The following is a 144,179-nucleotide window of genomic DNA, read 5'->3' on the forward strand; positions in this document are numbered from 1 at the left end:
CGGCTACTATCATGCTCGCGTTCACCCGTTCGAGGGCGAAAGATTTTCAGAAACTTTTCAATGTTTACAAGTGAAATATCAGTTACTCCCCAAGTTTAAGTTTATTCGGAGTAAAGTGGTGCCTACATTTTAATACCGTAACTTATTCCCATCCTGTTAATATAAAATAAGAAAAAGTATTTTAATTTCTTACCTAGAAAAACCACCGGCAAAGGAATTGTTTTATGAGAGAATATAATTTTTGCATTATATTTTGCAGATGAGCAGTCTTATTGCCTTGAATTGATTTGAAGATAAATATAATTTTTCAGTGAAAGAAGTAGCGAGATATTTATGGGCATTGAAAAAAATGACAAGCTTTCAGGCCGCAATGCGTCGTAGGAAATGTTGTCCTTTTCTTTCTGTGGAATACTCGTACATCAGTATTGTTCGGTGTTTTTTTAAGAAAAATAGTGCGAGAAACATCAGCCTGGCATTATGATTGTGAGTAAACCACTTATGGTGGTCATGAAAAAACAAAATTTACCTGCTCTTCTGAAATGAAAAAGGAAGTATATTTGATTATTATGAAAGGTATCTTGATAATGTTGGATTACATGAAAGAATTTGCGAATCACCCCGCCTGCGCCCCTCCCAACTTGACCTTACAACTTGAATTAACAGTAACGCCCATTCGCATTAGGGCCCTTTCATTCTATCCATATCCTCACCTTCATCCTTCTCCTCCCCCTGTACCTCAAATCTCTCCTCTAAGGATAGCACTTCTTCATTTCTTTTCCTCTCCGTGTATCTCACCTTTTCCGTTGTTTTTTATACTCACATCTTGAATGCCTTCATTCTTTTCTTGTCCATCTTTCGTCGTCGTCTAAGTTTCCGCACCGTAAATCGCTGCATCAAAAGCTTTATATTTGTTAGCTAATACATATCGTTTTTATTAATTGCGCAGAAATAGTCATCAAGTACCCGAGACGGTATATTTTTATCGGATGAAAACTATGCATGCGTAGTTTTTTGTTTGTAGGATAATGATCAGTATTTGTTCACCCATAAGACTGCCACAAGGTATTCATTACGTGAGTGTAAGTTCTATTATTAGTACGAAACCACTTACACATAATAATGTAGAGAACATTAACATGCATGATATCACCAGGCGCCAATTACGGCTGATTCTAGCTGAAAAAAGAAGCAGAAGACGAAAGACTTAGTTTGACCTCTCAGTGAAAGGGTGAGAGATAAAACATATACTAAATGTGCCTTAAAATGGTAAGAAAGAGGCAAACAAGTCATGTAATTAATGTTTCCGAAGGTTTTTTATCTATAGGAAATATATTTATGATTACTATTTAGACATTCCAACTTTCGATGAACACGAAGAAATTTGTTAATTATTTACTGATACCTGGAATACATTAAGCATTATTTAAACATTTTCTTAGGGAAATGTTAGTAACGACTGGAATAAATATCATAACGAATTAAACGTAATAATTTGGCGCACATCAGTATTTTTATTTCTCGTATGAAGAGACGCGTATAAATCTCTAGGATAATATGTATCCCAAGAAAATGCTTAGGAATTATTAATGCGCCTATCAGTGTGTCTAAAATACTAATATATAGAACAATATGCATTAATCGTGTTTGGTAATAATGTGTTAAAGATATAATCTAGAATGTTATTTTGGAGGCAACTTTTAGAATACTTTTTCAGACGTAAATTCCGATTTTCGTGTCTTCCTTATATGTGCGTTGCGACGCAGATACGTCTCCGTATTTTTTTAGTGAAAGCCAGACTTCTCAAACTATGTATCTCAGAATACTATCTGGGTGAGAATTGCGTGACTGAGAACCTATGCTTTGCCATGTGTTCTGGCACCGGGAGTCGAGGATGTCGCGAAAAATTTAGGAATAGTGAAGAATGCCTCGGTTGGACTTTGGTGGGCGGTGAGAGTAAGTCTAATTGGCCCATTCAATACACAGAAGGCATAGGCAATACCCGAAGTTCTAGCCCAGCGGAAAACGTAGTTGCTCGCGCTGGCCGTGGGGACCGACTTTTGAAAGTGACTGTACACTGGCAAACACATTCTCTACGTCAAAAGACACTATAATAATTTTGTAGAAGGAGGAGTTTTCCTTGATAGCAGGTCACAGAATTCTATAGTGTTCTTCCCTTTTCTTTCTTCCCGAGTCATCGCTATCGCCAGAGAATCTCGATATTTTCCGAGGATCATCCGAGAGGCGATTGAAATATCTAAACATCCTCAAAATTTAGATCGAGACGATAGCTACCAACTCCACAGTACGTGGAAGAGACTCTTCGCCCCACACCCCTCTGCTATTGGCCGCAAGACGACCAATCAGGGAGAACATACATCACTGGGCTGCCTATATAAGGGCGGCCAAAACACGGCATAAGCACTTCGACCTGAAGACGTCTGCTGGAATGCAGAAGATACTCTTGTCTCCAACACAACCACGACGCGGTGAAACCCGGAAAATGCAGCCAACATTACCAGCGCACCGCGGAAGCCTTCGCTCCCTTTACTTGGTACCCTGCTTTTCAAAGATTTTCCTCGCTGGTTTTGAACCCCCCGTCGCCCGAGCGAAATTCCTGGCTAACCCACTAAATCCATCGCGCAGATTCGCCAGCATAAGAAGCGTATTTTTCTACGCTAAGAGCACGATGTAAATCCAGTCTCCGTAGTTGTATATGAGATCCTCGCAAAGAAAGAAGTCTTTCAGTGCACCTCTTGAAGTGCCGCGCATTTTTGTAATCAATCTCATTGTCAGCAATTTATATAAATTTTACCAAACGGTGACTATTTTCCACCTCTATTACATCCATTATCTAGATAAAAAATAAATATGGCCATATCACATCCACACTATTTCCGCGTCGCCGCGTAGCTACTCTCCGCCGTAGGCGGCCATAACCGGTGCCGACCGCTCGCTCGAAAAAAACGATGCAAAATTCGGGGTTGCAAGTTGGTGCAGGATTTTACTTTAGATTAACGATGTAGAAACTTCATAGAATAAAGTCACCTGATGGAACTCGGCGGACGTCTCTTTTTATTCTTTTGGTTTATATAAATAAATTGGCTGAAAATAATTTGGCATTTTGTTATATCTATGGTAACTAATAAAATCTTTGGAAACCCTCAAAATGGAAGATAAAGAAGTGTTTTGAAACGTTCTTTCAAGAGACCTCATAAAATCACTACAACAGAATAAAGTTGGCAATTTAAAAATAATTGGAGGTGGTCGCGTTTCACTAAATTTGTTCAACTTTAATCATTTTTCAACATCGTTGTTAAACAAAACAAACTAATCACAGTGTATTTGAGAATATTGATGCCAATATTGAACTTCCTAGCTCAAAAAATCGTTTTTGAGGTTTTGGCCAGCTTTTTTCGATTTCAGCCCACTGTGTGCAGATGTAAAGCAAGCCAGCCATCTCACCGTCTGTTCCACATTTACGCAACTTGTCATTTGAACTTTTCTCGGGACTTCGCGCGGGTAAGATTTTCTGAGAGCGCCGACGTTTAGGGCTCCGACCCGTTACCCATTCTCAAGTCATTCTTTTTTCTCGTTCCCACTCAGTAGCCGTGAGAATGGGTGACGAGTCGGAAACCGAAACGTCGCGACGCGTCGGCGCTCTTGTAGAAAATCTTACCCGCTCGGAGTCCTGAGAAAAAAATTCACTAACTCTTGATCTCTCAAAGGAAACTTAGGACTTGAAATGGAACTAAAACTACTTCAAAATAACCTAAACTAGACCACTGACTACCCTGGACTGCTTTCCCTGTTTACTATTAGAATACGAATCCGATCCAACCGCTGGCATTCCATTCTGCCCACAATATCCCTCACCCTCTCTTCACCTTAATTAACTACATCGCCTCGTCTCCCTTCTGAATTCACCCCATCGATCAAATTTCATCCGTCATTCTACAATTTCACCACACAATCCATGTCATACACATCAACAAATTTATTAATTATGATTTTCCTCTCTCCTCTGCTTTCGCCTTTGCCGTTTCTTTATTAGTTGTTACTGCATTTAGGGTCATTTCCTGTTTCTGTAAAAATTTTCACTGAGGATTCCACTGAGTGTGAATTTTTCTTAAATGAATGAATGAAATATCTGGGAAGGAGTTATTCAGTAATTACGTTAGGCGTTAAGTGGGGGGCTGGGGGGGGGTGGGGGGGGGGTGGAAGGAACCCAATATCTCAAGTCGCGGGGAGGGGGCATTCTGGCAAGTATCACGTAGTTTTTTCCGCAAGAAACAGAGTAAAATAGGGTGGTTTCCTTTATTTTTTTACTGCCTAAATCGAAATTTTATTACTCCTGGAGTACGAATTTTACGCTTTTAGGTTTTTAAATGACGATATCTATTTTTCGCGATTAAATGAAAAGTGAAAAATTTCAAGCGCGCGAAAACGCGACGGCTAAGTAAGAATGCTGGGAATACTCCGTGTGACGTCGTTCTGGTTCCCGCTGCCGCAAGTGAGGTGACCTTGGGGCAAGACTTTGAGCGCCGCTACGATGCAGGCTGCTAGCAGGTAGCAGAGTAGCGCTTGGCTTAAATAAGGATTATTAATACATTGTTAGATCTTTTAAAAATGACACGAGACTCTCGGCTTTACACATTTATTTGCACAAGTACAACACGACCATGCGTGTGCTCAGGCCAGGGCTCGCATACAATATTCCGCCTCCGGACAGGCTAGCTCGTCGTCAGTTCTCCTTCTCCTCGCGCACGCTAGCGGCGCTCCTTCCGCCACATCCGTCGTCAGCCCTCCGCCGGGATAATAGCGCGAATTCAAACGTTGCTAACAACATTATCAAACGAAGAAAACTATCCGACCTTAGGTACTTTTAATAGGTGATTATTAAGACATGTTTCCCCGATGTAAAACTCTTGACTACTCGTATAGCATCTCGGTCCCAGTGACGTTACGTGGAGTGGCATCGCATGGGCGCCAATCTGGCCTTTTTCAAATGAGGTTAAAATTGACCATTAAAATTCGTCTAAACTGGGATTTCTAAAACCAAATAATTTGTATACTATGAATACACTAATGGTGGGTAACGGATCGCAATCAATGCGTTTCGTTTTCTTTGATGAAGAAAACTACCCAATTGCGATCTTTGTAATCTTAAATAAAAATAATTAAACACTTCGTTTTTCTTTCAATAAATTGAAGCTTAGATTAATGTATTTACACTGAAAATACGTATGTTGAACAATCTCACGTACGATTAAAGGGATGGATAGATCCAAAACTCACGGTATTTCACTGAGGGGGGGGGGGTGGAGAATAGGGGTGCAAAAATCACCTCACTTTATTAATGGACTATAACTGTTCTTGTGGTCATATCATTGGCACATAGTGTCTTTTGACGTAGAGAATGTGTTTGCTAGTGTACCAGCATTGGAGGCGGTGTGTGTTGCTGGAAATGTGGTAACAAATGCGGGAACGGAAGCAAAAATAATCATTGATTTCGTTTCTTAGTTAAGAGTAAGTGTGGAACAAAGTTATTTCAAGTTCAATGGTGAATACTACCAACAAAGTAAGTAAAGGGTCGGCGATGGGTTCCCCCTTATCACCACTCTTGGCTGAGCTGTTAACGGATGACTTTGAAGAAAAATTGTTCAATCATGACTCAGTGCACTCCAACCAGGGACGCAGGAATAAATGGGGGGGGGTTAGGTGCAACTAATACCGGTGTGTGTAGGGGGTATGGAATACCCACCAGGATAAGCGGTAGGTGCGAGATTAATAAATTGTGGAATTTTAAGATAAATGATTCAAAATGGAGTGTTTCATGGCTTTCTGAGGGATATTTTATTAATACTCAGTATTCCTTATTAATCCTTACTATTCTGTTTGTAAAATCAATTCGATTAAGTAAAATCGATTAAACTTAAAAATTTCTCTGAGCTCTGGGGGGGGGGGGGGTTATCCCCCAAAAACACCCCTCGGTGCACCACTGTTACTATGTATATATATTTTTATGCCACAAGTGTAACGCAGTTTGGACACTGGGGAAAAGACAATAAAAACGAGAATCAACCAAATTTAAATATTCAGTGGCACTACCACCTTTTTCAGAGTTAACGAACTGGAGTGGTGAAAAAGGAGAGTTGAGGGAATGGGCGGAAGCATTAATTATTTGTTGGTGTTAATTCAGGAGGATGAAATGCTTTAAGAAGCCAAATGTGTGCTAGTTAAATCAAGATCAACTCCCCTCAACCTTCGAATCAAGTACCATAGGGTGTCCTGCATCTCCCCCCACTTTGCATTCTTGATCCTTGTGGCTGCTTATCAGCTGGAATTTCAAGATATGTTGTTACAATGTTTCTCTTTTGGCATCCCCAACACCCGCTTAAACTTCATTCATTCAAATGAAACAAAAACATTGTCAACATTCACTTGAAATAAGTGAAGTGGCCCAGAAAGCCAAGTGTACCTGGTTCAATTCCAACAGGGCGTACCACTTACCTTGAATGGAGCAAAATTCATTTTGCAAACATCTTTCATGGAGGATAAGAACTAGTATATACTATATGCAATATACATACTATATACATATGCAATAACGATAGTTATTGCATATGTATATAGTATGTATATTGCATAAACTGTACCATATATGGTACAGTTTAAAGGGAATCAGTGATAGATGTCTCTCCCTATTAAGGTATAATGAACAATTCTTCATAGAAATGGAAATTAAAGAGTTGACCTAGAGATCTCCAAGCTCTTGGGCCTTATTTAGATTAAGTTCCACAACTTTTTTCAATGGATCAAGTTTCCCAAAAAATATTTAATTTTCCAGTCAGCCCTGAAGCCTAGCCGTATATAGCTGTGCCTTATAATTTTCTTCTGCAGTGCAACTTCCCAGATAACACGGCATTTGTATTACATCAATAATACACAAAAAATACGTGCCCAAATACATATGTATAAGATGGAATACGATCGTATTACATCGGTATATTTCACGTAGAAGTGGTTCAAAAGTCCCTATGGATGTATGTATTCGTGCGTATTACAAATTGGAAATCTGAATACCCATACATGAATTATACATATGTATACAAAGGAATACAATCGTATTACGTCTGTATATTTCACGTAAAAGTGGCTCAAAAGTCCCTCAGGATGTATGTATACATGCGTATTACAAATTGGAAATCTGAATATCCTTACATGTAATATACATATGTATCTGCAGGCCCTCGTACACGAATTATACATATTGATTTTCTGACCCACATCCACTTAATATCAATATGGATCAAACGGATGAATAAATATAAGGAAACCAGAACATACAGATAATAAAACATTTATTCAAAGAGAAAAATAAAATAATACACACAAATAACAAGTGTGGCCATGAATATTGCTAACAAGCATTAAGGGCCAGCATACAGTAGGTGGAACTTAGTTTAAAAAAATGGCACAAAGATAAATCAAGTACAAACAATGGTTTGAATTGGAAAATAGAAAAAAATGTTAGCACGGAACAAGCGTTGTAACCCATTGCACAAGAAGAAACCTGAATTCAGGAAACCAACTCTGCACAATTAACCACTTTCTGAAAGGAGAAAAGAAGAAGTCAAGTTTAAAAGTCATGCAAAAATATATCTTTTTGTAAGATCTGAATAGGAGCTCAAGGCCTTTCAATTTTTTTTTCAATTCATATAGGCTGTCAGTATTCTGTGAAGTCTGTAATTTTAGTACTAATTCTGTATTCTGAATGCAAATGAAAGTTTGGCTTCTCTGCTAGATTCCAGACATAAGTTTTAAATTTTTTCATTTACCAATTATGTCGAGGTCCCAGCTAGAGCAGATTAGACCTTGTCCTTTGAGAAATCATATATTTTGGGGAAATGCTTTCATTTTACAAAATTAATAGCCTTTCTCTTGAGAAGAATGAGAAATATGAGAAAAGATCATATGACTACTTTTAAATATAAATTAACTAGGAAAACGTGAATCCATTGGTATGCTTATTTAGTACATGATACTAATATATTAGTACCATGATTAAGTAGCGGATGACTCACACAGAAAAAATATAAACTTGTGATATCAAATTTTCAAACAAATAAATTTCATACATAATAGATAATTTCAGGCTTAACTTTAAGAAACCTCTCGATTATGGTTAAAAAAAAATTTTCCCTCATACCTTACCTCGGTATTAACAATTCCACCTGGTCTTCTGGCTTTGCTTCGTCGTCTTTTCCGTAATCCATTCTCCTCTTGTCCAGGCCAAGCTATTTACATCGTCGCCTGCTGGGTATGCGCGAAAGAGCATGAAAAGAAAATTACAATTACCTAATTAATTTGGCCCGTACGCACCTTTTTCTTACATATAATGACAAACTTTCGCATGAAAATTACGTATTTATCTTGTGTTAATAATAATGACGAAATGCACCTTGATTGACTGCATTTCAAGATGAAAAAATATTACATTTTGCTTTAAGGGAACCGATATTACACGACCAATACTTCTTGTTCGTTAAATAATTAGAAGTAGAGGGCAAAACCGCTCGGAACCTCGAGGAATCTATTAGTGACAAGGCTACGCTGATAAGTCTAAGGTCAAAGATGTTATGACTAAAGCATAGGATAACTAGGAATGCAAGAACTACAATACAGTAGGTTGTGGTAATAAACAGCGATAAAACAACTTACACGTGAACGAAAACATTCCTTTAAACAATTTTTTCTGCTCTTAATTAAGAGAAGAAAAAATGTAACTTCAGCCGCGAAGCACGGAATTACTATACGACGCATAATCTATTAATTTATACGTACAAGATTGACATTACTATGTTTTACCATATAACTTCAATGGAGACCAGTCTCCTCGATACATAACTCAACAAAAAAGGAAAACAATAGCCAAACATAAACAAAATAATTACCTCTATTGGCGCAATGTGGTCAACACATTGCGCCAATAGTTGTATCCAAATATACTCAAATAACATAATTAATGTAGTCTATGTATGCGTACAATATAATAAAAGATAAATCATACCTTACCTTAATTATCCAGTGACAGGAAACTGTTGGAGCTGGCTTGCACGAATCGCAATAACGTGCGGGATTGAAGCACATTTCCAGCAAAACATAGCTTCGGTTTGAGCACACCATCCACACGCACCGGTTATCGAGGATTAAAACACTATGTCAATTCTTCCAATACGTATAATAATACAAACAAATATAAAATTAACTATACATCAGTAGCCGGAGTTCCTCCTACAGCACGTTCTTGACGTTCTCGTAGTCTCGAACGAAATGCCGAGCTAACTGTTAACGAGATTATCACTCCCACTCACTTCCCTAGCTTGTTGCGACAGAATTGAGAATTTAATTTTTTTGTTTAAACAGTTAATTTTAAATATCGTTTAAAAAATTAAACTTCGCTTTTACTTTTGCGCTGTGCAAGAACTATTTTTTGTATTTTTCATGTATTGTGAACCATTTTCCATGTGTATATTTCGCGGATGGAAACTGAATTTTACATATGTAATACGTCTGTATTTCGCGTGCATTTACAAATTAACATAAATATGGTCGCCATACTACCCTTGCTCACATCGATCAGTATATGATTTATTTTTAAGCTTCCTGGGTATAAATTCGAATGGATGAATGATCATTGAAATGAGGAAATCTGGCGTTTGCAGTGAACATATTATTTCTGCAAAAATGTTTCTGAACATTTCACTAGACGCCACGAAAATCCACCTCTCAAAAATTACAGGAAATATACATAATGTATATTTTGTGTATTTTTGACCACATTTACATATGTATTTCCTCTGTATTCATACATATGTAAAAGTAACAAGTGTTACACGATATTTACATTTGTATTTTTGACCACATTTACATAAGTATTCAAATTTCAAAAATACAAATGTATTTATCGTGTAAACACGTACGTGTAAGTGGTACGTACCACTTTTACATATGTATGAATACGAAGGAAATACATCCAATAATACATATGTATTACACATGTTATACATAACAAAAATACATTTGTATGTGACCCATGAAAATACAATATAAATACATTATGTATATCCAAATGTGTGCTGTTGGGGTTATAAGATATACTGTAATTCATGAATGAAATTAGATATCAAATCAATATTTTTTCCTCTTCCACTAATGTTTTGGTGGAACATTTCTTCATTATCATGGTCAGAATTTCTAATATGATAAATTAATCCATCAGAAGTAGAGCAAACGATTGTACCTATATTTTTTCTCTGTTTTTGTTCGGATATCGTCAGCAAAAAATGTCCTGAGAGATCCATAAACGAAGGCTTTTTAATTACTTATTTGCATCCAAGTTGTTTAAAGAAATTTCATTCATTTGATGATATCTGCCTTATGTTTAATTGTCTTATTGTGTGTCATTGCAATTAATTTTTCACTCGCTCCGCCACTGACTCCAACATATATTGCTGATTTGGATACATTGTTTGCGATTTGGACTGGCATGGATAGAGAATTAGATAAATGTTCTTAAAATTCTGAATACTCAGCACAAACATTTAAAATTTACTTGTGAGAAAGAGAGAGGTGGAAAACTGAATTTCCCGGATGTTACAGTGTCAAGAAGTAACAAGAAATTCGAATTTGAAATTTTGGATGGATCATGTCATCCCCTCAGACTCAACCGCCACCATGTTAATCCAAAACTATCCACATTTCATATTCTCTTGAACAGACTAGTCAACATCCCCCCCAACAGCACACATTTGGATATACATAATGTATTTATATTGTATTTTCATGGGTCACATACGTATGTATTTTTGTTATGTATAACATGTGTAATACATATGTATTATTGAATGTATTTCCTTTGTATTCATACATATGTAAAAGTGGTACGTGTTACACGATAAATACATTTGTATTTTTTAAATTTGAATACTTATGTAAATGTGGTCAAAAATACAAATGTAAATATCGTGTAACACTTGCTACTTTTACATATGTATGAATACAGAGGAAATACATATGTAAATGTGGTCAAAAATACACAAAATATACATTATGTATATTTCCTGTAATTTTTGAGAGGTGGATTTTCGTGGCGTCTAGTGAAATGTTCAGAAACATTTTTTGCAGAAATAATATGTTCACTGCATACGCCAGATTTCCTCATTTCAATGAGCATTCATCCATTCGAATTTATACCCTGGAAGCTTAAAAATAAATCATATACTGATCGATGTGAGCAAGGGTAGTATGGCGACCATATTTATGTTAATTTGTAAATGCACGCGAAATACAGACGTATTACATATGTAAAATTCAGTTTCCATCCGCGAAATATACACATGGAAAATGGTTCACAATACATGAAAAATACAAAAAATAGTTCTTGCACAGCGCAAAAGTATAAAAGCGAAGTTTAATTTTTTAAACAATATTTTAAATTAACTGTTTAAACAAAAAAAATAAATTCTCAATTCTGTTGCAACAAGCCAGGGAAGTGAGTGGGAGTGATAATCTCGTTAACAGTTAAGCTCGGCATTTCGTTCGAGACTACGAGAACGTCAAGAACGTGCTGTAGGAGGAACTCCGGCTATTGATGTATAGTTAATTTTATATTTGTTTGTATTATTATACGTATTGGAAGAATTGACATAGTGTTTTAATCCTTGATAACCGGTGCGTGTGGATGGTGTGCTCAAACCGAAGCTATGTTTTGCTGGAAATGTGCTTCAATCCCGCACGTTATTGCGATTCGTGCAAGCCAGCTCCAACAGTTTCCTGTCATTAGATTATTAAGGTAAGGTATGATTTATCTTTTATTGTATTGTACGCCTACATAGACTACATTAATTATGTTATTTGAGTATATTTGGATGCAACTATTGGCGCAATGTGGTCAACACATTGCGCCAATAGAGGTAATTATTTTGTTTATGTTTGGCTATTGTTTTCCTTTTTTGTTGAGTAATATATCGAGGAGACTAGTGTCCATTGAAGTTATATGGTAAAACATAGTAATGTCAATCTTGTACGTATAAATTAATAGATTATGCGTCGTATAGTAATTCCGTGCTTCGCGGCTGAAGTTACATTTTTTCTTCTCTTAATTAAGAGCAGAAAAATTGTTTAAAGGAATGTTTTCGTTCACGTGTAAGTTGTTTTATCGCTGTTTATTACCACAACCTACTGTATTGTAGTTCTTGCATTCCTAGTTATCCTATGCTTTAGCCATAACATCTTTGACCGTAGACTTATCAGCGTAGCCTTGTCACTAATAGATTCCTCGAGGTTCCGAGCCGTTTTGCCCTCTACTTCTAATTATTTAACGAACAAGAAGTATTGGTCGTGTAATATCGGTTCCCTTAAAGCAAAATGTAATATTTCTTTCATCTTGAAATGCAGTCAATCAAGGTGCATTTCGTCATTATTATTAACAAAGGATAAATACGTAATTTTCATGCGAAAGTTTGTCATTATATGTAAGAAAAAGGTGCGTACGGACCAAATTAATTAATTATAATTTTCTTTTCATGCTCTTTCGCGCATACCCAGCAGGCGACGAGGTAAATAGCTTGGCCTGGACAAGAGGAGAATGGATTACGGAAAAGACGACGAAGCAAAGCCAGAAGACCATGAGGTGGAATTGTTAATACCGAGGTAAGCTTTGAGGGAAATTTTTTTTGTTACCATAATGGAGAGGTTTCTTAAAGTTAAGCCTGAAATTATCGGTTATGTATGAAATTTATTTGTTTGAAAATTTGATATCACAAGGTTATATTTTTTCTGTGTGAGTCATCCACTACTAAATCATGGTACTAATATATTTGTATCATGTAATAAATAAGCATACCAATGGATTCACGTTTTCATAGTTAATTTATATTTAAAAGTAGTCATATGATCTTTTCTCATATTTCTCATTCTTCTTGAGAGAAAGGCTATTAATTTTGTAAAATGAAAGCATATCCCCAAAATATATGATTTCTAAAAGGACAAGGTCAAATCTATGCTAGCTGGGACCTCGACATAATTGGTAAATGAAAAAATTTAAAACTTATGTCTGGAATCTAGCAGAGAAGCCAAACTTTCATTTGCATTCAGAATACAGAATTAGTACTAAAATTACAGACTTCACAGAATACTGACTGCCTTTATGAATTGAAAAAATAAATAAAATGGAAAGGCCTTGAGCTCCTATTCAGATTTTACAAAAAGATATATTTTTGCATGACTTTTAAACTTGACTTCTTCTTTTCTCCTTTCAGAAAGTGGCTAATTGTGCAGAGTTGGTTTCCTGAATTCAGGTTTCTTCTTGTGCAATGGGTTACAACGCTTGTTCCGTGCTAGCATTTTGTTCTATTTTCCAACTCAAACCATTGTTTGTACTTGATTTATCTTTGTGCCATTTTTTTAACCTAAGTTTCACCTATACTGTTTGCTGGCCCTTAATGCTTGTTAGCAATATTCATGGCTACACTTGTTATTTGTGTGTATTATTTTATTTTTCTCTTTGAATAAAAGTTTTATTATCTGTATGTTCTGGTTTCCTTATATTTATTCATCCGTTTGATCCATATTGATATTAAGTGGATCCGGGTCAGAAAATCAATATGTATAATTCGTGTACGAGGGCCTGCAGATACATATGTATATTACATGTAAGGATATTCAGATTTCCAATTTGTAATACGCATGTATACATACATCCTGAGGGACTTTTGAGCCACTTTTACGTGAAATATACAGACGTAATACGATTGTATTCCATTGTATACATATGTATAATTCATGTATGGGTATTCAGATTTCCAATTTGTAATACGCACGAATACATACATCCATAGGGACTTTTGAACCACTTCTACGTGAAATATACCGATGTAATACGATCGTATTCCATCTTTTACATATGTATTTTGTCACGTATTTTTTGTGTATTATTGATGTAATACAAATGCCGTGTTATCTGGGCCTCTCTCTAAAGAAGCTTTTAACAAAGAATTAGAGACAATAAAATTAATAGCCACCTCAAACGGTTACGATAAAAATTTAATCGACAGAATGCTCCTGAATAATAGTTCATCCAGAGCTCAGTAATTACTCTTCATGCCAGGAAAAACAGAAAAGGAGAAAATTCGGTGGTGTAAACTGCTGTATTATGGCATGATTTCAGAGAAAGTAGGTAACCTCTTCCCGAAAGATAGACATTCTATAATAGTGACAACCTCAAAAAATTCCTGGTGAATATGAAAGACAAAGTGCAACCTTAGGAAAGCAGTGGCGTTTATAAATTAAAGTGTAACAACTGCAGTGCAGCATATGTTGGACAGATGGCGGGGCGCACATCTGTGAGAAGAGTAGCAGAGCATAAGAGGTGCTACCTAAATTGCAATCTGGAGCAGTCCCATTTTGCGAAAGATCTTTGGGAAGAAAACCATGAAAGCGACTTTGTACCGGAGATACTACATTCAGAGAAGAAAGGGAGGAAGTTGGACAAAATGGAGGAGCTAGAAATAAGGAGGAATATGACCAACAGTCAATTACTTAACGATATCCTTTTTGAAAGGTTTTCCCCACTCCTACAAGTGTCCCTTAACATCACATATGGACAAAAATCCAGAACCATACCACCCCACTCCACACTCACTAATTACCTACCTCTCCATCAACCCCAACTCACGGGAAAACACTTTTGAGTCTCCCCACCCCCCGTTTCACCAGCGCCGTCCTCCAACGGTTGTTTTCTCAATTCTCAACACAACATCCACTTGAAGTTTCCAACCCAACACCTTCCCCTCCCCCTCCTGACACCCACTCCTTCCACTCTCCCCCCATCCCCTTCAAGGAGTTTGTACGTTTGCTTACCATTCAAATTTGTTGTACTTGATAATGACCCCTATGGTTCGAAATGTATGGTATGGTATGGTATGTCGTATGGACGAAATAAATCAGTGGAAGTCAACAAAGTCTCCTTTTCATTTTCAAATACACATTAACCCTTTTGCTGCCACCAAGCCAATATATTGGCCCTCACTGGTCGAGCGAAAACTGCCAGGGGCCGATTTATCGGCCCAAATTATTTTACTTTTTTCATGATTGTAGCCTTTACAACGGCTGTAATTTTTGTAAACCCCCATAATCTATCTATGGTTATAAGATGTAAATATATCTTAGGAATTGGAAAAAAATCTAGATGTATTAGTTAAAATTAAGTAGCTGAAAAATTTTAAAATCTGAAATGCTGCTAATTCCAGAAAATAGACTTGGCAGTCTTCGTACATACCACCTGAAATGCTGGCAGTGAAAGGGTCAATTTCTACATAGTTGAGCCTAACGCCAATGAACTAATTACTTTGTTTCATTAAAGAAAACAAAATATTGAAATACCATGAATTAAAAGATTTTGTAAACTGAAGTTTTTTCGATTATGAAAAGTATTAAAATTAGTTTGAAACTCTCTACTTAGTAACCTGTTTTTAAACAATTTCCACCCCTGGTTTTGGACCCCCCCCTCTCCGAACGAAATTCCCGGCTATGCCACTGGTAAGCATGTTGGTGGAATAGAGTTTTGAAGGCACAAAGCTTGTCTTACTGAACTCGCATGTTGTGGATCCATACAATGTCTAGCCTTATACATATGTCGAAAAATGGGAGGAGAGGTTGGGGACTCTGGGTTGTGTGGCAGAGGGGGGGGGGGGGTTGGGGGGGAAGGGGTGTCAAAGCATAAAAGTGTAACAGAGCGAGGAGGGGAGCAGAGAGAAGGAAAGGTAGTGATGAGACTAAGGGGGGGAGGAATAAGACAGATTTTCAAACGGTTTACTAGAATTGGGAACATTTAAACACGTCATTTAAAATTGTAATGTTAGGTTGTGCAAGAGAGCATTTTATGGCAAAATTGAAAGACTTAAAATCACATTTTTCTAAAACCACATTGAAGTATGATTTTAATGTGAAATTTTTACGTACATTTGACAAGAGTGTTAAACTGGAATTTTTAGAAATTCTTAAAATTGCAAAATAACTTGCCAGTTCCTAATTTCCCATAGCTTGCCAACTCCAAGTGCTATTTGCACTGGTCATCTGGACTGCTACAATCTGTATCTGATTATCCATTTTGATGCCTTTGTAGTGCTCTGCCAAACTCTCTTGACAAAAATTCTGAGTACTTTTCCTCATTATCCTTTTCTGTCCATACCAAGCACCTTTATATACATCAGTTGAACAAGGTCTACTGATGCATTTGGAATTAACCTATGCTACATTTGTAAAAAGAGGAATACATATGGCAACAGTGTTTCAATTTCCCTCTTTGGAAAAAACTGTTTTTTATTTGCTAATCGACAGTGATCACAAAAAATCTTTGTTGAGATATTTTTTTCCTCTGTAGTCTCTTTAGCCATTAAGAAAATTGGATAAGCATTTTCCAGGTTAAGGACTTATTTTTGGAGAGGACAGTTTCAGGTGCAAAAATAAGTCAATGCAGCCTTAACCTGGAAAATAGGTATCCATTTAACAACTGCAACAGTCACCGTACCATTAAGAAAATTGTTGTAAAAGTAATGCAGTTGTAAAGTAATCTAAGTAGACTTCAACTCCTAATAAGGCCGATAACTCCTCAATCTATCCATGAACCCAGTCTCTTCCTCCATTTACCTAGATCATTCCCTTTATAATGGCTTTCAGCGTTCCCTCATTCCACACTCTGTCACCTTCTTATCTCCTTCAGAAGTTTCCTAACCTCTGACACACATGTCATGCATTTTCGATATGTAATTAGAATGCCTGCAAAGGGTGAAGGCCAACTCCAAGGATAATAACACACAACATTGTCAACAATGGAACAATAATTTTAGAAATCAATAACATACGAGGTGTGTGAGAAAAGTAATGAGACTGGCAATACTGCGGGCGAATTGGCGACGTTCTGTCTACCAGACAGTGATAGGCCGATTTGTTCATCTCATCCACTTCCTCAGTGCGAGTTTCAGCTCCATACAGCTAACACATTATTTTAGACTGAGCCATCAGTAAAGTTGTGTTTTTGTTGTTTGTTACAAAAATGGAGCATCGGAATTTAGAGCAACGTTGTGCGATAAAGTATTGCGTGAAACTTGGTGAATCCAAGAGTGTGACTTTAGAAAAAGTTGACACTGGCCTATGGATCATAGCTTATCAAGAGCATAAGTTTTCCACTGGCACAAATCATTTTTGGAGAACACGTTGAAGATGAAGACTCAGGAAGACCTTCAACTTCAAAAACTAACTAAAACATTAAAAGTGTGTGGGCTCTTGTGATCTCAGACCGTCGATAAACATTAAGAATGGTGACTGAACAGTTAAATTAAATCACTTTCACTGAGCATCAAACTTTTATGTACCATTTGAACATACAAAAGAGATCTGCCAAGAGTGATTCATGTGAGACCAGACATTGCAGACAAGTGGATGCTTCACCATGACAATGCCTCGCGTCACACAGCTATTTCCATTGGTGAATTTTTGACCTCTAAACACATTGCTGTTGTTCCTAAATCCCCCTATTCACCTGATTTGAGTCCTTTTGACTTTTTCCTTTTCCCGAAATTAAAATGTGTCCTCAAAGGACATCGTTTTGGAAATCTGGAGAACGTTCAAAAGACTGCAAGTGACCAGTTAAAAGCCATGGTCCTATGCCATTTCAAGACCTCCAGCACTGCTACTAAGAGTGGGAAAAACGACTCCACCAGGATATAGCTGCCTAAGGGAACTTTTTTGAAGGGGATAATATTATTGTTTGAAAAAAATGAAAACTTAAGTTAGTACAAAATCAGTCTCATTACTTTTCTAGCACACCTCGTAGGAAAGAATTCAGTGTCAATATTATTAACCAAATTAATATTTCTTTAGGACTGCAACTTTTGAAGCCCTTAAAATTGACTGGGTAATCCCATACGCTTTCTGTAAGCGTGTTGTGTGGAAGGGAGTTTTGAAGGCACACAGCTTGTCTTAATGAACTTAGATATTGTGGGGTGGTAATGGGGAAGGTGGATTGCGGAAGCTTTGTCTCTTATTTCACATTCCCCATTCTAATACTCAAACACTCCTTGAACACCCATGGTCTTTTTTCATTGTGTTTCCTCAGAGTCTACATTCCCATGCCATAAAACACCATTCTCCCCATTGAGGCCTTAGAATCCTACCCTTTTAACACTAAAACATTATGCCCATATCATCAAGTCTCTAATAATAAAAAAATTCTCCTTCACTAATTATATTTTCATCTTGACATCCTTACTGTCTGTGCTATTCCAATGCAATGCCCAAATAGTGAAGTGCTCAAGTTTGTGACAATATATCTACTCATGTTTGTAACTTTCTCCTAATGTTGTGCCTTAAGTTCTGTGGCCTTGAAGTTTTACATATCAGCACCACCTTGGTCTTGCAGTGATTCATCACGATACCGCATATTATTCCGACAACCTATTTACTTACTGCATCTGCCAAATCTTTCGCCAAATTGATAATTAGTGCCTGATCATCCACATATCTAACTTAATTCATGATTTTGACTTCTGCATTTATCTGTATCTATTCCTCCCATTTCTTATTTATAGAGTATCAGCTGCAAGGGTGACAGCATCAGGGCCATTGCCAGCGAAGTGGTCAGGTTGGGAGCCACCCCCCCAACCCCCAATTACGAATACATACATACTTGGTGCCCGACCTGACAACCTGTTTGTCCCCCATGGCCAATAATCCTGGCTATGGTCCTAGACAGCAGACAGACTTATCTTACATCCCTAGATTTTAGTCTTTCCTACATACGTACCCCTATTTTCGTGTGAATGGCCATTGGCTTTACCAAGTTCACTCTATCAAGTGCTTTTTTTTGAATCTACAAATCAAGGAAACAAGTCTTTCTTATACTGTAAGTTCTTGTGCACTAGGGTCCTCATTATCACCATACTTAAAAGGAGTCCATATAGGCGCATATATTTATTGAAAATCTCTATAACAAATGTATCAATCAACTTTAGAGAGGAAATGATTTTACAACTGCTTTATAACAAAAGAAATCAATTTATTACAACTAATATATACATAAATAGAAGTATGTACATCAACGCGTCAAGGAAACACTGTCGTTCATCCATTACATTGTTAAAGCTTACATGTACAAAGGATTCATTCCACAGCCTATGAAGTAAATCATCAAAATTTTCTATTAAAATCTTCCAATCCACTTTTTCACATCATGAAGATTGCAACATTCAAACTTATGCTATAATACTTAAAAGGAATTCTTTAACAATTATGAAATATCATTGTATGCCTAAATTAAAGAGCTAATGCCACAAACAAATTTTACAACTTGCATGTGGTTCAAATACTGCATTTACCAATCTCATTCATTCCAACCATGGACATCCTGATATAATTTTTTTCCCAGGCAAACAATTGAAGTAAAGAATTCTCAGGTTTTGCACTGGGTAAGGTCCTCCATGTGTCCAAATCCAAGGAATATATTGGATTGGAGGGAAAGAATCCATTGGATTCCTGAATCCCTGAAGACGATGGGTGAGTTGCTCATCGAAATGTTGGAAGGAGACATGGAGGACCAAGCCCGCTGCAAAACCCGAGAAATCTTTATGTACTTCTCACCGGACATCCTCATAATAATTGGTGCAGACAGGCCAGACCAATGATATGAGTTTGTCCTCCTATGAATTATGATATAATATGGATTGATCCAAAGATGTCAGTATGAGATGATATACGTCCTTATGTTTCCCAATAAGGAAAACCTTATATTACATCATTCATGTCAATGTCATTCACTAGGGATGTGACCAAAATTTTTAAAGAATTATTATAAATTTTAATTACATTGAAAATTCAAAATAAAGACTTAGCATACAGTTAAGTAGTAACATCCTGATAGTTGTGTGGGCGTCAGCTCCAAATATCCATGCATAAAATGTAGATAATCAAATTTCCCCATTTCTGTTGGAAAGCCAGGTGAGCTCAATAAGCTCCCACCATAACAGACCAATTTATAATTCTGAATGTTGATATGAAATCAACTGGTGAATGCAAGATTTAATAGGTAAAAAGAGTGTCACATTATCTAACATATGAATGTCATGTTACAATTTTTACACTTCCACAGAATTCCTCCAACGGAGGAGAATTATTTAAATTTAGATCTTGAATCTGAGCATAGCAAAATTTGTACTTTGATGAAACTTAACGTCTACCTACATGTTTATAACTTAATATTACCTAAATACTTAATTTTAAAAAAATGAAAAGAGAGACAAAATGCTCTTCTGAGTTCTTCATTAAAAATCTTAAACGTAAGGATTGAATTATTACTTTCAATATTTTATAAAAGTTTTCTTCAGCACTGATTTTTGCCAAATGTTACACCTGCATCAGCAACAGAAACTCAAAAACATGCCTTGAGAAGCCATCTTCTGACTTTTCTCTGCAGTCTGGATGATTAGATAGATATTCTTATCAAATCATTGCCTTTAATGAAACAGTCAGTCCAATCCAGACATTGATGCAACTGCAGCATTTTCATTTAAAATTCAACTTTATCCACACTCATTGTCTTTAAATAACACAGCATTAGACACCTCAATGGAGTATTCTTTCACTTAACCAGCATGTAACGATACTGTCCAATGCTATCACTGCTACCCTGGCTACTTTGTCCACTGCTTTTCACATTTTTCTCTGTTGACTCTGAGGTTGACTGTTTACTTTTCTTCGCACTCTCATGTGGAGGGAGAAGAAATCGACTCCTCAGCAATGCATATTCCTCTGCATCTTCATCCTAGAAGAAAATCAAAAATTTTATTGTAAAGACTGAAAATTTCCTTCAAAATGGCTCATTTGAGATCAACAGCAATATTGTAAACAATGTGCACTCTGACTGTTCTTTCAATCTCACCTTATTATGAGAAAACATGAAAAATAATTATTATTGAAGAAAATGGGGGTGCGTCTCTTACACAAACTTAATCTTATTTCCCCCCTCCCCTTCACCGGTCGCAAGTCCGAGGGGAACTGAGTGGCCTTGGTTTTCAGCGTGAGTCAGTCATCTGAAACCCTAGGCCAAAAACAAGCGGCAGGCAGGGGAGTTTCTCCCTTAGTCACTCCCCCCCTTAGACATATTTTTAAAATGCTCCTGTTTGCTTTTCTCACATGTAAGCATCTCACCGTCACGTCAGTACCTCAGAGGTGAACATGGAAAAGATCGGGCGGGGTTTTTGTTCCGCAAGGCGCGCTAAATTTACTGCCACAAGTGGGCATCCTGCGGCATTTACACTGCAAATAGTAAGCGCATATTAAACTTAGAGAAATGCATAGTTTTGAAGGATGATACCTGGTTAATAGTCAACATGTCTTGCTGAGTAATATCCATTACACCAAGGATCTGATTTTTCATAAATCATCTTCAGACGCTATTATGAGGATTATTGCAACTGAAAATTATATTGGTATTTGTAATATTTTTAATCCCGCCACATGAACGGTGGTGAAATATACAAGAATTGCCATGAGAAAAAATTCTCCTGGATCGGGAATCGAACCACGGACCTTTGTCGCACATTAAAGAGTAGTGGCGATAGAGGACAGCCTTGCCTCACTCCTCGGCCCATGCTTGCCCACCCAGAATCTCCCTCTGCTACCCTCACTTGCGCAGTCTGGGCCATATACAGATTATGAATCAGTCGCCCATCCTTCCAATCTACACTTATTTTAACTTCACCCAGTTCACTCTATCAAATGCTTTCTCAAAATCCACAAAGCAGGCATGCACATCCTGGTCATATTCTAGATTCCTCTCAACTGGGATCCTCATTTTGGCCATTGCATCACGGGTGGATTTTCCTTTTTGGAAACCACACACATCTTCACCCAAATACTAATTCGCCCTTGCTTGAAATTCCTCTATTTTAATCACATTCCCTGGCCATTTCACATTCCTAATATAAAGTATTCATTACTTTATTATTATTTCATGTATTGTTTTATTTTCACCCACCCCTTTGATGGCTGAGATGTTCTAATCCCCTATCACAGCTAAATTTTTCTTACCCAGGATTCCCCTGATTATTTACTCGAACTGTTCATGTACCCTAGGCCAGCCCTAATTTTTCAGAATTTGAAAAAGTTTTGGTTTCTAGCCTCAAATAGAACTGAATGGAGTTTATATTGCCGGCCTCGGTGGTGGCGGGGTAACGTTCTCGCCTGCCAACCAAGAGGTCGCGGGTTCGAATCCCGCCTGGGTAGGTTACCCCGGTCCAGGGCATGGTCGTTTGTGTACGTTTACTTGTTACATTTGTTGAACACCCTGGTGTAAAATGGCCAATAAGAGCTGTATCCGGTGGTTTGAGAATAAAATAAAATAAAATAAATAAATAAATAAATAAATAAAAATATTCAAGTGATAAAATTTAGTTCCATTAAAATAATGGCAACTCATGCCCCAAGGGACCCAATTACATACTAAGGATTCAAAATTGGAATTTTGGTACTCAAAAAACTCCATTCCACTGTAAAACATTAAGGTAAAGCCATAGCAGTAGAAGCCAGTGAAAGTACTATGAGTGGTGCGGGCTTTAATTCGGCAGTGCCCCAGCGTAGAGCAACGATCATGGGGGTGCAACTAATTGCAGAAGGCTATATGTACCTCCAAAACACTTAAAGATGCATCAAAACAAACTGAATTTCATCCCTACCGAGCTTTACCTTCACATTTTTAATCGGAATAGAGCTTATCTGCCCCAACGCACAACCATTATACAAACCCAGGGGCGCAGCTAGGAATTAAGGCTGAGGGGGGTTTAGGTGCAACTAATACTGGGGTGTGTGGGGGTATGGAATATCCACCAGGATAAGTGGTAGGTGTGAGATTAATAAATTGCGGAAATTTTAGATACCTGGTTCAAAATGGTGAGTTTTATGGCTTTCTGAGAGATAATCTATTAATCCTTACAATTTTATATTAGTAATATCAATCCAATTAAGTAAAATGGATTAAACTTAAAAATTTCTCTGATCTCTGGGGGGGTTTTATCGCCGAAAACCCCCCCCTCGCTCCGCTTATGATACAAACACAGTATAGCAAATACACATAAACTTCATTTATGCATTTTGAGACTGAGGAATCATAACTTTTTGGCATTCCGAAAAAGAAGGACCAGTCTAATGTACCCCATCTACTTCTTACTCCCTACGATTGTCAGTGGGTATGTAAACTTGAACCACCACAAGGTTGGTGGTTTGCACTTTAATTTCTACCTCCAGAATCCTATCCCTTACCTGTTCTTATCGCTTACCTTCCACTCTCTTGCTGATCTTAATATGTACCTTAGCCACCCCTCGCTGACTTTCTTTCCCGTCCTCCACTACTTATATACATATATATAACCCTATACCTATCACTCCAATAGTCCCCACCATCCTTCTGCCTCACCTCGCATTTTCCTAAGATATCTATCCTCCCTTTATCCATTTCCCTTTTGACATTTTCTAGCTTACCCACCCTCATAATTGTCCTCACATTCCATGTCCCTATGTTCATTTCTGGCTTCTTCTTCTCCATCAAATTTGTTTTCAGTTCTAATTTCTTGGATGCTGCTGCAGAAGATATGTACATATATGCAAAGGTTTTGCATGATGGTGACCTCGAGGTCCTTGCTGCCGTGAAAGACACCTACCCAGACAAGCGGAGATGACCCATTCCATGAGGTTCAGAGGCTCATTTGACAGTACTCGTTGTTTTCAGGGAAGAGATAGTTAGGCTAGACTTTCCACCTCCATTCCAACAGTGTTTTTTATGTGAAACTATCACATAGACTACCCTTCAACTTTTCTGGCATAGGTGGCCCTAGCAGGAGTAATTTAGTATTAATCCCGCCAGTGCAGCTCTCATCATCATCACTGGTCAACAATCCTAGGATTGGTTTGACGCAGCTCTCTACTCAGTTCTCCTATCAGCTAATCTTTTCACACCTACATACTTCTTCTCTTTCACATCTCTCTTTACTTGTTCCATATATTTTGTTTGAGGTCTTCCTTTTCCGTTCTTGCCTTCCACTTGTCCCTCGACGATTGTCATCATCAGGCCATCATGTCTCAAGATGTGGCCTATAAGGTTGTTCCGTCTTCTTATTAAGGTTTTCATGAGGCTTCTCTTCTCTCCTACCCTTCTTAGGACTTCCTCGTTACTAACTCGGTCGATCCATTTGATCGTCATCATTCTTCTGTAGCACCACATTTCAAAGGCCTCTATCCTTGCTTTCTCCGCTGCTGTCATTGTCCATGCCTCACTTCCGTATAGGAGTATACTCCAGATGTAGGTTCTTATAAATTGTTTCTTTACTTCCATATTTAAGTTTCCCGCTGTAAGCAGGTCTCTCTTGTGTGGAATGCTCACTTTGCTTGGGCTATTCTGTTGATAGTTTCTTTCTTGTTTCTCCTGCCACTAGTGATCCTGCTTCCAAAGTAACAGAATTTATCCACCTCCACCAGTTTTTGCTTCCCAATTTTAGTGTTAGTCTTCTTCTCTTCTGCTGCATGCTAATATCTTGGTTTTCTTCGTGCTTATTTACAGTTGATATTTACTCATTACCCTACCCATATTAACCAGAATATTTTTCAAATCCTTCTCTGTTTCTGCTGTAACAGCTATGTCATCAGCAAATCTTAGCATGCTAATATTTTCTCACTGGATATTCACTCCCAATGCCTTTTCTTTGATTTCATTAATGGCTTTCTGAATGTAAACGTTGAAAATTACGGGTGACAATGTACAGCCTTGTCGCACTCCTTTCTTAATTCTTGCTTCTTCACAGCTGGGCCCTGATTTTATCACCGCTACTTGGTTTTTGAATAAACTGTGAATGATTCTTCTGTCATTGTAAAGAACCCCAATTTCCTTTAAGATTCCAAGCATTTTGCTCCAATCTACGTTGTCAAATGCCTTCTCTAAGTCCACAAACGCAACGAACGTTGGCTTGTACTTTTCCATTCTCTTCTCTATGAGCAGTCTAAGGGCCAATATTGCTTCCTTTGTGCCTTTATTTTTTCTGAATCCAAATTGGTCCTCCTCCAAGAACTCTTCTGCGTTCTATTCTTCTATGTATGATCCTTGTCAGTTTCTTCGATGCATGTGTAGTTAGGCTTATGATCCTAAAATCTTCGCAATTCTCCGCTCTTTTCTTCTTAGGAATAGGGATTATAATGTTCCTCTCGAAGTCCTTTAGTATCTCACCTGTCGAATACATTTCACTAATGATTTTGTATAGCTGGTTCAACGTCTTCTCTCCTGCATTTTTAATTAGTTCTGCGGGAATGTCATCAATGCCAGACACTATATTTATCCTGAGGTCTCTTACAGCCGCATCAAATTCCGATCTTAAAATAGGGGCTCCCATGTCATCGGCATCCACTTCCCTCTCATTCTCAATAGCATTTGTTCTTAGGCTACTTCCTTTGTACAAATCTTCCAGATATTCCTTCCATCTCTTCCCTTTGTCTTCGTTTTCAATCATTAGTTCTCCGTTTTTGTCCCTAAGGGTATTAAATCTTACACCCCTTTCCTTAAAGTGGTATCTCACAGTCCTATAGGTGGCCTCTACTTTTCCATGTTTAAGATTGCTTTGTATGTCTTCACAAATATTTTTCATCCACGCTTCTCTAGCCTTCCGCGCTTTTCGACATATTTCGTTCCTTATTCTCTTGTAACGATTCTGTCCTTCCTCTGTTTTGGCAGCCTTGTATTTTCTTCTTTCTTCAATGAGATCTAATACTTCTTGCGTGATCCATGGTTTTTTTATAACGACTCTTCTTTTACCAAGAACTTCCTCCGCTGCTGCCTGCAGACCACTTCTAATGGTTTTCCAACTCTCTTCCACTGGTTTATTGGTCGTATCCTCCCCTATTCTCTTTTCTACAGCTTCTTTAAAGGCCAGTTGATGCTGAACCTCATATGGATTCCCAATAATTGCTATCACCCCATCTTACAGTTGTGGTCTACTAGAAATTACACAGTGTTTGGTAAAATAGGGACATATATATGGTGGAGATATAGCCAGATTCTTTGACCTTCAGATAACCCACAGTGACATGGATTGGGTGATATTGTTTTGCAGAACCTAAGCTTTCATTGGGCCTCTATGATATAAATCTTCATGCGGCACCCCTAAATCTACTCAAAGATAACCTTCCGTTCAAACCCTTACCTACTGTTGGTATGGCAACAGCAGGTATATGAGGAAAGTACTACATAATAATCAGCATGGCACCGCTCCCTCATCTCAAACATTCCAAGAGTAAATGAAAGCTGATGGCAAGAGCCAAAAAAATTGGTGAACGAGCCCACTGTGGTAATTCTCATTTTAATAATCAATGGTAATAGAGTTCCTTTTCCCAGATAAGTTGATGACATCACCTGCTTCTGCTGAGAGGGTCAACTTTTCCAGGGAACTCATCTCCTCATCACATCGGCCTCAACTTTCCACAAAATTTTCCACTCCCAATAATAACACCATATGTGAAACTAAATATGTGAATAAATGTGGAAACCCCACAGAGAACCCTTTAATGTTGTACAGCAAGCATCATAGCCAAAAGTAAAGAGTTAATTAGTTTTTGCTACATGATATGAAGATGGTTTTTATGGTAAGTATTTAAAAATAGAAATCACTGAGTGAATTATACCATACGCAGCCAGGAGAAAAGTCAAATTTGAGATAGCTTTGAAGACAAAATAATCAGATGGGCATGGGTAGATAAATCTTCAGATATGTGACAAAAGATCTTGTGATCAAAGTACACATTTAAATAGGGCCAAGACCTCTGGATAGTTTGGTGCTCATAATAAAAATCCACTGTTTAAATGAAACAGAATGCCTTTATAAGTTGGTCAAATCCAAGTTTCAATCAATTAAGTTGTTAAATAGCATTACCTTTCCTTAAATCAATGTTTCATATTCAAGGTTGCTTAGTTTGTGCCACATCAACGCTTGCTGGTGTTGTATCTTCCCTTGCCAAACTTTCTTTTCTTTCATCGTGCTGAGAGTCGGTGACAATTCCATCAATATGCTGTCACCCATCATTCATTTATTCACATCCCAAGGAAAAAAACGATTCATCAGTCACAAAGTAAAAATTCATATTTTGAAATGTAATTTCTGATCAATTACTTCTGAAAATTAAACATTTATGCACTTTAATGCAGAAAAATTCTTTCCTGAATCAGTCAGAGAATGAGTCAAACTCTCTTCTTAATATATGTAATTAGTGACTTGTACCGGTAGAAAGCTGTGTTAGCACATGCTGCAATTTCTTCACAGAGGTCATCCTTCAGTAAAAGTAAGTACTCCGATATTTTGTGCGGTAGTTAATAGCTTGCAGAGTGTTACGCTCCTCATTTTGTCAGAAGCTTTGGGTTACGGATGCAATAAGCTCAATGACATGCTTTTATCTCTCTTTATCTATCCCTTTTGATAGAAAGCCCATAGATAGATTGCTTGGGTGATGGCAGCGAGGGCTGCTTCATAAATGTCACATATCTCAGCATAGGAAATACAGAGTAGTAGACTGCTATATGGAGTGATTATGCATCTTAGCTGAAGATAAAGATTACTTATAAACACTAATCAAGCAGAGTTTCTTTTGAATATGCCACATGCATGTAGGAGGCAACTACACACGTGGAGTGAAATCTGTCTGAAAGCAGCGGCCAAGGGGGAATGAAGTGGCTGCCTAAGGAGATTTCCGATAAATAGAGGTGAAAGGACGCTCCGTGGTCACTTTATGGCCAATACAGGTTGGAGGCCACAAAGGCAAAACATTACTATTCCTACACACTATGGAAAATGACAATTTCTTGGCATATTTTGCATCACGAAACTAAAAAGTAAGTAAAACCAATCAGTGGCGCAGCGAGGGGGGTTTGGTGGATAAATCCCCCCCAGAGCTCAGAGAAATTTTTATAAGTTAAATCCATTTCACTTAATTGGATTGATATTACTTATAGAATAGCGTAAATATTGATGATATATCCCTCAGAAGGCTGTAAAATTCACCATTTAGAACCAATTATCTTTAAAATTCTGCAATTTATTAATCTCGCCCCTCCCGCTTACCCTGGCAGGTATTCCACACCCTCAGACACCCAGAGAAAAACCCCAGTGCTTCGCAGCCGAAACCCCCCCTAGCCTTAATTCCTAGCTGCGCCCCTAATACCAATTACATCCAAAGATAGCATAGCAGGTCATCAGATTTTTTTTCTAAAAAATATGGAGAGTTACTCTACTTCACAGCTGATTTTTATTGGTTTGCTATGCAGTTATATGGAACAGGAATCATTCAGCATGAGGTCTCTCATTAAATCACATGTTACTATCTTTTTATGCTTCATGATGAAATTGTATGACTAAAATCATTTACTAAGGTCATAATTGATATGCTGTCTATGCCAGTGATTTTTCAGTGTCTCCTCACCTTTTGTTTTCTTGTGATTGTGGAATGCAACAGGATACACAAAATTAAGGGGTTCTGTCTGAGTTTACCATTATAGTGATTGCTTATTGAATTTATATTTCCTTAATTACTGGTACCAATATTCAATCCATCCACTTGATAATTGTGAGGAAAATATTTAAGCTGCCCGCATAACGCTAACAAAGACCCAGCCACATTTAAAGCTGAAAAAATATGACTGAAAAGTCTGATAAACAACTTTGGGGACGGATTTGAATTTACAAGGGAGAATAAAATAACATTAATTGTATTTGATTTTATTTGAGGCTTCACATAAATTTTCATGATGGGGAAAAATTAAAATTATTGAAAGTACAATTTTTTATGCATAACTTCACTCACTGAGTAACTAAGATTGGGTAAAGGGTACCTAATGTGTTTATTTTTGGCCATTGCAAGTTGCTATGTAAATTCATTTTATTATACAACACATGTTGTCACTCTAACCACTATGACTGTTGAAGGTTGAAGAATCTAAAAGAGTATTACAGGCCATTGCACCTTAAAAGCAATACACATCCATGATGAGGAGGCATGTAAGATAATTAGAGCATCATCATAATCGTAATTTATTTCCATGCTTTGCCTGGCCCCATGTCGGTCATTTGCTGAGACTCCAAAACTGTGTTCACAGGACTAGTCTATAAGAATAATACCAAGGTAGATGTGTATAGGATGGCAGATGAGTGATAGTGGATGCTACATTTAATCATTTGTAAGTCTACCGACAGCCAGATTCCCAAGCGGGTGCAGAATTTCAATGTGAATCATTAAGCGGAATGTCATGCAAAATGTAAAAATTATCATAGGTTTGTTTCTTGGCAGCCTTAAGTGGATGGTTGAGAACAGGGGTGAGGCTAGGAATAAAGGCTGGGGGTGAGGGGGGTTTAGGTGCAACTAATACCGGGGTGTGTGGAAGTATGGAATACCCACCGGGATAAGCGGTAGGTGCGAGATTAATAAATTGCAGAATTTTAAGATAAAGGATTCAAAATGGTGAGTTTTACGGCTTTCAGGGGGATATTTTATTAATCCTTACCTCCTTCATACATCCTTCTATTAATATGTATTAGTATATATACATCCTTCTACTAGTAACATCAATCCAATTAAGTAAAAAGGATTAAACTTAAAAATTTCTCTGAGATCTGGGAGTGTTTTATCCCCCAAAACCCCCCTCGCTGCACCACTGGTTGAGCTCATATTAATAATACATAAATGTTTTCCTCAAAACTTGGGTATTCTCTCTCCCAGATTAGCCATAGGCTTAGGACCATAATTGGGTGCATGCGTTAACCAGTTTTTTATCCAGGAGAAACATTAATGAAGACAGTGGCTTGGATAGTAAGCAGAATACCTATTTTATAGGAAGAATATTTGCCATTTTATGTGAGAGCGTGGGCTTGTAAGATTAGGAGAATAATGATGGGATTAGGCATTACCTTAGGATAGTGCTGAGGTCCATCTCCAGGCACTGGTCCGCCGTCAGGCATCACTCGAACCATCATTGGTCCAAGGGGGTGATATGATATAGTTTCAGGTGGTGTTGCGTAGTCTGAGAATTGGTTGGATGCAGACCCTGATGATCCCTTGTCAGACGGATAGTCATCGCCTTCCCTGAGAAGATTGCTGCCTGTAGATGCTGCTAAGCATTAAAAAATAAATTAAATACAGTTATGTAATGTTTAGTGCAATAATATTCCCTTAAATTAATTATTTTATTTGCACTGAGCAAAATTGAAAATATACATTATTCAATCAAAAGTTTGTTGGGTACATGATTCAGAAAAACGAAAATGGCATTGAATAATTTTATACCATCCAGAAATTTGAATAATATTAAATGATTATAATACATTACAAACTGATCAATAAATGAAGTGAATACCTTAATGGGCTTAAAAGAATAAAAAAGAGGCTTAGGTTTCCAAATTACTTTCATGCAAAATCTAAAATTTGATATTCAATCGGGAGATAATGTACACAGAATATTGGCTTTTACAATATGGAAATTCATAGTGACTTAAATTCATGAAGAAATATGTAGTTTGGTTAGCATAATTATTATTCCTTTCTAATCTTTGGTGAAATGCTTTGGGAAAAATGCCAATTCCCAGTCATGATTGGTTCCGATAAAAAAATTAATGCATGTGTTCCAATCTGAATTTTTACGCATCAATTGCAACCTTTTAATGCATAAAATATTGCATTCAACAAGTACCTTTGTGCCACATATGGCAGAGAAATATAACAGCACATAACATAATAGATAGGAATTATAGTCTACGGATAGACATTTCACATTAAATGCTTCTTGTCAAGAATAAAACCTGCATATAATAGTTTGATACCCTTAGATGTAAGATTTCTAAACTAGGTATACTATATTAACATGCACTTTTAATATCAAAAACTTACGATTGGACACATAAAAATCCTGAGGTCTTTTTTCATCAGGCATTTCAAAACTGCCTTTCATCATTGAGTCCCAAACTGAAGAGAAAAAAAAAATGAATGAAAACAGCATACATATATATTTTTCAGCAGAAAATGATGGCATTTTAAAGCAACATTTCTATTTTACCCAAGATTGGCCAGTGCAGCATGGATATTGTGTGAACATTTGAAAAGGCACAAAACAAAGCAGAGTTATTGTGGTCTTTGGTTAGTCATTGACAATACAAGCATAGATATGCATCTGAATAGTTTTGTACAGAAAAAAAATTTGGCACCAACTGAGACATCCAAAATATTCAAACCTAAACAGCATTCAATAAAAGATTCAGTATTACTATTTCTTCAGTTTAATCAACTAAAGTAAAGGCATATATAAAGCTATGGATGCTGTACTAAATTCCTGATACCTACAAAAATGAGCTAACTTAGTTTGAAGCATTTATTATGCAGCTCAATGTATGAATGTCAAAGCAACTTACTGATATCACTTGCACCCCTCTGGTATGGATCCATCGTGTCCAAATGATGATCTTCCATTTTTGCAAGGTTGGTCATTCCATACAGAATGAGGGCCTTATTGCAATCTGTAATTAGAGAAATGATATTTGGATAATGGAAGTAATGAAACTGGAACACCCACCAAAGTAAAATTAATCAAGTATGTACATATTAATTAAAGGAATAAGTACATAGACATTAAGCCTCCATATCTATGTACACAAATTGTTAAAGTGTACATGCATAAACACGAACAGTTTCAAAGCTAAAACGAAAAATAATTTACTCAATATAGGTGAGTTGCTTCACATTAACAACATGTGTTTGATTCCACTAGTCCACTATAAATAACATTGAAAGAAAAGCCAAAATATTTATGACATAAGGGCCGTGGGCATAATCAGAATTTATAATAGCAACCCCTTCCAGGAAGATAGGGGGGTGCATCTAAGCTGCACTTTCCGGCAGTATGAGAATGAAATAAACCAGCAATTTAATTTTTGGGGGGAAGGCAGCTGCCAGTCCCTGCACCCCCCAATTGGATAAGCATGTGCTAACTATTTAGTAGGGTTTGTGACTGTTATCACCATATCTTGAGGAGCAGTTCCCAATTCTAATACATATAAAATACATCTGTTTAAGGGTGGGTAAATTAAGTTCAAATAAAGAAGGATAAAACCTTATAAGTGAAGGCATCAGAAGCCTCTACATGGAATAATTTAATTACCACACAGGATCGCCTGTATGAGTGTGGATTATTTAAAAATCTACGTGCACAGAAACCTAATTGATCTCAAATCATCAACTCTGGCTTTAACTGCAGAAAAAAAAATTATTTGTTTCAATTACTTGCTCTGTACTGGGATTGATTTATTCTCTAATTTGTCAATTTTTTCGTTAAATTTCTATAGATGTTTCAGCAATAAGCTCTGTATTTCCTAATGACCAAAGGATTCATATGCTACACAAATGGCAGCAGAAATAAAATAAGATTTGATTATTTGCCTCTTACAAAAAGTGAAAAATGACTCATAGGTGAAAAAGTTCTATATTGATCACAGTCCACTCTGGAGGAAGCTTATTCATAGAAAGGAGGTCGTAAAAATAAATAATATTCACTAGAAGGTTATAATATTATCTCCCGAATTTTTTTCGGAGAACTGCGATGTTTTCAACCAGTTTACAAATTATTCTACATTTTGCTGCTCTATTCAACAGCTGCTCAGCAGGACAATCTTAATAGAAGTAATTGTTGCTGTAAGTTTACTGATTAACTTTTAAAATTAGTAATTTGTAATCGTAATTAATAACTTTTTTTACGAAGTAACTGTAATAGGGTAGTTTCCTTCATCAAAGAAAACGAAAGGCATTGATTGCGATTCGTTACCCACCATTAATGTATTCATTCATAATATACAAATTATTTGGTTTTAGAAATCCCATTTTAGACGAATGGCAATGGTCGATTTTAACCTCATTTGAAAAAGGCCAGATTGGCGGCCATGCGATTCCACTCCACGTGACGTCACAGGGACCTAGTTTCTATACGAGTAGATAGGAGTTTTACATCGCCTGAGATTACCGATGCATGCATGAGTCACAGAGCTCAGGGAAACATCTCTTAATAATCACTTATTAAAATTACCTAAGTTCTGAAAGTTTCCTTCGTTGATAGGGTAATAATAATCCTTATTTAAGCCAAGCGCCATCTGCTAGCAGGGTACTCTGCTACCTGCTAGCATCCTGCGTCGTATCAGCGCTCAAAGCCTCGCCCCAAGGTCACCTCACAGAGCGACAGCTGGAACCAGAAATACGTCACACGGGCTTTTCCCGGCATTCATACTTCGCCGGGACGTTTTCGCGCGCTTGAAATTTTTCACTTTTCGTTTAATCGCGAAAAATAGATATCGTCATTTAAAATTCTAAAGGCGTGAAATGCGTACTCCAGGAGTAATAATCTTTCGATTTAGGCAATAAATAAATAATAGGAAACCACCGTATTGGGCCCAGTAGTTTTTCCCAATACTTTTATCAACACTATTCAAGATATCGGAGATACCGTGGGCCGGGGATGATCGCAACCTTGGTTGGGCGCGGGGGAAACTATGTACTACCACGAGCAAGCAATGCGATACGCTCCTAATCCCCCCGCCCCTTCCCATACCTCCATGTGCTGTGCATGACTGTGAACTTGAAGGCTGAACCACCACACTGTGTCTGATGTATGTATGTACTCTCGTGCGGACCTATCGATGGAAAAAATAAGACGCCTCACACAACCTTCGCCGCATGACGCTGAGACGATTATTACACCGGAGATTCGTCATGAGAAAAATAAATCGTTTTACTTGACCCGGATTCGAAACCGGATATCCCGTTCGCCTTCTGAGGTGAGCAGATATTTCCACTTCCAAGTGCAGAGAGGGCGAATCAGAGGGATCTTCTCCGCAGAGATGATACGATTGCAATCGGGATTTTAATTGTTGCAGAAATTGTTTTGGTGACGAGGAGGCACTTAACTTATCTGCAGTATTCAATCCGGAGTCAAACGTAAATTCAGTTCTTAAGATGTCGGATCGCTTTCTCTCAACCGGTCTGCTTTCGCGATGCATTTATTGCATGAAAATTACACTATTACCTTGAAATTGGAAGGGTATACACTATACAACGTATTTCGTTGTCAATCTTTGACTGCATCTCAAATTTTAAAATTTTAGCTTATTAACTTCACAGATGTAAAATTGACGTATTTTATCAACAAGCAGCTTTTGAGAGCAATCTACTGTATAGGCTGAGCATTTCGAGATCATAAAGCTAGCTTTAAATGAGTAATTCGATGCAAAAAAAATACAACCGGTCAAGATAGAGATATGTGCTGAAAGAAAGATGAGAGAAAACTTCTTTCGAATTATTTTGGTTTCTTTATTTCGACTTCGAATTCGAATAGTTAACCAATTACAGTCGTAATACATACTCGTCAGCTTTTCAGCTCTTTGTCGGATGCTAGTCAGATCAGGTGTAATAGGTTACAGTATTCACCTTTCAATGGAAATTGCCAAGCCTTCAGTAAACCTTTCTTTCGGATGCTCATTTTAATGATAGATTTAGCCAATTTTAATTTAGATTTTTTCTCACTGATTCACGTTTCCTCTCCACTTTTTGTATCCTCTTATTGTTTCGCAATCTTTTTTTTCGCGCATCACTTCCCAGAGCAAAAGAGCATACACATGGCGTAATGGACACGTTGTTTAGTGACTGGGACAACTGACCCGACAGAAAACAGCATTGAAAGATGGATCAACGCGAGACCGAAATAGTGGAGCTCTCAACGCCACAATAGACAAAATCCGAAAGGTAAAACTCCCAAAGAATAAAGTGGGGCATAGCACAACACAGAATTTCAGAAAAAAATGCAGGAACTGGAGTGGCAACACAAAGCCCGTGGAAATATTCTTTGGAGGAGGTTTGCTTGGAGGGAGGAGATGGGCATTGGGAGCAGGGTAGGGCCAAGGATTCAACCCCCAACCCCTATTCCACGAAATGTTTGGAAGATAGTGCATAACAACTTCACTTTAATTAACTCGGCGAAAATATGGAGCTGAAAACTAATAAAAAAAGAGTGTCTGTTGGTTCACAATAACTTAAAATGTCGTATGTCCACTTTGAATAGTAATTAGTTCAAAATTATTTTGAAATTAACCAGCGTAGTGGACGATATTTTTATTTATCGGGAGACCTAAAAAGTAGAGTGATTCCTCTAAAATCGAATTAGCCACGAATTCGCACATTGCGTTGTGATTGAATAAATGAGTCATTTTGTGTCTGGTTCATAATTGGATGGAGTAAGACTATCTCCCGAACATATTTAATATGTGGGGTTGGATTAATTCAACCTTCCACCGCTTGCTTAGACTATCCACTATCTATTGGTAGTGGGGATGGAAAAGGATAATTTAAGGCCGATTTACCATCTCAGACTCTGAAGATGATCATAGTGAAAGATACTCACCAGGCATACTAGACTCGCCACAGTAGCCCTCGACTTGTTTGACGAAAACGTTGAACAACCGACTCATCTGTAAATAACAAAAATAAGAAATGATTAGTCAAAGGAATAACCTGCATGAGACTTAAGTGATGATAACGAATGCTCTACAGTAAATAAAAATCATTTCGATAAATCATTGGAAAGTTGTAACTCTGGAACTAATAATATTGCATGTCGATTGACACTATTAGCAGATAGTATATGTATCATTTTTCACTAGATAAATATGGGTGTAAGGCCACATTTTCGGGCTATGAGATAGTAATTTATATAATCTTGAAATAAAAATTCTAATGTGGAAAAACTTAATAACAGCTCATTATTTCCATTAGATTACACTTGTGAGGCGTGCCATAACGAGAAAAACCTGTAGAAACACAGTGACCAGGGGTGGGTATATGATAGTAGGGGGTTGAAGGGTATTATGGCCCTCTTCAGCGGGAGTCTGAGTTGTTCTCATTAAGTTTCCACGTTTCACCCCGTTGAGTGGAAACCTATCCTAGATAAAACTGATTTGTCATGAGTTTCTATCATTCATACCACCGATATTTCAATCTAGGCCCTTTAAAACCTCCATAAACCCATGCACTAATTGAGCGAACTATGCACTATACGTGAGTATTTATTTTTATTTTATTATTGACCTCTTATATTTAAGTATGAACTCTCGAGGTTTTTAGTGATTTATAAAAACAATGTTTACCGATATATTTGTTAAAATGTTTCATTCGATATATTTTGCACTGAGAAATTAATTTTCGATACCCGGCCGCTTCTTCCCTTTATTATAACCCTTTTTTTTATATAAAACAAGCCTTGAAAAAAAATTCAGAAACGTCGGAATATAATTGTTTATGAATTATCTAAAGCTCATAGTTCATCTTTAAATAATTAGTAATCTCCTCAAATTCATCTTCTGTTCTCAAAGCGTATAAGCCTAAAACCACCGCCTGAGTCAACATGAATGGGTCTTGAAACTAATGATTTTTCGGGGGTTGAGCTTCCTGTGAGGGAGCCTTCCTCCAAGAGTAGTGTGTCTCCTCCATCCATCTTGGTCCGAACTTGGATCCGCCACTGACCGCACCACATCCATGGTCCGTTGCCGGTTTGAAAATGTTGCGGAGCGAATGGACGAGGGAATGGAATTAAGAGAGAGAGAGAGATAGATGTGTGCGTGCGGTGTCCCACTTAACTGTCGCCGACCTCTCCACTGCGTCATTCAACCACTCTCCCCTCTTTCTCCTAAGGACGTATATAAACGCTCGAACCTTAAGCCAGAGAGATATCCAATTCTCGACCGTTTCCATGGAGGCCACAAGTACGGATTGAAAATTGGAAAACAGAAAGAGACCTAATTGCGTATTACGAGGGGTTATTTTAACGAGCACCGCTTTTAAGACTTGCACGAATCTAACTTTCCATGCTGCTGACCAATGGCAGCCGGCCTCCGTGGAGGCGAAGTAAAGTCCTCGCCCGCAAACAAGAGGTCGCGGGTTCGAGTCCCGCCTGGATAGGTTACGTCTACGTAAGGCATACTTGGTCTTGCACGTGTTAATGCTATCTAGTCGAAAACTCAGACGTAACGGGCCAATGTGAGCTGTTTTCGGTGGTATGGGAATAAATTAAAAAATAAAATAAATAGACGCAAAATGTTATTTCAAGTATGGTAAAGAAAGCAAACATTTTTTGATCTAGAAAACTAGGACTTGAAGCCTTTAAAATGTACTTGTTTGCTAACAAGATAATTGAAATGCATGGGTAAAGATGATGGATATTGCCGTAGAATAAAAAATAAAACATGGGGTAGGAAAAATGATACCCGTGGTAGATCTTGCACTATTTTTCTACGCCACTGAAAGATCAAAGCATATATAATACGCTATATTAAGAAGAAATAATTAATTGTACAATGGTTGGAAAGTGCTCATTATTGGGGTTCTAGTTTCACCAAAAATAATGCCGGTATAGTTACAGTCAATAGAATAATATCTACATTCATAAAGCGATTAAGTAAAAATTTCAAGAAGCACGTCTCCACATTCTGTGTGTGTTCGAGAAACCAAGCGAAATTAACCATAAACGAGATAGTAAAATGGTAATCCTAAATTTAGCCAAATTTAGGATTTTCACTGACTTCACAGTCAAAATCCTTTGATAATGTGGTGTAAACCGTACATTTATCATCCCATAGGATTACTCACCATTTAGAGTCGACAGTTTTGGTGATTTCAATTTTTAAGTAAGAAACTCGTGCCATTATATCACCTAGAACTGCTTATCAAACGAAATCGGCCTTGAAATCACAACGGCATATACTCCGAACCGGCTCATAAACACGCAATAAAAAAATTAGGCAAAAACATTCCAGGCTAGCTCCCGGTGAACATAAGGTGTATTACCCGGAACGATACTCTTATTTGACCACAGAGCGGCATGCTTTAGATGTGGGATGACGCAAACTTCATACGTGGAGGTATGTTATCAGGCTACACGTTCAAATCAATTATTAATGAATGCCTTCAAGTGGGGAACAAGAGTCAGCATTATCCTAAAAAAAAGTGTAAGCGTATGTAAACTCATGCATAGATAGGAGAAACCTATTCTTTCTCCGTCTTCTGAGTTTTTTCTTCCACTCTATGTAGACAATAGCCATCATAAGAGATTGAGTCGGTCATCAAAATGCTGACTGACACCTCCGAGACCATGTTTCACAACAGGCGGCGTTCTGAAGCTCTGAAGGGATTCATTATACGTGTTTGCCGCGTTACTCCTCCGCTGCGAAAGCCTCGCGCGGCGCGGCTTAATTAGTTTCCCGAAAGAAAGTGTACTACGGCGCGGAAAAGATCTTACATCTCATTCAAGATCACGGAAGGGCCGCAAACAAAACGCCAGGATTTCGCAATTTGCGACCGTTGTTTGATTTTTTCCGCATTCCGCTCATTAAAGATCCGCAGAGCGCCATACCGTGATTAGATCATCGGATTACATCCGCTATAACATCTTCCTCGGCTCTTTGCTCGCTCAATGAAACGAGAGGAAATATTTGGTAACAATAAAGTTTCGTAAGAGATTTTTATAAAAGGAAAAAAACATCGAATTTCTCCTGATCGTTCAGCTACTCTGCACAAATAACATGTCATAATGGGTGTTAAGCCTCAATTCAATGCATTCAAATTCATGCATTGAAAGGGCGGACGAATAAAAAGGAATCTTCTATGAAAAATTTTTCATTGACTACTTAATTAGTAATTGTTTTTTAGTATTATCCCACCCGCTCGATAAGTTTATCACAACTTTTGCGAGGGAAGGGGAATTTTTTCCCAGCGCTATGGAGATAGGGTGGGAGCAGTGATGAAAAAATCGATTTACATTAAAATCGAAAATCAAGTTTGAAATTACAAAGATTGAGGAATTCCAGATCGAGCCTTATTCTTTGAGTTTCGATTAAAACTCGACATTTCGACTTCGATCTTGACCGTTTCGTACGATCTCAGCAGCGCCATTACTGGCCTAAGAAAACGTCATCCGTCCTATGTGAAAGAATTTTCTCCAGGGCCGGAAAAATGGAAAAGCAAGCCCTCAAAGCATCGAAATCAGTTATTTTTTTCCTAAAATTTTAATGAATTAGAATGGCTTCAAGCGTTCACCCCAAAAGTTTAATGTGCTTTCATTTGTAAATTTTTACTACCAACAATTCACGCATGTATTCTTAGCAGATTTATTTTTACATTTCAAATATGTATTTTGGGCGTTTTTAGAATCCACCTATATTAAACATGTTTTTGTACGAACTGAGTATAAAAATATAACCGTCGACGCTTTCGATTAATCGATATTTTGGTTCACATTTCGATTTTTGCTGAACATTCGAGACTTCATTTCGATTGATGATCGATTGTGCGAAAAATCGATTCTGACTGACATTTTTCCATCACAAGGTGGGAGCGGCGTGTGATGTCAATAGCTTTTTTAGCGATAGAGGAGGGCGCTTGAAAGTTGTTGTAGAGTAGCAGGTGAAGCCTTTGTAAACTTCAGCATCGATTATCGAATTGTAAGGTGGTCCAGGGAAAATAACTGTCCCCCTTACCCTGATTGTGTGATACAAGCCCAAGGCTAAGTTCGTGCTTTTCTATCCAGGTGAAAAATTTCTCTTGGAAATCGATGCCGTATTCTACGGTAGAGAAGTCACTATATCTGCAAAAAAAACACTCACTGGAACCTATATCCATACGGTTTCAGCGATCTGCACGCACATAGTTTCAAAGATATTCTCATGATATGACCTGAAAAAAAATGCTTAATTCCGCACTTTAATTCAAGCTACTCATAAAAAAATTGCAGCACCGCGACTTTAACCATGATAAAGCATATAATGATAAATAATAAAATATTGTGGAAATCAGCGTATAATTAATTTTGAGATGTTTTAGGGCATTAGGATTTTATGTCATCCTCTCGGGTATGTGCTACAAAATGACACAAAAAATGCTAAATTCTGCCCATTCCATCGTTTTATCAAAATATTCATGTAACCAGACTTACAGACTATGAAATTTCCCATTGCTTAGCACAAGAATTTGGCTCAAGAATTATGTTTCCATAAAAAAATTGTTTTTATTTTGAAAAAGAGGATTTTCGTAAAAATTGTATTTTATTCCAGCATCATAATTCTTTCCCGCGATTTATTGAAGCACGGTTTAGCATAATGATGTTTAGCTGTAAATATATCTTTCTCATTTTTATACGAATTGGCAATTGGTGGGACAGTCCCCCGGAAGATATTGCGGAGAAAATGTTTTCCCTTCAATAGCGTGACCAACTCCATGGAGCAACGCGCGTTAAAATCTCTGCTTCACTCGCCTGTTGGAATATCTTTTTTATAAAGCAACAGTTTCCGTTTTTTATTCTGAGCAATTTGCAGCTAAATAGTTTCCATTACGGCGGCTATCCTCACTCCAAGAGTCGCGATTCAATTTCACTGCATTACGAAAAAGGTAATACCACCACTTTCAATCCTTCGCCTAGAGGATATCTTCCCATAGGTGGACCGACGGTGAATCATCGCTCGTATTTCTAGCCCACTCAAAGCAGAGCCAGTAGTGCTGCTCCGGGCCGAGTGTGGATCTCTTCTGGGATTGAGGTTGTTTAGGACCGATCTCCGCACGGAATCCGCATTCTTAGCACAAGGTGCGGAGAGGGAAAATGCATAATAGCCTTTACGGAAAAGAGATTCACATTCACTACCTCAACGCCACTTTCTTGGGCCAAACCGAGGAACGTTTATCCGAAGAAAATTTCCGCCAGAAGGTCTTTGGTTTTCCCTTTCTTTTCCCTTGCGGTTTGCTATAAAGACACTTTTTATCTCCCTATAAGTCATTCACAGGCACAAATGAGTCATTCACGTGCATCGTATAACTATCAATCACTAAATATAGTGAAATATCATCAATGGTAGCAAATACTCTTTTTTATCCTAAGGAAGGATTTTTCCGAAATTCTGGCAGAGACCAACATGTGCATGGGTTCATGGCGGGAAGATGAAAAGTAACAATTAGGTGGCGATTTAAACTATTACCCTCCGAAAACACCAACATGATATGGACTTATTGTATTTCATCAGAATCGTTTTTTGTGTAGTCTCTATATTGAATTAATCTATTGGGAAGAAATAGTGAATGAACGTATATACTCCAGAAATCCGGGCGCCAAATCAACTGTTATAAATAAGAAATTTAGTTGCAAAAAATAAATTCACAATGAAAATAAATAATAAAATAAAGTATTAACATTACTCAAATACAGTACATTACTATTTTCAAGTAGACCTTTAACTAGATCCTCAATCACATCTCAATATAGTTATGCCCCAATGGAAAAACCATTTCGGCTGTAAAAAAAAGGTGTCGAAACACTAAAAACCACCTCATGACCACGAAACGTTTTTATACTATGAATGTTTTGTAGTCATTAATGCAATATTTGTATTCCCAAAAGGCAAGATGGGCCCGCAATACCTAAACCACTACATGGTGATGTCTCTAGTTAGAATAAAATTCGAGGAATCAAGGAATATTTTTGTGGAAAATTGCCAACCATCTTTCATTATATCTCTCGTTAGAATTTAATGCCTCGATAAGACTATTTTTCAAACCTTAAAGGTGATCAACTTAATCAAAATTATATTTCAAATTATTTGTAAGTCATGGTATAGCGTGGAATTGGCTAGCGTCACAATAGTGTTCGCGGTACGGCTACCATTATATTCACCTATATCCGTTCACCGTTGGTTAGCGCACATTCACAGCGCCTTTGGACCACGATGGCAGGGCATTCTGAGGCAACGCCGGCGTGGCTGTTGGAAGTGGCGTTGGGCAGCGCGGAGTGGAAGCGAGAGTGTGGCGCCCGGGGCCAGCAGGAGGGCCTCTTGACCTACATACGAGTGCCCAGCCCAACCAACGCCACGCACAGACCCTCACTCGCCGTGTCCAGTCCGGTCCCAAAGCACACACAGTCCCTCCACCACACACGCACAATCTTAGGTGGCTGCGCGCAAGACAAAGGTTGAGGCCGATATTGGAAAGACGAGACTTCTCACTATCAGCAATGCGAATAACCACTATTAAGAAGAGGCATTGCTATCGATCGAGCGGTATATTTTCCTCGTGTAGTACTCGTTTAAACTGTATGACACCCTTAGAATACATACATATAGATATAGATACAGATAGATATAGATACATACAAGAGCGTTTAAAATGGTTGCGTAGAGACCAAAGCTGAAAATTACTATCATTTTTCACGCACAAGTCCAGTGATAATTTCAGCGATACTTTTCAATGACGGGGACAATGATTGCTTAAGCCATAGTTTTCTCTATCACACTTGAGTTATTTGAGCTGAGGTAGATTGAAAAACCCCAACAACAGCATTTTCATGGGACATGGAAAAAGTAACCGAATGAAATATAATAGTTGAGAGTGATTTTATTAAAATTGTAATCTCTCTTATTTGCGAGCACTGAATTTAAAGGAAATAAGATGACCAACTTATATTTCCACCGGGTATTAACAGCGTGACCAAAACGATATTGCCGCAGTCAGCCAATCAGATCACTTCATCAGGTCAATCACATCATTTCGGATCTGGCCTATCTCGATCGCATGCGCAGAAGCAGTGAATCGCCATTGGTTACCTTTGCCCAAGGATGCTATCAAGTTGAAATTTTCAGTATATAAGAAATAGAATAGTTGATCATCGTTATCATTCGCCTGGATTTCGAATTTGAAAATTTTACCTCAGTATTTTTTTTCCCAGGCGTAAAATGTTTATATTTAAGATGCAGGCAAATGCTGAAATGTGTGAGCTCTATAAAACACTAAAAACTTGAAGATGATAACGCAAGTTTGAATTCGTGACAAAAACATAATGCCACAGGTCTAAAGGGTAAGAAGCGCCCTCAAAAACAAATTATGGAAATACAGACGGTGATCCCTTTCATTGCTGCCATCCCTGAACTTTTAAATAGTTAATGATCCTGCAATTCAGGCTTTTTGTAGAACAATTCGGGGATCAGTGAGAAAAAATTCTACAAGGACGGCCGTAGTGAGCGGAGAAATTATAGGGCTCAACCCCCCGTATAATTGTTCCCAGAGTACCCCCTCGCACAGAACCCCCCCTCCGAAATGAAATCCCTTTCCGGGAACATCCCTTTCCAACTGTTCCCACGCCCTCGATATTTTTTTTCTCAGTTACGGCCGAGACTATCAGAGTAATTACACAAAAATAACAATCGCATCGCACAATTTCTTCGAAACGTTAACATTGAAAATAAAGGTCGAAGATAAAACGCTGAGAACTGAAAAGAAGTCAAAATCAATTATTAAGGGCGTTATATCAACGGCCTTACTCGAGTGTATGAAACATTCAATGAAGTCATTATAGCTACTGAAACAGTTCTTTCAAATTATTGAATATTGATAGATTTCTGAACATGTTTGAAAAAAACTCGAAGCAGGTACGGTAGCAAGAAAAAAGCTGAAGTAATTAGAGACTACCGTTAATTAACCCAGATTTAGCGAAGTGGCCGCGATATTTAGTGAATATGATAGGTGGGTACTAAATGGAATGACTTAAACATGATCCTCATTTCCTATCGAAACGTTTTTTGATAATTTTCTGAAGAAACTGATGATATGAGGTACAGTTTTAGAAGCAAAAAGACTGACATTAGGTGTAAAAAGTTCATTTCTAATTAACAGCCAAGTCATTTCACAGAAGAGTGCTTCAGAAGTCCTTGCTCCTAATGATAACCACATTCACTAGAAGCCGTAAAAAATCAAATGGATCACCTTGATGATAGATGATCAGGCGTCTCAAGGAGCACGAAGAAAAATAATTTTAATGATATGATAGGACATTCTGCGATGAACGAAGAATCAGCAGGTATGAAGTACGGGCAGTTAGCTTTTGCATAATAATTTGGTACGTGATTTGTATAAAACTAAAAACAGTGTTCGCAGAGCAATTCCTCTCTCTTCTCCATATGTTTTTCAAAAAACTCATAGCAGTAGCGTAGAGATGAAGACCAATTAGTGATGTTCAAACAGGTCCCAAGCACTTTCTACAATTGGAATCAGCGATAAATATTGCTCAAGATTTGAGACATCTCGAGAGAATAAAAAATAAGAACACGAAACTAGTTGAAATTTCGTAAAATCTTCCCTGGCGATAGCCCTATCAATGAGAACAGTTTCAATCAGCCCGAGGCGGCGGACGTCGCACTTATCTTCGTGGTATTTTTCATTTGTGAAGAAATGGATACCACAGTAGTGAAAATGAAACTAACGGCAAACGGTACTGAAAATGTGATATGTAGACAGCAGTCAAGATACCTTTCCAGCATAGTTCACTTTCAAATGAACAACGTTTCATGGTTATTATTAAGACTCATCGCCACTGAAAAACGCGAAAATTTTTACAAATGATCATAGATTTTTAACTGTGTTATTCTACAGGACATAGATGCGGCAAGCTACGTCAATTTAGTTCTGTGAAAGGTGGACCACAGAGAATTATTTTTGCTTCCCAAATGATTCGGTGGGGTCACTTTTGCTCAGAGAATCCCAATTGACGTTTCCTGTCTTCACATGTTCTAGGAACGGATCCAACAGAAGAATAACTACGCCCAAGGGCCGGTCCAGGATTTTTTTCTGGGGAGGTGGTTAAACGGTCATCTCATGTTTGGGGTTAATAACTAAATGCAACAATTACTTTCATCTCCGCACTCCGTAACACAAAACAAAACGACAGTAATGATAACGGGACCGTATTAACAATCTTGTCTATTTTTAAGCGTCTTGGTGGGGACGCACGTGCCCCCCCCTAATTCCGCCTATGAGTACACCCATGCCTTGAGTAGTGAAACCCTCTTCGGTAAGATTTGAACCAATGACCTTATGACCCTCCCCTGGCCCGCCATTTCTCCTCCAGATCCGCCAACGAAGGGACCACGCCCCCCTTGCTGCGAACAGCTGAGGTCACTCAAATTAATTGAAGGCGTATTTCAGAGTTGGCAACGAAAATCGCATTCATTTAGCCACCCATAGGGCTACTCATCCACCCACGATAATCCATTTCCAGGGATTAGACTAAGGCAATTAGGCATAAGGAGAGCCCCAATCCGTGTTTTATGCTGCCACTTCGCTCGCTTTTAAATCAGTTATTTAAAAAAAACATCCGCAGTGCACCGATGAGCGTGGGCTCATTCATTTTCCCCTACAGTTGCAAAAGAAGATTCGCACCCACCGTAAGGAGCATTAAAAGTTATTAATTCGATATATTTATCGTAAAGAATATACTTTTCGATTAATAGTCCGAATCATAACTCATTTCAGAAAGGAGTTCACTTTGCGTCGTTTTCATGGCTTCATTATTGCGAAAAAATACATTTCGTCAATGCCACTCTTGCTTATTTTCCCTACCTAAGTTTCAGCAATTACGGCTCGTCATTACCGAGGTACTGACAAGCTGACCTGGAATGACTTTGCTATTGACAAGATAATATTGTTGAAACGGGAAAGTAATAAAGTGTGGAATCGACTCTAAGGTTTATTTTTTCGTGAGAATGAAGAAAGCTTGAAATTCGGATCGCTCTCCAATCAGCGATGCGGGTGTCGAGATGTGTTAACACACTTAAATTAGCGGCGAAAGGCAGAAAAACTGGACGAGAATCCCCTATTGTAATATTTGAGGAATATATCCCCTAAGTCCCAGAATAGTCGACTGCAACGCTGCAAATCGCAGGGATATCTACGTAATACCCTGCGAGCCATCTCTAGAGTGTTTGGCAGGGGGTGCTCAATTCTCAGCAAGCAAGAGGATTCCCACATGGACACCGCAAGGCCATAAAAATGTTACGCATACTTACAAATTATCCTTCCATATTCATGAAAAGACAAAACATGCCAACTACTAATGTTTTGAACTAAAGGATGTTTGCCTATGAACCTATAACATGTAAAGCATGCTATTAGAAATACTAGGAAAATTCAGAAACATGCATTTAGGAATACACAAGTTAGAATGCCACACTGAAAGTCAACTAACTTATTCGTAAGTCCTAACGCAGCCGTTATAGTGTCTTATTGATTGTGGAAAAAACCACATTCTGAATCTATCTGTTCCACAGACTATCTCCCTTATTTTATTTTTATGATCTGATCTACCGTAGTATGTTGGCGTTCGTAAGATATGGCTGATTACGGAACATAAACTGCTGTTGTAAGTGGAGTGAAGCGGAAAAGTACATACTAAGGAGGTAAGCGAAAAATGGATCTATTAAGGGCGCTGTACAAGTTGAATGCTCATGCGAATGAAATCATTCGCCGTGTAAAACGGAAAAATTCGCGAATGAACCGTCATGCACATGATGTCATTCACTGAAAATTAGAGCATGTTCTATTTCGCCTGCATGATCCTGTTAATGATCACGTGATCATTCAGCATGATCATTCACCGTGCATTGCGGCCTTTACGCTTTGTGAACTCACATTTTGCCATCGAAACTTTTTTAGCAAAGACAAAAAAGAAAACGTGGAGTAAATGCCTTCCAGTGATGAATAGAGTCCCTTTGGTCAAAGTTGGAGGGAGATGGAGCGTTTGGAACACCGAGCACCTGTTTGTTCCCTCGCATGTTCTCCGGTGAAATCGCTTCGTCGAGAGAGAGAGAGAGACGCGGGACATAGATTTCCCTGCTGGGACGCACGTTCCTTGGACGCGGAAACAGAGGCAGGTCAACGCGCGGTCATTTCGCTCAAAAACTTGCGCCCAGCCGGAGAGGAGACGCGCCCGCTTTCGGAGCGGAGGCGAACTCACCACTTAACACTCACTCACGCTCGAAAGGTAAACACACTCGCTCAATCTTTCGCAACACAACTGCGAGGGCTGAATGGGGCTCAGGGAGGAACAACAACGATGATGGTCACATGCGAAGATCTACCGATTAAAGTATACGATTTCGATGGAAGTCCAATTTTCCAGAAGACCGCGACACAGTAAGCCAGCGAAACACGTCGGAGCTTAAAAAAGTTACTCAGATGCAACTCGATACATTCTCCTCGAGATGTAGGATTTTATTTAAGTAAACCAAATTCAAGGGAATGAAAAAAAAAGAAATTCGTTCACCTTCTCCTGATCGAAGTCCCCTCTTTACCCGGTCGATTAGATCTCGATGAATGATTTGAGGATTTTCCGGTAGGTGTCATGCAGATACATTACTCAGGTTTCCTTCGTAATCTTCGACATCTTTCCACAGCTAACTTTCTTCAGGGATGAAGTGACGGAGATGGGATATTCGCGATATGTATCATGCAGATGCCGAAACGTGTCGGAGATACCATCATTTATTGAGTAGGTTTGAAAATTAAGATATTTATATTCAATGCCAATTAATAAACACCAGTAGCGTAGCCAGGATTATGAAATTGGGGGTTTACTGAAGATTTCGGGGCCCTTTAGGCATATATGGAAAACACCCCAGGGTAAAGACAGGTCCGGGGATATTTGACGTTGAAAATCTGGTTTGTAGGACTCAAAAACAGTAATTTTATATAACATAGAAAGCCCCCTCCATGACTACGCCTCTGATAAATACAATTGTCAATGTTTCCTCTATCTCGCTCATCCAGTATACTTTCCTTAAAGGATTATAACATTCGCCTGACCCGACGACGACGATCCTCAATTTTAACGGGCTTTTATACCCTTGATTCGTCCAACCTCCGGTGCGTATATATACCACCTCTCCGGCTGTGGTGAATTTACGCAAGTGCGTAAAAAGGGAATTTGACTCAACAAGTGTATAGGGACCAGTGTAACCTTTCCAGTGTAAGTGAAGGAGAATTAGAAAGACAGGCTTCTAGTGAGCGCGTGCAAAAGCACTCTAAAAATTAAAAAGACTACAAACTAACGGCATCGGAAGCCGGGAACGGCCCTTAATGGCCCCAAAATGACATTACAATTTTTACAATAATTATTTTTGAGCTTTTATTATTTTTATCATTTTTTTTGTCGCATACAATGCGTGTTTGCTCATTTTATATTTTTTTTTGGTTCATTTTATCAGTTTTAATATTTTTTTTGTCTGATTTTCCGCATTTTTATATTTTTTTTTGTTTAAGTTTTTCCATTTTCTTTTCAAACCACAATATAATTATTACCATAACAATGATTAAATTTTTGAAAGAAAAGACATAGGATAGAATTCGTTATCAGCGAAATAATATTTCTTTTGGAAGTCTGTAGCTTTTGAAGCGTTTTGAATGTACAGGGTAATCCCATAGTGTTTTTGTAAGCGTGTTACGTGGAAGGGAGTTCTGTAGTCTCACAGCTTGTGACTTGATGAACTCGTGTATTTTGGGTACTTTGTGAGCGCGTCTTATTTCAGTCATTGGCATGAGTCTACGTTGGTTTGTGATGTAGCGCAGAGTACGATTCTGGAATGTTTCTAAGTGTTTGATATTCGTGAGGGAAGTGTTGCCGAACACTTCGCACCCGTAAAGCAGCCGAGGACGAATATAAGATTTATACAGCGTCACCTTGTCCTGTCTAGAGATCCTAGATCTATTGTTAAGCATGCAGCTAAGAGAGATTTTAGCTGCAATGGCAGATTTCAAGGCTTGCTTTACGTGCACGGACCAGAGCAATTTGTTATCGAAATGTAACCCTAAGAATTTGTGTGATGAAACCATTGGTACTTTACAGGAATTGAAGGTAAGGGATTGGGAGATAGGTTTTTTTCGCCGTTGAAAGACGACAAGGCTGCTTTTGGCAGCGTTGATTGTCATCTTCGACGAAACAGTCCACTTTTCAAGAAGAGAAAGATGGGTTTGGATTTTACGCAAAGCGTAAATGCCGCTCCAGGATTGAGCCGCTATTGCGGTATCATCGGCAAACATGAAAATTTGAGTTTGTGGAGAAGAAGGAAGGTCATTGACATATAGGTTGAAAATGGTAGGTGACAAAATGGCGCCCTGGGGAACGCCACAGTTCGTTTCTCTCGCTTGCGACAATTCACCGCCTTCGGCTATCTGGAATTTCCTCTTGTATAGGAAGCTCTGAATGAGTTTCGAAAGAGAGGGCGGAATGTTTGCCCTGCAAAGCTTGAGGATTAGGCCCTTGTGCCACACTTGGTCGAATGCCTTGGCGACGTCCAGGAAAACCGCTGCCGTATACCTACGGCGTTGAAAACCTTGGGCAACAAATTCGGCTAGTCTTAGGACTTGGTGCAAAGTTGAGATTCCTTGGCGGAATCCCATTTGCTCCGGGCGGAGAACGTCATTTGTCCGTAAGTAAATGTCGAGACGTTTTTTGATGACTTTTTCGAACATTTTTGAGATGTTCGAAAGCAAGGAAATAGGACGGCGGTTGAGGGGAATGGTAGGATCTTTGCCAGGTTTAGGAATTAGGACTATTCGCGCTGCTTTCCATGCAGATGGAAAATAACTGGCGGCCATGCAGTTATTAAACAGCGCTAGGAGGTGGAGAATGACAGGTCTAGGTGCATTCATCAATTGTCTGTTCGACACCTCGTCGAGTCCAGACGCTTTTCTAGGATTGAGATACTTGACGAGTAATCTCAATTCCGTCTCAGTCACAGGAATAAATGGAGGAGTTGGAGTATTCGCAAGTGCGGTGTACTCTATTTCTGCTTCTTGGTCGTCGTCAGTCACCGACCAATCAGCTTTCATCGTCATTGTGGCCTGAAAGGACATTCGCCTGACCCTTTGATCCCTTACCCTTTATGTACACAATTACGTCTTTCCGTTCGCCGTGAAAAACGCTTCCTACCACGTATGCCTATTATTTTACAGAAACTTTTCCATTCTCTCTCTTACACACTCAAAACCCTACGCACCATTGCAATCCACTACCATCCTCTGTCGCAGGATCTATCACTTCCAAATTTGGCGACAAGCTACTCTTAGCTCTTGTCAACGATGTAACTGCAAGCGCCATCTGTTAGACATTCGTTAAGTTTACCAGTTATTCATCGCAAGTTTCAGACCGAATCATCCATTAAAATTCATTCAGCAACACAACTCAGATGATTTTATACAGAGAGTGTGGATTCATCTATTCATAACTTTAAAACATACGAACAAGGGCAAATTGCTTAAATGTTTACATCGACCAAAACTCGAATCTGAGGGTTCCACATTCACGTCCTAACGGTAGGAAAAACAATCAAAGACCATAAAATCAGGATATCAAGATTGATCATCGAATTAATAAAGAATGTTAAGTGAATGAAATGATATAAAAGCATTGTATTATTATACACATGGTCTTCAATGTGAAGTTTGTGCAAAACATTTCCGATGGCATGGCCCAGAAAAACTCTAAAATAGAAAGACATTTTTCCAGACTAATTATGGTCGTATTTATTACAAACATTACATGCATTATGAAGATTCTATGTGTCATAATCGACTCAGAAAACATTCCTTAAAGTCATTACTTTAAACTGATACTGAAGCAGCTTAAAAAAGTTCTCGTTAAGAGCTTCTCATAACAACCTACTTGCTCCCTATATTATCGGTAGATTCAGTAATTGAGTGTTAGTCAAACTCCGTTATGGGAGAGATAAATTTAGGTAGGCCTCCGCTACTGAAGTGCCCCGGGTTGGGTATAAATTTAATTGTTAAAAAAGAAAAATCAGAGGAGAAAATTAAAATTGTAAGGACGAATAAAGATTGATATCATTAAACTCAATTATACATTCATGAATCCACCAAAGAGCTATTATATTCGATGAAAATTGTGATGATCAAATGAGACACCAATCAATCTTAAACACTTAAACAAAATAACCAAACTCAAAATTTACACTTCTACTTCTATTTAAGTAGACGACCAAGAATCAATATTTATGCATTGAAAAAATAATTAAATTTATACTAATTTCCTAATACAATCATTTTAAGTCCGTTGAATGAAATCATCCATCGAGTTAGCATCGAATGCAAGGCATGTGGGACAAACTTCGGACGCAATCAATTCAAAGCTAGCTTTTATTTCCCTATCCAAAAGTGTAACGGAGTAAAAATCAAGTGAGTTGGGAGTTACTCGGAGGAACGATGAAATGCTCATTGTGAAACAAAACCCAGTACTGTGTCACTATAACGGTATAGACGTCGAAACTAGTTGACAGCTAATAGTAAAAAGTTTGTGGAACAGTGTTGGGTTTTGTTTCACCATTAAAGTAACGGAGCATTCAATGCAGCGAAGGTAAAAAAATGAAGTTCTTCCCCGTTCGGCTGTCGTCGCGATTTGGCGTTAGGCGTTCGATCACGCCCAAAAAAATTCTTTACACAAACCCCAACACGACGGACGGTAAAAATATAGTCCATGACGGAATTGACCAGAGCCAGCATTTCAACAACACCGAGAACGTCTATCAATCGTTAGAACGTTAATCAATCAACTGCAGTTTTACCAGCAGACCAACATGGCCGACTCGCGTCAGCCTCTTGTGTTAGGAAGCGCTTTTGAAAAAAATCGAACCGTTGGATACATTAGCGCAATAACGTTTGGAGTCTTCCTTTCCCGGCGCGAGATAAAAAGGAGAGAAAAAATAGCGAGTAATTTCCATACGTGTCTGAGTAAAACTTTCACGTTCCGGCACAGGGAACAAAAAAAACGTGCTGGGGCAAAGTCGAGAAGCCATTCGTCACACAACAAAACACTCGCGTGGAGCGTAGCCTTCTTTCTAGGACCTTCCTTCTAGCCTAGGACCTTCTTTCTCTTTGGCAGATTCCTCGATGCCTTACAACAACCTCGATGGATAGCAGCGGGCCAATGTGAACAGAAGACAGCTAGTGTACGAAAAAATCTAGTTAAACGAGAGAAAGTAATTTTTGAGGACATTAAAAACGACGCAGTAAGGGGACGCAACACAATCGCTCGAGCAGTCGTATTTTGTACATTTTTCGTGACATATTACTTAGTAAAACTTGCGATATAATCCTGATATTTTCAAGGCATTTAGAGTAATTTTTCAGCATTTACTAGAACTCTTGCAATTAGCACCCTTTAATATAGTGGACTCTACCCTCACCATTCAATTCAATCTTTCGAATTGAAGCAAAGAACTATGCATTCAAAGGAGAGATTTCTATGATCAAATTTAAGAGAAAACACCATTCCCGCTCTTTTTCGTTCAAGATCACCATATCACCTTGAAATAAACTTTAATGGCACTAAGGAAAGACCCTAGCCAACAGTTACCTGTGTCTCAAATATGAAAATTTTCCCTCTAAAAGATCGGTATAAAATTTTCAAAATCTAAATAGAGGTAAATGCTGAAAAATGTCTTTTTTATAGGCCCTAAAATTTCAAGATGATATCGTAAGTTTAAACAAGGGTTATGTCACGAAAAATGACCGGAACAGCGGGAGAGATCAACTCTCTTGGTGGAATTATTCGCGAATGCACGAATTGAAGGTGACAAAACAGTCCCTTGTCCATTTATGAAACGATTTACAGCAACCGATTGATGAAAACATGCAGTTTGAAGATGTTCAATTAGGTGAAACGGCTAAGAGTCCTCCATCTTCCTCCTCTCTCCTCATACAAACTCATAGCCAGACACCATTGAACTGATATTAACACATTTAGCAGCCGTATTCTTCAATCGCATCTTACTTTTCCCACTTTCATGTAGGTACTGATATTGATTATTTGTGTTTGAATGCATCCGTTTATCTTTTCTTGTGGTGTTTGCATTATGCCTCTGTGAATAGGAAAGTTAGGTAGGTACCCTGAATGTGTGACATTCATACGCCTTTGGCTTACTTAGTCTGAGGTGAGCTCTACCATCCCCTATCCAAACCAACTCTTGGGTTGAGTCATTGAGTGAGGATGTGAAATAAGAAAGTATGTTTACGTGGACAATTACGTCTCAGTAAATAAAGGAAAAAGGAAGGGGGCACAAGAGACGCAGTTTTATAGACGATTACTGAGTGCCGGGAATCAACGGGCTGTGAGTTTTCGCGCATCAATTACTCCCTCGCCACTAGTGGAGCGCTCATCTGCGAGCCACAACACGACATCGTGGCCTCTTATAGTGGACCATATTCTGTGAGAGAGAAGTGCGGTGGAGGAGAGACAGGACCCCGTCAGACCGGTTGCTTATGAACCAAAGGTCTGGTTATCGAAAATGAAACGAAAAAATGAGACACCTCGCACACTTCCTCGCGTGCCCTTCTTTGATTCTCTGCTCATTCGAAGGGCGACTCACCCAAAAGGGAGTACCTACTGAACACCCTTGGTGAGCGATTGTGGCGCGGCTGAGAATGTTTGTACATGAGTTTCTATTGACCCGCATTTGGGGATGATGCTTGAAAATAAACAATCATGGCGCTAAATTCGGGTCAAATAAACAGCTGCAATTAAATGGCTATTGGATGAGGTATGTACACGCATTGGCCTCATTTCTAAAGGATAATCGTCTGGATAAAATGCAAGTCAGACGAGTGTAACATATTGGATGCGTATTTACTCACTGTAACTTGTAGTCACGCATAGAATAAATTGTTTACTTTAAATACTTGTAAATGCTCAGGATAGAAGCAACTAAATGGACAAAAACTAGGATAGATTACCGGGGAACTATAAATAATCATGAATAATGACAGATGATTCGGCAATGTATCACAACTAGTGCAAGAGATTGTCTCCTTTCTCCATATCATCTAAAAATCCGAAAAGTTCCGAAAATATGACCAAATTGCGAAGATTTTATGACGGTACGTTCAAATGATTTACCCAATTTTGAGCACAGCACCTTGTTAATTATATCGGCAATACCCATCGGTACTACATTAATACCATACATCATTGAGGTTGTATTATTATGAAATCAAGAAAGAAATTATTTGGTTCCATTGTCGTCACCTCTACAACCCTGAAGCTAAAAAATAGCACTGGTCCCATTTATTTCAAAATGCGGCTCTGGCGATATAGAATAAAATCATTATATACTTACCTCTGGAAAAATTTGATGAAAAATAACTTAGAGCTAACTCAATATATCCCTCTAAAAATAAATGCTACAAAAAAACGGAAGGGACACGAAAGCATAGGACGTCCCAAATCAACACAAACAAAATGGAGCGATCCGCTTTCACCTCGTTAATAGAACGACAAGCTCTGTTTCATTTCTCAAAGACACTCAACAGCGCTCAACGCCTCAAGAGTCGAAGAACACAAACAAAAGAGAAGAAAAAGACCTTGACCTTTCGTTCAGTTGTAGACAAACACAGAAGAATGTTTATTTTTGTGAATAGCATCTCGGCTCCTTCTGTTAATACCTAACACCCTTGAAATTATCATAATTATACATCTAACGGACGATTTTCTTGCTCTAGAAAAATTAAACAAAGTTTCATGACAGAAAATAATATGTAGTGTGATTGCATGAAAATTGCACTTCGCAATATTGAAGTGACGCTCAGTATACAAAGAAGCAACAACGTTATCCTCAGTGATACACTTCATCAAGAAGTCCATTCATATTAATGGGAATAAACCGATCATATAAGATAATATTCATAGAATTTACGAACTTAATTCGACTGATGCGGAGGAGAATTGAATAAGATAAGAAAATGAATATTCTTCAATATGAAATACTCAGCTATGAAAGGCTTAACCAAAATAAAATATAAAAAGGCAAATAATGAACGAATGATGGTTGGAAAATAGAAAACTAATGACTTCTAGAAAGTGCTGGCATGAAAAAAGGTTTTCCCTGGAATATTACAGCAAATAAGCTCGATAGAATCGTCGCCTAACATTTAGTCGGCGGCATTCAAACGCTTAGCGTCGGAACGTTGATGTCACTTTCGACCGCCCTCTCACGAATACACTGATTATTGAAATTAGAACTAACAAACTATGTTCATTGGATCTTTCAAAATAATAAAGGTACTAAGCCTTAAAAGGTATGGATCTAAAATTCTTAAAATCAAAATAAACAATGACGTAAATGCTCTTGCTTTATCGAAACACTATTTCCCTAAATTTCATAATTAATAAACGCAAAGTAATACCAAAAGGATTCACAGCTCTATTTAAAAACGTACCCAGTCATTATGAAAAACAATCGCAGATGAAAGGAAAGAGCTTATTGATACCGAAACAGGCACGCCCACTGAAATATGGGTCCGTTGCCAAGAATACCATCGGGAATAAACACTCCTTGCACATGGAAAGTGGAAAAAGAAAGGCTTTCATTTGGCCTCCTACTACGGGGTTTCTCCTATCCTCAAGACAGTAGAGAGTTCGTGGGAAAGCTAATTGTCACGGATATTTCTCGACGTTATTTCTCTCTGCCAGAAGGAACGATACTCAAAGAAGACAGCCACCAAGAGTGGAAAATTTTGAATATTTGAGCCAACCTTTGAAAATATTTACGACCCGAATACTACGAGGGACTCTTAACTACATTTAAGGCAAGCGTTTTAAGTGAGAACCATGACAAGTGTGGTTTCAGATCTACCTTGTTTAGATCCAATAAGAATATAATTAAGCCTGATTTAAAATGATAATATCTCAGCCATCAATGTAAACTCTGGAATACATCAAATTAGATTTTTTCCAAACCATGCAAAGAGTGATCTAAAATAGTCAAGTCTGAAACGAGTCGCGAACATTGTCATATTTGAATTTTGATAATCAATATTTTATTAATGCTTTCACAATATTTATACATACATATAATGATATACAATAATGTAATATAAAATGCTTTCAATATATGTATTACTAATGATAATCATGGCAATACTATTATTAGACATCATTTGATACACAATGTATATTACATTCGATGAGAATTTCTCCACCATTAATTTTATACCGATATCACTATATTTGAGGGAGGATATGGAGCCTTAGAACCCATGCCATAGAAACATGATGTTAGCTGCAATAGTAATGTTAAAAAGGCCGATGATCATAAACTAAATTCGATTTCCGAGTTTTTTATCAGCAGGGGTTTCTATAAATCAGTAAAAATGTCAACATAACACCCTGTAATGGTGGACATAGACCAAAAATGGTAGAATTATCTTCGTCTTTAAAAGAGATAAATCACGACATTTCCGAACCTGATTTTTATGATAAATGTTGATGTACAACTTCCGTACGATAAGCGTCCTCGATTATTATGACATTGGCCAGTTGTGCATACAATCCGTTTTGCTCGAAATAAAGCTACCCACTTAGCGTACGAAGACATTTTTCTCAGAGCTTCGAGTGAAATCACACGTGGCACAGAGAAGAGAACTGACCTTTCTTGAACACTTCACACCACTCGTCAATAGAGCTGGTGTCACACATTGAGGTACTTCACACCACCACGACCTACCCTACGGACAACCTCTGCAACCGCCTTAGAGGATTTAGGGGACAAACAACTAGACAATTGCCATTAATCACTATAGATGTTAAAATTTTATCGTTTGGATTAGTCATCGTATACGGAAACCTATACATTGCTTATGGGCTCAAAGTAGAGATGGTGGTGCTCGATGTATAACATATGCACCTCTGTGATTCGACAAAGGGTCTACGAGAGAAGGTTACACACTACCTAACACACTTACGTCGTCTTCAGAGCTAAAGCAATCGCAAATTTTTCTATGTGCAATCATAAGGAAGTTTATCCGAGAAGCGATGTAAACGTATTGGTCATTTCCATGAAAATATTTAGTATGCTCTCCTAAGTATTCCTCATCAACTTGCGGCTGCAGAAGATTATTCTGAAAGAAGGGGCTTTCCGAGCCATATTTTCTAGAAATTTCGCCAGAAAATCCGCATTTTTTAACAGAATCTTATGGCAATACCTTTCATAAGTTTCTAAGCAAATGTTGATTGATATCAGAATATACACGCCGCTTTGAAAAAACTGATATAACGTTCTCTATACTATAAATTAAAGTTACAAATGAAATTAATGCTCTTCTCTCGATTACTATTGGAGTTATTAGCTAATGAATGCTGCCGCATAAGATAAATCATGTAAGTTACTTAAAATTGATGCTGCGAACCGCTCTACAGCTGGAAAATTTGTGAAGTTGAAACTGTATGGATTGAATCATCTTTTCCCTTATTATGATATTATACCTCGATGAAGGTCGTGTATCATGGCAAAAAGTTTTTCAGACAGAGAGTTTGAGGGTTCTAGGTGAACCCTTCGAAGGATACAACGCACCGGGGCAGGGAACCAAGCCAGTGGCTTATACGCCCAGACACCCGGGGAGGGGAAGGAAGGGAAGGAAAAAGGATAGAGGCGCCGCCGCGATGGGAGCCCGCCAACGCCTCTGGGAAGGGATAGGTGCGGAAGGGAGGGGACGAGGGAAAAACACCCCAACGCTATAGAAGCGAAGGGGGCCCTACTATTAGCGAAACCAAGCATAAGCAATTAATGTTCTAGCGATCCTAGTGGATTTCCCTATGAGGAAGAAAAATCCTTTTCAGCGAAAAATATTGTTTTGAATCACGCAGTCACGGGTCTAACTCCTAGGGAAGAAGAGAAGCAATCGCCCCTGATTCGTCGCCTTCGAAGCTAGACGGGCAGAAGTGGGTTTTCCGTTGGGACTCTGGGAATGGCATTGAGAGCAGCCGATGAGGGATGCCGGAGATCTCAAGGGGCGGGAAAGGGGTTGAAGGAGGAATAGAAAAATAAAATAAAACACGCAGCCATCCAGAGAGTTGCTTTCTCTCCCCCCCCTCCTCCCCTGACATCCCGCCTCCTCAAGAGTGACCTTGGCCTTCGCCGACAACTCGCCTGGGGATTGCACTCGCCGCAGGGCACAACAGTTAACTGACTATCCATCATCGAATACCTCCATGGAACCTTGTCGGGGGCTTTTGAGGAATCCAGTCGGCTGTAGGAGAGTGGAGTGAGAATTGTATGATGGGAAAACAAAGGAACTAAAGTTTGTTTCCAGTTAGTCACACGTAATATAAATAAATGCTCAATAAAAAAATATAATTTTTTAAATAAAATACTTCTCATTTTCTTACACTGAAAACAATTACTTTAGCTATATCTAAATATCTACTCTCAGAAAGCCACCCCAATGGTATATGGCAGAGATTATGATATTCATAAGCTTATGATCCACATTAATTTCTTTTTCTGAATTTAAATAAATTCATGTATTTATTATGGTTTTAAAACTCCATGAATGCCGTGTATCATGGGAAAACTTTTTTAAACGGCTTTTGTGAAAAATCATGTCTTGAAACATATCGTGGATCTATCCATTAGAGAATAACAAAAGCAATCGCCTCTGATTCGTCACTTTGGGCTTTCAAAGCGAGGCTTAGATATGATTTAATAATGCAAACAAATGAATCACCAACCTTACGTAATTATTGGCCGATTCTATATTACCTTACTTCCCTAGCATATTGATGAGGTGAATGCATACTCTGTGGGAGTTTGCATTGTCCGCATGCATGTAAATGGCTTTGATAATGTTTTTCTATCATTACAGTAAAATTCACCATTCATCGTTTGTGAAAGATAGTGAATATGATACTCCCTGCCGTACACACTTGTTGTGGCTTTCTGGGAGCAGATGTTTAGCTGTAGGTGAAGTAATTGCTTTTAGTAAAAAACTCAGGTGTACTATTATGATTGTTTTGCTGAGCATTTACTGCTAATAGGTTCAACCAACCCGAATTATTTTCACGTGCATTTCTTAACGCATGGACAGAATACTGAGTAATTGCGTCCTTATCGTTTCAACTTATATTAGGATTAAATTCAGAAAAAATTAATACGTACTATAAACACAAAAGTAAATACTAGCTATAAAACTAATTTTGATGGGATTTTCGCAGAAAAATATACTCAAGAAGAGTGTCTCACAATAAAATAAAGCAAAGATGATATTATCCCTTCCCACGAAAAGAATGTCTGGCGGTCTCCCAACGCTCCGTAAACATAAGCACACCAGAATTATGCATAGCAAACATTACACAAAAAGACGTCTAATTTTGGTCTCCCTCAAATTAACGTGCATCTATTTATTTAGTTTTTCCACCAGTGCAAATAAAAGCTTGTTTTCTCCCAAAAAACGCAGGGGTTATATTGCATCGCAATTTACGTCTATACTAGCATATGCCATGACAGCAGACACATGATAGCATATGACATAAGTAAACAGCAGGTGAAATAGGGTGGATAAATCCAAAGACAAAGATGACGAGAAAATATTTCGACTGGTCATATAACAAGCATGATAAAAACGAGCAGAATATTTATTCTGAACTTGGAAGTTTCTCGGGCACAGAAAATTTTAAGAAAATAAGCACAGACTGCTTAAAAATAATACCATTCAGTAGTTTGAAATGTTTGAAGATAGAAAATAAGGAGGCCAAAACCAATCTGAAATTTGAGGGAATTTAGATGACACATCACTCAACTAATCAACTGGTCTTATCTTCTCGACTAATTATCAGTTTTAAACATAGGATATCATCTCCTAATTTTCATGCTACGAGTACTTGAAAGTAAAGTAGACCCTGGGCATCATTTATCTATATCTGTGTTTAAAATATATTAAGGCATAATTTTCTCAGACGAAAAATAATTCTATATGAAAAACAGCGATATGCTGTCGAAGGTTTACACTATACATTGATTAAATAAGACATTCCACAATTCCCCACCTAATTTACTGGGGCGTACAATGCGCTTTGTTCTACACTGCATTATTACCAGGAGTATTTTTTATAAGCGAATTTGAAATTAGTGTCATATCTCATTATACAATAATAAGAATCTTTACCATATTTTGCCTCAAAAGACGCATGATATTCGACAACACTATTTCATCTATGTATTAATCAAGATATATATTCATGTTCTACCCTGTTAATACTAAGAAATACAATGTAATTACGTAATTTTCAGATACTTTTCGTGGAAACAGACAAAATACTTTCGATCAAAAGTCTGTTATGCATCCTCTTGTTTAGTATTATTATTATTATTAATTAAGTACCGAAATGTTAGTCTCACTGATATTTTTATAACGTGGAATTCATACCCTTTAAAGATAACCTGTCGCTTTCCTTCTCGGCAGACACTGAGTGTATCTTTCGGTTGGAGAACTATTTTCCCTCCTTTCACTCCTTATCCGACCGGGAATGAAAAAAAAACAATTGACTTCTCAATGCGCGGCCCGTTTTGCGGCCTTGCGAGAAGGACGATACGAATCTCCGAGTATGAACGTAAACAGATATGCCCCGATAAAAACTTTACCAATGAAGTAATGGGTCCCAACCCTGAACTGGTTTCACGCTGTATACTATATAAATATAACTTGAGGAATGCTTAAAAATGATATAATTTAGGAACTAAACATTTGATGCTTGAAAAATATTAAAAACTTGCACAAAACCAATCCCAAAATTGAGGGCATTAAGAGGACGCATCACCCACGCTCGTCTGGTTTTCTTTCCCGACGAATTATACATCTCGTGAATTTCACACTGAGTAGAAGTATAGCGGACAATAGTCATAATTTGCCTGTATCTCTTATTTAAATAATTACCTCACTGTCAGTATTTTCTCTATGCCGGGCGGAGAAAAATTACGGTACGAAATTATAACCGTGGATACCTGTTGCCAGCAGGAACTTAAATGAATAATGATGAAAACGCAAAATTTTTAAACAAGAAAAACTTTGAGTCGAGCGCTCAGATTTGTCGCACGTGTTCCGCGTTGCCGGAAACCTTGGATACTACGCGATCTCTGGCAGGCAAATCATCCGAAGCCATGAGTTGTCCAGAGCATCCGGCGACAAGCTGAATTCGCGGCATGAAAATGTGCATGCATCGCCCGGCTCATGAAGAGCGTGACGCTAGTGGCCCTGGTCAAATTCCCCATGAATAACCTTTGATGTTGGGACAAATATTTTGCCATAGCAACGCATCCGCTGCATATATGCTTTAACCTTCCGCCGGGTGCAAATAGATCTAACAGATACAGAACGGGTGTTTTAATAATTTCTCCACGACACTAGGCGGCTTAGGCCCTTGACGTTTATAGTAGATTTTTGTTTTGACGCACTCTTTGCAGACTTTCATTTTTCGCATTTATGCCGAGAGATCTGTGGCGGATTATACAGCATATTTAATCAAAAGAATGGCACAATAGAGCAAAATAAAAGCATTATTTGATAAATAAGTTAGCAAAAGTATAAAAACACTGATATTATAGAATACGCATGCTAAAATATATTGCATACGATAGTACTCAATAGCCTAAAGAGCACTTTTAATCGCATATATTACTGGAACGGTCCGTGGTAGGATGACGGCGTATTAAGGGATCTATGCAGAGCACGAAATATGTGTAAGTGATCATTAAGGCTTCAAATACATTAATAATGGTTATTTAGACTTTAAAGGTGTACCGCTGAGCCATGCTATGAGTTAATAATGTTTTTTCACATATTTGCAAATCAGGCACATTGCGGCTGAAGTCAGCAATTGCGCATGACGAAAGGTTAAGATTACGAATCATGGGCAGAGGAGCGAAGTGGCTTGGGTTACAGGCCTTGAAAAAGGGTACTACATGATGTACTTCAGGATGACGTAGCCGTCATTGCTTGGCATATTAAGAGGATCCATTACTACAGTCTGTTTTCGCGATGTATAATACTTTTAAAAATGACGTTATCGTCTTTCAAATTTCAGGGCACATAATGCAGACCCTGGTAATCATGAGATAAACCGATAAGTAGGTCATATGCATACGCACACATGAACACGTACAAGGTCCAGGGAAAGTAACTGCCGCCTCTGTCTTGCATTTCTGTAATTAGTACACCTGCGACTCGTGAGCTTTACTATTCAAATCTACTGGACTGAGTGTATCACATATTATAACGAGAAATTTCTAACACAACATAGATTCTAATGCCACTTTCTCAAAATTCACCCGTTTAAACTTCACTTTGCGGCCAAATCTCCTCAATTTGTGCATGGAAAGGAAACCTTGCTTCGGCATTTATGGCTCTCACTCTCACGGTCAACGAAACTGAATTCAAACCACGAGCATTGAAAATAAGTTCAACTTAAGAGCAAAAAGGCGGGTACAATATCGCATCAAAAGGATCGAATTGAACCGGTCGGTCGAAGCGAAGCTTAAATGGAGGCATTGGAAAGTAAACCTTAGTAGGCCGGAAACTGCCTACCCCGCTATCCGCAACCACGGCCAAGAATGGATAGCGAGAAATTTCTCCTATTCGTCCAAAGCGGAGAAATAGATCGAGCAAGTAAATGGTTCTATAATTGAAATATTTCACCCATAAAGGGAGGTTTACGTGGAAACTTACCCTGGTCTGTATTGCCTCCCAAATTGGGCTTCGCTTTTTAATGTAAAATAATGCCGCGTAAAATAATAAAAAAAGCGAATATTAATGCGAAGTTAATTGTAAGCAAATTAGGCTGGGAGTCGTTACAGATTCGACGGCTGCGCGCTTGTCTTAGATTGCTTGAAGAATTGAGGATAGTGTATATTTTGGAGCGATACGGAGTACGTAATCTCAGAGCCCGATTATATTTCCAGGTCCGACAGAAGCGATAAATTAAGAGAGATATTTTGCCGAACGGACAGATGTGGGAATTCGTTTTTCCCCAAAACCATAAAGGACTTAAATAATTGTTGGTCGTGATTTTGTTTTGCCATTTGCTTTTTGTTTGTAAACAGCTGGTGTCCTAACACCCCACGCCACACGCCATTTTAGGCTGCTTGCGAGATAGCATGTAGATGCCTATTTACTTTCATTGTCTTCGTAAATCTTATTCTTTTCCTTCCTCTCCCTCGTTTACCCCACATTCTCCCATCCAAAACACTGTTTTTAGAATTCCCTCCAAAATTACTCACTCAATCCAAATCCTCTGTCTCTCCTCCCTAATTTATCTAGAAATTTCCTCTTCTCGCCCACCATGTCCAGCACTTTGTCGTTCCTCTTCCTTTCCGTCCACTCAACCTTCTTCATTCTTCTCCACACCTAATTCTCGAATGCCTCCAGCCTTCTCTCATCCTTTTTCCTCAATGTCCAGTTTTCCCCATCATAAAGTGCTACACTCCAGATCAGACTCTTCACCAATTTCTTCTTTAAACTCTTACATGAAGCTCATATCTTCAGCTCTTTCCGATTCATGAACGCCTCCTTTAATAAGGCGATTCTCTTCCTGATGCCCATAATGCTGTCTATGTATACCTCTTCTGCTGTCATTCATGGTATTCAAACGCACTGCATAATCCGCCTCAATGGAACGTGATAAAACTTACATGCACTGACATAGGAGGAACGGTTATGTGATACTGTGTACAAGGGTTGATCCATGTGGCACAAGGGCAATGGAGAAGGACGAGACTGCATTATAGCACGCCAAAGGTCGCCCACGGATGAATGCATACGAAATATAAGGACATGGCTGCATGCATCATAAACCTCGACGAAAGCTTAGCTTATTAGCCAACTAGGCTGCACTTTGTCGAAATAATTCACGTCCATTCACTTCAAACTAGAGTGCTAAATTTTTTCTCCATACGATTAAACCAAAATATTTTTTGAAAATAGTTTTTAGGTCCGTTATTGTTTTCTTAAAACACATTTTATATCAGTGAGGGTGGAGTAGACATGTGCAAATACAGTAAACCTCACAGTCCTCTAGATTGTTGATAATACACATTAGGGAGTAGTTTAGAGAACTGCCATCCAGAGGACTCTAGTAAACATTCGATGGCAGTGCCATCTGCGTGGATTATTTTTGCTGTGAGCGCCGGTGGCCACGACAACGATCTTTACCGTATGCTTTCGTCACGACGGTTAACAATTGAACTAAAGTCAAGTATAGAGTATGCTTCGAGCAGTGACTGTATTCAGGGAGATCCACGATCTCATCTTCAGCAGACTCGGGGCACTCATATATATCAGGGGTGGCTACCACCCCTGATACCATCTCGTACTACTAAGATGTCTTTGTGGGTCTCTAATTGCTTCACTTAATATCATTTGGTCAGTAACGAAGTGCTATCTCCCACCAGGCCACCAATGTTTCCTAGAAACAAACCACTGTCGTGAACTTCTACATTAAAGGTTCGCGTTAGATGGGATACGGGCTCATTAAGCACTACAACAGCCTTTTTCAGTTAATTTTTGGCTTAACTACGTAACTAGAACTTCTTCAAACACAAGTGTACATAAAAAGAGTAATTCTTGGAAGATAGTTCATTTCATAATTTAGTCGGAAGAAATTATACCCAATCATGAGCGCTACTCTTGACATAAAAATGTTCACACCAATATAAAATGCAGTTTTTCCTTACTTTTATCTCATGAAAAGTTGTAAATATATAATTGAATACAGATGTAGTTCGCTCCGCCACATAAATCCTTGAATCAAAGGAAAAATTGGTTAATATATGAGGGGCATTGTGACACGAAATGTAGGTTAAAGAAAAGGAATGAGAAGGAAGAGGGGTTAGTGAAGAAAGCGATGATGAAGAAACGCAGGAGATGAGCGCCTTGAATAGAAGACGCCGCTGTTGCCAAACAATAGCGGAAGGCACTACCCCGATATGGACCGAGCCGCCATTTTGAAACCACTAAACACAAAAGGATTTGGGAAACCAGGCCCCAGAGCCCAGAAAAAGCATTCCTTTTTTGAGCATGGAATCTTTATTCGTAAGAACATTTTCTCAATAAAGTAATTAAAAATTAATGTGTTTCTATAAGTCATTTCATTACTGGCATTAATAATAATGACATCATCCAAATTGTCAATCGTCATATGGTTTTCCTCGAAGTGATGATTAATTATTATATACTTGAGATAAAAAAATATTCGGTCTCCACTGAAACCATCACTACGGCTACAAAAAAAAATTCCCCCATACACAATCACTGATGAATTCACTTCGCTTTCGTTAGTGCAAGTGTAAATTGTAATAAAGTTATTCCAAAAAGACCCACCTGAACAAAGTACGAAGATATTATTTGAAGTTAGGTTTTTGAAAAATTATCTGTACGAGAATCCTACGGAAATAAAAAACTGCCCTCACTTGGATCCGAACCACGCACCCCCGCGAATACAGAATAAATGCATTGCTTTTAAACCCTCTTACACTTCCGCACTTGGAAATTGAAAAAAAAGGTGAAGGGAGATTTAGTTTAAGTTTTACCGCTGACTTTTCAGCTGTTTTTTGTCAGTATCAACATGAAGACGACTTATGTGGCTAATTCTGGCAGCGATAAGAAAAAAAACCGATACTCAGGCGATATTTCCAGAAAATAGGTAGCCATAAAGAAATCCAAGAGACATGGCCGTAAAACAACTCTGGGAATTGGAGGTTTAAAAGAAGCGTTTTATCACCAGCGCTTCCTTCAAGGAGAGAATATTTCCACAAATTATTAGGTAAGATTAAATATTTTTTTCAATAAAAGCCGAACTTATTCTTGATCCAAAAAATTAATAAAATCTCACAATGAAACCAATTTGATACCAAAGCTTCTTCCACCTTTCGTATGGAAAAAATCAATATACTTCATTGCAACCAGTAAGTTAGCGCACACACCGGGACCTAGCTGAAATCGAGCGAAATCACCACATTCAGGGTGTGGGGCCAGGGGTTCCTTCCCCGGGGCCACCACACACTTCGAGGATTTTGATTTGGGCGCGTCCGAACACGTGGGATATGAAATTGGGGCCCTTCGACCAGTAGCTAAGCACTCAACCCCTCACGATACACCTATGAAAATACAGGAATTAGCTAAAAAAACAGCAAATTATGATCTAAAGTTTTTTGATTGGATATGTATTACTTAAATCACTAATTTTTTACACTAAGCGACCCGGGATTCGATGAATAATCATCACAATAATACCTAAATTATTATCTATTTAATTTTAAACCTATAACCTTAGTTACGTAACGGAAGAAGATATGAATTTTGAATCGGACGCCGGAATAGGGGAAAAACGATGTGTAAAGATATTCGTTTGTAAGAATGTTGTCCTGATTACAATCTACCTAAATTATTAAATTATGATCTACCTAAGTCTTGGGAGTAAATATATACTGCATAGTGAAGGTTCACAATTGTGTACGGTGAGTGACAGAGGAGTCGTAAAACTGCGGAGTCGTGTGGTTTCTTTGAGCAGCGCCTTGCGCATGCGTGAAGAATGATTCACGGAGTCCGAAGAGCAGCCTTCGGATGGAATAAATAGATGCAGCAGCTCATGGGACGGCGAGAAGACAGTTGCATTCTTAAAAGTACTCAAATTCCTCTCCAGACGGCCACTTCATTCAACAAACAAAAAAAATGTCATTTTCTCTCGTAAGTGAAGACATCACGATGTCTGAAAGCGGATAAGGCACTAATCATTTTCTCTTCAGAGTTCATTTTAAAGTTATCATAGATATTACATCCATAAATGATAGATGTGAGTTTAACTGGAGGACATGTGATTCCAAGTTAGGACAAACTAATCTCGCAGTAACGGAAGCAGCAAAATTATTACACTATGTATTTTCGTCTTCTCTAGAGCAGGATTTGATTATCCCCAAGAGTTTAACGCCAGCAAAAAATTTAATCCAGATATGTTTAATCGATACTTTCCAATCGGTAAAATTCACTGATTTCTTTCGATAAAATTTAAAAATCGTACTTGATGAATACTGCATTACTAAGGGGAATATTAATGGATTAATATTTTATTCATAAAATAATTTATACGATCACCTCGAGCACTAAGAGCTACAATTGAAATGAATATGAATAAAAATAGTCAGTGTAGTATTTTTTCGACTATATCTTCGGGTAAAACCATGGAAAAATGTGAGAAAATCTTCAAACAGTCACTAAAATACGTTGCATAACATTTTTAAAAGAATATTAGGAATACGCATTCACCTCAGTGACATTTGTTTCGTAATCATAATGCGAAAAGTAGGAGTATGTTCCAAATACAGTGCTGTCAAACAAAGGACAAGGCCGATACAACATCAGTATGCGATCCGCAAGACTGCCAATGACCTCAAAGGTGGAAGATTTAATGAAGACGACACCACTAAAATAGGCTACCACTGACGTCATCCCCACGTCGGCATTCGGTTTGTGACAATCGGCGAATCGTGGGTAGACATTCTAGTAAACTGAGCTGGTAAATACACGTGAAACCGCATTGTAGTGGTGTTGATCACTTCACGGTAGACGAGTAAAAGCTAATTAATTCTTAAAGCTTAGGTGCTTGAGTATATTGATTTGCGATAGTAATGCAAAGCAAATCTTTCCTCGCCAATCTCTATTCTCAGGCAACACATATTTTTGTACTGCGCACCGATAATAATCAGAAAAGGGGAGCGAGATAGCCTCTCGGGTGGAAAGCTTGGCTACTCACTTTGGAGTAAAGTACTGTGAGTGTGAATCAATCTTCAGATAGATAAATACCTACTTTCACCGCCACCTAATTTCTCTAGGGCCTAGAGAATGTAAAGGTGATTCCATGATTCGACGCACAACTAAAAAGCCACGATGGAACATTGAGAAACTATCACTAAAATGTCAATTCCCCACGGAAAAGCGCCCAGCCATGTTCGCGAAAGGTAAGGGCTCTTTCTATCGCCCACTAGATGATGAGTTTTATTTTTGAAAATAGTTAAAGCGATCCCCTTGAAAATTTAAAAGACGTATCACCAATAGATACTGTCTTCCATTAAAAAAAATGTAGGTAATCATTAAAGTTCACCATTAAATCATTAGAATGATCCGGAAGAGATCAATTTTTCAAAGTTTTTACTAGGAATAACACCAATTAACTGTTCTCTGTTTCGCCGTAAATAATAACCGCATAATTGGCACACCGTAATATTGCACATATCCGTTATGCGACCGGCTCACTCTTGTTCCGCAGGATAGAATTTTATGAGCTGTAAAGCTAAAATTAACAATGGAGGTTGAGCTTGTCGCTAGAGCAAGTCGTTGGAACACGTCTAACGCACGCATTTAATGACTACTTAAGACAATAGATGCCTTCTCAAATTAATGGATTGAGCTCAGCAGACTGTAGGCAGGAAGAAGACTGCTCTTCATGGTGGTGGTAATATGTAACTCAGTCTCAGTGAATTGAGAATCACAGGCTTAGCGCATCGCTGCTCAAGCAGAAATTATGAATAACTTTTTCCATTGCGCAATGACTATGTGATAGAGCATAGGCAAGGGATTTTAGAATTCCACACAGACTCTGAAAACAAACTACGGAAATGAAAAACATAAAATGCATCAAGATTTGAAATTGAAACACTTAAAAAATATGGAAATTGATATTTTGATAGAATAAACCTCCGAAGACGTCATCAATGGAATGGGATAGAATGTCTGATGATCACAATTTTATCCTTCAGTAAAAAGATTGAAGCCTTGGCTGGTTTTGATAGCTTTTGGCTCACGTTCATAAAATGATCTAGGGTAAATTAAGTTTATTTTATTTGAATGGTAATTAACTACAACTAGAACAGCTGTTAGAAAACCTAAAACTTTTCTTTAAAAAAATTAAACATGTAAGTACAGATGGTTTGCCATACTCGTCTGCCGGAGTAAAGACAAGTTAGCAATACCTCGGTCATTGCGGCTGGAGGCACCTCTTATAAGACGAGATATAAGACTAAGAACAAAATAGAGGCATGCATTGAAGTAGTTCAGGAGAAAGCTGCTCAGAAAGTAGCTGCTTCGAGTAGGAAGAAGAAGATCCCAGGTCAGACACATAATGAATTGGCACCCTGACTGCGTGAGATGCATGATTGAAAAGCCTAGGATATGATCAAAATGGGAACAAAAACAATAAATTTAATACTAGCAGTTAAGATATTGTGTATGTGCAACGAATGAAGAGTGAGGAAAATGTTTGCTAACAGCTTATGTGTCCTCGTGAGGGGAAAATGGCCAGCAATCGACCCATACAACTGGAAAGCGTTTTTAAAGAGAGAAAGATCATGAAAATACTAAAAATATAAGAATATTCAACTTAGATCATTCACGCGTGACTAGTCAATAAGACCTGAGTTATCATGCGTGATAATTTGACTGGGACCGATTTCTCATTGAAAGCAAAAAATTACGATTTTTTATTAAAGCAAATAAAATACCTAAATCATGACCTGAAGGGAGGCAAATCCCACCCACTTTAATAATGATAAAACCAATAGTTTTCCTGGGGACTTGGTAAACAAATTGGAAGGGAAAGCATCGCCGTGCTCAAGTTTAGCTGTAATTACTCAAGCTTCGTCTGTGCTTCAGGTAAAATATAAAGGGGAAAGTGTATACTAACCATAATATAACTCTCCGCGAGCTGAATAAAATACAAAAGAAGGCTGTGCTGTTCGTCAAAAACTGCTACGGGCGTACAATAGCGTTACCCAGACTTTAAGCGAATTAGGCTGGGAGCCGCTAGAGACTTGGAGGCTGCGCGCTAGGCTTAGATTACTTGAACAATTGAAAATAGATATCTTTAAGAGAGACACGGAAAGCATGATATTAGAGCGCCAATTTATTATATTTCCAGGTCCGACAGAAGCGATAAATTAAGAGAAATATTTAGCCGAACGGATGGATATTCGAGTTCGTTTTTCCCCTGAACCATACATGACTTTAATAAATGCCAGTCCTAATTTCGTTAGTGCATTTCCTTTTTATGAGCAAATGGCTTGTGCCCTAACACCCCCCGCCACACGCCTTTTAGGCGGCTTGCGGGGTAGTATGCATATGTAGATGTAGAGTATTGCTGTAATATATTGGTTTGGCCGTCTTGAGAACACTATAGTCTTCCGTTCCATATCAAGCCCTAATGAGGATTCAATTAACAGCAAAATGTCGGCATAGGTATCCATGTTGATTTTTTTTCTAAAGCTCCGGGGCAACTAATCTATTTTACAGGGGAGCATTAAGGAACCACAACCCCTCAAAATTAAGGAAAAAATGTAAAACTAAGCACCGTGGGATGAAATAGTTCATGCGCGAAGTCATAGTCGCGGCATGCAGTGTATATGTATTATTCTTAGCATTATTATTATACCGCCATATGTATTATTCTTATTCATCTACATTCAAAATATAATATCATGCGTTGTACTTCTTTAAGATGAATAAAACCTAACCTCTCATTGAAAATGGTTCCCCAATCTGAATTTTGCATTTTATAAGTGTAATGGGTTAATATTAGAGAGAGACTATGGCAGCCTGATACCTGACAAATGTAAGTTCGCTACTCTAATTAAAATCTAGGTTTATGGTAACGAAATGGTGATTTGGACGAAGGTTTATTTTTTAATATGTTGTATTAGATAGCAGATGTTTCAATAGTAACCAATTTTAATACGAATTTCACAGCATAGTATTGATGGATAAGCAAAATGAAAGCTTAAAGTGAGATTTCAGGAAAGTAACAACATAGAAAAGGAGCGATAAAAGGAGCGATAAAAGGGAGGATACCAATATGGCTGTAGAGTGGAAATTCTTCACGGTCGATGAACTGCTGAACGGGGAACGTACTCGTTAACAGAATAGCGGTTCATCACGGGGAAAAGCGTGGGAAAGAATTGACATGATAGCTTTGCTCACCATATTTTAAGTTGTAAGAGAATACTCTTTTGTTCAGCGAACAAAAAAATGACAGCTTAGCCAATGAGCGAGAGACAAGAATGACAATAGATTTAATACAATCGATGGGGCGTGAAAGTTAACCTTTCACGATACGTCAATGGAAATCGGGACTTGCAAAAAAAGAAGAATAGATATGAGCACTTCTCTTCAGGACGTTTCACCATCTCGACGCGTGAATCAATACATATAAAAACCCAACTCAGCCATAAATATTTAGACAAAGCTTCACAAACACTATTCAATTCAATGCTTAGCGTCACATAATTATTACGTGAATCTAGATAAAAACTCAATTCAGTTTGATTCGTTTTTAAATATTCTATTTCCACAGCCGCCAATCGTACGCGATCAATATGGGAAAAAGTTCAGGTCGGACAGGTTTCAACCGTGTCGTTAATAATTTCGGAAAAAAATGAATAATAGCTAAACTTAACCACTTCAAGTACAATGATACCTAGATGGTGCTTCTGGTGATTCAGTCCACAAATTCAAACGGGAAACACCTCCGTGCCCAAGTTTCGCGAACTATATTGATCCTATCAGTAGCACGGGCCGATATATCGGCTATTGCTCCAACTTCTAAAAGTGTCACGAGTAAATATATCGTCTCAAGGGTAGACCGGATTTAAAATCAGAACAAGTGGATTAATTTTGTTTTATACTTTACATAAGGTATTGGAGTATTATTAACAACAAGTGATTCCTTTTCAGTAAAATTAAAAAAAAACATTACAATGATATCTAAAATAGTAACTTTAGATTAAATTTTTTCATAGAGTGAAAGAAAATTCTCAAATTTATGTCGGCACTTTTCTCCAAATTTCGGTGGTTATAAGAGATTTAAATATTTTTTAAGGCCTTATATAAAAAAGAGATAATTGATATTATTCCACCATAGTATTACTTTGGGTGAAAAGCAGGGCAGCAGTCGCGAACAGGAGAAGAGACAGCAGGAGAGGATGAGGCAACTTTCACGATCTTCCCTTCGTAGGAAAAGACGAAGAAAAAATAGCAAGATGGAGGGCATTACTCACCGGCCGTGAACTTAACAATGACTGCGCTTCGCTGAGTTCTTTTTGTTCTGCCATGCGTGGGAGGAGCTCATTTGGGGAAAAACAACGCACTCCCGTCGCCCTCAACTGGGTACACGCCATTAAAACATTCCCCAACCGTACGGAATACACCGACGAATTTTATACGTAATGTAGTGGATCATTTTTTACCATTGTACTGCATTGCGAAAGGCTTTTACAGCGATTTATTCTTATTTTTACCAATGAAAAGTAATTAAAAATAGCGAAATACGGAAATTATTTAAGTCATTCATTTTACTCTTTGCCTAAATTTTCACCACAAAATTTAGTCCTAAAACAATTATTTTGTTTTTGGATAGGCCAGACCAATAGTCAATCATTAAATGCAAACAGTTACAACCTGCCTAACCCTTCTCTACTGAGACAGCAAAACACCATTTATACGCACAATTTTGGACACCAGACCTACATACAAGGTAACGTTGTAATCTCCCGTTCATAATTATACGGTTGCACTATGCCGACAAATTTAATGCGTAAATAAGATGGTTGGAATATTTTTTTCTACGCACTACATTCTTTAGGGCTTCTTCTCGTTATTATCTGTTTTGCCAATTAAAACAGCCAAAAATAGTACCCTACATATTTGTTTAGCGCAAATAATTTTTCACATTTATCCGAAGTTCAACATGGTGGAATTTCTTGGAAAAAGATAGTTCATGACTGAAAACACCAAAATATATTAGTCAATTACAAAATAAAAATAGTTTTATCCTGCCTAAGACTGCAAAACGCTATTCATCACTCAATTTCGCTCCTCAGTTCCCAATATGCTCTAAATTAATTCCATTAGAAAGGTTAGATGTATTTCACCTTCATAAATTTATTACATATTGTACTTCAACATAAATGGGCCATGTTTTCCTTCATAGAAGCACAGAGTACATCTCTTACTCTATGAAAGAAAATTTAAAATGTCACACAACATAAACCTGCTCCTCTCGTCCAATTCAGCTGATCAGTGAGAAAACGAAATGTTGTCATAATTTTCGCTAGCAAATCTTACGGTGGAATTCCTAGCCCAATTATCGGGAGATAAGATAGATTTTAATAGTTATACTGGTTCAATGGGTTTTTCTACGGGTTCAGGGCGTTTCCTATTTTTTTCATGGTCCCTTACGAAAAAAGACAACGCTAGGATATTTGAATGATCTGTACTGTGCTTACACTTTAAAGATATTTAGGAAAGCTTTATTGGGAATTTTTTATTTTCAGAGAATAAAAAAGAAAACATGAGTACAATATACTACGCTAATTCGAAAGTATCTCCTTTCATCCCTATTGCGTGCCGTAGAAGAAGAGCATCGACATTATTTCATGCTCGTATTCAAATGGCATGAAATTGATTCCTCAAAATGAAGTATTTCTGCTACATTACAGCAGTCCAAAATATCATATAAATTTAGGCTTAATTAAAATGTATCTTCTACTTTTACCAGGTCTCTAGATACAGCTTATTATAACTCGCCAAGCAAAGCTTTATTTCATTATAAATTCATGCTTACGTGAAAAAGCAAAGATAGGAACACTAACTAACGCCTTACTCTAAACCTACTTAAACTGAAAACCTAGAATATTTTTAGAAAGAAAATAATTCTTCGATCTTAGCATGGCATAAGCAATCCTTATCCTTCCAAGCGGTGGTAGGTTGTTGTTATCACCAATAGCCTTGAAATGTTTGGCTCTGGCATTTTCCGAAAAGTTTCTGTACGCGTAACCAATAAATTCATAAGTCCAGTAGAAAGGGCAAGAGACACACACCCTCACCAGATATTATCGGACACTCTGACCCATCTTCACGTTGTTTCCATGTGGAGAAAGCCTGTCGTCTGCATTCGAGGTCATCAGGTTCGGAGAAGACCTTTATTTCATAAACGGAAATTTCTACGGGAAACAAGTTTATTACCCTCATAATATTTTATTCCATCCAGCGCAAAGTGAGATAAAGAAGGCATAAAAATGTCAGTTTCTCAAAATACCTTGCTTTCCGAAACATACCTAAATTACGGAGACATCAGTCCCCTTCTCCCACCCCGAAGAATTATTCACGTTTTAAGATTTAGAAGCCATGAAAATGCTCCTTAGTCAAGTAATCGCCAGTTAAAAAAATTAAAAAAGAATTATATTTACGAAATACAACAAAAAAATGGAATAAACTAGCATTCTAAAATCTACATAGGGTACAAGGTAGTTTAATGCATTAGAGTAAAAACAGACGTTCACTTATAAACATAAAAGCAGACGCAGAAATCCATGATCTCAATGCTATAGCATTATGGAAGGCATTCCAGGAATATACGTAGTACGACCTCTGTACTGCTACACACATTAACTACTGATAGCGCGTAAGTCTAGCGATTGCCTGCAAACAAAAGCTATTCATGGCTTGTGCGCTCGCGACCAAGACAGAAATAGCTCTATAAGATCACTCTTTGATCCCAATTCGCTGGCTACAGCAATAGAGCTTTTTACTTTGCAGTTATTTTCATTGAAAAATTTTATTCACTTATATTTGATATTCACTTACAATTAGTAGAAGTACTACACTTTAAGTGAACACTATTTTTTATATTTTCATTTGCTAACTTTTCCCATTTACCATGGAGAGAGGGTTTTAACGTTGGCTCAAGTTTTTGGTTTCTGCACAGCCACCTCGAACGCTGAAGCATATATTAACTCTTAGAATCAGATGATTACTCAACAATTGATAAGTCAAGGCTGAGAATGCCTTCGGCCTCATACATGTAATTAATTTATTTCACTTCCACTTCATAGAAGACTGCATGGAGGAGGCCATGTCATTCCGAGGAGCCTTAAATCTGTTTCCAAATAAGTACGTAGCGGGGCGATGAATTCAGAGCGATCCATTTATTCCTTTAACATTTGCAATATCGTTCTTTCTCTCGCAAAGAAGAGCATTGAAAAACATAAAATTGGTTTTTTATAATCACGAACATGAGCATAGGTTAACAGCCCTAATTATAGCTTCTTTACTTGTGAAATTCGGATCTATATGTTCGTTAACGACGTGTGGCGACTTATGTAAACCTATTTAAATGCGCAGCGGTTGACAACACATTTGGTGGCCGTCTGAAGAATCCTCTATTGCAGTAATTAAAGTTTCAACGTTCACCTAAGGTTTTGTCTTCCGCGCACCAACTTGAGTGCTCTAGTATTCTGCGGGGAGAAAAATTGTTTCACGAAATTTGAACCCTGGATAGCTGATGCCAGTGGATACGAAACCCTAGGGCGGGCTAGCGAGGCCTACTCTCCTGGGCCGAGGTGTGGAAGCGTTAGCTAATCACCTCTGCACTGCAGAAGGGGGAGGACATAGCAGGAAAAAAGAAGGAGGCGCCGCGCCGCCGCGATAGGAGCCCGACGACGCCTTCAGGGACGGGATAGGGAAGGAAGGGATGGGACGAGGAATGCCGCGCCGTCACAAAGGCGGGCGGGTCCTACCACTAGCGAAACCTGGAAAAACCATTTCTGTGCCAGCGATTTTAGAGGATTATCCTATGAGAAAGAATAATCCAACGATCAAATCGCTAGATGGATAGCTGATGCCAGTTTGAACCAAAATCACTGATGATGTTTAGGCCCAAAAAGTACAATTTTTTAACGGCAGAACCTTTGAGTCAAGTGCACCAATCGGCCGCGAGTTTGCCCTTTTGTCGGACGCCTTGGAAACATCGCGATCTCCGGCAAGAAAAGCACTCGAAGCAACCAGAGAGATGAGTTGACCACAGCATCCGATCCGAATCAGAGAGCTTTGTCTCAAAGTTACTGTAGTTAAAAAACGGTGCGTTTTCGACCTAAAACCTCATCAGTAATTTTGGTACCTTGCTAGCATCAGCTGTGCAGGGTTAAAATTTCGCGACATGATTTTTCTCCGCCCAGTATAATTTACTCCAGAGAGCAGAAGAAGAATTTTCTGGTCCGCCCATCGCGTTACACGCCTTTTCGACGTTGACCTTGTCCCGGGATCCGCGACGCACTTATGTACTTAGTGCCATCCGTTACGACCGAGATGCTGGAGTAACAAGCCCGTTAACTTGTCTCTCTTGAGCCTCTGAATGACGGGCGTGACCGAGAAAGCAGACGTGCCCACCGAATGAAGCCAGCGCAACTCCAAAGAAAGCGTGTATACATCCCAAAAAATGAATAGACCTTTCGGAGGAGACAAAATTCTTTCATGTGAGTTCGCAGAACAAGGGGGAGTGGGAAATTTGTCACAAGCAGTAAATGATTTCCGTTTCATATCGTAAAGTGCTTACTAAGAGGACGTTTTCATTCGGTTTTTATTTTATTTAAAAAGATATTTGTATAACATAGGCATCAATGGCCTTGGTATTTAGCGTTGGGGCTCGAAGAAACATCCTTTAGGCATTAGGCGTGAAAAAAACTGCATTTAGGGATACTTGGAGGTCACACGGACGACATTTTAAATTCTATTACAAAAGGTGGAGGTGGGGGACGAAAGATGCAGAGGCCATATTTTATTCATTCCTAGAGGACAGCAGTTTTCGCAGTTCAACCAACCACTTTTTCCATATTTTTATTTCGGCAGCCATACTGGAATATCGATGACCGCATTCCATCAATGCCGCCATCAATCAATGAAAAATATTCAAGCGCTAAATGGATAAGATTTTGAGGAAACATTTGAAGAATGAGAAAAAAGGCTGAAGTTCCTTGAAGCAGTAATCAGGCCTTGATCTATGGGAAACAAGCAACACAGTGATTATTTCTATGCTGAGCTTTAAGAGGCTACCCTTGCTCTAAGAGGACGCCTCAACTCCACTTGATCATTTTTTCCGTGAAATTATTCGTTTCAAACATTCGCAATCAGCCTAAAATTGTCAAAATTTTCAGATGAGACAATTTTCGAATATTTTTACGGTAAAATTTCAAATGTAATTGATGGAACTTTTCAACACATGTCTCAAATTTGAATTCATCGGTATTATATCAGATTAATTTTTATATTTGAGATACAAAAACACGATGAAAAAGGTCAGCTTTACAAACCCTGAGAACTTCCAATTGTTTGAAGGAGTTTTCATCCCAAAAAGACACAATCTAGAGGGCGTCTTCTGAAGGAAACCGCTCATTTTTTAGGTGCCCAAATGCGGGAAGAATCTATACATTTCCCGTGAATGAAATCATTAAATTAAAAACGCAGCCATTTTTGTGAAGAGCAAAAGTAAAAATAAAGAGAGAAATGCAAAATATGAGAATTCCTTGAAGAATTCAAATGACCTTGACACAAGGGAAACAAAAAAAGGAGCTGCTTACTTCTATGCTAAACGAAAGGCTGCTCTAGCCCAAAAAAGAATGGATATAATCCATGAGTGTAAACGCTGGATGCAGTGGCGGATACAGATGGGGGGCACAGGGGGTGCGCCCCCCCCCTTGCGGGGCCACCCGTATTGCCAAACATTGCAGAACCGCAATTGTAACTTTATATTTTATAAGATGGCATTGCCTTGATAGTGTGTATAATCAGTTTAATTAAAAATTTCTGAAGCTCTGCGTGTGACTTGATTATTTTTTATTACGATAAAAGTAAAGGTAACACAAGATATCTTTTTGCCCCCCCCCCCTTGAGTTTTCTCTGTATCCGCTACTGGCTGGATGTCGCAATATAGTCAAGAGACTAAAATGAATGAATTGCGATGCCCCATTACATGAGGTTATTCTATGTTCTACTTTGTCATCATAATCATCATCTGGTTTTCTGCCCTTCACTGTCCCAAACACCAAAGTCGTCCCCACCTCACTCCCTCCCTTTAGTTTCCCTAAAGCTTCTTCCTAACCTCACTTTATCTGTCACCTTCATCCTTCTTCTTCTTCTTCTTCATTTTCTCTTTTTTCTCTCTTCTTCATCTCCTTTCACTGTTCCCTCTACCGCAGTATTTTAAATCCCCATCCCTCTCAAAACATGCCCAATCCAATTCCCTTTTCCCTTCATTATAGTTCTCTGCACTGTTCTTTTCTCCCAAACTTTTTATCCAGCGCCTCCTCATTCCTCGCTCTCTCCACCCTCTTCACTCTCTCCACGCCCTTATCTCAAAAGCGTTTTTTTATTTCCCTACTTTATGATCTTGGTAAAATGATGATATAAGTAAAAACTAGGCGAAAAGCTTTGGCAAACGTGTCATAAGAATGGAGAGGAAAAATAGGCGCGATAGGTTCTCTCAGTTACGTTTTGTTATGAAGTGAGCCTAGAAATTCTACGCAAGTGTCTCAGTTCTATGCAGAGAAAATAATGCTAAATACTTTTTTAATCTTCTCAGAAAATTTTGGGCTCTTGATAAAGGAAAACTCGTGGAATTTCGGCCTCAAAACTTGCGGCAACAATGGTTAAACCAGCAGAGGAGTGATGCGGCGCAATTTACCTTCGTAACTTGAGCTTCCTGCGAGTCGCACATTGCAAGGAAAATAAAAACTCCAGAGTGAACAAAGTCAAGGACGCAATTATTCGCTCAGCTCAAGGTTGCTGCGATCCGAATACGGTTACATTTAGTGAAGCCTTCTTCAAACCCTCTCTCTTCCCCTCAAATGGTCTTACTTCCGCGCACAAACCAACACTAACTTACCCACCCACCCACCATCCCTTACCCACCTCCAGTTTGCCTCATGTGGGGACGACGAGCAAGCACCTTCTTCATTGCCAGCACCACCAGTTAGCCGAGGTTCTATTTTGAGACGCCGTTCCTGGAATCCGAAGCGTAAATTTCTACCCGCCGCGATCAAAGATTTTATTTTCATTCGCCCATTACTTCTCTCCGCGTGCTTCGTGTCTCCGAGGGGCCGATCTTGATTCAGGGGACTTTGCAACTGATTTATTATGTACATTCCACCACCACCAACATCGCCTACAGACGTTGTTTACGTCCCAACTGTTGGGATAAGTCGCTCCGGTCACGGGGAACATGTTGGGGGATGCGATTAAAAAAACACACTCCGGCGAGTATGCAAAAACCGCAAGGAGATGGCGCTAAAAATAGCAACCAACGGCCCGGAGGAATGCTATGGCCGGTGCCGTAGGATCGTCGAACGATTGCATTTTCATCCGATAAGAAATAGCGGACTTAAAAAGGAAGAAGTATTTCGCGAGGGTATTTCTGTACTCGCATCAGACCGCAATCTCAGTTGGCGCCTTTGCGGGGTAAAAATAGTGCGTAGGATGCAATATATGGACTCGTAAGATGTACCAAGTCGGGAGCCGTCGAAGAAGAAGCAGCAGCTGTGCCGCAACCAATTAATTCTTTACACCATTTCGAATACGGCAGGTCGTATTTCGCGTGCGATCGCTACTTCGCGATTTCCCAAGTTTATCGTCGAAAACGTCGGGTGGCTAAATATAGAATAGGCATTCGAGAGATCTTTGCATTGAATTCCGGGACATCTTTTAAATCCGGTTGGTCGTAACGCGAGAGCAGATTATAGGGAGGTCAGGGACGAAAGGGTAGCTCAGGGCTACCACTACTTTGATTTTAACTTTGCAAACGTCCCGCCATCCAAACGCGAAGATAAGATAACCCATAAAAATATATACCTACCGCTGGCAATAAAAGATAACGCATGAAAAATTTAAAGATCAAAACGATTATGCGGAACAAGTGCGATGAAATGAGGAGACACTGATAATTTTAGGTCATGAACTCTCACTCCATAGGTGACGCGTAAAATACATGTGACGGGACCAGTCATTGAACTCTAAATAAATTAAAAGGAAGAAAAAACAGAATAATTCCTTTTCCTAAAGCACTCTTTGGTAGCGAAACGTAATTTTTCTCAAAGAAAAAGGACTAGAAACATTAATTCAGCCGATTTAAGTTACTGCATAAAGGAAAGGCTAGTTAGCTTTAAAATATTGATGGTAGGATGAATTTTTCAGATATTCAAAAATTTTATGATCGAGGAGGATACAGGTATACCAGAAAAATACTCAGCAGAGAAAACAATTGGCGAGCATAAATCATCACAGCCCAGGATAGCAATAAATCTTAAACTTAGGGGTCGCTGAAATGCTAGGCGACTTAGTCTGAGATGGTTTCTAAAATAAGCTATAGATCCAAAACAATGAAGTGGAAATGAAATCTCACTCAAGAAAATCGTCGTAATGTGCCCTATGGCCACAGAGATGTACTGTGCAATATGATCTACATGATCCTCTCTGAGCCAGCGCAAAGGTTTCTTGCAGAAAGTGATCAAACCAGCATGCAACACAATCCTCACACTTTCACCATGTGGTTATCAAAGGTATGAATGCATAAAAAATTACAAGCATGCATATGCAAAGGTGGAGTGAAAGCTCATCGATCATGCTTCGCACACTGCAAAATAAGACTAAAACACTCACATTGAAAGCTAAAATTTGTTGACGATTAGTGATCAAAATAAGTCTATCCCTGCATGTTTAGATTCAAACAAAGAGTTAATAATAAATAAGTAAAGGTCAAAAAATAGCCAAAAATTATAGAACGAAAGCAATACAGCGCATCTGAATAAAGAACAAAAAAATACAAGTGAAAAAATACACAAAAACATGCAACCGGTCGTCCTGGCGATTTTAGCGATGGATTTCATGACTTGTGCTATCCCTGATGCAACGTCACCATCCAACTGTGAGGAGTTTGCAACGCATCATTTACAAGTAGGCTGTGTAAAAAAATATAATTGATTCACTTAAATAAGTTAGATCAGTAGCCATCCTTATTAGAAAAGAAATATTAAAAATAAAGTTTTTCCACAAAAATAAAACACTACGGATAGAAACATGCAGTTAATTACCCATGGAATTTGATAATGCTTGGTATATTCCACAAATTGTCGTTCTTTTTAACTTTGTCGGTTTTGAGTAAATTATGTGGAAGCTACAAAATATTATCAAATTTAATATGAAATTCTTCCACCAAGTGATGCCTGAAAGAGTTTCTTTCAATTAATTACCAGTAAATAATGAAATTGAAATGCAAAGGAGAATTATCCATGTGCAGCTGCTTAAGCGATTATTTCAATAATTCTCCACCATCAGCGTTCACTGGGCTCCCGGGCTGAGGGGAAATACATTTCCAACGCAAGACGCTCCGTAATGTCCAGTTTTGATGCATCGGTGGAGTATGTAAACAGTAAACATCGCGCCTACCTTAAGAGCTCTCCCGAGCAGGTGACAATGACTATTCTTTTTTCGACTTGCCACGCAGGCTCATGAGGAATAAGTGACCGGGATGAGCGTGTCTTACCCTTCATGTGGCATTTGACATTCACAAAGGCAGACATGTCGTCTTGCGACGCCTCATTCGGTCTCTTAGAGGGACCATTTCGTCGTTGTTCACAAAGAAGACAGAAAATTTTGAAATCGTAACGGAGCCTCTTCAAATATTCCTTAGAGCGAATGCTTTGTTTCAACACATCTCACCTTTTAAAGTACGTGTAATCAATTGAAATTTGCGAGGGAGTGACGGAAATATTGCATCAAAACCACTTTCATCGTTCGTAAAGCCAGAGATCCTACAGAGTGAAAACTATTTATAGTGGTGAAAATTGAATAAGTGGAATACTGAATGCAATTTACAGAACATGCAAACTTCCCAAAGCCTCCTGATTTCGATGACTATGGAAATATTATCCAACTACCATACAGTGCGAAAAAAAAAACTGCTGCATCGCGGGTGACTCAGAAAAATTGACCACCGTGGCCAGTCCTGAGATAATGCAATTTTATAAATTCAACATACTTCAACTACATACAACAACTACATTCAACTACCATAAATTAAAAATAAGATGTAGGTGATGGCCACCCATTAATATCAACGGCGCATTCTTTTCATTTGGAGAGAAAAATATCCATATTGAAGAAAGATCTCCTGCCCAACAGGTATGCCCTTGCATGAAATACAAGTCACTGATATTTAAACCCCTAGGAAATAAATGAAACTCTCTCTTTATGCGGTCTCTCCAGTCGCCCCCAAAAATTCTCCCATTAAACCGTTTCATGGGAGATAAACTGATAATTAACAATGACCAATTAGTTTTACCAATCATACAATATTCTTGTTGTATGCTATTAAATTTTGGATATCCAATGGACGACATCAACCGGTGGAAAACCCGAGAAACCTTTCTGCAACTGATACGCCGGGAAAATCTAAGATCATACATCAAATTTTGATGTTCAACACTTAGATTCCTCTCGTGACTGCCAGCATTGAGACACTTTCGTTCAATTAAATAGCAACAATTCCAAAACATTCCAAATGTAAAACGAGTCGATAACCCCAAAAAAGGAGTCTTTAATTCCGATGGGGAAGATATCTTCCTAAACACATTTGTACCACTAAAAATCGTAATTGTGAGTGGAATGAACATAATAATTATTATCGATTCGAAAGAAGGAAGCGTAAGAAAAGTTAGGACGCTAACTACCCCATTCACACGTTTCAAGTAAGAAAAAAATCGCGCAAGCTTGCGACCAATTTTTAGGTTCGCGCCGGTGGCGTCATTATAGTCCTTTGCTGATCAACTCATACCTAAAAAAACCGCTGATTGAAATGACAAGGGTGTAAACAAACGAGATCGATGAGCGAGCCTGAGGAGAGGTGACCCGCTCGGGAAGTGTGCGTGACGACATCAAATTTTCTGAATAAGGTTTATATACACCAAGGATGAAGTTTGCCATGCATGCCTTATCCGGGATTCAAACCCGGATTTCCTAATTGCCGGTCTGGCGTGCTGACCAATTACACCACCAAGCTATAATGTCAGAGTGATAGATCTTACCGAACAAGGTGTCACACGCCACAATTGGGAGATCCAGGTTCGAACCCCGGCTGAGCCAAATATACGTTTAATCATGGCGAACTTTGTCCTTAGTTTATATAAATTAGCACTTGTGCGCGTGGCTGTGACTGACAAAGTCACTTGTTTCGTGCAGTGCTTTCTGCGTGAGGTTTGAAGGTCGCCGGGTACTCGTTGCAAATCCCTCGAGACATGGGCCACGGATCAACGGATACACCGCAAATTCGATCCCTTCTTTTATCAACGCTATCGCAATTGAAAATTAAATAGCGGAGCCCATTCTGAAGAATCGAAGGATTCCAGGAAAGAAAGGCAGCTTTTTCGTAAATGGCACTCCAATCATTTAACGTTTGCAAAAGTTTTAGAAGATACTATGCGAAAGGCAAAAACGGATTCCGTGCCCTTGAATTCATACATAGCTGCTACAATTTGCGTTTACGAGTACCCTTGGATCCTCCACCAGAAGGTTAGACCAACAAATGTTTCATTTCTATCGGTATCATTTGTATTAGTCGTCCAGCGTGTAAAAGTATCTTCCAATCACTTCACGGTGTCTTAAACCAGCATGCACATTTAAAAACCTATGTTATGTTATTTTATCACCACACCACCGCATGCGTGTATGACAGCGGTTAGTCCTCACCAAGCATTTACACTTAATTGCTATACATAATCGCTGTAGCTTGACACATTTGTCACAACACAGTCAAACAGCGAATTACAGCAAAAGTTTCACATTGGCAATTCCCCCACATGTAGGTGTTAAGAAAACAGATTTTCCATGCCAACGAGAGTTTAGAGACAACTTGGAGACAGGTCTTACTTAACCTTAATCTTCTCGTCAAACTTACTGCGAACTTGTTTATAAATCAACATATCAGCTGGATATGTTTAAAGCATTCACACAATACCCTTGTCTACAATAAACTGTATACATTAATATAAAAATTTCACCTCAGCACTGCGATTTAATTTCCATAAATGATACACAGATAAACATATCTAATGTTTTGAACTTCCAAATTTCATTTCATTTTTAAGTGATACATCTGCAAATGAAAACAAGTGACGATTGATATATCGAGAGCATCAATGATAAAATATTATATTAAATATAATATATTGTCTTGAGAGGGTCGACAAGAAAAACTAATTGCCAAGATACATTCCCATTCTTAATCAGGAAGGATAATGTTCAAGTAATTCCCACACACATCACGGCTCTTCCGCAAGAGTCACATCTAAATGACCTATGGTTGACATAACGACTAGTGGTAGCCAGATTTAAAAAAATCTGCGATGAACTATTCATCGTTCCCAACGCAAAGTTCCAAGGCTATTTTTCATTAGTTTAACAAGTTTACCTTTCTATCGAGTCATAGTCGTAAATGTAGTCCTCGCACAAGGCTACGTAGTGTGGATGCGCAGAACAGGGGAAGTGAAATACATAGGAGTGTTGAGAAAAAGAGGAGGAAGTGAGCAAAAGGCAGGGAGGATGGCATACGAAACGTCTCAATGGATTCCGCCCAGCAGTAGACAATTGAATTCGTCATGCAGCGGGTACACAGGCGTCCCTTCCAACATTGTCCCCACCCCAAACAACGCTATCTACATCCACGCACTACCCAGTAAGCCACCACAAAAGGCGTGTGGCAGATGTTAAGACACCAAATGAGCGAGAATACAAATAAAATGACGAGAGCGTTGCGAGAAACTTGTCTAACTGCTATAAAAATTTCGGCTTGATTATATCTTACTCCCAGGCAAAAATTCGTATCGGGCTAACGTCAGCATCACGAGTGACGACTTCTGTCATCCGATTCAAATTTGCGGAGGTTGGTAAAATAATGCGGTGGTTGAGAAGTCCATGTCGTAGTATTCGTTTTATAGACCAGCGTTCCCAGGGGCGGTACTTTGCACGTCAACAATGCACAAGTACATCAATAGATATACATCTACATAATACACCGCAAGACGCCTAAAAGGCGTGTGGCAGGGGGTGTAGGGACACCAGTCATATACACATAAAAAATGAAGCGTCTAACGAAGTTGGGACTAGCGCCTTGTCTCCACAAATGAACGTTGTTTAAGTCCGATGATTGAATTTCATAGTCAGAGTGACCACTAATTTCGCGATAGATGACAGCGTCGTCAGCAAATAAACGTATTTTACTGCTAATGTGGGAGCAGAGATCATTAATGTATATAATGAACAAAAGGGGGCCGATTATGCTTCCTTGTGGAACACCTGATGTAAATTTTCCTACTTCAGAGCTAACTCCGTCGACAACTACTTTTTGTTTACGATCTCTGAGAGTCACGTATCCAGTTTACAACTGATACGTATAATCCGCATGACTGTAATTTGTATAAAAGTTAGATGGAGCGGAGCAAAATACTACTCCTTTTTTGGAGGACGTGTAGCGCTTGCCCTTGCGAATCTGCGCGAATGAAAGGCGGAACAGTTGGAAGAAGAAGAGGCTTGCGATCAATTAGTGTGACGACGGGGAAACCCTGACTGCGAGGAGGTGAAATGGGACGGGGGAGATGAGCTGGGAGACGAAGGCCGTCGGCACGCTCCATACAACACTCGGAATGCACGCTGAAGAAATATGCCGCATTACAGCCGCTAGAGATAAACCTAAACATCATTATCATAGCGGTGTGGACAGAAAATAAAAAATAGGTTCATTAATAAAACATATTATGACAACTACAAAGCAAGGGTAGTCAGGAAAAAAACCAAAATGTATGGCAACAATAAATAATATTAACAGTTTCTACATGGACAGAAAATGAGCATACGGTTTTTATACTATAAAAATCATGACATCTGCACTCCAAAGAAATGGTCGTCAGGAAAATATAAAAATATATGGTAACAATAAATAATGTAATCAGTGTCTACGTGGGCAGAAAACGAACATAGGGTTTTTATACTATAGAAATTTTCTAATGTGATCACTACAAAGGAAGCGTCTTCGTAAAAACGAAAACAAAGTAACGATTAATAATGTAAAACTAATGGGAATAGCGTAATTATAATACTTTTTAGTGCGATATGCGATCATTTCAACGGAAAAGGCTCAAAATATAAGGCCCAGAAAATATTTAATTTTAGCTCAACGGGGTCGAATAAATTTACCACTAAAATCTCCCTGACACGTTTTTGATTGTTTATTCAAAACACACATAATCTTTTGTCTCATTCATGATTTAGAGGTATGTGCTAAACATAATGATTAGCTGCATTAAATCTCACAGCAAAGGAATAAAAACCTAGATTAAAAGAATGGTTTCTTCAATGCAAATTGACAATCCGAGGTCTTTTTGCAAGGCTGCGATGATTGTATAGAATAAATGGAACGTGATAAGGTAATTTAGGCATTCACTTAAAAAATTTTATAACGAAATTCTTGCGAATGCCCGTTAAGAGAACAAATATTTTTGGAGACTATATACCAAAAGATCATCCAAAACGAATCCGAATTTTTCTTTTGCATTATAAAAATTCTGAGTAAAAAAATACTCCCTTCACCATAGTACGTAAAAATGAGAAGAGATTACGGAAGAAAATCTCGCTCTTATTTCACTTTCTTATATTTTCCTTATCCTATCTACATCTACATAATACCCTGCGAGCCACCTCTAGGATGTTTGGCAGGGGGTGATCAATCACCAGCATGCAATTGGACTCCCACATGCACACCACACGGTCCAAATGCTATATGCTGCCCCATCTTATTGACGCGCAATTTTTCGATTCACTCCTGTTATTCCCCAGAATCTTCCAGCTCCGAACTTTTCATCATCACATACTTATTATGATTATGATTTTAGGATGTTTCTCTCTTTCAAATATCACTGCTAATCACTTCACATATTACTATCTCCACAACTAACAGCCACTCCTCGAGATTTGAATGAAATGGGAGTGAAAATAGGTTTAAGTCGATAGCAGTAAAAGATAAACACATTGAGATCGATTGGAAAGAGATTTCGCTCTAGGCTGTTAGTCATTCGGTTTTGCTGCTGCGAAGCAAAAGCTGCTCTCTAAACTTTCTCAGCATTCCGTGATAGGTATTCCCAATTCATCGACAGAAAAGTCGCACACCTCTGCGATTTGAATATCCTCTTCCTTTTATTCTATTGAGTGATGACCATTCATCAACAGTATCCCCTCTAGCATTGGCGACCTTCCTCAATTAGATGTTCACACTCTTGGTATTCAATCTTCTCTCAGCCTTGTGGCTGAGGACTTGAGCCATCATTTTCAATTGAATTAATGAGTAAATATAATTTGAACAGCAAATTACCCACATTAATCTCTGCGCAAATCTCATTCAAAACTTTTTTTTCAATTCTTTTTAAAAAGTGGCGTGATTGCAAGATTTGGGCAGCAAAGGAGAGAAACTGATTGTACAGGAGTTAAACACGTTTTAATCCATGCGCGAGTAACCCCTGAACTATCACTGGGCATAGATTCAATTTACTGATAATATTAAGATTTAATTGGATTTTAAATTCAAATTGATTTTTTAAAAGTCTTCGAGCTACAGTAAGGAGAAATTTGGCAACTAAAATCCAAACTGAATACAAAATGGCAGGGTGAGTCTGGTGATGGAACCGTCTAGTCGTGATTAACATTAATTTTCTTTCAGGCGTTCTGATACCGTAATTTATCAGGCGTTTATTAGACAATATTACTCCATTTTGTTGTTCCAAAAACTTCCTACTGAAGTAGTGGAATATTAAAGCAACAAGGCACATTATTATTAACTTTTAGTTATTAATGGTTCATTTACTCCATGAAAGTTTTTGATAATTTCAAGAATTTAAAACATTTCTAAAAATTTAATTAATCCAAGTAAAATTTTTGATCTAACTATTGTAATTTTGAAAATTTTGAATGGTGTAAAATCAATATTTATTAATTGATTTTTTCTTTCTCTTGACATTAATTTATTTGCTTCGGTTATCGTTTTGGGATGTGGGTCTTCGAGAACACAATGCATAATTTGTGGTCAACGTTTCGATACATTTTTACATCTTCTTCAGTGCTAAGTCTTGAAGACATACACTCCAAGATGCGAATCAATGCGTCAGTGTTGTAGTCCGTATAGTTAAAGTTGGCCTTGCAGCATTATACGCGAGGGGTGTTTGGGACCTGTTGGAAAATTCTTGGAGCAAGGTGAGCCGATGCTCTCGTGACAAAATGAGGTCGCGGCGAAGTGTTCGATGAGTGGGAGGGGGCGAGAAAAGAGGCATGTCTCGTTATTTCATCTCCGACTTCCTTCCTCCTCTCGCACTGACGGCTATCGCCCTCGCCATTCGATGCAACCAACCCTCAGCCTCCAAGTGGCCCTGGCGGCGTAATGCGAGCGATCGACTTTTCTCTTTATTTAATTCCAAAGGTCTCCACGCTTTGCATCCACTTGCATCCTTCGCATCCACTTTGCGTGGGGTCCTTCCTCCTTCGTGATTACACCCCACACTCCTCCGCACTCTCACAGACTTTTCACATTGGTCCATGGGCGTACCCAGGATCAAAAATAGGGGGAAGGAGGCAAGGTGGTACGATTTAAAGCATTTTAGCACAGAAAAGGCAAATGAAACCAACATTTTAAGAAAATTATGATATCGCTTTATTAGTTGAAAAAAATATTTTCTTGAAAAAACTAATGACTTTTATGTTAGTTCCATATCTTATACTAATATCAGTTTTCTTCAAAAGAAAATATGTTCAAAACTGTTGTTTTGAACTGGATTTATTTTCGCTTCTAGGGGGGGGGGGGGGGGCTGCCCCTTCCTGCCCCCCGCTGGGTACGCCCATGCATTGGACGACTGCTATCCAACACCGTCGTTCTTCTAATTAGCGTCAATTCAAATTCTTAATCCCAACATTCTTTTTCAACTGCTTCGCAATCACTTCCACTCACAATACGCCGCATTCATTAAAATACAAGCTAAAGAATCGAAGCTAAAAGATTTTCGATGATTATTTTAGTTATCTCAAGAAGCCAACGCAATTTTAACAGAACTAATGTTCTAAATAACAAATATCACATCACCAATGGTGGTTAGTTTCCATAGGCCATGGGTATTTGTCTTCGCTAGTAAATGCGTTCAGATTTACTAAAATAGAAACTGGATTCGGAAATCAGAAGAGACCACATTTTAAGCTCCAGCCGTCCCCAATTATGATCTTGGAGAGCGTGGTAATTATATTTGGAGAAAAGAAAGCCAAAGATCCGGTTTACCTGGAAGAGCTATTGTCTAGAAGTCAGGAAATGGATGCGTAATCGAATCGTAATTCGATTGTACCTTTAAAATCTCTAATAGTAATGGTTTTATCAATTAATTCGACGCACACATTTATTTATAAATTAGTTAGTGCCCCAGCCTCCGTATTTTATAACACCTTATCGGTGCGTTGTTTCATTGGTTATCAATCTTCCCGCCTCGTGACTGTGATTCGGGCTTGGCGTCACAAGAGTGGCGTCCTCCAACTTTCCATTGCAGATGAAGCAAACTTTTATTTTCGATCGAAGAAAGGATTAAAAAAATAAAAGTTTACTATGCATGGAGAGCGATCCATTTATTCCAAATGTTTGCAAAGATCATTTATAATTGCGAGGAACACAATTGAAAAGTAATTCATTCGATAGATTATGTAATCTCGAATAAATTAAATTCGGGTAACGGCCTAATTGCGGCTTGTTTCCCCCTGCAATCGTATCGCTCTGTCGTCAGCGAAGTGAGCGGTGACTTTTGTAAACGTATTCGAATGCGCGGTGGGTATGAATACCAGGAATATTTTCCGACTGGATACTCCTCCATTGTAATATTCGTGGATTTCGATTAAGTTGATATTTCACCTGGTCACCAGCACGTGCGAATTATTATGGCTGTGTGGGGGACAGTTCGAAAGCGTTGCAGTTGGGAATAAAAACGAAATAAATGTGATCGCGATCGGCGAGAGCGGTCGTCCTGGCTTAGCATCCGTTTGTGGAGGTCTTCCTCTCCTTCCCCGACCCTTCCGATGGCGTCCTTGGCGCACGGCGGCGGTCAGTTGGAGAACTGCGGTGATTAGGGACGCGCTCCCGATTCCAAAACGGACGCTTACCATGCATAGCTACACGCATACTGTTATTTTTTTAATCCTTGGTCGATCGGAAATAAAAATTTGCGTCCTCCTCCGCCATTAAGAGTTGGAGGACGCCACTCTTGTCACGCCAAGCCCGAATCACAGTCACGAGGCGGGAAGATTGATAACCAATGAAACAACACACCACTATGGTGTTTTAAAATGCGGAGGTTGGGGTACTGACTAATTTATAACTAGAGGTTAGCGTTATCATAATTGGTACAGCCATTACAATTGGTGATTCAAAGGTAAAGAGGTGAAATTGAACTGCATTTCGCAAATTTGATACTTCGAGCGATTCAATGCGATTTTTTCTCGTAAAGTCATTTTCTTTTTCCGATTCACTCACTTAGTATCTTTCCAACAGCGGCGTAACAATGGGGGGGGGGGAGATGAGGAGGGATAGATCCCCCCTCAAAGCCTCGTAGCAATTAAAAATATGATACTTAAAGCTATTGTCAATATATTTCCATGTTGTGATTATTTCCTGCGGATTTACGAGTGAAACCCAAATTTTAAGTGCCAAAATGTATGTATGTATTTCCAGACATGCCATTCTCAAAAATTTTCCCGGAATTTGGGTTCCTGGGTTGCCTGGGGGTGGTTGCCTGGGGGTGGTTACTTGGGGGAGTCGCCCCCATTCCTCCCCCTCTAAGCATGTTCAAATTTACGGCACTGCTTTCCAAAATCACATATGGAGTTTTTCGAACGTTAAAGAAGGTTGGCCTGTATGCAACTCACGCGAGGGGAAGGTCTGGGATTCGATCCCAGGACCCAGAAACTTTCTTCATTATTGGCCGCATATTCCATCAACGAATAGTTCAACCCAGTCTTGTAACTGGGATCCAGGCGCAAGTGGCGACTGCTCCTTATAATGAACCACCCGGAAGAAATACTTTTCATATGGACTGGAGAAAATGATCACGGGGACTTCGGGCGCTTCCTATTGTTCTGTGCTGAAGCAGTTCAGGAAGTCTGCGTTGGGATCATAAATAAGCAGACGAAACTGCATTTAAATCCATCACTTTCCGCATTAATGTCAAAAAAACGATAGCTATTAAATAAATGTCAAAAGAAAGTCCATTGAATATTCATGGGAGAGAGAGAGAGAGCTGTTGGTGAAAGATTTTGGTGAGGGTATCATTCAGAGATAGATCGAGGAGCCGAAGCGTATGTGAAACATCTACTTCTATAGAATACCCTACAAGTCACCTCAAATGTGTTTGGCATGAAGGTGAGTATACACCCAGCATGCAGCATATAATACGCTTCGAATACAGAATGCCATGACAGATGCACATGGTAGCAGGCGGTGTAGGCTCTCAACGATCATGCATTGCTCCTTGCAAGTTGAAATCAACCATGCATGAAATGCAAAATTATTAACTGGATAAATATACATGAAAATGCATAAAACTATTTAGATGCCGAATAGGAAAACAGGGACCGAAAAATTCAAACCAGAAAAGGGAAAAATAAACAAAAAAATAAATGCATTTGGTTAAAATAGCGAGTGCAGCGATTAACTATTTCGGAGGCACATCTGTTACCATCCCTCATAGTCATACGAAAGAAACATATCTTAAATCTCTCTGATATGCAGTTTATTCCTTTTGCGTTATGGAGAGGTTTTTACAGGACTTAAATTCATGGCTAGCTGCCAGAGAGTTTCAGGGAACCTTCAAGTTTTCACCGCCTCGCGAAACTTTCGAATCTAAGTCGGGAGAAACCTACGCTTCGTGAAAGTAGAAAAAGTGGCTTATGAATTCGATGTATCCTTTAGCCAACGGGCAGAAAGAAATATGAAGGTATCCTTCTAAGACGGCAAGAGGAAGACAAAGGGATTTACGGTTGTTGAGGGAAATTGAGGGATAGGATGAAGTACACCAGCCGTGAGGCTCCTGTATCTTTCATTCAAAGCTAGGGGCAAAAAACGTTTTACACTCCGAAGGCTGAAAGACGGAGGAATGATTCGATACTTTCCCATGCGATTGATGGCTGTGAGTTGTTATCGGACTTTCGATAGGCTCATTACAACCCCTAACGTTTCTATGGACTACCAGCTTTTACATGGCCCTCGGGGTTGCTGATTACTGCTGTAAACAGGCCTGAGGACTTTGGAAACGTATCAAATCGGAAACATGCAGAGATGAACAGCCTCACCCAACCGTAAGCGTTAAATAGAGAATATTATTCAAGCCTTATTTTCTGATAACTGAACGGACTTCACCAACAGTAATAGTCCTTTTTCGGAGAAAAATCTCAAACAAGCGGATAAAAAAATATTGTCACTTTAATTTCCGCTCCACTCATGTGCCCTGAACTTCTCCCTTCATAACTTAGAGTCGTTCAAAAATGACCACTTTTACGGAAAAGATCAAATACAAGAATTCGGAATTGATACCTCACGCATTTCAAAATTGGATTTCGCTATACTTTATTGCCTATTTTTTCCATGATTAGCAACTACCAAAGACTAGCTGAAATGATTGATTTCTATTGAAAGACATTTGGTTGTTTGTCCTGAGACTATGATTATTATATTAACGCCGTGAATTTTATATCCGCAAAATAATCGGAAAATGATTCCAGTAGGTATGTTATCACTAATTCGTAAATATTACTGACACACAAAAATAGATTCGAGTGTAGGTTATCAAAGAAAAACAAAAGGTTGGCTATAAATATGTCCCGCCTAAGTGCGATTTCGGATTATTAGCAAAATTATTAATAGTCAGGGATTATCCTCTTGAGTTATCTGTAGAATGACCGACATTTTCGTAATCCATGCCATGTAACTGTCACAGTACATAAAGAATGCGATGTGAATGGAGAATGGTCCATTTCGAACTGTATAACGGGTCGCAAAAGTGGGACGACGCCTGTTGAAAGTTTCCGTTGTTTTATTTATAAAGGAGAGGGAAGATCTTCCTCTCCGGAAAGCAGACGTCATCCAAAAATAAAAGCCGAGGAGCTTGAAGAGTCACGCTAGCGGAGACGGGCATGCCGTGTTTACCAGCGAGGTGTCGTCACAGATTGGTAGAGGGATAATAAAAGCCGAGGCTCGTCCCATTCTCCCGCACTTCGCAAACAAACTAGCTGGCCGTCCTAATGCAGAGGCGCTGTTCCCATACCGAGAAGGTATGCACATCGCCAACTCCATATGCGATTGTGGAAAGAAAGGCTGCGATCGACTCTATTCTCTTGTAGACGTCCCTTTCAAAGACAGACACACACGCGGCGCTACTCTCCTCGTTGACCGGCAGTCCTTTTCGGTCACTCTTTACTCCTTCATTACTTACTCTATCTTCTTCAAAATAATTTCCGAGTACGCGGAACAGAACTTTTTTATCATTAGCCTGTTTTTAATTACTAAGAAAACTCGGTTTGAGAAAATATTCACGTGAAATTTTCAAAATTGAAAAGAAGCAAATGTTGACCAAGGTCTCCTCGACATAACCTGAAAATTTTAAGATGATGACTGCATTAACAAGCAAGTAATCCATCACCAAAAAAGACCGATCAAACGGGAGATATGAGATATTTTCGTTCCCTCTTTCTCCGCGAAGAATTACTCCTTTATACGCCATCATCATGAAATTTTCCTTGTAAATGGAATCGATCATTGTCAACATTTGTCTGTACCATTTAAGATTTAAAAATTTTTGCTAAGTAATTTTCCAAATGCATGCAAATTTTTTATTTTTGAGAAAACGGCAAAAGTTAACGAGAGTTTACCTCGATTAAAAAACCTGAAGATTTCAAGATGATGATGGTCCATTGGTTCATAAAAAATTGCATCAACAAAATAAATTCAAATTAACTCTAGGAAAACGATTAATTACTCGACACGAAAAACTATTTTACGACTGCGGTCATGATACAGAAAACAAACACGTTCTTGACATTCTTTGCGTTTTCTTGAATGGAATTTCGCATAAGTCCCCATTTTATATAAAATGAATTTTTTAAATGCAAAAAACACAGTTGTGGAGTGCGCTGCACAGTTAGGATAAGCAAATGGCGCATCAGGTTTACATGCTTAGCTTGAATTGGAGCACAGCTAAAGAATATCCGGTTTCTTTTGGTGTAAAACGAAGAATGTGTTGCCTCCCATCGGAGTGTTGTAATCCTCAGACGGAGATGAGCCGCATGCGGACGTTTGGCGAGTGTTTTGAAATGGACAAAGCACAGGGCGCCCTAAACAATTCTGATGGGTAAAAAAAACAGCGCCACCAATTTCAACCCGTGCGGAAAAGTATATACACTGTGCATGCACGCTAATAAGATACTTCAACAAGGATCTCTATGCCGAAATAAGGCAAAAGGACGAAAATATTTATGGAATAGGTTAAAACTGTTCTCCTCTGTCAATAACAGTTGGTTTAAAATTGAAAAAATGTCAGTATTGAGTAGGCATGCAGGGCCGAATCTATTAAAAGTAAATTAACCCTTCCATTAACTAAAATTTCAGTTAAGTAAATGTAAATTTAATTCTAACGACCTTAATCAAGAAAACACACTCAAAAGCAGCCTAGAAGATTCGAATAATCGGATAATCAGGGAGACATATCCGATTCAATGCATCACCTCTGTACCACTAAGCTAAAAACACTAAGAATTTTTGAAGTCCACCAAGGAAGTGTGTAAGGGTCTGGGCCTCATATTACAATTAGTGTCAAAATTACGATGTCTTTCCCAGCCGCTTCGGGATATCGCAGTGATTCCCATCCATCTACATTTCCATAGCGTTCATAGATTTTTCTTTTATTTTGACAACAAATATCATGGTGTTCCGTTGCGTGGAATTAATCATACCGAACTAGCATTGATCTTGGTCCTCCCTCAAGATCTCACGCAATAATTTAAGTGCACTCCTGAAGTTCACACACAGTAGGGGAATAACGAACAGCTGATGGGAAAGGTAGCTTTTAAAGAAGACAGAAAAGTGGCAAAATAAATAGAGGAACGAGAGTTGGGTGAAAAGATCTGCGTTGACCTTTTTTCTAACCAAGGGTACACACACACGCAGTGAGCCGCATACCTTTGACGAGCTCTTGGTGTGACCACGAAGTCAGTACATCCGGTGAAACTGCACCAACCCGAAGTGGGCCATGAGTCAGTTGTAGGCCCTGGGGGTGGGAAAGCCCCGAACAACAATCCAAGGATCAGTGAGTCCCTCCTTCAGCTTCGGGAGGACCCCTGAGGAAGCAGGTCGGTCGGCATAGCGAAGAGAAAGACAGGCACTCACCTTTTCACTGCGGCTGAGGAATTCCCACATGGGTATGGCTGACCCTTGTGCGCCGGCCAGCAGGGACCCCAACACGAGGCAGACCGCCACAGGACAACACAGTGCACACCGCAACCTCGCCATGTTCGCGTCAAACGCCCAGAAACGGAGGGAGAACACAACGCTGAGAACGAAGGCAAGTTCCGCACAACTGTGGACGTGAAGTGAGTGGGAGGGGACGACACCTTTTTGGGGAATGCCCTATAGTTCCGGTTCACAAAAATCGATTCGAATCCAAATGAAATGAGAAGAGGAAAACTGTTGATTCTGTGGTAATAGCACCTGAGTCGTCTTCGCACTGAAAGCTCCGTCGGACTAATGCCTCGTCAACCGGCTGTGAGACTTGTGTTTATAGTCGGTGAGGCGAGCAGTAGGAGAGAGGATGGGGAATGGAGGGGAAAGAGGGGGGGGGGGTGAGGAGAGGGAGGGGAGGGGCAATGCCGAAGGTAGGGGTGGGAATTTCGTCTCATTCAGGTGATTCGGTTCAGGTGATCTGGTTCATGGCAATGAATCGTTCGCTCAAAATGAACCAAGTGTGAGTTTATTTTGCTTTTCTCTTGCCTGGCTGGGGCTCACACCTTCATGAATGCTGAGAGAACATATGGGAAAACTGTAGCATGCTGGGGATTGATCGGCCACTGCCAAAAACTCTAGAGGCAGGATATCTACATCTATATAATACCCCGCAAGCCGCCTAAAAGGCGTGTGGCAGGGGGTGTTAGGACACCAGCCGTTTACAGCTAAAAAAATGAAGTACTCTAACGAGGTTGGTACTAGCGTTTATTTAAGTCCTTTATGGTTCGGGGGAAAAACGAATTCCCATATCTATCCGTTCGGCAAAAAATCTCTCTTAATTTATCGCTTCTATCGGACCTGGAAATATAGGATATGATGTGGGTTAAGATGAAGAAAATGGAGCATGCGATCCAAATAACAAGCGGCGGGCATAGGTAAGATCATCCTTCGGTGGGGGGCGGGAGACACATAAGGTTTGCTTCTCCCTATCTCTACCGCTTAGCAATGACTTGAGATGACGAATTGATAAGGGTAGCGGGCGGCAAAATCATTGAAAGGTTAGATTCCATTATTTTATGCATGGATATTTAACATTTATGAATAATACTGATAATAATAAATAAATACCATAATAATTTAAACTTACCACATCACGAGAAAATTTCTCATCTCAACTTAACAGTAAGGGGTTACTTTGGTGAGAACCAGAAGCATAGCCTCGTGGGGGGTTTTTACGAGTGACAACCCCCCTTGACTCTGTAAAAGAGGCGCCGAAAACGACTAAGATGGCCTCAATTGATATATTTTAATAAATACTCGTGCAAAATTGTTGCTTTTGAGCCCTAAAAATCACGTTTTCAACATAAAAAATCTCAAAATTTTCCGGGGGAACATTTGCCCTGGGGTGTATTCCATACACCTCGGAATGGACCCCAAGTCTCCACTGAACCCTCCACCCTCATTTCAAAATCCTAGCTCTGCCACTGGTGAAAACCCATACTCTTTACTTTAAAGAAACTCAGTGAAAACTGAAAAAAATTAACGAAAAAATAAAAAAAATAAAAAAAGGAAAAACTATACGGCCACAATAGAAAAATGTGAATGCCTCAGGTGTACTGCCTCACACAATGCATCAAAGTCTAAAAAAATACTATATTTGCGAAAAACTTGTTCCTCACCATACAAAAAGCAGCAATTTTAAATACATGTTGAACAGTCAGAAAATTTGTAAACACAGAATTAAGAGACGATAGCGTTTTATGTAACCCGAACCTCGACTAAAACCAGAAAATATGCAGTAAAAAACAATACTGCTACTAATAATAAAATTAAGGAGCAGTGGAAGCTGATGTCATGCCCTCCGGCATAATTCACCGAACTAATGTATACTACGCTAGTTGATTTTTATTTATTTTCCTCGTTTCGGGTGGGCCTCGGCCCCCCTGTCCCCTCTCACAGATACCCTCCCCCCCAAATGATCACTATGAAAGACACGAACCATTAGAACACTGCATGCCAAAATGAACTGGAATGCAAACTAAATGCGATTTGAAACCAAGATTGCAAACTAAGTACTACATAAAATATAACTAATATATACTACATATTCTGTAATAAATACACTATAACTATAGGGAAACTGAAAATTAATACGAATCAAATACGAATTCTGCGAACAGAAGGATTCCAGCGATGCAAAATTATTCGACGAGCGTAAAATCCATTGAAAACTGGTCTGGTCGCGGTATCGCTGTAGATTGTTGATGGTGGTTTATTTTCGTTAACCGCTTAAATATTTTAGAAAATACACTGATTTCAGATTTGAATCCTTAAGGGTTCATTTCCGAGAGAAATTTTCAAAATTATTACCAGCGTATTTGTTTAATTTTTTTTCATTTTTCACCTCATTTGAGAGTATCAAAGGTTTCCTGAATTTTTTTTTTACCATTCTCTGTGTCATACCATGCTTGAAATAAACTTAATGTCAACCACTTTTTAAACTATTACTGCATTAGGATCAGAATCCGTTGCGTTGGATATTGGTATGGCCAACCTTCTCTTCCAATTTCCCGTAATGGTACGAATTTTGAACCACATGATCGACAATACCGAAAAAAAATCGATTATTCTTTTTTAAACAATTTCAATCGAATGACGTGATTCAATTCATTCGGCTCAATGTTGTGAATCGTTCAAAATGAACGAATCGTGGCAATGAACGACATGGCTCCGGAGGGGAGGCATTCGTGATCTCATCTCTCCTTGCTTTCGTCGTTCTCGCCTCAATCCTGGCGAGAGGAGTATTCCTTCCCGAGGCGGCTGCATCAGCCAATGCCGAGGTGTGGGAAAAAACTTTTTTCAAAGATTTTTTTTACGATGCTACAAAAGGCGAGTAGTGGGGGACAGTCGTGACTTTGAAAACGGACTGTGGTAAGAAGGAAATGAAGGCAAGATTGGTGAGGAGGAATGTGCCAATGGGAGCTAGTTCTCATAGCACATCTTCCTATTCCACCAGTAGGGAACTACTACACTAGCACGCCGGAAAACGTGAATCTAGGAAAATACTAGTAGCAGCAGCGATTAGTCTCCTATTTCTGTATAAAAAGTATACGCAACACAGCGCTTATAGTACAAGTGTAGTTTTAGCAATATACATACCTATTGACTCATTCTTGCTACGTACAAGTTTTTTTAATGCAGAAAGTGACAAATATCAGCATACATTTCAAATGATGTAGTCATTTCTTTTCCGCATTGAGAATTCATGACTAGATCCACGTAATACCACGCAGGTCGCCTCAATAAGCGTATGGCAGAGGGTGCTAGGGCACAAGCTGTTAGCAAAAAAAGTAAAAGGAAGAGAAGAGCGTCTCCAAAGCCAGCACTCCTTCGAGAGGCCTCTTCACAGACCGTAGGGTCCTTACCTGCGTTCTCAGACCTAAAACTATCGCGAAAAATACAAAAATATTTCATCACTTCTCTAAAAGTTGGAAACGCCTATTTATTTAACGCCGACGAGAGGACAAAAAAGGGACAATTCGTCTCATTACGCATTCTTTTTGACCTCCTACCATCTTCCCAGTTATATTATCTAAGATGAGCGCCCTCCTAGAAGCACACACGGGATGAATTTTGCTGCATTCGAGGCGTGAGAGGGGGAGAAGCGAGCGGGGAGGGGACGGGAGCGGCCTGCCGCTCTTGTATCCGCGACGCTGCGTGGGCGTTGGAATATTTTCTTCGCGGACGCGGACTCATGTTAGGAATTTTGTGGCTAAACGGTGGCATATACGTCAAAATACACGAAATTTTTAGCCTTAAATGTCTGCTACTCAGCAAAATCAATAAGTAATGACTGCAAAAGGTTACATTTGCCGATATTTACCCTCCCCCCCTAAATGGCGTTTGAGCGAGGGTCAGGGGTTTACCTAGAGGTCTAAAATTTTTCAGGCTTTATTTTCGATCAGTTCCAAAAATGTTTTTCATTGGGCCAAATGGCATTGAAAAAATCGATTTTTCCGAGCCCTAGTGGAGCCGAGCAAAGGTTATTCCTAAGCAAGAGAAGAAAGATACCGTGAAGAGAAAAAAGGAAGTTGCCTGCTCTATCTATGAAGGATTGCGCTTCAGCATCCTCATACTTTCTACAATCAAGTTGCCTGAGTGTTTTCTCAATGCCTACTACTTCCTAATGCGATGTTGCGCGTAATTACAGTCAAAGCTTTTATAAGTACCTAAATTAGTCATCACAGAGAATTCACTGTTCTTTAAATATCGATTCAGGGGAAGCAAATGGACTGTGACTTTCATGGACTAATTTATGGTGTTTGCCCCTTGACTGGTGGAAGAAAGGCCATATTGTGACTTCATAGGTGGGCCAATATGATATAACGGCTCGTTTTCGTTGAAATGTGTTCACCGAAGAAACAGAGATTTTGTCACTAATTGGGACTCTCACTTCAAAATTTAGCGTTCCAATATTCTAATACAGTTAAATAATTGATAATTAAACAAAATATCGATGACATTTTGAATAAACACGACGTTTTTGTTCATTAAAATTCCCGTATGGGTTTTCCGAATGAACCACTCCATAAAATTGATGTGTATGAATGTAAGTTCTTTCGAATTACATATTAATTATTTTAGCCATTATTTGGTTTGCTGCGGTTCCAAAGTTGATATACATTATTTAAATTTCCAAGGTGGTGCCAGTGAGAAGATGGACGCCGCGCGCTCATATCATTCACGGAATCATTCAAACAAATTAGAACATACTCCAAATATCATTCGAATGCAAGAAATTTTCGTTCACACGGTAAATTATGGTCATTCGCAAGATTGTCGGAATGAAAGTTCACCGTGTAGAACGGCCTTTAAGGAATCTGGAGGAAAAAACTAGCATTCTCTCTCATGTTCGTGCTACCATAGGCGGATTTAGGGGGGGGGAGACGGGGGCAAGTGCCCCCCAGACGAGTAAAATATATACAATATTTTTAATACGTTTATCATTACTTTCGTTTTATTTTGTGTATTACAGAGCCTCAATCATTCAATTTACTATTAATAACTGTCAAATCAAAATAAAGAGATTATGTTCTACATTAATTGTTTTATTTTGTTTTTAATCTCAAATATGAAAAGATCAGTGAGACCCTAGTGCACCCCCCCGAAAACATTCCGGGGTCCGCACCTGCGTGCTACCATTCTGAAATGTTTAGCCGCGGAAACATCAACGCCTGAATGTGAGGGTGGCAAAAGAGAAACGCAAGGGTAATACAACCACCACCCCTAATTAACCCAAGTACTGAAATTGAAATATTCTCATAAGATATTCTCACAATTCAAAGTGTATTTTCCGCATAAAATCAGCGAGTTCCTCATTTTCATACATAAATATAACCGAAAAAATATTAAACCGATTAAAAATTGTTAAACATTTTGTTTCAAATAATAATTTAAGTATACATAAAAATATTGCAAAAATCACAAGATAAAGGTTTTATGCATGAACAAAGAAGTCGCATATATGCATAGTATTGATGATATATATACAAGGCCATGTTATTGAAATCAAGTAAAATAGTATCAATAAATAGTACTTCACTTTCTTAATGCCATTCATTTTAGAATAACACCAAAATTGGAGTCTTTCGTCAATAACCACGCTTTAGATTCAAGAGAGAGATGGAAAATAGCTGAATATATTCAAGTACAGATTGTTTAGAATACAATACCAGCGGCGACAACACTTGGAAACATTATAAGATCAGGATATTATAAAAAAAAAAACAGATGTATCACAAACGATAAACTGAGGCTAAAGAGGAAAATTGGCTTGCCGTTAACCGTGTATATGGGAAATGGCCATATCTTATACGGAATTGTCATGCAGCTTTCAACAATTGTATATGAATTACAGTGATAACTTGAGACCTTCCTAAGATGAAGGAAAAAAGGGAGAGCAACAAGAAGCAATACAGCAAACTGAAGTACATGTTTCATCTACGCCAGGGTCCGATCCTGAATCCTCAAACAAAATTACTTTTTCTCCCCCCGAGGGATTTTCGAATAAGGCTACGAATGAAAGCAACGCGGTTATTCCTTAATAATGTTAATTTTGACGTTGAATGGACTATGGACTATATTTTACACAATGAAAATTCGTTTTCATGTTTTATTTATTTCGTACATGTGTGTCGTTTTGATATATCAGTTACGTTTTGGATAACTGTTTTATGTGCTGTAGCTTCAGGATCTCCCCAAGTGGTCTCTTTTTAATGAGGTCAAAATTGTCAATGACGAAAAATTTATAATAACCTGAAAATAATTCGAGCCTTGTAGCGTTAAAGCAATCTCTTCCATTACTCGAGTCGAATAATCTATCCAGTTGTGTATCGTCAATGACCTCTTCACAACCAGACAATTTCCAAAACTCAAATGAATTTGAAACATTCCAACGAAATTCACAAAATTAAACAAAATCATATCGAAAATTACAATAAGACGATACGGTCTTTGTAAAAATACGCTTTTATCATTCATTATAATTTGATTTTGCTAAAATGTAATGGTGAATGCATAGTGTAATATTATTTAAATGATACATTGCAATCAGTGGGGTAGCCAGGATTTTCGTTCGGGGGGTCGGGGTCCAAAACCATGGGGGGAAATTTTTTAAAAACAGGGTACTAAGTAATGGATTTAAAATTAATTTCAACATTTTTAACAATCGAAAAAACTTCATCCGTTAAAGATATATTTTATAAATTCATGATTTTTCAATTATTTGTTTTCTTTTATGAAGGAAAGTAATTGTGTTTTTATATTTCCGGGGAGGAGGGTCTGGACCCCCCGGGACCCCTCTGCCTACGCCACTGATTTCAATCTTTTTCCATCAAATCAACCATCAACAAAATTATCGATTCACTTGAAATATGATTTGATGCTTTCCCGGCGAATTATGTGGGTAAACTGTTCTCGGGATTTCCACCGGGTTAATTCTTTCATTACGGGCAAACGTTATCGAGTCACTTGTTGCCACAACGAAACTCATCGTGTTCGAATAAATAATGTGGAAACATTGCAATGTCTAATATGAAGCTCTTCCACCACATCCTGTCTCATTTCACACAATATATTCATAATGTAATAACACAGTCCACTTAGTATCAGTAATCTGAGATCAAAATTACGCATGGTGGTGGTAAGCTCTGTGGTGCATATATATCTCGTTTGGACCAAAACATTCGCACCACCTAATATCGCCTCCATCGCATTCCACTGAGGTTGGCTGCGGGGGAAAGTGTATCGGCAAATGGCATTCCATTCCCGGCTTTTCTTCCTTGCATAACATTCGCCTTCGGCATTTTCCCGCCTCTTAGGAAGTTGACTGCTGCTCTCGGACCGTAAGTGAACTCGCATGCCCTTTGAGAAGATTGGATTAATTCCTCTGCATGCGTCTCGAGCGGACTTGGTGCCATTTTAAATGCCATATCCCGTAAAATGCATGATTATTGGGTCAGCGGGAATTTCGATACAGATGGAGGTGTTTTATTTTTTCTATCGAGTGAATTCTGGTTGGCTGTTATGTTAATGAAGTATAGAGCAGTGGTCAGACTCCTCTAAAGGCAAGTTTCCACTGTTCAAGTTGGGAACTATGAAATATTAAAATGGATGAATTCATCGACTCAATTCAAGTCCGTCATTTTTATTTCTTTGACTTTATTGCGATAGTCTTTTAATGACGATGATATGACACTACGATACCTATTTAACGGGCAAAAGTTCATGATAAAATAGTACGGTCGAATAATCTCTTCAAGACAATAATTGTGTTCGTGGCCGAGTCTAGAATGCCCTCCACCTTAAACTTGACGACTTAACCATCCAAATACTCATTATTTAAATTCCTTATAAATTTTCGTGTGATAGACATTTTTTGTCCTGCAAATCAGCATACTGGTGTCCTGTAGTGTCCTACGAAGAAACATACCCTTTATTCATCGCTAGTTTTAAGTTCCACTGATGTTCAATCTCGCAGTAATATTTTTATGGTGTTGATGTTCCCTAATATGCCATTGCCTCATAATTTTCTTTGTCCTAATGATATAAATCAGTTTCATTGCTTTTGATTTGGTACTATCCTATGAAAAATATTTCTTGGAGTCATATCCCTTAATTTGCTTCAACTGGCCTGACTTTGTCTCAATTTTTGGACGTAATTATATTAAATATATTCGAACAATTGTTATATTGTACTATATTACTTAAACTATATAATTTTCTTTGAAGAAGAGAATTTTTACGACACTTTTAGAGGAAATTTAAACTTTTGTTTCTTTCTTTAAGTATAAAGTTAGTATTTTTTTAAGGTGGGACAACTATCACCTCACCATGCGCTGACTTTGTCCTACACTAAGAACTAATTTTTGGGTGATTAAAAAGAGTTTAAAAGATGTTCGGGAATAAGAAGCTCATCAGCATTGAAATGTAGGTATTCATATCCAATAGTGTGGGTAGGTGTAGAATTAATTGTGGTTTAATTGTATTCATTGTGAATTCATTTATCCGTGTACATTATTCCAAGTATTATCTCCACTACTGAGAAGAAATTTGCTTACTGTGAAAATATTTTTATTATTACTACTCTTTCCACTTCAATGTGACAGGACCTCTGAGAAATTTGGAATCAACAGCTGCTTTTGTTGATGGCTGGGAGGATGGCATCCCAGTCTTGAAGGATGGGACCAGCGCCCTGTGAATATGACGTCTGAGTCAACCTTGGAGCCCGAAGTCATAAATTTAATCAAAATTCACGGATGAAACGCAAATGGTGACGCGATGACAGTCCTTTTAAAGCAACCGGAAATATTTGTGTTCATACATGTAGCGTTTAACAAATTAAATACCAAACTCCATCGTTTAACTTGCGATAAATCAACACGGCGTGAAATTCCATGCCACACGCGGGTATCTCGCGAGTTAATTGCCCTTTCATTTGAATAAAATCCGATCTAATCGATCATTTCGAGAAAAATATTTAATCGGGAGATGGTAAAGGGGAAGTCGCTTGTCTGACGAGAACATAGGCTTCACTGAACGCTTCGCGATCTTTAGATTCCATATTTAGGAATGCTGTGCTGTTATATTACTCATCTTTACGCACAATTTTTCGATCCTTGCACTAAGAAAAATGGTGTTTTTTTTATAATTTTGAGCATTTATCTTTATTATTTTGCATATATTAGTTTTAAAGGGAGATTCCTGGGCGCATTTTTAAAGGCAAAGCTTATGTGTGCGAGAAGAATTTTATTTAGTGTAAAGAAACTTTGTCTGACTTAAAGGCATGCTACAAAATTGTAGGCTTTGTTGGGAGAGAAAAGATCTTGAACATACTTTATTAATCGTAATACGATTGTTTCCTATTATTTTTTATTGTCTAAATTTAAAGATTATTACTCCTGGAGTACGCATTTCACGCTTTTAGATTTTTAAATGACGATATATATTTTTCGCGATTAAACGAAAAGTGAAAATTTTCAAGCGCGTGAAGACGCGACGGCAAAGTATGAATGCTGGGAAAACCTCGTGTGACGTCGTTCTGGTTCCCGCTGCCGCAAGTGAGGTGACCTTGGGGCGAGGGTATGTGCTTCGCTGCGATGTAGGCTGCTGGCAGGTAGCAGAGTACCCTGCTAGCAGGTAGGGCTTGGCTTAAATAAGGATTATTATTCCCCTATCAAACGAAGGAAACTTTCCGTGCATAGGTATTTGTAATGTGTGATTATTATGAGATATTTCCCTGAGATCTGTGCCTCATGCATGCATTGGTAATCTCAGACGATATAAAACTCTCGTATAGAAACTAGGTCCCTGTGACGTAAACTGGAGTGGCATCGCGTGGGCGCCAATCTGGTCTTTTTCAAATGAGGTTAAAATTGACCATTGCCATTCGTCTAAACTGGGAATTCTAAAACCAAATAACTTGTACATTATGATTACAGTAGTGGTGGGTAACGAATCGCAATCAATGCCTTTCGTTTTCTTTGATGAAGGAAACTACCCTATCATTGTAAAATTGCTTTGAAGGCCTCGCAAACTTTTCATGATCAACAATCATGATTAAGGCGAAATATTATCAAAAATCAATGCAAAGCGTCCAGTGAGGCATTGCCAGTAAGGATTATTTTCAGAGACCTGTCCGCATAGTTTCCCATTTTATCAAAGGTCATACCTTTTGTCTTTCTTGTAGCGCTATAAAAATGAGATACTTGTATCATAAAAATTATACATCTAACCCTTCCTTTAGTACTGAGCCATTTTTTTAATGGGTCAACTATAAAAAAACGCGGCAAATAAAAGTCGATGCATTTTGTCGCTGCCGTAACTTTCCATCCTTGGATGAAAATGAAAATGGAACGCTTTTTAAGTATTTGTTTTTATTGCTTTGAGAATGTACCTCTATTGTTTCGCATCTGTTATTTTGTCAGGGAGATTCCTGGACATGCAGAACTATTTGCCGAGGGACTTGAATGGCGTCAAAATCTTTTATTCGAGTCATCTCCTCATGTGCATTCATAAAAACAACCTACCATTTTACAAAAATTCACTTTTTCACTCGCTATTAGAATTAGCGGAGAATAAAGGCTCCAGGCAATTTGGAGCCTTCGGTTGAATACGGATGTACATAGCTGAGCTCTCATTCAATATTTCCCCAAAGGCCTAGATTATGATCGATGATTACTCCCATGTTATGATCGACCCCGCTATCAGCACGATGGCATTACATTGCTTAGAGCGTATTACGTGCCAAAGGTATAGTTATCGTCCGATCAGTTACTTGAAAAAATGTAGCTATAAACCAGGTTGGCAACTGGTAATGAGTTGTAGAAATAAAATTTCCGTTTATTTTTTTGGTATATCACATTAGGTAGAGTTTAATTATTCTCCCGGCCGTTTTAGGTGAGATGTAATGCATTTGCTGTCCTTAGATGTTACTTTAAATTGCGATGAACGGCAAAAAATACATTGGGGCTAAATATTTTATCCACATTGATCTAGTTAAAGATTAGAATGAATTAATTCAATTTAATTAATCGTAAAATATATATAAAGTTATTCAAAATTCATAGATGAGCATAATACGTTCATAGTGACCAGCAGCATACATAGCAAGCAGTATATAAGAGGATGCAGCAGTTTAGGTATATTTCAGCATAGTTTCCCTAAGTTCAGCAATATGCTTATCAAAGGTAGTACAGCATCATTTCAACGATTTGAAAATTTGCCATTCATTCCCAGATTTTCATTTAATAAGGTATGGCCAGATAAATAATAAAATGAACCTCGGTTAATGCTTCATTTTTTTAAATTTATTTTTTGAACAGTGCAACACATTCTCTTTCTATTTTTTGCTCATAGAATTTTTCTCCAGTGACTTGAGTAAATTCGCAGATATTTCTCGGTAGATTTCAGTTCCCCGTTTTTTTACATGTGTCCGGATACCTCGAATTAGCCATTACTAATTTTGATGTGGCGACTGAGACATTAACTTTTTACTCAAGATACTCGGGTTTTATACTCAAGATACTCGGGTTTTAACATCAACAGTGGTGATTATTTTAAGCATCAACCGATTCCGAGTATAGGTAATGTAGATCACGTCTTTAAATCGTAGAATTATTGTGATAATTTTCTATTCGGATCTAGCGTTTTTAAGGGATGAAAATGTCCTTTTGTAGAGCTCAAAAATCTCCATACTCGAAATTAGACGCATCTCTGCTTTTTTTCTTTGCATTTAAAGTTTCTCTCACAGGTTAACGGATGGTGTCCTAAAAACTCCCTCTACACGCCTATTGAGGCGTCTTGCGAGTTATTTATCTGATGCGAGTATATTTTGTCGAAAATGCTCATTCATCTTCTTCTAATTCCCAAAAAATCACCGCTGCATGCTTTAAAATGATGCCAAAATAGCTTACATTTACGAGGTCTTGGTGACGTCTTTCAAGCCCTGGACTCAGCTAAGGTCTTTTTGAGTTCCATTCGCCTCTGATGCAATTCCTGTGAATGCTGCGCGGCGAACGACATGTGGTCCTTCGGGCAGTACCTTCTTGCCTTTAACAATCTAAGAAGACAGAAAAGAACTTCCTCATTACGAGAGTCATGAGCTTCGCCTGAAATGAAAATGTCACGTAGTTAACAGGGCGGAAGTCGTCTGTCTTAACACGTCTTGAAAACATTTTAACTTTTTTGGCAACTTACTCGAAATGACTTCGGGAAATGCTGGCGTGTGTAAAATCAAACTATGATCACTGGATTTACTATTCTGCCTGTAAAATTTCCAATTTTTGCCTGCTGTAAATATATTGATGATTAATTGGTTAGCGATATAGATAAACATACTGTTTACATTTAGGTAAATTTAGAAAACAGACAAATGGTTATGCATACATGCATCAAAATATAAATAAAAACTCCTAATTCCCGCTAAGTCCCATGGACTTGTCAGCTAGTTTATTAATCATGGCCAAATTACTTTAGCCGCTGCATTTTCCGTTATTTTCATCCAGTACAACCTGTCACAGACATATTATTTGAAAGTTATGTACAACAATATACCTTTTTTAGTTAAATCATTTTTATTCTTCTATCAGCCATATTTTAATTTTTATCTTCACTTCATTTCCTTTAGTTCTGGTACGTAGTACGTTTATTAATAATACTGGATTAATGGCAATATATTATACTAGGGATAACGTTAAATTTTTAATGATAATTTTAATGATATATCATTAGTGCCTTTGGTAATACTGAAACATTTGTAGGCAACATAGAGGGAAAAAATGGATTATAGATAGCTATTATTATGGATTATAGCTATTTGTCACGTTAGTTCTTACTTTAAGAATATAGAGGAAGATAATGGTGATGACAACTTTATCATGCTGTATTTTCATGATCAGGTATAGTTGGCCTGTATTAGCATTATTCGCTATCTTCAATCACTCTTCGGTATACAACGGTCTTATTAAAACGAGATTTATCGCGCAAAAATCATCTATTTGAAAATTCTTGCACGGCCGGAGTCATGAAATATTGCAGCCTGCTAAGAAAGATGAAACCACTGCACGGCTTTGAAACGCATCGGAATCGCATCGGGAGATATCTTTAAAAGATCTCTTGATTTTTTCTGCCACTAATTCAACCAGTCCTGTAGTTGGATATTAATTTCTAATCTCTATTACCGAAATTATCTAGGTATTCGCATTCATTTTTTTCAATTGCTAAATTAATCTCATTGCACATATTGTAATCTGATCCGTAAACTCATATTTAGCTGATTTATTTTCCATTTGAATATTTTTGGAACTTATTTCTAAAATATCATTTTACTTAGTACAAAGACCCCTTACGCATGTTACTGGAACTATTATTACCTAATTTAAGGGGTAATTAGGTCCTCACTTCTATATGTCATAGTGTCTGCAATCAAATATACTTATTCGTGCGCCGAGTAAGACTCTAAAACTGTGATTAATCCACTGAGTTTTTCTTAATATATCTTTGTATCGGCTAAATTGTTAGCATTATTCCTTTCAGCCATTAAATGACATTTACTGATTCTCATGGTGCCTCTCCTCCTGCCGCACTGCGTTAGCACGAGCTTGAAATTACATTGAGAATCACATGGAAGGGTCATATGAAAAGTAAGATCTCCAAAATGTTTTTCATTGTTGGTGAGATTTTTTGCCAATGGATATTGCATGGTTAGAAACCTTGAACATTCAGCTATTTTCTATGATATTGTCCTTGCGCTTGATGACTCTCTGTATCCGTGAGACGAACTTTTGAAGTCTTTTGTTCTGTATAGCCCTTCGAAGTTTGCTTAGGGTAGCAGGCGTGGTTAATTTCTGTATCCTTGGGCATGAAATCGACTCCCAGGATACATTTTCAGTTCAAGAGTAGGTACGTTAGCCATTTAGTTCGCCCGCTGAGGTAGAGAATTGCACTCCTCGTCGTAAACGTTTATATGGCAGGCACTAAACTTTTGCACCACTTCCGTACATTTTTCAAGTCTACGCACATCAAACAACAGAACTCTTCCAATTGGCGATGAATTTCAATCGGAGCGTCCATCTTCGCATGCAAAAACCTGGTGACAGACTGTAGTTCGCACTTGGCGGGAGCAAAAATCGGGACAAATGTGTTTTGTATTTTAAATGGTAATTAAAATTACCATTTTGCAGTTTATTTCTAATGCCCAAGTAAAAGGTATTTTGTATTTTGCATTTTAAATACATTTGGACCGCTATTTTTTGTTTAAAATACTCCCCGGCCTGTATTTTGTCCAACCATGGTTATTGGCGAGGGAGGCCATTAGTCACCTGTAACAAGCTCTGGACGGAGAAATGAGTGTGTCTGATATAAGCAAGGAGAGATGGACAGTCGACAGATTGACTCTCCATCGCTGCGTGATTCCCTTTTCGGTGTTATTTATGTAACGAGCGAGGGAACTTGCGTGGATGCGCCCGGTGAGTCCTTCCGGATTCCAAGCTGGACTTGCGTCACGCGTCGAGGACGAATATTTGGAGGCTTTCTGGAGTCCATGGAGACGCGACATCTGCGCAGCGGCGGCGCTCGTTCCCCTCCTCCATCCACGACCCTTCCCCCCCACGACATCCACCCGTCCACGAAATGGAAAGTGAGAACGGCACCGCAGAGAAAAGAATACGAGCCGCTGATGAATGAAAGCCATTGAGAGAGAGATGAAACTTATAGCCATGGATGGTCAAAATACAGGCCGAGGAGTATTTTAAATTAAAAATACCGCTCCAGATGTATTTGGAATGCAAAGTACAAAATATCTTTGCCATGGGTATTTGAAAAAAACTGCAAAGTTGTATTTTAAAAATCTTTTAAAACACAATATGCATTTGTATGGAAACTATGAGATGTTAAAAAAATACAACCTGCCTTGGTTGGTTATTGATAGTTGAAAGCATGAGGAAAACGATTCTAACGAAAAACAAGCGATTTCTGAAGTATAATGTTACAGAAGTGTAATCAGTACTTAAAAAGTATTTTACAAATGTATTATTTATTTTAGAATAGGGAAATACCAAAAATACGTATTTTAAATACAAATTACAAGATATATTTACGTCGCGTATTTGAAATACCTAATACAAGTTACAAATGTATTTCAAATATGAACGTATTTAAAATTACTTCTAATTGAAATACTTCCCAGCCATGCTTATACCCTCCAGGGTTTTCTAAAAAGCCGGAAAAGGAATGCTATAAGGAATGATATCTCTCCAACCGAGGTATTCTAAGGTAGAGCTCATAGTTTTGACATTTTATGTGTCGACTACAGGTCACGTAACCAGGAGGGGAGACCGAGGGGGCTACAACCCTCTCTGGAAGTTTTTCCCTCGTGGCGATTACATTCAATGAGGAGACCACTATCCCAACGGCATCCATCCTCCGGCACTCCATTTATCGATGGATTATTTATCAATCCATAATTCAAACTCGCATGCAACGTGATGGAAAATTCACGGATTCAGAGCACTAACCAGATGAAATCACAGAGGAATCACAATCACAGAGGTAGTGATGTCAGCGTTGCCTTGGTGACGATGAAAAGGCACATGTTCAGCATAAAATCTCACTGCCGGGCCCACGGGTAAAACCAAAAGATAAATATTAATATAAGCGGTATATTAACACAATTAAAAGCTTATTTAATGAAATTTATGTTTTGTTAATGCATGGAAATTGAAAAAAATCACAACACCAGTCAACATGGTAACAAAACCGTAGGCAACTATTTTAAAGAGGGCCTTCCGGTCAACTGTAATTTGAAGGTAAATCTGAAGACTCTAAAATAAAGACAGGGCATCTTACGAGGAAGCATCGCTCACGCATAAACAAAATAAAGAAAAGAAAAAAGAGAAAAAAATCACAATTACCCCCGAAAACAGCACAAAAGGCCTTCACATCGAGAGTTTTAACTACCAAGAACAGACGACCACAAAGCAGCAAATACGGAGCAACCTATCCAGGCGGGACTCGAACACGATGACTCATCCCCGCCGCCACGGAGACCGAATTCAGAGGAAGAATAAATAAAGTAGTCAGAATATAAATATAAAAATAAAATCTTGAAGAAATTCATTTTTAAACATTTCCTTCATATTTTATAACCCCATTATGTTCATGCAGGGGCACAATTTTGAAAAATTTCGATTACAAGGAAATGGCTGAACTTTCCACATGAAATCTGATGCTTCAAGTAGCAGAGTACGTCCTGTTTCAAATTTTTACATGAAAAGAGAAACAATGCATTCAATAGGCCAAGCATAAATCCTTTATTTTGGACTTAAGTACGAGGGCCGTTTTTTTCAACCTCCGATCGCCCGGGAAAAAATACCACAATTCAAAGAGACAGGCGGGTACTGAGCGGATAGCGAAACTACGCTTCTTCCGCACAACACGTCATTTCTGATGATAGCTGTAAGTTTAAGGTAAGTGTCTATCTCATTAGCTACTCTGCCTCAATTGATTCTCCCGCCAAGTGTGCACTGCGGAGCGACAGCCAGAAAACTCATCAATTGGCTTTAACATTGAATTTTCTTGACCTTTACGCCGATAAAAGAGAATTTTTTCGTTAATGCAGATGATCAGGGTGTGAAACATTACGCCCATTCCAATTCAAAACAAAATAAGAGACAGGCTGAATTCTGGAAGTGTTCTGATCCATGACGAAGCCCGTCATCTCAGCGCTGATGCAGCCCAACTGCTCCTTAAACAATAACAAATGGGACATTTTCGATCACCCGCCGTGAAATGTCGACCTAGCGCTGTATGACTTCCATCTCTACGCTGAAATGAAGATTTAGCTGGGAGGGAAGCGTTTTCAAACGGGCGATGGGCTTCAGGACAAAGGTAAAACTCATTGGAAGTCATTGGCGGCAACATCACATGAAGTTGTTGTGGTAAAGCTCGTTCGTAGGCGCGACCAATTCCCCAATCGCCGAGACGATTACGTCGAAAGTTCTAGTGAGCTCAATATTTAGCAATGAAATAATTTTCAATCAATCACTTCGTCACTTTCATACTATCATGTTATTTCCATTGTAGTGTATATTCCCATCCCCATATTTTACCATGTAACTTTTTATTTGTCCATTGTAAGCTCTATTGCATTATATAACCCCATTATGTTCATGATGGACAAGACCAAGAACAATAATTCATATTATAATTATTACTTTTCGCCATGATGTAATACTCGGTTAAAACGTAAGATATCATTATGAAATTATTAGGACATATAAAGTAATTAAATTTTGTTGCCTTGAAGGAGATAATCTTGCAATTATTTTCTTTCATTTGAAATTTAAAAAAATGTTTCCTCAGTATTTTCGACAGTATTGACGACCAATGGTGGCAACCAATGGATCATGTGATTGATACTGCTGATACATTGAGCCAATTTAGATCAAATTACAGCAAAAACTTAAATTGAAAAGAAATACTTGAGTTGATATTAATAATATTTTGAAATTTTGCATGTTTTTTAATATTATAATATCTCGCAATTATTCTTCCCCTAAAATGTTGAATGATACGATCTATAATAATCAAATGGTACTTTCATGATCATAATAAACTTGTTAACTTGATCACAGAAGTTCCTTATATTTTTTATTGATATAGCAATAGGTGAAGCTAACGCGTGAAATTATTTTTAAATTTATGGATCAAAAGTTTTTTTTTGTCCTCAATTCGTTAAGTACTGTGGTTTTATAACAGACAAGCGTTGCTTATTCTGAATAATTTATGAAAACCTATTAGTTGTTAATGGTACCCTTTGCGTTTTCCGGTTGATGGTAATGTTTATAATAAATGTTTGATGAAGAAACAAAAAAAATTCACGGAACTTTTTATGAGCTACATGTGCTCAGGTTGAGTGTTTGGTGTAATATTCTCAGTGATGGAATTGATTATCTCGAGGGAAAGTGGCAGACAAGATCTATTTAGTGCAGTAGATGTCAGGTGATTTCCCGACTACGGAGCATCAACCTTCAGCAGCGGTTAAAATTGAGAAAGCTGGTTCACAAACATCCGTATAGCCATTGGAAATTTGGAGAAAATACACCAGCATTTTTTTGTTGCATCATATTGAAGATTGATGATAACTCAATGGTCCTGGTAGAATATGAATAATATGTCTATATAATTGAATTGCCGAGAAGAAATTCATTTCAAAGAAGTTCTTTTCCATTCATCCCAAATTTTTTGAATTGCTACAATAAATGCTGTAGACAGTTCTAGTATTGATTTAACTCACTAGTCCTAACATAATAAAGAAGGAGTACGCTTAAATGGATTGCATGAATTTGATCCGTCTTTTCATGATGTCAAAGGGCAAGGGACAATCATTAACAAAAAATATTCAGGCTTCCACCTGCATGTCCTCTCAAACCTTTTGAAACGCCCAATAAGACTCAAGATCTCTGATTTAACTTTTGGGATTTCGAATACGGATATCGTAAATGTAAGATCTGTGATGTGCAGAGCTTCTCTGTGGTAAAGGGGCGATACCATTAATGTTCCATCGCATGAGATCATCCTCTGCTCGTATCCGGGATGGCGAGTGGCCATTATAGCCTGATTCATGCGAACATTTTTACCGATATCAGCAGGGGTAATTCCAATAAAATCCCTCAGGGACGAGGAAAATGAGAGGTCGGGCATTTGCCTGACACTTAAATGCTCAATTTGCAGACCCTTTGAGCATAATTATCACAAAGATTTTACATACGTCCAGTGTTTGCGAATTTAATGACATAAGCGGTATATTTCTGAAATGCGTTCATGGCAAGGACATAGCTGAACTTTCCACGTGGAATTCGATATTTCAGGAGGTAGGATACGTCCAATCACTAATATTAACACCATAAAAGTAACTATTTATTCAACACGCTAATAAAAATGGTCTTAATACGATGAAAACTGGGTTCATGATAATTTTGAAGAAGAAAGTCATTCTAGAAGGTACTAATTTCATTCCTAAATATTTTTGGATGCAGAGCCAATGACAAAATCATGTTCAAATTTTTCTATCGTACGCCATACATTAATGAGCGCGTTTATCATACATTTATTTGCAGGTTAGAATTACTATTTAACTTTCTACATGTTGAGTTAATTTGGATTCACGAGACGATCACTTGACGACACCCCGGTCTGCCCTCCCGCCAGTATTCTGCATCGCTCTTCCAAAACCAGTAAAAAGAATATGCAATAGGGTGGTTTCCTATTATTTTTTATTGCCTAAATCGAAAGATTATTACTCCTGGAGTACGCATTTCACGCATTTAGATTTTTAAATGACGATATATATTTTTCGCGATTAAATGAAAAGTGAAAATTTTCAAGCGCGCGAAAACGCGACGGGTAAGTATGAATGCTGGGAAAACCTCGTGTGACGTCGTTCTGGTTCCCGCTGCCGCAAGTGAGGTGACCTTGGGGCGAGGCTTTGAGCGCTGATACGACGCAGGATGATAGCAGGTAGCAGAGTACCCTGCTAGCTGGTAGCGCTTGGCTTAAATGAGGATTATTAATACCTTATCAAACGAAGTAAAATTTTCCGACCTCAGCCAGCTTTAATAGGTGATTATTAAGAAATGTTCCCCTGAGCTCTGTGCCTCTTGTTTGCATTGGCAATCTCAGACGATGTAAAACTCCTATCTACTCGTATAGAAACTAGGTCCCTGTGACGTCACGTGGAGTGGAATCGCATGGGCGCCAATCTGGCCTTTTTCAAACACGTTTAAAATTAACCATTGTCATTCGTCTAAACTGGGATTTCTAAAACCAAATAATTTGTATATTATGAATGAATACATTAATGGTGGGTAACGAATCGCAATCAATGCCTTTCGTTTTCTTTAATCAAGGAAACTACCCTATTATTATATTCCTAAATACCCCTATAATAACCGTAAATTGAAGTAAAAGTGTCGCATTGAAAAACATGGGGCAGGAGAGAACATAAGTAGGTACTATGGACAAATCGCTAAGGATAGAGAAAAAAGACCCAAAAGATCGGTCACGGAGAAGGAGAAATTAAGGGCTTGCAGTAGATAGTATGTCTACGTTTTTTACGATTAAAATACTGACTTAAAGAAATATTATCATGAAAATGCGCTAAAAATCAAGCTATTTAAAGCGGTGGATGCTCAGAAAACGTTTCGGGAAAATAAAGACTGAGAATCGTAGTCCTCCCGACAAGTTCTGTAACTGCGCCGGGTTTCCGTCTTGTATTCCCAACAATCAGATGTGCGAGAATATGGTAGGGTAAAAGTTTTAAGTTAAAGACACAATGAAAATTTCACAAAATTATAATCTGAAAACTGAAAATTTAAATATGAAAGCAATAATTTCTAAGTCGCGGAAAATTATTGGTCGAGCCTAAGTGACGTGTAATCTCAAGAAAGCCTGATTGATACGCTAAGTTAATAATAAAAAAACTCTAGAGTACGAAAGAGTTAATTTTAATTTTGGCAACAAGATCGAACTGAAGTCGGATTCACTGTAAAAAAAAAAGACCATTAGGTAGGTATCTAAAAGCCTTTTCCAGTTCTCTTCAAGCTTTGGGGCGTTGAATAAATTCCCAGCCGCGGTTGACCCCTCAATAATCGCCAAAATCATCGTCCCATTTGACGAGAGAAAGGGGATGGGGAAGGTCAAAAACAGGTGGGGGGCAGGTCACTTGAAAGTCATCAACGTCACGGCTGCGCATGCGCAAAAGAAGAGAAAATGAAAGGTGTGGAGAGAGCGCACATGGGTAATTGAGGGATCGTGAGTCACGACAAACAGAATAAAAAAATTCGCTTTTCGCTTCTCTTTCGCTGCACTCTGACCTGGCCTTTCTCCCACGCACCCTCGATGCATTCGACCGCGTGATGGACGCTCGCTAAAAAGCATAGATCCGTCCCGGCAGATAAGTCGCGATGGACGTGTTATTACGGCGGCCATTACGGAGGCGCTCGAATGAGTTCCAATGCCAAGGTCGGCTCGCTGCTGCCAAGGTGAATGATTAGAACAAAAAGATAATACACCGCGCTGATTAGGTAAGCCTCAACTGGAGACGTGCAGTTTAATTGCTGTGGGAACTTGGGATGATTTCACATCCAACTCGGAGGCCTAACCAATCGCGAAAGAATGCATATTGACTTTGGAAGGAATACACTGACATCGACAAATTACATTCCAACTATAGATATTAATCTCAGAAACACGCAAAATGTTAAGGAAAAAGAAGGCATAGAATTCCAATGAATACAATTTTTAAAATCCATCACCTTTCATGTTTTTATCCATTAATTTAAGGGGAAAAATTCAATTCATGGGGAAGACTAATCCGTAATTAAGGATCTTCTCAGTTGCAACGACAGGAAAAAAATTGAAAGAAACAAAAACGTGACAATATTCTTTGGAAGACTGCCATGACTTTTGAAAGGAAAAATTAAGATAAAAATTCCAGCTACTTCGATGAAGAGTTTGACCATCGCTGAGCTTTAAAATTTCATTGGTATAACTTATTATTATTAATGAAAATATACCAAAAATCCAAATGAATTGAGTACAATAATAATGGCTCTTCTACAGAGAAGTATCAGCAAGATATCCGGAGGGTAACTCTGAGGGCGACATACAATAAGCGCCCTGAATTGATATCGCAAAACAATGCAACACAGGCTGCTTAATTTCCTGACCCCATGTGTGAAAATGTGTACCTCATGATCACAGGCTTGTTGTTAGAGAGATAAGTGAACATCTGTTTCATTTGTACTGGGGACCCTTCCGAAGAGGGAAATATAGGTTTTATATTGGTTTCTAGGCCGTACTAGAAGACTAAGTTCCGACTCGTCACATAATATGCAGCACTCATCGTAAAGAAAAGAGTTTAGGACTTTTTTTTAAACGTATAGACGCCTTACACTAAATTATTACTTAACCTAACGAATTTACTATACCACTGACGCATTAACTTCAGAAAATTATTGGAATGACGAAAATAGTGAAACTATTACTATTTGAAAACAAAACGTCTCGCGAGCTGTGAAAGAGGCTGGGTCATATGACCATGGGAAAAGGGGGGAAACACTTTCAAGAAGCATAATTTACGTTCCCGCATCTTGGGGGTTAGATTGCTTGTAGACAAATATTCCTGAATGCCTAATATGAGGAAATGTGATAAAGCGTGGCAAGATACTGCCCGAAAGCCATTCCGAAAAGATTCATGCATTCACGGAATATATCCCTCGGGCTGAATGTGCGATTTTACGCTCGGCAGAGTTTAGTTGGAGAATGTGTTCACGCTATTGAATGAGCGCCATGGGGGAAGAATTTTAATACCACGGAAAATGGAAGGTTGATCACGGATCACTTCAGTGCGGTATATCTCAGTAAAATCCTTGAGGATAAAAGTCTACAAACCATTGAGCACTTTCTTGCTTTTCCAGTAGGAAGTTAAAAACACGCCCTCGCCTCGCCTTGAATACGCTACATTACGATTTGATACCAAGTACTCTCTCAATTAAAAGCAAGGATTTTCGAAGGCAACCCCCGGTACTAAGTTAAATTTTAAAGGTAAAATTTCGAGGTTTCCCATTCAATTAAATTAATCCAATCACTCATCAATCGATAAGGTTTTTTGGTTATTTTATGTCTCTCTTTATAGTAGGTCATTTAGTAATTGAAAGTGCCATTTAAAATCTTTAATTACAGATCATTATAAATCTTTCATAAAAGCAATTTTGGTGGTAGGAATGAAGGTTACGGGCCTATCGGTAGCATAGATTGTATTGTAAGTGTATGGTGTTGTATTGCATGTAGATTATAATTGAGGAATAGGGGGAAACAGATGATATTGTAAACATTTTAAGGGATTTAAAGTATGGAAACCTCATAATATTTTTTAAATTTTATGATACAATAAAAATAAGTAAGTACAGTAGTATTATTGGTAGATGGATAGGAGGCACTACGATAGCTCCAATCGGTGCTCGATAGGCACGATTTCAAAGTTTTTATAAAGTCCCTCTGGAGTATAAAGACCCGCTGGGAGCATTATCTCATGTCTTTCGAGATGCGCATGATTAACTCTTATCCTCCTTGAATCCTCTGGATAGAATTAGCCCTCATCACATGTAATTGTCTAAATTTAGGCTCTTTATCTGGCAGTGCATTATTTATAGTGAATGAGAACATGCGTTAGGCTCAAGATGTGCAGCATAGACAGAGATAGTATTTTACGCAATATCTTACGTCAATAGTGATAACTTCCCACTCAGTCTAAATTGGTATTCAAACTAGCCGTTACTTTTAGGTCTGAGCATAAAATAATGTTTAAAAATTTCACTCCTCAGTCAATTTCATAATTGGAGCAGGTTGATCCGAGGTAAACATAGACACTCTTTCTCCTTTCGCCTTTTTCCTTACGAAAGTAAACAACACTCCTTGGACGCTTAGTAGTGGATACACACCTGTAGGTACAAAATATTAAATGCACTCCAAGGATGTCATCGCTGGATGTTCAACGACCTTAGGGTAAGTATTGGTAGAGGGCGGGTGACGTCACCACTTTGTTTCGAACATGCCTCGAGAGCCTCAATGCTAACGTGGTATTTGGTCACGTGACGTGCATACGATTATCGAACGGTTAACTATTGCCGAGCATTTGAGTACCCAGAAAAAATATTCAAGAGAAGCTCAGACATCTCTCATTGAATATTAAAATAAAAAGATTAAAACATGTTGCATTTCATTTTGATTTTTGCCTAGTTTTTTCTCCGGGACTCATTGATGCGTAAATTGCCCATATCACGTGATACATGCAATGTGTACTCGTGATGACAGATGAGTGTGCTTCTCTACCCGCCCTCTCTACTTCTACCCTTACTCCAACACGACGACCTACCGTGTCAGTTGATCCGTTAGAGTAGTGAAGGGTGTTTAACAAGCGCCGTCTTCAGTAAGCCCGGTAACCATCGAGCGGTTACTTTTTCCGTCCCTGGGAAGCTATCGAGACACAGCTATCACTCTGAGGGAAGATTACTATAATTTAGGCTTTAGATAAAATTTTCGCTGCTGCTGCTTTAAAATGTAAAGATGTGAAATGCTTACACGCACTTTTATGTGCGCTTCTTTAGGCCGGGAGACACGATAAATTAACCTGTACGAGTTATTGTCTTAATGTATGATCGCGTTAACAAAATACGAAAATGCGCCGTGTAAACACCCAACTTGTGCGAATGCATGTGCAGAGAAAAGAACCTGTTCTAATTTGGTTCATGCATTCATACACGTTCCGTTTGGTCCACCAAAATCTTTCACGCATCCACATGATAACTCGAACGCGTTAATGCACCGTTTGGCGAGGGCTTTAAACTCGACGGATGTCGCCTGTGACAGAAAAACTTTTATAACAACGTTCTTCAATGGGATCTTGAAGTCCGGTACGTAACTCCTTAAGTGTATCTAGAATAGAAGCATCGGATGGGGAGGCAAATTATGATCAAAATTTACTAATTTGCATCCAAAGCATGCGGAATTAAGTAATGAAAAATGCAGACGAAATTGGTACAGCGAGATATGTCCCGGGTTGCCTTCTCAAAATAACACCACTCACATTGTCATTGACATACGATGCTAATATAAACTTAAATTATTAAATTATTAATTAGTCACCATACAAATTTTGCTCAAAATGGCGAATCAGGAAACACATCGCAGGTCATTGGAGGCGCGAAAACCACCTTGAAAAACGATGTCGAGTCATCATTTTATGACTGACCAATGAATGGCTTGGCACCGCGACATGGCTAAAGCCTCCCAAAAGCGTGGTAGAGCCTCAGATGGCTACATTGTGGCGAAGGTTGAAAAGGCAATATTACAACGGGTTACGATTCCTCCTGAAGGTTGGATGCCTTGAGGAAAACATTCTAATAAAAGATGATGATCCTCATATCTCCATGGCAATACTTAACGAGTGACCGTGAAGGGAAGGACCAATGTATCCGTTAGCAATTACGGCGCACACGAGTCGAATTCAATCAATTAAAAAAAATAGAGAAATAGTCGGGAAATCGAGACACGCAAAAGTGAGCCACTGAGGTTCCCTTGATCACGCCTGTGCTCATTGATTCCCGCAGAAAACCCATTCGCGCCGCTGCCAAACACGATGGATTCCCAGAGAATGAGGAGATGGGCCGGAAGTGACCTTGCTCATAGAGTCAGAGTGTTTCACCACTTCCGCTAACCAATGGCAAACACATAAATAAGCGAGCATCCCGCTGTGAGGACTCATTGTGATGCATTCCTTTTTCAATCTGACGCGTGGGAATTGCGGTGACATTTTTATTGCTTTAGAACAACCCATGCATATGTGTGGCAGGAGCGAACATACGCAAGAATTATTATCGTGATATTAAAACAAGTAAAACTGCGGAAGCTATATGCGTACATTTCGCAACTATGCATATACTGCAATTAAGCTTTTGACGCTAATAGGCATATTATCAGAGATTCAGCTGCTAATGGGTGATCTAAAGGAAGGTTATCCTAATGAGCGCTCGGATGGAGGGGGAAGTTTTTTACCGAAAGAATAGCACTCCTAGATATTGATTTGCCATTGAAAATGTCGACATATAGCACAATTTTCTTTTTATAATGGCCCAATAACAAACAAGCACTAGAAACAAATACAGAAAACATAACTAAGAAAATATAAATATGGACATTATCGAATAGAGATAAAGTTGTAAATTAAAGAAAATATCTAAATGCTGGATATAAACTGAATAAAAAAGTTATTCTAGCTAATTTTAGAGTCATGAGAGAGAGAGATTGATATTAGTAAATGCGCGAGGCGATGGAGAAAGGGATCAGCGTCTTGAGGAAGGAAATAAAGAAGGGAGGGGAGGATGAAATACGTGTTAAAAGAGCGATAATCTGAAAACTGGTCAACGGAATAGTGATTGTGTAAGGGAGGAAATTCGCAAATTTATAAGCGAACGGGGTTACGGTTAGTGACTGTTAATGTTGAGTTGGGGATGTTGTACATTAATTTATGACCACTTTTATGGCGTAGAGAAGAGAGTGAAGACAGGCAGGTGTAAGTGGCCTTTGCCGCCCGCATATGGAGACTTTCAATGTAAATAATTGATATAAATGAAAAAAATGCTCGAGTAAAGATCATTATCCACCTTTCCGTGGACGGAGATAAATAGTGTGGCGAAATTTTAACCCTGGATAGCTGATATCATTGTAACCAAAATCTATAATCATGTTCAGGTCGAAAACGCACCATTTTTTAATTTCAGGAATTTTGAGTCAAGCGATCCGATTGGCCGCGAGTTTGCCCCGTTGCCAGATGCTCTAGACAAAGGCAAAGACTAATGCAGGCAAAGCATTCGAAGTCATGAGTTGTCCAGAACATCCGGCAGCAGGGCAAACTCGCGGCCAATCGGAGCACTTGACACAAAGGATCTGTAGTTAAAAAACGGTGCATTTTCGACTTAAATATCATTGTTGATTTTGGTTTCTATTGATATCAGCTATCCGGGGTAAAAATTCCGCGACACAAGTTTTCTCTACCCTGCATTTGCGAAGAAATGGGCGACAGATTTAAGGGTCGCAAGATGGAGCTGATATCGCCCAGACGGACGAGCAATATTAAGAGAGGGGAAGGGTCATCGTTTAAAAATAAAATTGGAGAGATGCACAGATCGTAAATCTAGGAATTGACAAAATTGTCCGGGACGAAGTCTCCGACAGTGAGGAGAAAACGCTAGTTATCTGAACATTTTATAAACACCTAAGAATACTCATTCAGGCAGAAATCTCATCGACGTTCATTAACGAAGAAAATACATTTTTAAAAGGATTCCAATCAATAAAATATGTTTGTAGCCTTCCATGAATGTAGAAAAAGATTCAGAAATTTTATTCTATATTGCATTCTATATTGGGTGATATCCTTAACATGAATTGGGTCTAGTATGACGGCTATTATCGCATGTTATTTAACATAATCGCGAATGATTATACCTCAGGAATACCTCTAATTAAAGTTTTAATGTGTCGATATACACAAACATCTCCTTACAGCTTTGATATCCATGATATTAAAGCATAGTTATACATAGGTATTTTTACCAAACTCTTTCGTACAATAGAGTAAATTATGAAATATCAAAATGTTTGTTGAAATACATCAAGAGTGATTGGTAAAATAAATCAAGTGCTTTACATCAAACTTTAAGTATATTTAACAAAAATCCTCCCTATCACACCAGTTTGATAGTTTTAATCAAATATTTTTTTCTGTGTAGTTACTATGACTAGGAATTTTACTCAACGGAGATTTGACAGTCATTAGCCAAAGGAGCACGAAGATACAACCACTGCCACCTCCCCTGCTTATTTTTTCTCCGTGAATCGATCTGTTCAGAAATAAATGTGTAGATAGAGACATCATTTTAATGACTTTAGTTGCTTAAAAAATTCAATATTAACTTTTTCTTGATTTATCTGTAAAGATAATATTGAGACCAAGAATGCCAAGAGAGCAAGAAGAATTCGTAAATCTTAATTCCGATTGGGTTCAAAAGGCATGATGCAAAAATGTCTGATTATCCGTATACTCATATGACAAATGTTCTCGCTTGGCATATTTGTATCCCTAAAAACTAAGCAGCTGTGCAATGTTTTTTAACACTTTGAGATTGGAAACGAGGGTTGCGTTTACGTCTTTCATTTATTCGAATTCAGAACAGTTCAAATGACTAATACGCATACTAGTGTAATTGCATTCTTTGCAGACGAACCGCGTTCCATGATGCTACATGCTTGAATTCACCAATGTCCGAGAATGGCGCACAGTAGTGTTGTGATGCTCAGACCGCAAATAGACCTTCTCACACCCCTCAGTATTTGGCAAAACGCTGCTATTTCGCTATCGTACGAATCGATTTTTTTTCTCTGCTGCCCCTGTCGCTCTCTTTTCTCACGGCATCGTCTGATGCAACCGCTCGCTGTGTACGGTCGTCGGTAGTGTTACACCAATGAACACGTGATTTTTTCACCCTATATACCAACCAGAAAATCTTTTCATTTTACCTCTTTCATCATTAGAGGGGCTACTAGCGTCGTATTAGAGCGAAAATATCGATTTTTACCAAGCAAGGAAAATCTCATGTCGATGCTTTCGAATTATCATCGTTTAAAGTGCAAAAGATATGTCATCTATGCTTTGATCGATAAAATGTAAGACGGATAAAAAAATTCATGCCTTCCAGTTCTTTTTGAGATGTGTATATGTAAATAGAAATGCAATTAGCAGTGTTCACTGAATATTTATAATTTCACCGATAATATCATTACTCCAGTAGACTTCTCCAATCTCCTTATTGAATTTTCTTCTCCACCTCCCTTGTTCATAATTGAGTTCATAAATCGTACTTAATTTTCGAATAATACAATTAATTTCTCCTCTTTATCCACGTCTCTGACCAATAAAACAGAATTGGGCAGGTAATTGCTTTATGTGTTATTATTTTTGTTCTACGAGATAGGAGTTTTGAAGTGAACAACTTATAGCTTGCGTGTAGGCATGTTTACTAGGTTCAGTCTATCATACATCTCAGTTTCTTCCGTATTACCATCGAAATGACTACTAAGTATTTAAACAGGTTTAAACATTATCAAAATTATGTCATTCTATTTCTATGGGGCGTAAATAGTTTGGGGTTCGCCTGAACTTGCCCTTGGTGTTTAGTTATTTACTTTTGCTCCCATTTTTCTTATATTTTCATATACATATAATTTTAATATTTTTATATTTATTTTTATTTTAATATTTTAATATATATTTTAACATTCAATATAATTAATTTTAGTATAATATGTATAACTTTTCATATATTTATAATTGACATGCATATTCTAGTCGGGTTTCTTCGATAATTCAAACTTTCGTCGATTATATTATCAGAAAATCTAGAACAGAAAATGTCGACTCCCTACAAGAAAGAATAATTCACCATAGTGATCATGAAGGTTGGATGTGTTCTGTACATGAAAAGAAGCCATGTGAATGAAGCGGTGAATATGTTATAGGAGTAGCGCCTTCGGAATATCGAAGCACCTCTTTTCGGAAAACCAAAATAGCGCCTTTCAGAATACACAGAAGTCTCCATCGCAAAAACGTAAAAGTGACTTAGGAATATCGAAACAGGGTCTTCGAAAAGCCGTAATGGCATGTACGGAAACTCGAAGGGGCGTTTAGTGAATTCCTAAAGGCCTTTGTGAAATGAAAAGTGAAGTGAAAATAAGGCCTTTCTGAATTCGTTCGGAATTCAGATGTTATGGAAAATGGCGTCTTTTAGAACTCCAAAAAATCGTCTTTCGGCATTCCAGAATCCCGAAATGGCGTAATTCAGAGTTCTGGAATTCAGAAAAATATGGTGATTCGAATTCCGAAAATCGTCTGAGGGAATAAGAAATGGCGTCTTTCACAATTCCGGAATCCCAAAACAGTCATTCAGAATTCTGGAATTTATAACTATAATGCTGTTCGTTATACCAAATCAGCGTCTACCATTATTCCGGTATGCAAAAAATAGCATCTATCGGAGTAAAAAGTGTCTTTCGGAATCACAGAATCATTATGGATTTCCCGTATTTAAAAAAGGCGTCTTTAGGAATTAAAATAGCGTCTTTTGGAATTCTGGAATTTGAACATAGCATCTTTTGGGATAAAAAAAGGTGTTTCGGAATAAAAATTAGCGTCTTATAAGAAAAATAGCGCCCTTTGAATTTCTGTTATCCCAAATTAGCGTGTTTTGGAATAAAAAAAGAATATAACGGAATAAAAATAGCGTCATTGGGAAAAAATTGCGTCTTTTGGAATTCTGGAATTACAAAATACCGTAAAAATAGCGACTCTCGAAATAAAATAGCATATTTATTAATAAAAATAGCGTCTTTTGGAATAAAAATAGCGTCATTCGGAATAAAATAGCGTCTTTCGGAATAAAAATAGCGTCGTTCGGAATAGAATAGCGTCTTTTGAATAAAAATAGCGTCATTCGGAATAAAATAGCGTTTTTCGGAATAAAAATAGCGTCATTTGGAAAAAAATATCGTCTTTTGAATTCTAGAACTACAAAATAGCATCATTCGGAATAGAATAGCGCCTTTTGGAATTCTGGAACAAAAAATAGCGTCTTTTTTAAAATAAAAATAGCGTATTTTGGAATAAAATAGCTTCTTTCGGAATAACATAGCGTCTTTTGGAATTCTGGGATTACAAAATACCGTAAAAATAGCGTCTCTCGGAATAAAAATAGCACCATTCGGAATAATAATAGCGTCATTTGGAATAAAATACCGTATTTTGGACTTCTGGAATTACTAAATACCGTAAAAATAGCGTCTTTTGGAATAGAATTGCGCCTTTTGGAATGAAATAGCGTCTTTAGAAATAAAAAATAGCGTTATTCGGAGAAAAATAGCGTCTTTTTGGATAAAAATAGCGTCTTTGGGAATAAAACAGTATATTTGGAAATAAAAATAGCGCCTTTTGTAAGTAAATAAAGGCGCTATATGGAATAAAAAATAGCGTTGTTCTTTAACCATGAAAAGCGTATTTAGGAATAAAAAAGGCGTCATCGGAACACCGTAAAAGCGTTAAAAAGGAATTACGAAATAGCGTCTTTTGTTGTATCGGACGATAGTTTTTCGGGTTTTGATATAGCGTATTTCGGAATTATGGATGAGCGTCTTGACATATATCGGATTAGTGTCTTTCGGAATTATCGAACTGCCCTTTTTTTGGAATAAAGATTGTCGTCTTCGGATAAACGGATGAGTGTATTGTGAGCTCCGGTATATGGTCTTTCGGAATTCTGGAATCCCGAAATAGCGTCTTTTGGAAATCAGATATTCAGAAAAATAATCTTTCGGAAATCCGGAATCTCGAAATAACGTCATTCTGAAGGCTGTGTAGTCTTTCAAAATTTTGAACAAGGTCTCTCGTTTTACAGGATTGTCTTATAATACAAACATAGTGTCTTCGTAATACTGGAATAGCGTCTTCCGGAATTACGGAAAATCGTCTTTTGGAAGTTAAAAATAGCGTTTTTGGAATACAAAAGGATCAGAAAATTTAGATCGTGTCTTAGTGCATGTTTCCCAATAAAAAAACTTGCAATCTTTAGTTCTCCCAAGATGCTAAAATTTTGACATATTAGAGTAACCCTCGAACATCACAGAAATTATTTTTATTTTAATGGAATATATCTGTGATAATAATTGTCATGGCTCATGTATTCTCGAATTACAGATGGCCTACAATCATACCCCAATCATTAAAACTATCATTCCCCAATTCCTCATAGTAAAGCACGCTTTCGATTTCCCTTGACGAAGCTTTTCTTATAACCCGGTTACTTTATTAAATGGTGCAATTATTCTAAGCTTTTTGTGCGCGCTAAAGCGATCGTAGAATGATATAAGTAGAAAGTGATATAAGTAGTGATCGTAAAAGGATAGCCTCTAAATGGCTTATTAAATGAAGCTCAAGGGTGGAGTCTGCGGAATTATTGGAGTTCCAGTATATATTCGCGTTTCTCTTTTATTCCCAATGATTTTTACTTCAACTTTTCTTTTGTTTAATTTCTTTGAGAAAATATTTTTCCTTTAGCGTCATTATTATCGATTTCCTTTCGACTGATAGCCTATTGTATTAGTAAGTGAAAATTTCCCTCCTTGTGTAATTTAAGAGTCAATTACTTATTTCTAGCGATCCTTAATTTGGACTCATGTCGATTGCACGTAATTATTTTGTGATGATAAATATAATTTTTAATTTCGTCACTCATTGTCAGTGACTATGTAATGTTATAGCCGTGTTTTTTTAGCCTTCATAACTTTCACATGCTTCTTGAATTTATTTTTATTTACAATTCGTGTGTCATATATATATGGTTTCCTAGTCAATTCTTGCGAACACTTGCGAAGGTCCAATTAATCTGTATGGATTCTTCCAGTTTGTCTGTGGGTCAATAAAAGACAACCTGTTGATGCTGTGAACTGTTGTTAACTCTTCCATGATTATATGGGGCAACTCAGTAACCACAAATTATTTTTGTTTTATTTTTTATTTTGCCCCTATGATATTTTTTGTATTTGAGCTGAACCACTTTGTCGTTATTAAGGCGACGAATGATTTTTTAGATTTAAATTGTTTTTGAAAACCTCAATTATTATAGTTGGGGTAACTGAGTTAACCCACACACCTGTTGGGGAGAAGAAAAACTTATTTTATATGGGTGAAGGAATAAAAGTTGAATGCAATACATTTTATTATATTATTACTTCAATAAATTCAATATTCTACATGACTTTATAGTAACGTGACTTCCACCTGACTTCTACGTGACTCACCTTTTGGAATTATTTTTTCATAATATGTTAGGGAAAAATCTCTGCTATGTTAGCCATTTGGAACTATCATCTATTAAGAATTATGACTGTGATACATACTCAGAGATTTAAATTGATACTTTAAATTTATCGTAAGGCATATAAAAAATATGTTGTGTTTCTTTGAAAACATATTATCCGATGTATGTAACATGCCTTTCGAAACTTGTACAGCAAGCGGTACACCATACGAAAAACAAGGCCGAATATCTTCGCACTTCAACTTATATGCCCTTTTGAGCATTAACGAATTCCAGTTCGTGTTGCATTCGTGATGATGATTAGCAAATCACAAGGTCTCAATCTTTCAGTGTTTGCCGTCTTACGCTCATGAAAAATCCATCATTTTATGTGTACTATATTCACGAGTAGGTATCTTTCTTCGCATTGCTGTATTCATTTCGATTCATCCGCCTTATCTTGCGCCTGATAAAAAAACTGTCATATATCAGAAGGTGCTTATCTCAAGAGATTAAACCCGAATGTGTAGGTGCCGTGATACGTTCACGCAGTGCACTTCCCCGAACCGAGTTATTACTAGTGCGCCACGAGTATATAACAAATTAAAGCTGATTTCTAGAGGCTACTTTCACGAGATTTTCAGCGTCAGTCCAGTATCGGTCTAGTGTGGCGTAAACTTGCTCCAAGAACGGGTTTGGCATTAATAACTGCTGGGCCATTTCATCTCAAATCAGGCAGATAGTGCAAAATCATGTCAGGTGACCATCACCGATTTCTCTGAAATTTATATATGTGAAAGCAGTATCCTTATGATGAATAACGATGACTTTATCTCTGCTCAGAACTGAACCGTCATAAAGTTACCGCCCCTTGAACATTGCAGTGTCAGGCCTCAGAGTAAAAAATGAAAAATCACATAAATGCTGATTACTAAGGAACCATGGCCCATAAAGCAGTGGTTATTGTTTTATTTTGAAGAGAATTCATTTATGCACATTATGGCATAACTTGCAAGTCATTTGAAGCAATAATAAACAAATAGGACTTGTTTAAACAATAAAAATTAGTCATTATTTAACAATTTATTACTAAAAAAGGCCACCTTTTATTTTCTTTAAAATTTCTCAGCGGGTTGTTTAAATGTTCTGCTTTCAATTAAAAAAATAAAAAAAGGTAGTATTTTTATACTTTTTGTTTTAAGGCATGTCAAAGTTAGGCATGTTTACGACTATTTTACACCAAGATTGCATACCTTCAAGGGAAAAAAATGCAGTTTCATTCTACTTAGCATTCATAACAGTGAAAAGTTCATATCTGAATGATTGGTTACATCTATTGACTGAAAGCAAGTTCAATCTTGTTTACTTCCATGGCTTCCAATGTGTGCAAACACCCACTGCTACTGGCTGGAAACGGTGAATGAGTCGCAATTTGCACATTGTATTTTTCAATGGCACTTCACATAAGTCTTTCTTCTACTTTGGGCCAAGTGGAACATTTCGATGGACAACATTGTGCTTTCATTTTACTTGGATGATGATAAAGATTGTTCTTGTGTAACTCCTAATCAGCGAGATGTGTTCACTGCCATTGAGAATCATTCAGACAAAACATTCATTCAGACAAATTCATTGCTGAAGTTTAGGATTGAACCAAGAAAGGTGTTTATCATCACCATATCTGGAAAAAAGAAAGGGAAGCTATTCAAAAAGAGAAGTCGGTAACACTAATTGGTGTGGAGTTGGTGCTTCATTTAAACTTTTCCGAGAATTGGAGTGTGATTCTTCCAGATTAAGTACAACCGTATGACTGGCAAAAAGTACAGATATCAATATTAACCTGTGTGGAATATAATAGCTAAGGTATGCAGGCACTTCAGATAATTTCTCACAGGACACTGCACATGCTTTTCTTAGGATGAATCAAATAGAAGAACAAAATAGTAAAAAGATATCATATGGAGAAATAAATCATATATTTTAGAAAAGTCAGCCGCTAATTAAAAAAAACATTTCAGATATTTGACTTGGAGAAAAGTCTTAAACAGAAAGAAAGTCATTGGTGGTTGTTCAATGCAACAGGACATGAATAGGGTCCATCTGATAGAGTTGCAAGAATTGGTCAAAAATTATGACATAAACTGAAACCTGAGATATTTCAATTGTGGCAAGTAAATACAAACAAGTCCTTTGTACAACATGTGAGTATATCCTTGCCTAATACCAAACTTTTGCATTTTACACATGTTAAACTAGCCAAATAGGGTTCATTCCTTTCATTTTCCTTCATCAAAGAAAACGAAAGGCATTGATTGCGATTCGTTACCCACCTTTAGTGTATTCATAATATACAAATTATTTGATTTTTAGAAATCCCTGTTTAGACGAATGTTAATGGTCAATTTTAACCTCATTTGAAAAAGGATAGATTGGCACCGATGCGATGCCACTCCACATGACGTCACAGGGACGTAGATGCTATACGAGTAGATAGGAGTTTTACATCATCTGAGAATACCAATGTATTCCTGAGGAACAGAGCTCCAGGAAACATCCCTTAACAATCCCCACTTAAAATTGCCTTTGGTCAGAGAATTTTCTTTGATTGATAGGGTATTAATAATCCTTATTTAAACCAAGCACTACCTGCTAGCAAGGAACTATACGCTACCGCCATGCCTGGCAGCAAGCAGCCAGAGGTCACACGGGCTTTTCGCAGCATTCATACTTAGCCGTCACGTTTTCATACGCTTGAAATTTTTCACTTATCATTTAATCACAAAAAACAGATATCATCATTTAAAAATCTAAAAGCGAGATATATGTACTCCAGGAGTAATAATCTTTCGATTTAATCAATGAACAATAATAGGAAACCACCCTATGTAGACAAAAAAATGATTGGGTGAAAGGTGCACCTATACATGGCATCAACAGTTTCATGTCTTGGTAGTTAACAGACACGGGACAACTAAAGCTCGCTCTGTAATCCACACAATCAAACAGGCTGTGACACTAACAAATTCAGATATAATGATATAGAGTACTCAAAATCTCACCATGAATGACTTCATTGTGTGTTTCCGAAAAACCTGGTCAATTTCAAAAATCACTGAAATGTCTTTAGAAGAGAATGACATTAGTGTCTCATTTATGCATCCATATGGTCCATCGAAATGTTCCACTTGGCCCAAAGTAGAAGAAAGACTTATGTGAAGTGCCATTGAAAAATACAATGTGCAAATTGCGACTCATTCACCGTTTCCAGCCAGTAGCAGTGGGTGTTTGCACACATTGGAAGCCATGGAAGTAAACAAGATTGAACTTGCTTTCAGTCAATAGATGTAACCAATCATTCAGATATGAACTTTTCACTGTTATGAATGCTAAGTAGAATGAAACTGCATTTTTTTTCCCTTGAAGGTATGCAATCTTGGTGTAAAATAGTCGTAAACATGCCTAACTTTGACATGCCTTAAAACAAAAAGTATAAAAATACTACCTTTTTTTATTTTTTTAATTGAAAGCAGAACATTTAAACAACCCGCTGAGAAATTTTAAAGAAAATAAAAGGTGGCCTTTTTTAGTAATAAATTGTTAAATAATGACTAATTTTTATTGTTTAAACAAGTCCTATTTGTTTATTATTGCTTCAAATGACTTGCAAGTTATGCCATAATGTGCATAAATGAATTCTCTTCAAAATAAAACAATAACCACTGCTTTATGGGCCATGGTTCCTTAGTAATCAGCATTTATGTGATTTTTCATTTTTTACTCTGAGGCCTGACACTGCAATGTTCAAGGGGCGGTAACTTTATGACGGTTCAGTTCTGAGCAGAGATAAAGTCATCGTTATTCATCATAAGGATACTGCTTTCACATATATAAATTTCAGAGAAATCGGTGATGGTCACCTGACACCCCTCTGCCTGATTTGAGATGAAATCCCCCTGCTTTATAAGACAACAGTGTCTTAAATTTCCTAAGTTAAAACAAAAAATAAAAAATTCATCGAACAAATGTATTCATAATGTAAAATAAAAATGCATCTATATATTCAATTAAAACTATTTCATTGTATTAAGGGTAGATTTAAATCATTGAAAACTAAAAAAGAGAAAATAACATTATAAATTAAAAATGTTAAAAACAACGTTTTTCTCGCCGACTAAAAAGAAAAGAAAATTCTCTGTCCATACATCAGTCTCAATATTAATTGTTACTCAAATGGTGACATACTTTATGACAATCATTACGACCAAAACGATAATACTTGGGCGCACATTACAACGTATTTGCAATAGCTGACATTACTCTTAAAAAATTCTTACTAAACTGCGATTTGATTTACCAATCATATTCTTATCTAAAATCAACACATTTGCATAGATGAAGACTTTACTGATCTTAGATAATTAAAGGAGAATAAGAAAACTCTCAGATAATAAATCTTCAAACATTTCGTGTCAGGTTATAACACATTAATGCATAACTGCTGAATACTTAAACATAAACTGATGACTTCTTGAATATTGGCATTAATCAATCAACTTATTAGGTGCTAATTTCCTAATATGCTCAGATGTCAAGTACTGAGCATTACCTTCTCATTCAATATGAACTGAATTTTAAATAACCTTAATAATAGTGATTAGTATCAATTGGTAGCAGATAGTATCGATTTACATATCGATAGACAACCCAACAGTAAATGATAATAATCCAAATTCATATTTACTGCAAATACTAAATGTAATGTGCCCCCAACGTTTTTCGTTTTGGTCGTTATGATTGTCAGAACGTATGTCACCAATGGAGTAACAATTAATATTGAGACTTATATATGGACAGAGAAATTCATTTTCTTCTTTTTAGTTGGCGAGAAAAAAGTTGTTTTAATTTTTTTAAATTTATAATATCATTGCTATTGTAACTGCGTATATTGACTCAGGGGCGGATCCAGGATTTATTTCTGGGGGGGGGGGGGGGGCACAAGCTAGGCCGTATCCAGAATTTTGTTCTGGGAGAACACAAGGATACCTCGTAATACAAAACAAACGCAATGATAATGGGACCGTATTAAAAATCTTGCATATTGAGGCATCGCTTGCATTTTTAAGGGCCTGGGGGGGGGGGGGGCAGGGTGGCAAGGGGGGCATAGTCAATGCATAGACTATACTATGAAAAAATAAGTACAAAAGGTGAGTCACGTAGAAGTCACGTAACAAATTCATGTAGAATATAGGCGTTATTGAAGTTATAACATAATAAAATTTATTGGAAGAATGCGTACTGAGAGATTAATTGGACCTACGCAAGTGTTCGCAATAACTGACTTGGAAATCAGAAACATATGACACACGAATTGTAAATAAAAACAAATTCGAGAAGTATGTGAAGGTTATGAAGGCTAAAAACACTATAATCACGGCTACAACATGCAGATGACGAAATCAAAAATTATATTGATCATCACAAAATACTTACGTGCAATCGACATGAGTCCAAATTAGGAAACGCTAGAAATAAGAACTTGACTCAAATTAGACAAGGAAGGAAATTTTCATTTATTAATTGAATATGCTATCAGTCGAAAGAAAATCAATGACGCTATAATAATAATGACGCTAAAGGAAAAATATTTTGTCAATGAAATTTAGCAACAGAAAAATTGAATTTACATCCCTTGTGAATAATAGAGAAACTCGAATATATACCGGAACGCCAATAATTCCGCAGACTCCATACTTAAGCTACATTTAATTAGCAACTCAGAGGCTAACGCTTACTTATATCGCCGTAGCGCATACCAAAAGCTCAGTATAATTACACCATTACTCGCGAATCTGAATAAATACTCATTTAATATGATTTAACCCACGATTGTATACCTTCGTATGCTCATTCGAGAGAAACAAATGCCTGCCTGAGGCGACAGCAACCGTAATACCACTACTGAAAGATTGAATATACACCTAAGTATTTCTCTCGACATATTTTGGACAGTAACACATCGCAGTAAACAAAGCAAACCTTCGTTCCAACATAGATGTTTGGCACGATCATTTCACAATACAGTATCAACCTCACGAAAATGCAATTATAAATCGAGCGAAGTAGTACACATTAACCTCAAATATCTACTCCAGAAAACACCGCAATGGACTATTACACGCACAGAAGTAATCAAAAACTTAAATTTGCAAATACACCCATACACATGTGGTTAGATTGAAATAATAACCGTAATTATTAAACACGTCTAGTTCCATGCAGTGCAGGGCTTAAAATACGCAAAATACAAACCGACAGGAATTGTGGGGGGCAGGAAGTCATTAGAGCTCACGTACAAATCATTGTCAACGAAATAAATTAATGAATTTGTCAAGAAAGTTTTGAAAACCACTCTACATACATTATTTATTACCACTACGTCAATTACGATACTATACCATGTACCTAAATCACTTCAATCAACAGCTATTGAAAAATTATTGAAAAATACAAAGAAGGTATTTCACAAAATGCTGGATCTCATTAAAATTTCATGCAGTGCGTATTCATACGGCGCAGAGGTGATGATTAGGCACACACACAAATCTCGTTCCATATGAGTCAGCGTGTCCTTGAGATTTCTTCAGTGAAACACACGTATCTTTTTATCTTCTCTGTCAACGTAACGTTTGAAGGACTTGAGTATGACAAAGTAATGGCATCCGAATGTAATTAGAAAAATTATCCTTGGAAAAAAGTCAAGCTATTAGAGAGTACGATATTTTGACATAATTCGAAAGTCGGCAAACCTCCTCTTCACTTCTAAAGGTTATCTGAGAAATCCAATGCCTGCCACATGTGTCCTCAGCTGACCTTTCCACCGGGAGCATCTCACTTAATCTCTGACGATAGATTACGGAGGACACTAACCAGTTACTCTCCAACCTTCATTCACAGTAGCCATACATTTCAAGGCGGCATCGGTCGTTTTAATAACGCAATCCCAATTGTCATCGATTCCTTTCTTCTTGGCACGTGAGGTTAAGGATAAGCGATTACATTTTAATACTCGTTATGAGAATCTTAACCTTTGGCTTATGAGCGTTGAGGTTTTTCCTAAGACCCTACGAGTAAAGGGGATACTGTTTATTCTTGAACTGTGGATGATTTATTTCACCATTCTAGGAAAAAAGGTAGGTCACGCGAACGCGGAAAGATTAAAAGCCAATTTAATATTAGTTCCACATTTCTTGTTGTAAGATTCTAGCTACGGTACAGTTCAATTCACTTTCGACGTATATTTATATTTTTTCCGTTGGAGCCCCCTGTGACCGGATAGTACCAATATGGTTCCTTTAAAAAAAAAAAAAAAAGTACCGAAAATTTTCACTTAATATTAAAGAAAAATCACAGAAAATAAATGAAGAGTATGTGGTCATCCAATTAAACAGTAATATCACCTTTAATATCATGGATACTTTAGATGGATGGATACATGGATAGACCTTGATGTAAAAGTTAATGTATGGTTTATGGTTATGTAAGCCGAAGAGCAATATGCGAAAGGAAAGTTTTAATTTACTGAGCACGTTCTCACTTACAGAAAACTGCCTCAGAAAGTTGTCAAAAAGAGTGGATAGAATTACTTAGTTATTCCTCAGTGATGAGTGCAACGTATTGCATGGACAGTTTGGGATGATGGTGGCTATATGCTGCTCTACAATAAAATAGAATCAAGCGTAATATGTGACGCTTTTTAATCCATGGACTGATTACAGATAATAATGGCTACGTAAAATTGAAAATTTTTTCAAAGTCAAACCAAAATAAGAAGTCAGTTTTGCACGTAAACATGTTCAAATGTATTAAACGAGATAACTGAAGTAATTCCAGTAAAACTTCGGCCCAAAATTCATATCTCAATTTCTTATACCGACATAACTCGAAATCTAAAAGGATTTTTTCTATATTCCCCCAGCCCTTCTTGCGTGAATTTATTTCACGCTATCAAGTGTAAAATTCAAAATCAATTTTCATTACTTCTATACGAAAATCTTTAAAGTTTTTTTTAATATATTTAATTTAATGATAGATCAAAATCCTAATTTTATCAATAATTGGTATCTGTACCGTGTATGGAATATATTTTGGGGAGGGGGCCAGCATTTATGTAAATTTGGCTTGGTAATTTTTAAAGAATTTATCCAGTTATATATTATATTTAAAATAAATGTAAGTTAAAAAATAAGAAACGAATACGATTGTTCATTGAGATGGAGAGGAAGTACTAGATGCGGGCTCTCGGGCTCCCGTCTGGGTTAGGCTTTGCATTTCCACCGAAACGACGGCGTTTCAATGGAATACTTTTCCATGGTCTTCATGGCAATCAGCCGTGGAAAGAAATATATAGAATCGGAAGCCCGAAGAAAGATTCATCTCGTTATTGGTGAGTAAAAAATTCTTGCGAACAATTTCACTCGTAAACTGAGATGAGTGCATTTCCTTGCACGGAAAAATGCTTCTTTAGGAAGAGCCGCATAAGTAAGATATCCATACCCCGGAAAAGTTATGCAATTCATACTCGCTATCAAGAAAACAAGCATCATCAAGCACCCATTGTATTCGTATTTTGTGGGAGACCTTATTTTGGCTGTCTCGTGGATCCAATTCCGGAACATCTTCTTTGTTTTGGTTCCCACGCGACGCATCCCATCTCTCCATTGTTTTTCTACACCCGTCAAGACATTGCATAACGGCCGTGGAATAATATACCTTCACGATGATTAAAGCACGTTTCCTGTCCTTCAGCGCATCTAGAAAATCACCCCAGCATCTACGCATGGTGTAATGGGAGCCTGCAATGTTGGCGAGAAGAGGGCAATTAAATGATTATTCTAAAACATGTGCGCTTTGCGAATGAAATCATGATAGTAGACAGATTCAAAGAACGCAGAATTTCAAGGAATTGCTCAAATCAGCTTCATCAAAAATAAAAAGATACGTCACTAAAATTATTTACTACTCCTACACTCAAATTTTTAAAAGGATCTGTTTCCGAATTTTGAAGGGCTATAGTTCCCTTTCCTTACCGCATATACGTACACAAAGATTCTCGTATCAATTTCAATCAGTGTCCATTATTAAACTGCAGATACAAATCAATACAAAAAACAATTGCTGAAGGCTCCTGAGGTCTGCTTGATCAACACAATTCTTTTGCTCAAATTGGATTCAACCTAAGTTGGTCTGAATTGAAAGGTTAACTCATTAACTATCATCGCCTATTTCCCAGTATCCTGCGCGGTACCTATCACGGTTTGACATGGCAATGGCACCATGCCACCGGTTAGAATCCATCAGTTTTCTCTCCTGCCAATGCCGTTCTGGGGCCCTATGCACTAAGGCAACCTCTCGGATAATTCGTGGTTGGTTCTCGGAAAGACGTCATAATTTCGGAATGAACCATTCACTTAGGTCTGTGTATCCGAACTTTCCGTCACGGAATCTCATCCGAGAGCGGCCGACGAGAAGGAGGGTCTCGGATAATGAATTTCCGTTTCTCGGAATCGGAAAGTGATGTGCCAGCTGGTAAGACATGGAATATTTTTACCGCGAAAGTGGTGCTGTTGAAGCTGGTAAGAAGACACAAGTAATTGAAATTATGGCACGCTATGTGCACTAAAAAGTATTGGAAATAGTTGATTATGTACGGAGTTATGAATTAAATAAAGTTGCTGACAAAACCAGTTGAAAGAGTGAATAACAAGAATTAAAAACAAGAGTTTTTATACGCATTAACGCTTTTCAACAATGCAGTAAATTTAGCGTAGTGGATATCATAAAAGCGCCTCCGAGTGACGAAAACGGAAAGTTCGATTCCGAAATATTGGAAACGAGGAGACGTGGTTACTGGATAGGGCTCCAGTACACCTATGTCTGTGATCTTCTTTACTGCGTCGACGTCATTTGTCTCGATTGTCACACCTCAAACACCTTCGGTTGATATCACAATGGATTTGTCACATTCTCATATTCTTCCCCACAGGCTTCGTGTCGGAAACAAAAAACATCTCTCTCCATGTTTTTATCGAAGACCCTCCGTCAAAATAAGACAAAAACTCCTTCAGTCAATATTCATCTCAATAATTTTATTTTCACGACTGATTCGATGGACGCTTTTCTAGTTCCCAAAAGCATTTCCTGATTGGCAGAAACACACAAATGAATTCCGCGAATTATCTGCGCTCCTTTTTCTAATTATCCTCCACACAGTAATGGTATCTAATGGTAACCCCGTTAACGGACAGTAAATGTCTCATTTATCGGAGATTCACTTCCAAATTTCCATAATTTGTTGATTTTCCACGATTAAATGTCATAATTAAACAAAAATAATGAACTGTTGCCATTTAAACCATGCCATTTCTTAGTAATTCGGTGGCCAACCAAGCACTCATTTGAACCACAATTATTTCAAATGAATAACTCAACAACATCTTTGCCAAATGTGAACTTAAGTCTTAAAGCGGACACGCATAGTAGCTTTCTTCTTTTTCCTTAGAGAAATCTAAACTGTTCTCTTTAAATTTCATGAACTTTTCTACCCTCCTTTCTAATCCTGTCCAAAAGATTACTTAGAAATTTCTTTCATACTTTTTCCGTGAACCACTTTGCAGTAAAGTTTGTTTAGTGTATTTACAGTAATAGGGTGGTTTCCTATTATTTTTTCATTGCCTAAATCGAAAGATTATTACTCCTGGAGTACGTATTTCACGCTTTTAGATTCTTAAATGACGATATCTTTTTTTCGCGATTAAATGAAAAGTGAAAAATTTCAAGCGCACGAAAACGCGACGCGTAAGTAGGAATGATGGGAAAAAGTCCGTGCGACGCATTTCTGGTTCCCCCTCCCGCCTTGTGAGGTGACCTTGATCGAGGCTCTGAGCGCTGATAGGACGCAGGATGCTAGCGGGTAGCTGAGTACCTTGCTGGCTGGTAGCGCTTGGCTTAAAAAAGGTTTATTAATACCTTATCAAACGGAGAAAACTTTCCGACCTTAGCCAGTTTTAATAGGTTATTATTAAGACATGATTCCCTGAACTCTGTGCCTCATGCATGCATTGGTAACCTCAGACGATGTATAACTCCTATCCTCTCGTGTAGAAACTAGGTCCTTGTGACGTCACGTGGAGTGGCATCGCATGGGCGCCAATCTGGCCTTTTTCAAATGAGGATAAAATTTGACCCTTGCCATTCGTCTAAACCGGTATTTCAAAAACCAAATAATTTGTATATTATGAATACAGTAATGGTGGGTAACGAATCGCAATCAATGCCTTTCGTTTTCTATGATGAAGGAAACTACCCTATTGTGTTGCTCACTTCTCTCTGGACACTCATTTTTTTCGGAATTAATAATCCATTGGCCAGAGTAATCCCATAATTCAACATGGATTTATATTCGTAATTTATGCATTGCATTTTAAATGTAATATTCTTACGTGACTTATACAAATCACTTCCTCTGTCATGAGACGATCAAGTCTCGTTGCGCAAGCGAAGAGCCGCTTCCTATCTCAAATGAAGCTGTTTTTCTCACGACGATGTCACCACTTCCAACAAACGCGCTCTTCTTCTGTCTGCCGCGATTGCTTGTAAAGAGTAGTACCCAAATGATAATGCCCTGTTTTCCTCCAAAATAGCGGCGCTCTAACCCAAGGAATCCGGATGTGTTCCTCATCGAATGGTCCCCAGGGAGAAGTGGGAGAAGAAACGCGCGAATCGTGACTCAACTCAAATGGAAACCAAAACTGCTGTTAAATTCAATTCAAGAATTCAATGAAATGATAGTTAACAGTACCTATCAAACATTCGATATAGGGGTGTAACTTTAGTCCATGTAATAATTAAAACTCCAAAGCTGCAAAACATGGTTAATTATCACCACGATTTCCTCAATATAAGTGCACAATAATGCAACCCAATTACCACCATCTTCGAAAGAGAAGTATTTTTCATCGACTTCGGTGAAGGTATTACAATTATTAGTGGAAGGTCACAAATGAAATTCTTTGGAGATTGATTACTTGAATAGATCATCTGCATATGAAATTAATAAATAAAATAATTCAAAATAAGAGATTAGAAAATGAAATGCGTCTAGGTAACATCGATGACTTTGCGCAATGTGAATAGGATTATGAGGCAGCCTCAAATTTGATTTGAAACTGATCTGGCTATTGATATGAATCATACCGTTCAAGAGATTCTAATTTATGGAAATATTCTCAATCTATTATCATTTTCGAAGGAGATATTATTAAAATATTGAAGATATAACAGCTAATGTAGACCTTAAATCAGTAGGCAAAATAAAACAAATCGAAGACCCTGCATGCATAAACTAGGTAAACTTAATGTGAATCGAATTTGCAATTGGCGTCTGTGTGCAAACGATTGGGCGAAGAAAATAGGTTAATAAAAAGTTATGCGAAATATTACAAATTTAACAGTACTCTCACCAAATAACTACTATCCCAAAACTTTCCATGCAAAACTTAATTTTGACTGGACTAACACAGAGTAGGATGTATGTGCTTCCATTGAAGGGGGATCGTGGCATTCAAAGTCTTCCTGATATTAGAAGAGTCACTCACCTATCATGTATAAGGATATGAGACCGCCAGGAAATGGAAAATACTTAATCCCTGAGCCCATAAAGTCAATGGTAAGACTCAGATCCACGACTCCGGGATAAAAGGCAAGGAAATTCAAAGCCTTAAGACATGAAATTGCCGATTAAATACACTCAAGCATATGGCTTCCTTTATATGGTTTTAGCCACGAACAATTTGTAAACTATGGTGGATAAGCAACGGCGATAACTTCTGCACTACACGGAACGCATCTCACTATTCCAATAAAGAAAAAATATTCGTGGGAATGGCTGAGAGCAATAAACGACGCTTATTGCACCAATCACTTTATGCTCTTACAAATCTTCAATGACAGTCAACGAATCGAATGACCAGGAATTAGATCCAAATATGGCCAATGCTAACAACCTGACGCTCCAGCTACACAGCTTTTGCTTGGATTATTCGAAAATATTACAGAATGAATCAATTTTGGCTCTTAGGCTGCTCATAGAAAAGGTAATGGAGAAGAACAAACCCACTTTCTAGCATTTGTCAATTTAGATAACGTGGAATGGTATTCAATGCGTAGAATTCTGAAAGAAATCGAAGTGCTCTACAATTGTGGAATTGTTCTTAGTTTGTATAAATACCAAGACGCTGAGATGAAATGTGGACCAAATGTGGTGCAGATGCAAGAATAGGAAAAGGGGTGAAACAAGTTGTGGACCATTGTTGACCAGTGCTGATGATGGTCACCTAACCTTACAGTGATATGTGTAGATTGGCTTAAAGTGACCTGAGTGATTGGAAATTTGATAACTATAAATATATTTATTATATTTCTGTGGCAGAGCAAACTTTTAACAAAACTTCACTTCACAGCGATTTTTTACGCTCGTAGTAATTGCATAGAGAATTCAATTACGAAGAAAATTACAAATTTACTATTACTCCCACCAAATAATAACCACCCCAAAACTTTCAACTAAATGCCTCCAAAACGAAGACAGAAAAATATTAAATAGTGACTGTTAAAAAATAGAAATAATAAGCAATGGTTCTTGATGAATGCACATATTTTTCACGTTTAACATAAGGCAAAATATCATCATTTTATTAATAAACATAACAAGTTCTTACATTTTTCAACAACTCCATCATGCAAAAATTACACATGCCTCTGTCACATTACATAGGTACACCAGTTGGAACATAGCTCAAAGCAAATCAGAAAAAATGGCGGGAATAGGAATATTAAGAAGTAAACCTTGAGAGATATGCTATAATTCGCTACTTCGATTTCATAAAGATGAATTTAGCATTGAATATTGTCCTATACACATGTGCACTTTGCGCTCAGACCCTACGGCCATCAGTGACAGCCAGGGTAAGGCCTCGTACGGTACTCAAGGTCCTCTCACGTGACCTTCGATAAAAAGGATGCTGAAGGTTTTAACCATTACCTCTTCAGCCGCGAGTAATTTGGATTACTTTGAATTGAAATCGTGCACAGTTATGGCAAAATATTAAAATGCTTAATCCCGTCAATTTTTTGAGCGGAAATTCATGAGTGATCACTGCTGATATTATAATATGATCGCGTCCACTATCAATTGGAGATATGGCCCTCGCATTCTTAAAAAAAAAAAATTAACCCAAAAGTACTGCCACTGTTCCAATGCATTGATAATCCAACTTAGATAAAATTGATCTACTAATGGAGTCATGAAATTGAAAATCTGGTTTTATTTCAGACTAATTACACGTAAGTAGTGCCATTTTTCTCCACACGAAAGTGATAAAATTTCACCGATGTCAACGAGCCATATTTGCAAATGCCAATGGCGTAAATGTTCAGCACTTTGGTTGCACCAAACCAGTAGAAGGCACTCAATCACATCCGAAAAGGACAATGATTGAGGGGAGAATCTCCTTCAAAATATAGAAATGAATTTTTATTGCCGCAGGAAGAGAGACCATGTAAGCAATGTGTTCCAAAGAAAGGGAATGGCTGTTCATTTCGGGAAAATTGCCAGGCATTTGTGAGTTGGGCAAATATAATGTATTCAATGGGTAATTTTAATCTTTTTTAGGCTTCTATGGCAGCAAATCACGAGAGAAAAATAAATAAAAGCTTTACATAAAGGAAAATACCATATGATACTAAACTGTGAAATAACTGCTCATTGAAAGGCAGTGTTTCTCATCCACACATTTTGAATTTAGTGTTACGCATATCAAAATTTACGCTCTGGATGGAATATTTACAACAAAAATTCTAAGAAAAATCAGTGATAATGTATTTAACGTCCCATTATTAAGAATTTTACCGAGACTCCGCTGCGGCAAACTCCTCAAATGTCACCGAGTGTTCTAGGAACAGATTGGTTGAATAGCGATAGAGATGGGTGCGCATTGAAAATAAGGAAGCGACATTGACTACTTCCGCGAAGACCTTGAAACAAGCCCAGTGATAGGGCTGACATCTCGTGGAAATGGAGAAGAATGGAGTCATCAATTCATCCGTCTATCTATCACTCATCTCCCCCTTTATCGAAGGGTTTTCCAGAGAGAACGACTTATACCGAGAAAACGCGAGAAAAGACAAATTTTTAACAACTTAAACCACGCTTTCAAACGCGTTCCTCACCATTAGCTATTTTAAAGCAATTACCAAGGATGACATTTCTTAGAACAGTAAATCAAGGGATGAGGGAGACTTAAAGATAATTCTTGTTATTGTGGCAAAAAGCTTACAGAAACCACCGACGAGGTCGGCGATTCTAGGAGTTTGCCAAAGGTAAATACGTTGATGAACCTTGCCATTGTAGTGAGTGGCATTACTGACCGGCAATTTACCGCCAGGCTATCACGCTCCCATCCTAACCAGTATAGGATAAACATTCACTAAATTGATATTAATGGAGCTCCGATTGAGCAGGACACAAAAATAAGTAGCATATTTAAAGATGAAAAAAAACTAAAAAACTTTTGAATTTAAAATTCATAGCTTTTCTCGGCCCTAAATCACCAAAAATGCTGTAGAGAATGACCCTGGGTGCAGTGCATTCGTTTTTAGAAGTTCCTGTATTTAGAAAGGAAGAGCCATAGCATGCTATTATTATCAATGCAGCGTAAATAATGGAGTCTTAGACTTTAAACTTCGAGGTAATCGTTATGCAGGAAAGAAGTCTTACTCCCAGTAGGGAAAGAGATGGGAATTGTCGATTGATGCTGCGAATCCCGGAAACAATGAATTCTTGAAATGTGCGTTTTGCCAATCGATGCTATCTCCTTAGTTACTTTATGGTGACCATTAAGTTAACCTTTCGATTGTTACTGGCATTTTTCTGATTCCGGTTCATCGACCATCTTTCACGTATGCCAGCAGATCTCTCGCGCAAACCCATCGATTGAAAGATGTCAAGTAAGAGACTAAAAGCAGTGTGTCATTGTATCGTGCGCATGCGCACATGAAATCTCCTTTCAGCATTGCAATAAAGTGCCATTCACATGGCTGAGTCTATCCTTGCGCTTCTCTAGCTTCCATTAGTAAGTTTGGGTTAGTGTGGTGGCCAGTATGTTGGCTTTGCAACCCTTGGGCCTCAAGTCAAATCCCGGCGGTGGAAGTGATTTTTCAGAGGTTACCTGATCCCTAATTGAGTTCTTTGTGGAGGGCATTTCGAGTGCAACACTCCGTCCGTCGGATGGGACGTTGAGCCGTGCTCCCCTCGGCGCCTTTCGTTCAAAGCAGACGAATTCTGACGCCGGTTTTCTCCCTATCCTTCCCTCCTTACCCTTTCTTAC

At 38.1% G+C, this 144,179-nt stretch overlaps 1 protein-coding gene across 3 annotated transcripts; it reads right to left on the reverse strand.

Annotated features, from left to right (window-relative positions):
- Positions 1-19,096: 19,096 nt before the first annotated feature.
- Positions 19,097-95,537, reverse strand: LOC124166622 (rhythmically expressed gene 5 protein). 3 transcript variants are annotated; one of them, XM_046544233.1, is made up of 7 exons: positions 95,162-95,537; positions 35,567-35,633; positions 31,539-31,643; positions 31,021-31,095; positions 30,045-30,247; positions 27,024-27,159; positions 20,787-20,878 (listed from the first exon to the last, which is right to left on the reverse strand). In XM_046544233.1, the coding sequence occupies exons 1-6, from the start codon at positions 95,282-95,284 to the stop codon at positions 27,049-27,051; spliced, it is 684 nt and encodes a 227-aa protein (XP_046400189.1). In that variant the 5' UTR covers positions 95,285-95,537; the 3' UTR covers positions 20,787-20,878; positions 27,024-27,048. The 3 variants fall into 3 exon arrangements, with proteins under 3 accessions (XP_046400187.1, XP_046400188.1, XP_046400189.1); XM_046544231.1 differs by lacking the exon at positions 27,024-27,159 and having other exon boundaries at positions 19,097-20,878; XM_046544232.1 differs by lacking the exon at positions 27,024-27,159 and having other exon boundaries at positions 19,097-20,878; positions 30,045-30,244; positions 95,162-95,536.
- Between the last annotated feature and the right edge of the window lie 48,642 nt (positions 95,538-144,179).

The sequence above is a fragment of the Ischnura elegans genome, chromosome 10 (genome assembly GCF_921293095.1).
Source record: "Ischnura elegans chromosome 10, ioIscEleg1.1, whole genome shotgun sequence".
In the NCBI taxonomy this organism is placed as follows: Eukaryota; Metazoa; Arthropoda; class Insecta; order Odonata; family Coenagrionidae; genus Ischnura; species Ischnura elegans.

What these genes read in the sequence shown, in the direction of transcription:
- LOC124166622 (XM_046544231.1), bottom strand. Translation starts at nt 95,284, where the DNA reads ATGGCGAGGTTGCGGTGTGCACTGTGTTGTCCTGTGGCGGTCTGCCTC. An exon ending in TCCTCAGCCGCAGTGAAAAG is followed by an intron (nt 35,634 to 95,161) that starts GTGAGTGCCTGT and finishes TGTTATTTACAG; the next exon opens with ATGAGTCGGTTGTTCAACGT. An exon ending in TGGCGAGTCTAGTATGCCTG is followed by an intron (nt 31,644 to 35,566) that starts GTGAGTATCTTT and finishes CTCTAATTACAG; the next exon opens with ATTGCAATAAGGCCCTCATT.